At 37.4% G+C, this 144,179-nt stretch overlaps 4 protein-coding genes and 2 non-coding genes across 14 annotated transcripts in view; 3 read left to right on the forward strand and 3 right to left on the reverse strand.

Annotated features, from left to right (window-relative positions):
* Fut4 (fucosyltransferase 4) overlaps positions 1-11,389 on the reverse strand; it is an 11,664-nt gene extending 275 nt beyond the window's left edge. The window contains exons 1-3 of the mRNA XM_077108315.1: positions 11,368-11,389; positions 3,934-4,079; positions 1-3,749 (exon numbers count right to left, since the gene is read on the reverse strand). The exon at positions 1-3,749 is cut by the window's left edge and continues 275 nt beyond it. Of these exons, the coding sequence (XP_076964430.1) occupies positions 2,190-3,749; positions 3,934-4,079; positions 11,368-11,389 (1,728 nt within the window). The 3' untranslated portion in view covers positions 1-2,189. The remainder of the gene's footprint in view (positions 3,750-3,933; positions 4,080-11,367) is intronic.
* Positions 11,390-31,261: 19,872 nt separating this feature from the next.
* LOC143393275 (small nucleolar RNA SNORA51) lies at positions 31,262-31,391 on the forward strand. Its single transcript, XR_013090572.2, has one exon. It is a non-coding gene; the product is annotated as a small nucleolar RNA SNORA51 (small nucleolar RNA).
* An 11,463-nt stretch (positions 31,392-42,854) lies between these two features.
* On the reverse strand, positions 42,855-48,230 carry Ankrd49 (ankyrin repeat domain 49). Of its 5 annotated transcripts, none has more exons than XM_076843862.2 (3): positions 48,183-48,230; positions 45,485-45,835; positions 42,855-44,320 (listed from the first exon to the last, which is right to left on the reverse strand). In XM_076843862.2, exons 2-3 carry the CDS (start codon positions 45,740-45,742, stop codon positions 43,859-43,861), a joined length of 720 nt encoding a protein of 239 aa, XP_076699977.1. In that variant the 5' UTR covers positions 45,743-45,835; positions 48,183-48,230; the 3' UTR covers positions 42,855-43,858. The 5 variants fall into 5 exon arrangements, with proteins under 5 accessions (XP_076699977.1, XP_076964797.1, XP_076699978.1 ...); XM_077108682.1 differs by having other exon boundaries at positions 45,485-46,672; positions 48,183-48,202; XM_076843863.2 differs by lacking the exon at positions 48,183-48,230 and adding an exon at positions 48,053-48,174.
* A 158-nt stretch (positions 48,231-48,388) lies between these two features.
* Positions 48,389-110,651, forward strand: Mre11 (MRE11 double strand break repair nuclease). Of its 4 annotated transcripts, none has more exons than XM_076843864.2 (20): positions 48,389-48,524; positions 49,256-49,364; positions 51,442-51,574; positions 55,487-55,647; positions 58,724-58,811; positions 59,813-59,954; positions 62,549-62,663; positions 68,414-68,599; positions 69,417-69,588; positions 72,814-72,894; positions 76,670-76,796; positions 78,615-78,715; positions 79,982-80,155; positions 85,025-85,087; positions 89,192-89,411; positions 91,036-91,119; positions 100,832-100,890; positions 102,055-102,119; positions 103,613-103,688; positions 107,433-110,651. In XM_076843864.2, exons 2-20 carry the CDS (start codon positions 49,345-49,347, stop codon positions 107,487-107,489), a joined length of 2,124 nt encoding a protein of 707 aa, XP_076699979.1. In that variant the 5' UTR covers positions 48,389-48,524; positions 49,256-49,344; the 3' UTR covers positions 107,490-110,651. The 4 variants fall into 4 exon arrangements, with proteins under 4 accessions (XP_076699979.1, XP_076699980.1, XP_076699981.1 ...); XM_076843865.2 differs by having other exon boundaries at positions 48,389-48,517; XM_076843866.1 differs by lacking the exon at positions 107,433-110,651 and adding an exon at positions 104,268-104,345.
* Positions 56,493-56,599, reverse strand: LOC143393183 (U6 spliceosomal RNA). The gene has a single exon (XR_013090499.1). It is a non-coding gene; the product is annotated as a U6 spliceosomal RNA (small nuclear RNA).
* Positions 110,652-122,030: 11,379 nt separating the features above from the next.
* Positions 122,031-132,129, forward strand: Gpr83 (G protein-coupled receptor 83). Of its 2 annotated transcripts, XM_076843868.2 has the most exons (4): positions 122,031-122,417; positions 126,867-126,992; positions 129,246-129,379; positions 131,505-132,129. In XM_076843868.2, exons 1-4 carry the CDS (start codon positions 122,031-122,033, stop codon positions 132,127-132,129), a joined length of 1,272 nt encoding a protein of 423 aa, XP_076699983.2. The 2 variants fall into 2 exon arrangements, with proteins under 2 accessions (XP_076699983.2, XP_076699986.2); XM_076843871.2 differs by lacking the exon at positions 126,867-126,992.
* Positions 132,130-144,179: the final 12,050 nt, after the last annotated feature.

Below are 144,179 nucleotides of genomic sequence, written 5' to 3' on the forward strand. Positions count from 1 at the left end.
TTATTACTTACTTCAAGAGTAAAACTTTTATCTTTACTGGGTGACTCTCACTTTGTAATTGAAATTCTGCCCAAACTATAATACTTTAATGAGGAATGTTGTCCACAGCTTTAATTTTCCTTTCTTTTTTTTTTAATTAGTTACACATGACAGTACAATAATCTTGACATTTTAATTTTCCTTTCAAAGAAGAGAAAGAATTGAAGCACCTAGTTTTAAGTTTTAAGAGCTTTTCAAGTATGTATGCAACAAATGCACATAGAGGTAAAACTTGCTTTTTGACTAAGCTAATTGTACAAATCAAATACAAAATTACATTTACAGCAGAACTCTGTATAAAACTAATTTATTTTGGAACTTACTCACAGCAATTAATCAGTGGGTATCCTTATTATAATAACTCAAAGAGAAAAGCGCCATTATTGCGGGCTTTAAATCAAATGGCATTCTAATCATTGATTTATGGTCTATATTCTAAGAATTTCACTTTAGTCAAATAGGTTTTACCAGCTTTTTTATCAAAGTCATTATTCACTTTTTGGCACTAGTAGATTGTAAGAGCCCTTGCCTTATATGTTTTTGTATCTTCCCTAGGGGCCCAAGCCCAATGTTGGGCACAGAGTAGGCACATCGTGATATCTGTTGAATATGATGTTCATTCAACTTCCTGTAAAGTCAATGCATATTATTTTCAAAATTTGACCCACAGCATATTCTCAAAGACTCTAGAAATGTGAGAAATGGCTGTAGTACTCTGCAGACTAAGAAGGAAACCTGCTGGCATTAGCAGCACTGCAGATTCAGCCTTTAACAAAAGGCAGAGTCCATTAGTAGAAGGCACTAATTTAGTTCCTATTCCCTTGTATTAAAACATTTTACTAAAAACTGTCAGGTAGAAACAAAAATCACCTCTAACACGCACCATTTTTTTTTTTTCCTTTTTCATGATTCCACAATACAGTATAATCTCTTTCACTGTTCTGTACAGGTAATGCCAGCACCTCTGAAGCACTGGATTGCAATTTAAATTAGGGGGTCCAGTAAAGACATGAAATGTCCATAATTTTGTGGAAAGTGACATTGTGGCTTCTCTGTCTTCTGTCTGTAAATGCAGGCTGTTTTGCCAGGAAGAGAGAGAAAAGAAGGTTGCTTGTGCTTTATTTTCACATCTGAAATTATAATTTTTTTAAATCCAGTTTATAGAAAAACTAAAGACAGAAGAAATAAATTAGAAGATGACTGTTCACATTGTAAAGGGATTCTCCATAAGATTTCATTAAATACTGAACTCTCTTCGGGCACTGAATTTGAGATTTGATATAGATGCAGCTTTTCTGGAATACATTTCTTGTGTAAAGTAAGGTATAACCATATATTCTTCCTAACTGTCCTCCCAGCACAATCCAGAATCTGTTTGCATTTATAGGGCAGGGGAATAAACAGTGCTTATTAAGGAAGTCAAAGTCAATGGCTATCTGAACTACTCTCCTTTTCCCAGAGGGTCTTTTTTTTTTTTTTTTAATCTGGGGATTGAATCCAGGGACACTCTACCATTGAGCTACACCCCAATTCTTTTTATTATTTTATTTTCAGAAGGTGCCCCTAAAATGCTGGAGCTGATCTGGAACTTGCCATCCTACTGCTTCAGCCTCCTAAGAGGCTTTGGATTATATTGTCACCATACCAGCCAGAAGCAAGGTTTTGACTAATGCAACCAAAAGAAGATCCATTTGTGGGCATAGTCCTTCCACTATCTCACACCAATGCTAAAAACAGTGCTGTGCTTCACTTTTGTCCAGGCAAATGTGAGTGGGGCACCTTATGCATAAGAGTTTGAGGCTGCACAGGCCACAGATAAGGCCTAACTAAGGCAGATGAGGAAATTCAAAGAAATCTCCTAAAGGCATCTTGTAGCTAAGCTATTTCTTCACATCTGTAAGGAGCAAGGAAAGAACCCTTTCTTCACGAGAAACACTGATAACCCATGAACAGCAGAGAACTAGTCGTGCAAAAAATGTAAGAACCAGGGATCTTCCCCACTCCATCCTTGTGCTAAATAATATTAATTGGTAAATCACCTTTTCCTTATAGAGCAAAAATAGGTGTTCGGAGAACTTAGTCCCATGATTTGGCAGTCAGGAAAATGTGCAGAAAAGGATCAAAAGGGTCACATTCAGGGGCAGACAGTCTCACTGCTCAAACCAGCTGGCCAGGTTGCGTATGCTCTTGGGCTGGTCCCCAGCAGTCTGCACAGCTTGGCAGGCCCGGCACCAAGGCTCGTCCCAGAAGGAGGTGATGTGTACTGCGTACCTCCGGCGCCAGTGGAAGTAGCGGCGGTAAACTGCCAGGTTTCGGTCCAGAAAAAGCAGGTAGGTGGCTAGTGAGGAGGCACTAGGGAAGTCGTCCACGTGGATGAAGGCGCCTCGCGGCACGAAGCGCTCATAGTTGGCACGATCTGGGCCTAGCACCACTGGCACGGCCCCAGCCAGCAACGCGTTGCGCCAAAGTTTCTCGGTGATATAATCCAGGTGCTGCGAGTTCTCAAAAGCCAGGTAAAACTTGTAACGGGCTACAGTGTGCAGAAGCCCGCTGTCGGGCACGGGCCGCCCTGGCCCTCCCTGGCCAAACACATCCACCCGCACATGCTGGCTCAGCTGGTGGTAGTAGCGGACCCTGGCCTGTCGCTCGTCCCAGTTGCTCACCACCCAGGCCACCAGCCCCCGTTTTTGGGCCAGTGGCGGTACCTGACCTATCGGCTGGTCCCTAGGGTGGCTCCTGGGATACAGGTAGCCATAAGGCACGAAGATGTCTGAGTCAGCCCGGTAAGAGAGCGTCCAGTTGAAGAGGTTACTTTCCAGGCTCCGAAGCCCTGGAGAGTGGGAGGGCGACTCGAAGTTCATCCACACCCAGCGCTGGCCCGGGGGCCTGGGGCTGGAGATCGCCAGGGCTTCGGCGGCAGCCGCCGCCTCTTCTTCCAGGTCATCTAATACTCGCAGCTCCAGCTCCTCTGCTGTACGCACCTGGATGCCCCAGGGCGGGGGCCAGTCGGGGGCTCCTCTCACGAGGTCACGGTGGTGGAAAAGTACGGCATGAGCCTCTCCATAGGTCGAACGGTCGGTAAGAAGGCGGCAGCCGCTGATGTTGAAGCGCAGCCGGCAGTCAGGTGTTGGCCTTGATGCGGGGCCGCGACCCCCGAAGGGCTCCCACCAAAGGAGCACGCCCACCGGCCGCGACTGAGCCGGGGACGCCCAAGGTAGCGGCGGCAGCTGTCCCCAGCAGGCGTAGGCTACCAGAGCGGTGCACATCAACCCGGCGGCCGCCACCGCCAAAGCGCTCGGTGGTAGCCCCAGGCCTCTACGCCGCCCGCGCCGCCCGCCGACCGCGGGGCCCCACGGCATCCCCATGGAGCGCACAGGCTGAGCCGGCACCGCTTGCCGCGAGTCCGCAGACGAAAAGGGGCGGCATCGACTCTCATCCTGCCGCTGCGGCTCCAGCCGTCTCGGCCGGTCGCCGCCAGCCAGGGAGCAGGAGGGGGCGGTCCCGGGATCCAAAGGCCTTCGGGCCAGGCTCGCCTCCTCCCGAGGGCCGGGCGCGCGACGCGTCGCCAGAGCAGGTAAGCGGGCCGGGCAACCCAGCTGGGCGTCGCTCTGTCCCTCCCCTCCACAGTGCCCCCAGCTCAGGCAGGCCTGGCCTGGGGTTTCCTGCTTCGCCTCCGCCCACACTCCACCCCTTCCAGTGCTCCCGGGCTCCTAGACAGAGTCCCACAGGAGTCTCATCCGGATCTGTTTTCCAGGGGTCGCAGCTTCTCTGTGCGAACCCAGGGTCCGGGTCTTGCGCCTCGACCCTTCTTTCAGCTGTCACCGGAACCTCACTCACCGTGGCCTGAAACCTAATCTTCTGGAGTTAGGGCTCAGTTCATCCCTGGGTGCGTGCAGGGGTCTTGAGATCCTCCTGAAGCCGCTGCGGCACGAGAGCAGGCTGAGGCACGAACTGGAGGCGTTCCGGGAACTGGGCCTCCGCTGGGCTGAGGATCGGAATCCGCTTCCTCCAGCAGGGCTCTGCTACCCGCCAGCGACGCCCTCCGGAGAGAGGGAGGGAGGGAGGGAATCAGAGAGGCAACCCTAGAGACCGCTGGAACATGCCGGCAGAGGTGGTGGTGGTGACCTCGTGGCCTGCAGAAACGGGCCAGCTGTGGAGTCAGCCCCTGAGACTGGGCGAACCGAGATTGGGCGTTTTGTGAAATTAAGTTTTCAATGCGAGTGGTCCTAAGAACATACCCTTTGCCTATAGCCCCAACAAGAGGATAGAGAAGAACAAAATGTTATTTGAGCAATGAAAACTTGTTCTTTCCTTACTTCCCCACAGAATATTTCTGACTGCTGGCTGATAGCATTTCTTTCTTTTTCTTTCTTTTTTTTTTTTTTGGCGGGGGCGGGGGGATGTACCGAGGCACAGGACTCATAAACCAAAGATAAGATAAGGCCCCTGAGGCCCTTGTCTTTAAGGAACTTACGGCCTATTCATTTGGACAAGTGAATGGACATCGCTATTAATATTGCTCAGCACTACAAGACAATTTCTGCACTAATGAAAGTTATGCAAAATACTCAGGACTATATAAGATAAATATTATTGCACCCAAGTTTAGGCTAAACTTTACCTGAGTAAAGGCTATGTAATAGCACTGTCCTCTTCAGATTTATCCAGGTTTATCAGTAAGGCAACAATGTATAGAACTGCAAGGATTTTTTTTTTTTTTTTTTTTTTTTTTTTTTTTTTTTGCCTAGGACTTAAAACTTTAAGTTTCTGGGTTAGGGCCTTCATTTATATTACTCATCTTTTATTCCATGGAATTCTAAATAGGCCTGAGGAGGAGGTGCTGACCCAAAGAAAGGAGGCAGCTTTGAGAAAGCTTTTAGTAGATCACAGCTGTGTAGAGTCTGATATAAATTACAGGATATTAGAACAGCTGGGAATGGTGCCATCATGCCCAGTGGTTTGTTTTGCTTTTTGTTTTGGTATTAGGGATTAAACCCAGAGGTGGTTTACCACTGAGCTACATCCATGGTCCTTTTTATTTTTTACATTGAGATAGGATCTTACTAAATTACTGAGGCTGGCCTGGATTTGGGATCCTCCTGTCTCAGCCTCCCCAGTTGCTGGGATTATAGGAGGGTGCCACCCCATCCGGCCTGCCAACTACTTTTGATGTTATTAGTATCAAAAATAAACATGGATTTTTCATTTAAATTTATATTTTTAATTTCTAACTATTACATAAGAATTGTACATATTTACCATGTGATGTTTTGATACATGTTCACTTTTTGTTATTAAAAATCTGGTGGGGGCAGAGGGGTGGGGCTGAGGTTATGGTTCAGCGGTAGAGCCCTCACCTCACATGTACAAAGCCCTGGGTTTGATCCTCAGCACCACATAAAAATAAATAAATAAATAAAAGTCATAAAAAAAAAATATGGCCGGGCATGGTGGAAAATGCCTATAATCCCAAAGGTTTAGGAGGCTGAGGAAGGAGGAGATCAAAACCAGCCTCAGCAAAAGCTGGGTGCTAAGCAACTCAGTGAGACTCTGTCTCAGAATGAAATACAAAATAGGACTAGAGATGTGGCTCAGTGGTTGAGTGCTCCTGAGTTCAGTCCCCGGTACTACCCCCTGCCCCCCAAATCTGAAAGTTAAAGCTTCTATGGAAAGTGGTTTTGTTAGGGGAAAGACAGATGAGGATGGTGGAAACATGAGGTTAAGAGAATAATTCTATAAAATGAGTCCGCTCTGCTGACCCCCACATGCTTTCTTTTCCAAGAAGCAATTTACCTGCTGCCCTGCCTAAGTGGACAGGATATGTCACATTCCTCAGCAAACTGTTAACTACAGGAGAAATGTAGGCCCAAAATAATGTTGGTAGTAACCCTGAAGGGAAACACTTTTGTGACCAGATCCTGAAAATCCAGGAGATAAGGATGATTCCTCTTTACCATTAAATCTGTAAGAATGTATGGTTAAGAATCCAATTAGATGATCAACACAGGCCAACCTAGAGTTGCCATGTCAGTGGGTACTTAAAGTCTGATGTTATCTTGTTGTCAGTAAAAAGTCAAGAAGTGAGCCCTGGCAGGACTTTCTGCAAACTTGTCTGGGATCCCCAATAAAATGGGAGTGTAGGAAAGACCCTTTGTCTCTTTCCTCTTTGGGAGGACCCACTCTCTCCTCTGAGAGGGTCCCCTTTTCCTTTTCCTATCCCTTCAATATACTCATTCCTGTTATTCTGAGCTACCTGGCCAAAATCTTTCTGACTTGATCGCAAGATTTGGGGTTTGCAGGGTGTGGTCTTCTAATTGCCTCAGTTTCTGCAAAGGCCCCAGCTAGGTAACAATTTGAGGTGGCTCTGCCTGCCAACCCTCAGTAGCAGTTAAAAGTTAGATGGAAGGTATCAATCTATTATCATTTTCTCCTATGCACTAAAACCTTTTAAATGTTTCTGGGTTTTTTAAATTTGAAAAATAGAAATTAGGAATAGAAATTCAATATTTTAAAATCTGACTTACTTTCTGTGTGATGCTAGGGATCAAACTCAGGGTATCAAGCTCTACCACTAAGCTACACGCCTAACCCCAACCCTGTTATTTTATATAAAAGAAAAACTATGTCAGGCATGGTGGCACACGCCTGTAATCCTATCTACCATGGAGACTGAAGCAGAAGGATAGCAAGTTCAAGACCAGCTTGAGTACTATAGTGAAATCCCGTCTCAAAAAGAAAAAAAAAAAAAAAAAAAGGAAAGCTATAAAGTCACAATAAGCTTGTTCCAACCAGAAAAAAAGGAAAGAATGTATTAGCTTTTCTTTTTTATGCAGTTCAAAAATCAGTACATTTATGCATAATTTTTCTTCTACTTCAGTTAAATAAATCATCAGAGGTACAGCACAAAATTGTACCCAGCACATGGTAAATAGGCACTTGGTCAATATTGAGGTCAATATTGACCTGATTGCTTTCTTACTTGCTTTCCTCTCTTGTTTTTAATTTGCCCTTACATCTTCCAAATTTTCCAATAAAACCAGTGTTTCACCTGGAGAATGGCCTAGGTTTCATGAACATCAATTTTCATTGTGTCCACTTACTTCATTATGGTTCAAAACCACAAACTTCCCCTACTTAAAACTTTTCTTGGTATCTACTTCAATATATAAGAAATGATTACTATTCTCAAAATTAAGAGATTGGACTAAATGAACTCTGAATCACCTTAGGAACTTAAAGATTCCTTAATTCTTTCTAATTTAGCAACAATAAATTATTGATTTTTGTTTTTAAAAGCTTCTCAATTTCTACAGAACACTACACAGGAAGAACTGGCTTTCTTTCAGTTGCAAGCATGAAGACAACAGCAAGACCAGGTAGGTATAAGGAAGGGATTTGGGATCCTGAGGGTTGCCAAAATGGCATAGAAAAAAGCTCTGTAACTCAAGGCTCAATTTGTCAAGGTGAATGCATAATTAGTTAATAATGTCCCAGGGGTGACCTATTCAGATCCAAAATTTTATATAAGACAGAATTCCCTCGTTCATTTTAATCTTAATGTTACTCACTGGAGATTTGATATTTCCTATGGAAACCCTCAAATATATTCTGATTACCTCATTCTCCAGCTATAACCAAACTGTCACTTTAAGTTCTGTGAGACCTGAGCTATTCTCAAAGGGGTTATCTTGGTTTGGATCTGAGATTTCTATGACTGAACATGGGCCTACTAAATATACTACTATAGTTCAGATCTGGAATGTCTCCCAAAGATTCATATGTTGGAGCTTTGGTCCCTAGTGCATCAATATTCAGAGGTAGGGCTTCAGGGAAGAAACTGGATTATGAGGACTTTGACTTCTTCAGTGGATGAACCCACTGACGGACTGATAATTTCCTGACATTTAGTGGGAAGGGGTGGAAATCTTAGAAGGTGGGGCCTGGTTTGAACAAGTAGGTCACCAGGGTGTGCCGTGAAAGGGTATTTCTTGACTCTGAATGCTTCTCGGTCTCTGCTTTCTGACTGTCATAAGCTGAGCAAAGCTGCTACACGCCCTCCTGCCATAATGTTGTGGCTCACCTCAGACTCAAGGCCATGGAGCCAGCCCACCATGAACTAAAACCTCAGAAACCTCAAGCCAAAAATAAATCTTTCCCCCTCCAAGTTGTTTTTCTCGGGTGTTTTGTCCCGGTGACAAAAGGCTAACAAATACATATACTTTCAATTTTTTTTTTTTTTTTTTTCTCCAGAAGGAAAAAAAAGGCAGTTCAAAAGTTTTCCCAGTATTATTTACTTCCTGGAAAATGGTAAAGGGCTAGGGAGCAGGTGTGGTTGAAAGGCAAATAGGCGGGGATTGTTTCCTTTGTTAGGCAAAACTTTTTTTTTTAACTGTAATTGACCAAATGATAAGGAAAGGGCATTTGGTTAAAAATTGTTAGGAGTTGTGTGATATTAACAACCACCCTTAATTTATTGCCTGCCCATTACCCTGCTAAAAAACCCTTGGTAGAAGGGCTGAGAGTGTAGCTCAACAGGAAAGTGCTTTTAACATGTGTGTGCATGTGGTCCTGGGTTTGATCCTCAGTATCACATATGAATAAATAAAATAAAGGCATTGTGTCCAATAACACCTAAAAATAAATATTGAAAAAATTTAAAACCTTGATAAAAAAAGAAATTCATCACAAATTTATCACCTCTTAGTTTTATTCAAGTGAAATAATGTATTAGTCCTAACAGAAATTGTTATAGTCAATTCGAAACTTATTAAATTTATTTTAGAGTTTTACAATTTATGTACTCAAATTCTTCTGGGATATTTACTTGACTGAACAAGTAATGCAAGATTTTGGAATGTTCAGGAAAATGAACATAGTGAAATTTTGATTAAAGTTAGAAATATTTGCATGATATGTAAAATATTTCAATGGTTTACCTCTATATTATTCTTATTAAACTATACTTTCTTTGCAGTCATATGTTAAAGCGATGGAATGCAATACTTACCCAAAAGAAAACTATTTTTATGTTGAGATAAACATGGTAATATTACACAGTGTAGTGCCTGACATACTAATGAGTATTTAAAATTAATAGATGATTAAATGAACTCATTATTAATTTTATATTTCATGAAATAGTAGTGAAGCAATTCAATTTTTACACTCAAGAAGATAATGCAAAAGACTCTCAATTATAAAATAATGACCATGATAAGTAGTATATCACCAAAGTGTGGAGTAAAAGTTATAAATATCACAAAACCCTGTCCATATCAAATTTCAGTTCTCTAGCACCATCCTCTCTCTTTTCCCCAAGTCTGCTTGAATACTTTATCAAATGAGTTACCACAAATCCTCTACAGTTTCGGGAACTCAAACTTACCTAGTCTGAAATTACTGTGGTACCTGCCCTTTTGCAAGGCTATACCCTCACTCAAGACCCTAACTTAGAGGGGCAACCCAATTCTCTGCAGATCAAGGCAAGATCTTGACTCCCCTCACGACCCCTCTGTCTGACCCCATTCCTTATACAGACCCTGGGCACACTTCAGAAGAGGAGATATGTTGTCCTGTTACATTATTGCCTTGATCAGTAAATTCCTGTCAAGTAGCAGAACAGTGGGTTTGAGGGGCATGATTAAACTCATTGCTGTGATCCTTTCTCTAAAAGGAGCCTGGGGCACTTGCTGGAGATTAAAGTGAACAAAATCAGGGACATATAAATGATTTTCCACCCTTCCAAAAAGACCTTTGGACTGTATTTAATCTTTATTGTTTAGTGCAATTCAGTTAACTTTTGGTCTTGGTGTATGTATGATAGAGAGGGGCAGACAGGCAGACAGACTGGCTGTCTAACTGTACTGCAGGAAGTAGTTCTGTCCTGCAGCACCTGTGGGCACTGCATATAAAGAAAGCCTCTTTCTCAGGTGAGTTTGCTGGTCAGATCTAATTTCCTGGATCATCTAAGGCAGTATGGAAATAGCAAAAATTCTTCAATGAAAGACAGATTCCATGGTTCCACACCTTTGCAGAGCTCACCATTCTTCATTTCTAACATTGAAAAACTGTCTCACCTCTATAGCTCCCTTTAAGCTCTCCTGGACCCTGTGTTCCAATTTATAGTTTGAGAACTATTAATGGAGACTGTTAGATTTTGAAGTGATGACCCCAGAATTTTCTGTGTTCCTTTAAAAGATAAAATACTTTGGATTTTCTTTAGTTTTATAGATTATAGCATGACTTCTTTGCCATTACCAGGCTTGTAGAGCTATTTCTAAAGTGTTTCCAAGCAATCCGACACTGGGAATTGTTCAATATTGATATTTGCAGAGCTACATTAGGGCCAGCTTTTGTTTGGGCTTATAAACTTGCAAAAGCTACAGCTTTTGTCTGAACAGAAAAAGAAAGCATGAGGGACATGCTGCTCTCCTGCTTACCCTACCCATTTGAATTACAGCTTCAGAAAAACCCCCAACATAAAGAGTCTAGAGGAGAAGCTGTGAGTGTGTTCACCCTCCAGGAACCCTATTCACATGCCTTTTGAAGCAACATTTCCTTGATTACCTTGCTATTTTGAACTTGGATCAAGTGTCACTGTCAAAGCAGAAAGTTCTTTTAAGCACCTACCTTTGCAACTTAATAATTTCTGTTTGCCTTCTGATAAGCAAGATTTGTCAGATTGTCAAGAAAATCTTTCAGGTTAAAGGACAGCAAGTTTCAGTTGCAGGAGGGGGACCAACTTGAGTTCTCCACCCAATAGTTTCCACTTTCCCCACTTTAGTCATATTCATAACATGTGCAATTATAAATTAGAAGGAAGCGCTTTAGCCCACACATGTGTGCTCCAAGCAACAACTATAATTCAGGCAGATAAAACTAAAGGCAGCTGTATTACTGAGGATTCTTCTAGTTGTAAATATTATGAATGGAGAAAAATACCAGTCAACAATCCTAGTTCAGGCACATAGAGATTTTTTTTTTTTTTTTTTTTTTTGGCGGTGCTAGAGATTGAACCCAGGTCTTTGTGCATGCGTGAACCCAGGGCCTTGTGCATGCCATGCAACTACTCTACCAACTGAGCTATATCCCCAGCCCCCCATGCACATAGAGATTTAGTCAGCATCTTTTGTCCCCTTTTGTCCCCAATTTTAATTTATTGTGCTAAGAACACAACCTGTGATCTTCCCTTGTAACCCATTTTTAAGTGTCTAATATAACATTCCTCCTTATAAGCCCAAAGCTCAACAGATCTCTAGAACTTACTCATCTTGCATAACTGAAATTTTATACTGTTAACAACTCTTCCTTTCTGTTGCAACCCCTTACCCCAGCCACTGGCAACCACCATTGCACTGTCTGCTTCTATGTGTTTGACTACTTTAAATTCCTAGCATAAATGGAATCATGCAATGTTTGTCTTTCTGTGACTGGGCTTATTTCACATAGCCTAATATACTCCAGGTTCATCCATGTTAACCTCTAGTTCCTTGTCCTATGTGAGGTGTATATGAGTGTCTATATATAGACAGGGCATAAATCTGGCTGGATTTAAGGAAATAGAGTTCTTAAAATGGATGATGTTGATTCTGAATCTGATTGTCCTATTTTCATCCAAAGACTTCTGGTTTATTATTTCCAGAGTATAAACTTCCAGAGGAAAATCTAAAATGTTTACTTTTCATTGTATGTGTTGGAAGAGGTGGAAAAATCCATTAAAATGCAAAGTTTAGAAGACTTGAATGTAAAATGAATGTGCATCAATAGAGACAATGTTAAATAAGTTGTGGTACAGCCATATCATGACATACTATATAATCCATAAAATAATGATTTAGATAAATATATATTATATAGAAAATAGTCATAATAAATGGCTGAATGAAATAACATGGGCTATAAAATAAAATATTGCATATGTGTAATGTGTAAAGTTTTTATTAAAACCAAACCCCCAAATCTCCTCATTGTATAATTTCCATCTTTATAAATATTTCAGTTGTAAGACAAAGGATGTGTTAATAAGATAAACCAGGAAATCGAGCTCTTTAAAAATAAAACTAAGTTGTCTTTTTTAATTTTTTTTTTTTTTAGGAAAAAAAACTTGTCTCATCTAATGACAAGAAAATGGTTTTCCCAATCATTCTGATTCTTTGTTTTCTCTTTCTTTTTCTTTAGTCTGTGTGGATCACAGATGTTTTTGCCACAACTATTTGCCAAATTAGGAAGTGCAGTGTAAGCCCCTATGACACCAGTCCACCCAGTTTCTGCACTGATGCTGATAGGAACAAGGGAACTGAAGGACCCTGGGGCCAGCAGGTATAAACAATGAAGAGTGAAAGTGAGCATCCTGCAAACATCTTTGGAAAAAAAATTTTTTGTTTGTTTTATTTTGAGCCTCAGAAAGAATGTTTCTGGTGTTCTTCATCAAGTATAAAAATAGTTGTTGGTTTAAGATTACATTGTATTTTTATCATTTTAATAAAGTGTCTTGTAATTCTGGTTTTAAAAAGAGTTTCTATTTTAAAATATTTACTAAAGAAGCAAAATAAAACAGTCAGAATCATATAGGGGTTTTTTTGCGTGTGGGGGTGGTACTGGGGATTGAACCTAGGGCCTTTTGCATGTAAGGCAAGCACTTTACCAAATAAGCTATATCCCTGGCCCAAGTAATTTTTTAAATCATCCCCTATGAAAGGATACTCCCAGAGTCCATGCAAAGTCCAAAGGCCTGGCCACACACCGGAATCTCACGCAAGAGATTTATTGTTGGTAACATGAGATATACCGACAAGGCTGTACTTCTCAGGAGAGAAGCAGCCTGTCAGCACTCATAGAGCAGCTTTATAGGCCCCAAGAGGAATCTAATAAACTGCTTAGGAGTTTAAGCTGGGGTGGGGCTGACAGCAGGCACCTGTTCTTAGGGGAAGTTAAGCAGCTTTGCCTCAGAATTGAAACTTTGGAAACTCTAGATAAAAATGGTAAATCTGATGCCAATATTGATTTGATGCCAATACCCTACATTAGCATTTAGGTGGTTTCAGTTAATTAACTCACTCTTATTGTAATAGTGATCAACTTTATGCTTTGAATATAGATAGCCCTTGCTGCTCTACCACTGCAATTTATTTTTGAAAAGGACCTTTCTTTCTCTTCTCTTTCCCTGCTCCTCCTAATCTCTCCTTCTCCCTAATCGCAGGGGAAACAGGATTACCTTTCTTCCCCATTTTAGGCATTATCTGCCCTGGAATACACAGCCACTAGAGAAATGAAGTAATCCAGACTTTGGGGATGGCACTTGAAGATCTCAGAAATGACTGTCTCCCAAATTAACAAGTGAATTACAATTCCATCAGAGAACACATGAAATGTTGAATCACTTCTTTAAAAGCACCCCCCCCACCTTGCAGCCCCTGTTCTTGCTGATGCACAGAATTACAGTCTCTGAGACAGGAGTCCCCTGTGTTTCTCTTTTGCTAGCAAGCAATAAATTTCTTTTTCCTTTTTCTTAAAACCTATCCTGGTTATTGGATTGGCATCAGGGACAAGGACCAAGGTTTTATAACATTATAAGTAATGTTGGTATGGAAAACCCTGTACACGAATCCACCTGGGAAAAAGTGCAATGAGCACTGAAGAACAGTATGTAACTGCAGAAGGAATCAGGCCCCAGAGTGGAGTAATTTTTATATTAAGTCTGGAAAAGTTTGACTCTTGACTCAAGAGATTATTGACTGTAGCACAATATAAACATTTTAAGTAGGGACAAGACAAACCCAGTCAACAAAGCTTTCCAAAGTTCTCATCCAGTGAGACCTCCTTCAGAAACCCTAGGAAGGAAAAGGTGCCCAAAGATGAGCCCTTGTTAGCATTAAAGGCAGCTCAGAAAGGCACTGACCCAAAGCAGTCAGCAGAGGCAGCAAGGCTGAAAACAAACAGGGAGCTTGTTTATTGGCAGGAGTAGAGTGGAAGTGAGAAAGGAAATCCCTGAGCATGTTTATAAAGTCACACTGGGTACTCAAATAGGAACAGAACATAATTTCTAATGGATGAACCAAAGTAAATACTTTCTATCCATTGCACTTTTTGTATAGCAACTAACATGTGGACAGAGGTTGATGGTGACAATTTTTGGAAGCTTGAAGTTTAGATTTGTAGGAATAGTAAGTACTTCAACCTAATTCTAGTAGTTTTTATATTTCTCTATAGATTTAAATGTAATCCCTGTTTTAGCTATTGGCCTACAATACCGTTTTTGAAGTAGCCAAGGATGAGAGTTCCATAAACATGGTGGTGGCTGGAATTGGCCTACAGGTAGGATCTCATCTAATGTGCATGAACTAAGTGGAAATTTTTATATTAAGTCTGGAAAAGTCTGACTCTTAACTCAAGAGATTATTGACTGTAGCACAGTATAAACATTTTAAGTAGGGACAAGACATACCCAGTCAACAAATCTTTGTTGACTAAACTTGATTTATTACATTAAAAAGAGTAATGAATTAGCGAACTGGAGGAAGTTTTAAGATGAATTTATGCTAGAGAGGGAGAGTGAAATCAGAATGCTAGGAGAAAGTATAACAGTGATTCACTTTATGCTTTGAATATCACCCTTGCTACTCTGCCACTGTGACCTATTTATTCTTTTTTTTTAAAAAAAAAATATGTTTCACAGGGCCCAGTAGAGTTCAAAGCCAGCCTCAGCAAAAGCGAGGCACTAAGCAACTCAGTGAGACCCTACCTCTAAATAAAATACAAAATAGGAATGGGGATATGGCTCAGTGGTTGTGTGCCCTGAGTTCATTCCCCAGTAGCCAGTAGCTACCCCACCCCAAAAAAAGGGACATGTTTCTATTTCTCTGGCCTTCCTCCTCCTTAATCTCTCCCCCCTTTAATCTTAGGGAAAACAGGATTACCTTTCTTCCCCATTCTAGGCAGAATTATCTGTCTCTGAGTACACACCACCACAGGAATGAAGTAATTAGACTTGAGGATGGCACCAGAAGTCCTCTCGGAAATGACTCTCTCCCAAATTAACAAGTAAATTACAACTCAGGACAGAGAACTTGTGAAATGTAGCCTTTGAGTCACCTCTTTAAAAGCTCCCTATTCCCCCTGATGGTCAGACTCACAGCCTCTGGAACAGTAGCCCTGTGTTTCTCCTTTGCTAGCAAAGCAATAAAACTTCTTTTTCCTTTTTCTCAGAACTGTGTCCTTGTTATTGGACTGATATTGGGAACAAGGACCAAGCTTTCAAGAACAATAGAGCTTCTTCTCAGCTGCTTTCTCAAGGCAGTCCCCACCCCGATCCTGCCACCCCTGCCCAGTCTCACTAGAGGGAGCTTTCCAAAGTTCTCATCCAGTGAGACCTCCTTCAGCTGTGTGCATGTCCAAAAGCTTTGAGAGATGGAGATGAACCAGAAACCAGATGAGGTATGGTGTCCTGTCCCACATTGGGCTACCCTGACCCCCGATCTCCCAGGCTGCCCACCATGGGCTTAATAGGGCTAGGTCGGTCCCACATGGGAGACAGGTTAGGGCAAGACATCCCCCATGTGACTCCATCTGCTTATGCATGATAGGGTTTGGACTGTTGTCCCTTGTATGGGCATTGCAGACTCTCATGTCCATAGGAGTTTGTTGCTATCCAGGCGTATCCTGCCTCCTGGGCCTCCATCTCCTCTGAATTTTCCAGAGCTCTATGTCAAGCCCTTGCTTGGTGCCAGAACCTCCTTTCCCTCTGTCCATCTTCCCTGGAGAAGCCTGAGCCAAGTGTGATTCTGGGAGCTTTTTAGCACTACCACTGGGTTCAGCCCGTCACTTCCTTTCTCTGCTACAGCAAACATGATCTCCACCATCTTAGCTTACAGAATCAGCCTGAGGGGGCTGGGAGAAAAAATTGACATAGTGAGCAAAGAACAGCCAGAAACCCTGCTCTGAGAGCCCATCTTTCTTCATCTTTCCCATTGATGGCTTTAGGCTTGACCCTTCTGTCTCCAATGGGGGCAGAATTCTACAAGCACAATTCACTGATCTTTTCCTCCGTTTTGCATGCTAATAATGGATGTTAATCTTGAATCTTTCAGCATCTCTTCCATTGAATTAGAATCCCTTTCTCATAGATGTTCAGTATACTAAAGCAAACCAAAAAAAGAAAAAAAAAAAAAAAAAAAAAAAAGCCAAGAACAATAGAACTTCTTAGATTAGGGGATAAGGAAAGGATTAGTATAAGTAACAATGGATATGTATAAAATGAAAAGTCAGCAAAATCCAAATATCAAAAAAATAGACTATTAAAGAATAAATTTAGTACAAATATATAGAGATTTTAATGAAATTATTTAGCATGATAAATGAATGGGAAATTGTGTAATGTTGTGCTAGAAGGGATAATAAATGTATATACTATACAGTGTGATTTCAAATACTAAAGTAAAATAGCATAGAAAAGAAGAATAAAGCCAGGTGGGGTGGTACACTCCTGTAATCCCAGAGGCTCAGAAGGCTGAGGCAGGAAGATTGAGAGTTCAAAGCCAGACTCAACAATTCAGTGAGGCACTAAGCAACTCAGTGACACCCTGTTTCAAAATTAAAAACAAAACAAAACTTTTAAGGGCTGGGGATGTGGCTCAATGTTAAATGCCTCTAAATCGATCCCCACAATATTTTAATTTCCAGTTTTCTGTATTAGTTTTTCTATATTGCATATATATTACTTTGAAAATTTAGGGGGAGGGAAAGGATTTTTCCCCTTTCCTTTAAATTTCTTTTTTTTTAAATTTATTTTATTTTTTTTGGTACCAGGGATTGAACCTAGGGACACTTAACCTCTGAGTCACATCCCCAGCCCTTTTGATTTTTATTTTGAAAGAGCTCACTAAGTCACTTAAGGCCTCACTAAATTGGTAAAGCTAACTTTGAATTTGTGATCATCATGCCTCAGTCTCCCGAGTTCTGGGATTACAGAGCTCTCTTAACAACAATAAATATCCTGGCTTCTATTTACTATTTAGTAAACAAATTCTGTAGGAATGATGAGCTTTACTAAGACCAGTATGAAAATGATTGTCTCCAAGTCAATCAATGACTTCTTATCTATGTCACTCATTTACTGACAATTGTCTATTCCTGGATTTATTTCTATTTTTAAGTGAATTAGCACATTCTACTTTAGTGAAGGTTAGGTTTACAATGTTTATCTTGAAATAAAGACACAATAAATTTGCTTTTGTTTTATTTTTATTTCACTGAGTTGCTTATTGCCTCACTCATTTAATAGAATAACCCAATTCTATTGAATTAGAAACCCAGTTTATTCCAATTGTGAAAACTAAAAATAAGCATAAGATTTTCCTTCATTGTTTGCAGGTATTTAGCAAAATATCAATAATCTTTCATGACTTTAGATGACTATGTAAACATATATTACAGACTAATATACTTCCCCTCCATCCATACATCTGAAATCAAGAAACAACTTGGGTTTCTTCAGTGTTCTTCAAACATAAAGAGAAAGAGTTTTCTTCCCAGTGGAAAATTATATTCATTTCATCCTAGAGTAAAAAAGAGTATGTGAACAAATAAGTAAGTGTTTTAGTTTGGAAGATGCTCTTTAATACCAACCCCACTTTAAGTTTGAATTAATATTCCCAGTGATATTTCATTAGGTGGAGTGGAATGTAAAAGCCACACACCCTGTGTTCTCCTTAACTATAAAAACCTTTACTGGGTCTTTCAGACCCTCACAATAGGAGCATGGTTTCCAGACAATTAGCTTTGGCATCACCTGGGAAATTTTAAATGCAGAATCTCCGACTCAACCTCCTGGATCAGAATCTAAATTTTAGTAAGATACTCATGTGATTTACAGGCACATTGAAGCTTAGCACTGGGCTAGACAATGGTTTGTTTGTTTGTTATATGATATAGGATAAGAAGGAAATGATCAAAGTAAATTAATGAAGTCTGTTAGTGAGATAAAAGCACAATAGTTTGGGGTTCTAATTCAGGATGTTTCCAAAGTGTTTTCAATATATCCAAGAACTCCCATGTTCCATTTAGAAAATTCAACTAAAACTTACTGTCACTTTCTTTTCCTCTTATGCTTTTTCCCCTTTCTCATGAGCAACATGATCATAACAGTTGTGACTCTTCCAAACATCTAATACACATCATTTAAAGTTTAAATTTAGAGTCATGATCACCCAATTGTAATTCTAAAGCATGTTTTTGGAAACATCCTGAATTAGAACCCCAAACTATAGTCCAAATGTAACACATTTTTGTCATTTGACCCCAGTTGATGAATTGGATAATTAATTAGACATATATGTCTTTAGATAAAGATAATTTATTCTTCAGTCTTATAATATGCATTTTGGAAACCATCCATCTTTAAATAAATAGCTTTGTGAGTTTTCTTGGAATGATGAATTTGCCCACTATAAATGGGACTTAACATATTGAGTGGAAAGTTGAGATAAATAGCCCCTGATAGACAAGTGACCCAGATTAGGCTTGAACCAACCATTATTCCAGGACAATGATATCTTTGTGGATCATGAATGTAGTTGACTCCCAGATTCCTCACCCTGCCTTTCCAGAGCCCAAGCACTGTGCCTGTTTAACACAACCCTATGACTAGTTCGGCTGGTGGTTAAGGGTGTAGTTTTGAAATCCGGATGGATACAGGTTTAGTTTGGACTCCACTACCTCCAACACATGGGATCTTAGGTAATGTCATGTCTCTATGCCTCAGTTTCTTCCCTAGAAGAGAGATTATAATTCTCAACTTATGTAATCATGGGGTTCTATAACTATGTAAAACATTGCCATGCTTGGCCCATGTAAATAATGACTACTTTATTATTAAACCCAATTTAATTATAAAGTAGTTTAAACCCATTACTGGCTTCTGCTTGCTATGTGAATCCCCTTAGTAACACTTTTTTTTTTTTTTTTTAACAGTGTGGTTCAGTTTCTTAGTGTCTGTGTTTTCCCTTATTAAACTCATATCCCAGATGTTGCATCCATATCACTCAGGTTCAATAGACACACTAGCTCCCGGGCACTGTCTGGCTCAGGGTTATAGCAGTGTCCAGTGGTTGAAAGCCTGGCCTCTGAAAAAGGCCACCTGGTTCATATCCCAGCACTTCTACTAGCTAACTGAGTGGCGCTGGGTAAATTATTCTACTTCTCTGATCCTGTTTCCTCAGTTGTTAAGTAAATTATAACTATTTCCTGTGATTGTTGTAAACAGGAAATATATATTATATATGTTAAGAATCTAGAATAAACAGTGCTATATAACATTTGCAATTATGATTTATATCCTGGATAAGTATATCCATGCTTGGCTTTTACCTGTTTCTTTCCTTTCCCCAGGTCATCTCTAGGCTGTAGACTGATCTTCAGGACTCACATACTCAGCTGCATGTCTCTACATTATCTGGACACTGTGCTCCCATGTCAAGCCCTCTGCCTTTCCCACATTCTGCCACAATTGTTCCTGGCAAACATTGGCTATGACAGTGAGGGGAACAGCAATAATTTGCTTAAAGTTTCTGTTTGTTGAGGAATAGTTCACTGGACCCAGGCTGGTGGCTGCTACCTGGAAAAGGTGAAACTAAAGGAGCCAAGCAAGATACTTGCCTTGTTCTTCCTTAATCCCTCATCTCCCTTGTTCTTCCTTAATCCCTCATCTCCCTTCCCTCATTTCCACTGGTAAACAGAGACCATCCATCCAGAAGAAAAGACAGAGCAAAATTCCTCCTCTCTGAAGCTGACTGTGTGCTAGAAAGTCTTTTGTGGATAGGAAATAGAGGAGGAAAAAAAACAAAAAGTCAGCTTTGTAAGTCTGAGTAGAAACTTCTATTGTATCCCTGGGGGGACATTGGTTAACTGAACTGATACCATTTTGAGTTCTTAAATGATGGAACAGGGCAAAACAATAAGTGACTATAGAGAAAGACAGGGGCAGGTTGAGTTTTGATTGAGATCTTTAAACAAAGTATATACCACTGGTTTATAAACTGTGCAGTACCCTCAGGGTGTCTGTGGAAGTCAAGGGTGTCAGAGTCTTACTTCTCAGTCCTCCATGCCTTGAATAGTATTTGGCTTGTGGCAGTAAACTGTTTCTGCTAGGCAGTCCTGGCTTCAAGCACCCCATAGGGAGATTCCTTTTAATGCTCCAGATCCCTTCCAGGACCACTGTCAATATTTTCAAAAGCAAGATGATGATCGTTAGCATAGTCTCTTTTTAACACAAGTGTTTCTAAAGTATTTACTTGATGATTATTTATTTTTAGTTATTTGGGTGTAAGTTTTTGATTTAATTAATCAAACTCCCCAAGGTCTTTATTCCATTTCATGCATTCAGTTATCCCCCATGCAACTAAATCTCTATAATGCCCTTTTGTAATTTATCTTACACCTAAACAAATATGTGAAAAGTCAGAATAGTTTTTTTCTAAATGTCTTGGGGATACACATGATGGTGAGATTCACAGTGGTATATGCATATATGTATATAGGAAAGTTAGGTTAGATTCATTCCTCTGTTCTTCCCTTATCTTGTCCCTTCTCCCTCCCCTCTTAGCCCCCTTCATCTAGCCCACTGTCTTCCTTCTATTTTGATGGAGTCCCCTCCCTGCCCTTATTTTGAACTAGCTTCTGCATATCAGAGTAGAGGGAAGGGAACAGGGGAGGCAGGAGGAGAGAGAAAGCGGGTAATACTGGGGACTGAATTAGAGCAAATTATATTCTATACTTTTAAAATTATGTCAAAATGAATCCTAATGCTATGTATAGTTATAGAGAAACAGTAAAAATAATTCCGAACAAGTCAGAATAGGAACATGTATAACAAAACACAGAGAGAGCAGGAATAAAAGTTAATACATAGAGTTTATTCAGTCAGCCTTATCTGATTCTTTTTTAATTCCTGCAGCAGGTTAGAAATATTTCTACAGATAAGAAAAAAAAACACATTAATTTATTCAATAGATGGAAGAACCTTCTAAAAACTATAAACTAGATGTTGTTTAATTTCCCATTTGAAAGAAGTAACAACAAAATCACCAGAGCCTACTTTTTTTTTGGAAATATATATATTTTTAGTTGTAGGCAGACATAATACCTTTATTTAATTTATTTATTTTTATGTGGTGCTGAGGATTGAACCCAATGCCTCACATGTGCTAGGCAAGCACTCCACCACTGAGCACAACCCAGCCCAGATCCTACATTTAAAAAAAACCATAGCAAAGTACTTGGAAAGTGATGTGTACACATTGGTACATGGCAAATTACAGGTCTTAAATCCTGGCACTATTCAGTAAGTTCTAGTAATGATTTGCACTGGGCTATCCTCTGTATCTGTTATGGTTTGGATCTGGAATGTCCCTCAACGGCTTGGTTCATAATGTATCAATGTCCAGAGGTCAGACTTGCCTAGTTGGAGTAAGTAGGTCATTGGGGCAGTGCCCTTGGGAACTATTATACCTTGTCCCACGCAACTCATCCCCCTGCTTCCTGGCTGCCAGGAGGTGAGCAGCTGTCCTCCACCTCAATGTTCTGCCTCACCTCAGTTTCAGAGCAATGGAGCCAGTAGGCCACGGACTCAGAAGTTTTAAAATAGCCCAAAATAAACCTTTTCTCTTTTAAAGTTGTTTGTATCAGGTATTTTGGTCTTAGTGACAAAAAAGCTGACTGACACAATTTCCTACAATCACTTCTCTAAGTTTTGAGAGTCAATTAAAAAGCATTATGTGGACTTCAACTGCACAGAAAACCACAATCCAAGTCAAGTAAGTTTCTGAATTCTGGTTTGTTGCCATAAGTTGTCTTTTAATTTCTGAGCCTACAATTTTTTTTTTTATTTTAGGTATGAGTGGACACAATATCTTTGTTTTATTTTTATGTGGCACTGAGGATTGAACCCAGTGCCTCATGCATACTGGCCAAGTACTCTTCCTCTGAGCTACAGTCCCAGCCCTGAGCCTACAAATTTTAATGCTGAATTCTCCTCATGGATCCAGAGCTGCCTACTGGCATCCTCAATGACACTCAATCCTTCCCCAAGTGATTTTGTACCCAGTGATGACTAGGAGTACAGTCTTTGGGTTTAGAGGATAGCAAGATTTTAGTGTCAGTTCTACCACCTCCAATTATGTGATTCTGGGCAAATTATTTAATCCATATGTCTCAATTTCCTTTTTTTTTTTTTGGTACTGGGGGTTGAACTCAGGGGCACTCGACCACTGAGCTACATCCCTATCCCTATTTTGTATTTTATTTAGAGACAGAGTCTCACTGAGTTGCTCAGTGCCTCACTTTTGATGAGGCTGGCTTTGAACTCTCGAGCCTCCTGCCTCAGCCTCCTGAACCGCTGGGATTACAGGTGTATACCACTGCACCCGGTCCTATTTATTTATTTGTGTATTTATTTATTTACTTTGTACTTGGGATTGAACTTAGGGGCACTCAACCACTGAGCCACACCTTCAGCCTATTTTGTATTTTACAGGCATTAGCTGTTTATTTATTCTTAACGAGGATAATAATATCTTCCTTGAAGGAGTATTGTAGGATGTAGGTAAGGCAGGCATAAAGTGATCAGTACTTAATAAATGGTTGCTATTATTTTTACAGGGAAATGATTTTATTGTCCAATCATGAGCTTATTAGGTTCACTCATAGCAGGAAATCACTGGCTGACTCATCAACTCATCAAATCACTGGCTGAGCATCAATTCTTGCCTCTCTCAAGCTATCTATCAAGATTAGCTTCCTTCTTCCAGGGCCTTCAGAGAAGACTCCACGTTCTCTGTCAAGATCCTATATTAACTTAAATCTCCTCTGCCATTCAAGCCAGTTTCCTCATCTGGGTTTTCTAGAAATAGGAAAGAGCTATAATCCCCAGGCCCTGGTAATAGACTCAAATTCAGGTAACCACCAACATTTATTAAATACCAACTTGTCTATGACTTCCTGTAAGAGACCAGGGAAGTAAATTTAGATTCATCTATATACTGTGGGAAGATCTGGGAAATGGAAAGGTAGCTTAAAATCAGAAAGCAGATCTATGCTTAACAAACACATCAAATGAAGTAAAGAATTTAGAGATTGGGAATTTAGTAGGGCTCTTTCCAGTGGAATCACAAGAATAGCTGAAGCTTATAATCAATAGAGAAAATATCTGAAAATATAAATGCAGATGCTAAGAAATTCATTAAAACCCTCAAAACAAAATATAGTTATACATAAGAATTTACTGTCCTGGGGGATAGAGATTACTGGGGAAAAAATACTACTACTTTTATTTGGTCTGATGTTTGGGTGAGGAATTTCAGAAGGCAATATAGTCACTTGGGGAAAAAAGAAGCCTATTAAGAATCACAGATGGCTGGTCAGGTGACACATGCCTTTAATCCCAGCAGCTCGGGAGGCTGAGGCAGGAAGATGGAGAGTTCAAAGTCTCCTCTGCAAAGGTGTGGTACTAGTGAGACCCTGTCTCTAAATAAAATGCAAAATAGGGTCAAGATGTGGCTCAGTGGTCAAGTGCCCCTGTGTTAATTTCCCAGTACCAAAAAAAAAAAAAAGAATCACAGATGCCCTTTGAGGCAACCGCTTCTCTTATTAGAAACTGAACTCCTCAGCTCTGAGCATGTGCATTTCAGGAGGTGGAAGAAAGACACAGCAGGTCCTACAAGACCTCTGTGCTGGCATCGTGGCCTGAAAAAGAAATGGGCAGCAGGGGAGAAGTGAAGAATAAGAAATTGAGTCCTTTTCCTAAAACCTTCCAGAGATTCTTCTTTCTTCCCTCTCATGCACCCAACCCCTTATACCCGGACACCTTAAGTGTGTTTTTATTCTAACTTTAAAAATTATGAAACTCTGCTTATGCCAAAAATTCTTGTCAGTGGGACCTAGCCTGGCCTCACAGGAAAAGTAAATTCACCCTTTAAAAATATTTTTTGTTCCTGTTAGCTCTCTCTGGACTGTGAATAATGAGCCTGAGAACTTAAAAAGCCAGTTTAGAGTCATATCTTCTACACTTCCCTTATATGAACATATTCAGAGATTTGACCAAAGGAAGAAAAATGCAAGTAATTTTAATTTGTGTTCAGTGACTCCTAGGCTCCACAATTACCCTTGTATATTATAGATGCATGAAAACACTTTTGTTGAATGAAATAATTAATATCCAACTGGTTTACTCTTGCTCAAACAACATTTTGTACTTTCTAAATTTGTACTAAGCGCAGTAAATAAACCAGACTCAAAGTTAATTTATCATGTATTAAGGCACAAAAAAACAAATATTAATGGACTTGGAAGTACACTTTGAAATTCATTGCAAAAAGAAATATTCTATAAGAGGAAAACTTTGATTAAGCTTCATTTATCAAATTTTCATGGCTAATATAACTTCTGCAGGTTTCAATTAGAAAGATAAAAAAGCCTTTGCTACATGAAAATATTGTTAACATATTAACTTCTTTTTACAAAGTCTTCCATAGAAGTTTGTGGAAACCAAAAGCTAAGTTTTCTCTTTTTAAAAAGTGGGGAGGAGAAATCTTCAGGGAATCACTAAGTTATGAATAATCACATTAGCTTCATTCTTCTTTATCCCACTGACTAGAAGGTATGATGAGGAAAGTGCATTTCTATTTTTCAGGATGATGAGAAACTTTATAATAGGTCCAGGCTCTCTGCCTATAATAGGTCTGATAGGAATGGGCAAACCTCTGGAAGCACAGGTTTGAACCTGGAGGCTAAACTGAAACAACCTAGAGAAGAATGGCAATTTACCTTCCCTCCCTCCCTCCCTCCCTCCCTCTCTCCCTTCCTTCTTTCTTTCCTTTCTTCCTTTCTGTCTTAAGATGACTCTATACTGCTACTAAAATTGTAGTTTCAATTTTTACTGCTCTCTGAAAACACAGTTTTATGCTTTAAAGGAAGACAGAATAACCCAATGGCTGACAGCAAGTTCTGCAGCTTCTGACAAGCCTGTGTTCAAGGACCAGCTATTCCACTTGCCAACTGTGTGACACTAGGTAAATCATGTATCCTTGTGAACATCAGCTTCCAGATAAGCAAAATATGAATAAAAGAGCATATATTCACACAGTGTTGTTTCACTAATAAAAAGAGATAATTTGTAAAACAAAACAATAACAAAAAAGTCTGATACATGTAGAAGATACTTCTATAAATGATGGGAATTATTATTATCACCATTATCACCACCATCATCATCACCCTTCACCCCAGCATCCTGTGCTTCTCACTGTGCCCACAAATCTCTGCATCCGGAGCCTAGTGGGAATCAAAAGTCCAGAGAAGGGAAGCCTTAGAGTCCTGGCTACATACTTTTACCTGTTGAGGCATAAGGGTTGCAAATTGGAGACCAGCGTGGGCAAATTAGTGAGACCTTACCTCAAAATAATAATAGAAGGCTGGATGTTGTAGTTCAGTGATAGGATGCTGAGGTTGTCTTTGAACTCTTGATCCTCCTGCCTCAGCCTCCCGAGTCACTGGGATTACAGGCGTGTGCCACAACACCTGGCCAAATGTACTTATTCTTTTTTTTTTCTAACCTGCATTTCATTTATTTATTTTTATGTGGTACTGAGGATTGAAATCAGTGCCTCATATGTGCTAGGCAAGTGCTCAACAACTGAGCTACAACCCCAACCCAAATTTACTTATTCTTTTTTTTTTAATATATTTATTTATTTATTTATTTATTTATTTATTTATTTATGTGATGCGGAGGATCGAACCCAGTGCCTCATGCATGCAAGGCAAGTGCTCAACCACTGAGCTACAACCCCAGTCCCTCAAATGTACTTATTCTTGATATCCATAAATAGCAGTTATAAGAGCCACTGAAGTCCCTAAAAGTTTCATGCAGAATTCTGGGTGTATGTGACAAGATGTGTCTTCCAGGAAGAAAAGCCATAGCTGTTACCAGGAATTGAAAGAGGGCGTGTCACTGCAATGGCCAGATGGTCGAGTGGCTGGCTCAGGGCTAGAGTATGGCACCCTCCCTGGGTACTTGTTCGGCGTTCTGGCTAAGGACGTAGGGCTTCTAGCCCTTTTAAAAATTTATGTTTCTTTTCAATAAGTAGAACCTTTAAAAGCTAAGCTTAAGGATCTATTCTTAGTTTTGAATGTTTTATAGGCTAAAATAGTACCTCTATGCAACTTCTTATAGATGTTATAAAAATGCAACCCAGAAAGTCTTCATTTGTAAGAACAATATTTGGAAAAGGGGCTTAGAAAAATGAATTTTTATAAATCAAACTATATTTTCTGTAAACTTAGATGGCCTCATAATAAAGCATATCCAATAAGAATAAGATAACAGACAACTAGTGTACAAATTAACTTTGTAGGTAGTCTTTGAAAACAAGATAAATCTAAAATATAATGTAGATTTTGAAAAATTAACCAGGGAGGAAATAATGCATCTATGCTGCATTCACAGTAGAAATATTGTAGGTCATTCTGCATCCATTCACAAATGTCAAACTTTATGTTCATTCATAGAATTAAAACTTTGTAAGAGCAAATGTGGCCATTACATAGGACTCTCCTTCTGTAAGAAAGGACAATAAAAGAAGGTCCCAAAGATGTTTCTATAGCTGGTTTAGAAACATAAAATGAGCCTATGCACGATGAAGTCTGAAATGGTAGACTTCTGGACCTACAGAATCTGCTCTTAGGAATCGTGAGGGAATCTGGGCCCCATCTGCAGATTCAACAATGATCCTAAAAAATATCAAGTTTTCTGGGCATGGGAGTCCTATCTTACAGTTCTTTTATTTTTATTTTTTTCCTAGCAATTGCTGGTGCCCTACAGCATCACAATAAAAACAGCATGGAATATGTATCTACTCACTGAGAAGGAGCCATGGAATGTGGGGTACTGGCAGTTTCAAAATAACATTTGTGGGCTAAGGTCCTGGGTTCAATAACAAGTACCAAAAAAAAAAAAAAAAGCATAAATTCTTGGGCTTATAGAGCATATCTATCCTCACATGAGCCATCAATGAGATGTTTTTGTGTCCAGACCATGTAATATACACTTGTGTTTGTGGCACAAAAACCCTTGAGTGTTTTGACCTATTTGAGTGAACCAGAATTCTGCTGGGTCAAAGGTTGGAAAAATGGGGCCTCTAGACCCACAGTATCAACCTCATCTGGGAAGTTGGTAGAAAAAAAAAATGTTGGGCTCTATCTCAGACCTGTTGAGCCAGATCTCTTAGGGATGGGGACCAGACATCTACCTTTAATAAGTTCTCAAGTAATTCTGAGATAATCTAAAGTTTGGGAATTACTATTATTGGTTATACCTGTGTTGATAAGACAGAAGATGTCATTGTGGTTTGCAAGCATTTGGGGAAAAATGCATTTATCATTAAGTAGAAATAACTTCACCAAACATTGGGACAGCAAAGAAGAACATACCAGTAGCTCAACACAAAAGGTTTATTTGGATATCAGAAAAGTAATTATAGAATAGTTTAAGAATTTCCCAAGAACCTATTTTCTTTTTGGTAGTTATAGTTTTGTAATAAATATAATAATCACCCTCTCATCAAATAGGCAATTCAATTTTCACTTCACAAATATACTTTGTTACTGAGATTACCTGAAGGTGGATTTTTAATGTGGCATTCATCTCTCTTAATATAAAGTTCTTCTTCCAGCACTTCCTTAATTCTCTTATGTGGCTCACAATATAAAAATTTCTTCCCTATAAAGGAATTGACAAAATTCGTTAGTTATCATAATTCTTCCCATCCTTCTAACCATTATATCTATATGAATAATTTTTTTAATATAAAGACCCATCATTCCATACAAATATCAGAAATTTGCCCTGCAGGCTCTCTCTCAGAGCGATCTCTCCATTGTAACTTTGTTCTTTGGGGACTTCATGTAATTCTTTCATATAATTCTGAACTTGTGGGATGTTTTAGGTAGTACCTCTTTTGGATATTATGAAGAAGTAGTGGGATTTCTCATTCATTCAAGAAACCTTTCACTCAATAGATTCTTACTAAAGACCTTCTGTGCCAGGGCTGAGAGCAATGGATAAAATAGATGTGTGCATGGACCTTGCAAACCAGATGCAGAATGGAAGCACAATTTTTTATATCTCTGGTTGTATATAAAGATCTTTATTATACAAAGTACAGGTATGAAAACAGGAATTGGTGTGAACATACTTTATATACAACCAGAGATATGAAAAATTATCATCACATTCCACCATCATTTCTAATTCCCTGCCCCCTCCTTTCCCCTCCAACCCCTCTGCCCTATCTAGAGTTCATCTCTTCCTCCCATGTTACCTCTCCCTATCCTACTGTGAATCAGCCTCTTTATTGAATTTATAATTTTAAAAGATTAAACCTCTATCATTCTTACCTCTCTGTAGTAGCAACCACTGATGGACATGTGACTTTTTTGGGGCCTCTAAATCTAGCTCTATAGGTCATTTTTACTACTCCAGTCCAGGACTGATATTTGTTCTTTCACCCCAGAGGATAGAACTCTAGGGGAACAAAACAGCTCTGTGCTCTGCCCTGCCTCTCTCCAATCTCTTCATCAGGCTCTCTGTGTAGTTCTCTGAGCTCCAGCCAAGTTGCCTTCTGTGCATTCTCACCTTTGTATCTGTTCTCTTCTCTTCCTGAATTGCCTTTCTCCTGATTTTTTTTCCCTGCATAACTTCTACTCAAATTGTAAATCACAGCTTTAATATCAGTTCCTCAGGGCAACTTTCCTTGACTCCACAAGCTAGAAATGTTTTTTTCCTCATACTCTCCTCCTTTTTTCTTTCATTTCTATGCAGTTTCATTTCATTTACATGCAAATATGTGTGTAGGTGTTAATCTTCTTTCCTCCTCCTCCTCCTCCTCCTCCTCCTCCTCCTCCTCCTCCTCCTCTTCTTCTTCTTCTTCTTCTTCTTCTTCTTCTTCTTCTTCTTCTTCTTCTTCTCTCTCTCTCTCTCTCTCTCTCTCTCTCTCTCTCTCTCTCTCTCTCTCTGTTTTTATACTGGAGATTACATGGGAGGGGGCACTCTACCACTTGGCTATATTCCCAGACCTTTTTATTTTGAGACAGGCCTCAAACTGTCATCCTCCTGCTGCAGTCTCCTAAATCACTGGGATTACAGGTGTATACCACCATACCTGGATGATATCTGTCTTATTAACCAGACTATTGAACACCATAAGGGTAGGGATATTGTCTATTCAGTTTATCAGAGTCCTAGAAGAGGACTTGGCATATAACAAAGGTTTGAGTAATGTATGCTCAGGTAGAACCAACCATCATTAGATTTGATAGAACCCTAAGCAAAGACTATTCTATGTGCCTGCCTGACAATGCAACCTGTGAATGTCAGGAAACATGCTTTTAGGCTTGGTACCCAATAGCTCAATTTAAGGAGCCACAAAAACTCAAGCAAACCACTTATTTATTTATTTTTTGTGGGGCAGGGGGTACTGGGAGTTTGAGTACAGGGGCACTTACCAAGCCACACACCCAGCCCTTATTTTTTAATTTTGAGACAGGGTCATGCTAAGTTACCTAGGGTCTTGCTAAGTTGCTGTGCCTGGCTTTGAACATGTGATCCTCTTGCTTCAGTTGCCCAAATCCCTGGGATTACAAACATGTGCCACTGTACCTGACTCATTTTATTAAAGATTCAATTTTAAACCTACAAAGATATGGGAGGTGTCTCATATTTTCCAGACCAACCATTAATAACACAAGGGAGTTCATTTGACTTGACTACACACTGGCTAAATGGGGGCAAGAGACATGCTGCCATGACAGTGGCCTGGGTCATTATTGGTCATGAGGACTCAATCACACCCTCAGATACAGACAAGGTAGAGTTAGATACTCTCAGAGTCTCATTCTTCCTAAAAGTTGGGAGTCATATTAATGAGAGATAAGAGCATTAATTTTGGTTAAATTTTTTTTTCTGTAGAATCATAATCTTCAGGCAGGAAAGGATTTAATAAACTTGGCTAGAAAAGGAACAAGGTCTATAACAGCAAAGTCTGTAATGGGTAGAGTTACCTTCTGTAGGGTGAGATCTTCTGACAAATTTCAGCTTTGTTTTTAAGAAAATTTAGAGGTAATCAGCAAAGGTGATTTAAAGAACAGTGAACATTGAGAATAGAAAGAGCAAGTGTAAGCAATTATCCTCTATAAAGAAAAAGAAGGAAGAAAGGAAGGGAGCAAGGGAGGGAGGAAGAAAGGGAAGGAAGAAATCTACAAACTATAACATAGCAACTTTATGTTGATCTTCACCAAAATTTTGAGTGAATAGTCAACAAATGGCTTCTGTCTATAGACAATGAGAAATAGTGACCACTAATTTTTTTCCTTCTTTTTTTCTTTCTTTGGTACCAGGCATTGAACCCAGGGGGTGCTTAACCACTGAACCACATTCCCAGCCCTTTTTATTTTTTTTATTTTGAGAGAGGGTCTTGCCAAGTTGCTTAGTGTCTCACTAAGTTGCTGAGGCTGGCTTTGAATTTGTGATCCTCCTGCCTCAGCCTCCCAAGCTGCTGGAATTACAAGTGTTTCCCAAGGTGCTGGTCCCATTAAGTTTTAAGAGGGACTGCTAAGAACAATGTTACTCTATATTTTCTTTTGGAACAATGCTATTTCATGTAGCAAGTGTTACAATTTATTCAATATTACCATGCTTTAGGCATCTAATACTCATATTGTTTCTCTTCCTCACAATTACCTATGGGTAAATATAATTATTTCTATTTTATTATTAAGAAAGTACCTGTCTAAAGTTATAAAACTAAAGTAATAAAAACAAGAAGCCAACCTACCTGACTTTTCCATACCTCAAGTTACTAAACTACTAGACTGGGGAGGTAGTTACAATATATCTGCATTTCAACAAGGCGTTTGATAAAGTGGATTTTCCAGAGGGGGAGGCAGAATGCCCACACATAGGATGCTTATTAACAGATCAAAGTCTTCTTGGAACTGAACAATTCTGATGAGATCACCATTTAATTTGTTGATTTGAATAAAGGAACTAGAATGGCATAAACTTGGGTGAATGGGTAAGTGGTTGATGACAATTAGGATTCTCAAAGGCTGCTTCTAAAGCTGGAAGAAAATGCAAAAATCCACAGGATGGTATTTAAGGGGATAAATATATGGCCCAGGCCTTCTGATGCTTACCACAAGTCATTCTTACAATGACTATATAGTAAAAGGAGGCAGAGTAAGTCTACCCCATGTACACCTCAGCTCAGGCCCTGTGCCTGGCCTGTGTTGTGAATGGAAAGACATGGTGTGTGTGTGTGTGTGTGTGTGTGTGTGTGTGTGTGTATAATATATGAATATCTATACATTTAGATATATGAATATATATATACATGTATATATGAATATATATACATGAATAGATATATGAATATATATTAATCAAACCTAATCTAGGAGACTAGAACCTGGGAAAGGCAGAAAGACAAACTAAGGATTGTCATAAACTGCATTTGTTTTACAAGTTATTTTGGATCCATTTAATAGAAGTATAGTTCTCTGATCAAAGGAGTTATAGTTCCACCACATTGTATAATCAGATAATACCTACAATACTGGGTTCAGTGATTTAATTAATGGGATAAAGTTGGAAGAGACCAGCCAGAATGGCAAAAGCACTACAAATGATTATAAAGCTAATTAGTTCTTTGATGCATTTTATGGGTGCTCCAAAGGTCACCTTTATATAATTGAAGGATGTTTGTGGGAAAGGACCACACTTCGTGTATATTTGAGAGCACATCTGTGATTAGAAACTAGAGGCTATAGAGAGACTAAAGACTTTTCCAGTAATTAAAAACATTTGAAAATTGAATGGATACTTTGTGTGGTTTGAACAGCCCCTCTCTACTTAGTCTGAGTCCTTGAAAGGAGGTTCTCAGGGAAACTGAGGCAAAACCCTTTGCGTGCCTCTACCCTGACTTTGTGAACTCATGAAAGTTGGTACCTATATGCATTCATTTCCCTATTTCCTGCAACTTGCCCAAAGCCTGGCATTTAGTAAAGACTCAGTATATTTTGAATCGATGAATAATAAATCTACCATTTATTCCTAAAGCCCTAGACTAAAAAATCCTTTTGATGCTTTTAAGCATTTTAAGCCTTTTAAAGCATTTTAATGGAAAAGTTGCCAGATTTAATTTAAACCAGAGGTAAGGGATCTCTGATACCTAAATACACTGATTTTAATTACTTTAAGTAAGGCTTCTGTTTGCTGTTGATAATAATAAAAAGAGGAATGAGGTATCCTAGACACCCTTGGGCTGATGCTGAGGGACAGACCCTTTTCCCCAGGAGGCAGTGGTTCAGTGACTTACTCCTTGACAAGTTCTCTTGAGAAAAGGGTATGGGTCCACTGAAGCACAAGTGCTAGTAGCTAGAGCCCAGTGCTCCCTTCTGGGATCAGCCAGTTTGGAGGGAGGCTGGAAAGTCTTAGGCTACTCCCCAGAGAGGCAATCAAGGAGGCTAGAAACTGCTTGTGTTCCTCTTGGTCCTATTATTTTCATCATCATTCCTTAGCACCTGAAGACCTGTGGGGTGCAACAGGCTGTCAAGTATCTGTAAGTTCATGAAACAATGTGGGTGAGCACTGAAACCTGGCTAGGACTCCAGTTATAACCATGTTGGATGTAACTGTGGACTGGAACTGTCTTTACATATTTGAACATTGCTTGTATGTTGTGGGGTGGGGGCCGCGGGACAGCAGTGTGTTAAAATGTTGCACCGTGGCATAGGCCTGTAATCCCAGAAGCTCAGGTGGCTGAGGCAGGAGGACTGCAAGTTTGAAGAAGGCAGCCTCAGCAATTTAGTGAGACCCTAAGCAACTTAGTGAGACCATGTCTCAGAAAAAATAAAAAAGGTATAGTGATGTGGTTCAGTGGTTAAGCACCCCTGGATTCAATCCTCAGTAACTGCCCCCCCCCCAAAAAAAAAGTCCTTAACTGAGATTCCAAAAGGATCAGGGAATAATATATGGATTTGGAGTTCAAGAGATGAGAATTAAAGCATTTTATGTATTTCTCCAGCACTGAAGGATTAATGGTGGCAAGTCACTTCCTCTCCTCTATACCACAATTTCTTAATCTGTATAATGAAGGAATTGTCAAAATGATGTGCATATACACATACACACATACATGCTTATATAAATGTCTACATGTTATATACATGCAAAGGCCTCTCTCTGTGTGTATAATTTTATATATACATTTATAATTCTCTTACAGAATAATTCCACTGTCAATCCTTTAAGTTGTAGGTGATGTCCACGCTGGGCTTTGGTGTCTTTTGTAAAGGAGGGCTTGGGGAAATGTCCAGGATGCTTTCTATCACAGTGACATCACCTTTGCCTTTGCCAAAACAGCAGCTCCCCACCCCTTCCCGCTCTGACCTTCTCTTCAGCCAGTGCCACTCAAACGTCCTGCAGCTTTCACTCTTTCTCCACACCCATCCACCCCTTGCGACAGAGTCCGCGGCTGCAGCTGAACTCACACTGTTTGTGGGGCTCCTGGGAGACGCCGGGCGCCCTGCACACCAGCCCTGCCAGCTGCCGAGGCTGCTCCGCATCGCAGCCCTCCTCGGGCGGTGCCGCCGCGGTCACTACCGCGACCTCCTGCTGCCTCATTCCGCTAGGGGTTTCGCGGTCTGTGGGCTGTCGCTCGGCTTTCTCAGCTCTGCAGTCAGCTGCGGTAAACGCTAGGCGTCTCCGGTTGCCATAGTGACTGCGGATCCTCCCTGCCCTGGATGTTTTTTGCCAGCCCTGGGAGTCCCCTTGTGTATTGCCCTGCAAACCAAAGAAGACGTGCAGTTAGAGTTTAAATTCTTTTTTGACCAAAGCAGAGGACCTTCCATTGATCTCTCCTTTCTCATTTCAGCTTCTCAAAAGAGGTTTTACAGTTCCCTAATAGGGAAACTGAGATTCCGAAAGACTTAAAAAAATTGCCTGAGCTCACACAGCTAGAAGGTGGCACAGACGGAATGTCACCTCGGAAAAATCTGGATCCAAAGTCCAAGGAATATGTCACCAACGCAAAGTGCGGAGTGAGGGCAGGTACTGGACAGGTGAGTTCAAAGTGCGATCACTGGTTTCATGTGGCACACTAAAATATGCTTGATTATCATAATTTTATAATACAATAGAGCCCCAAACTGTAAACATTCTAAAGGCACATAAGAGAATAAAAAAATAAAACGTATCTATAAATTATTATATGCCGATATAACAGAGTAAAGCAATGAAAAAGACAAACCCTGTATGTGGAATTATGGATGACTCTCATAGGCATAACATTGATTAAAAACAAACAAAAACACCAAACACACAAATACACATAGTAAATCATTTCATTTATGTAGGTCGAACTCAAATAATGGTAGTAAAAGCTAGAGCAGTGGTCAACTTTGAAGGAACACTGAGGGGCGGGACAAAATAGGCTTTTGGAATACCAGTTATTTCCCATACCTTCAGCTGTTAGTCACATGGGTATGTTAACTTTGTATAATTCTTCGAGATTTTTGAATTTTATTGTATGTATGGTATACATATACAAAATTAAAATAATTGAGCACATTCTAATTATAAAAATTAATTTGAATTTTTTTACTCATAAAACAATATGGTTTATTTGATCAAATAATAATCATACAACTATTGTTTTCCTCAATATAAAATATTTGGAGATAATGTAGTTGTAAATTAGAGTAACTATATTAATTTAGGTGGCTGCTCATTTTCTTCTTTTGATTTTTTTTTTATTTCCAATGATTATATGTGTCTTCAATTATATACCACTTCAAAATCTCTTTGAAATAAATTATTGAAAAAGTGTTAAACGTACTGCTTTAGTTATGAACTGTGGTCCCCCTACTTTTCAATTTCACAAAACTAAAATGAGCAATAAAAATTGAGCAGTTGATTTATTCTTTTTTCATTTCAATTACATGAAAAAGACCAACATGTCCACTAGATGGAGGCAAAATCTAAGACTAAAGTTTCTTTATAAAATAATGTAAAAATATTGTCTTTATCAAAGAAATAAAAAGTTAATAAAAGTCACCAAAGTTAATACATAAACTTAATATTATTTAATGGCATTTTAGTAAAATCTAGGTGGCTTGAGTTTTTTATTCTGTTCAATTCTGTATATGAAACAGGTCTCAAGAAATCAAATTTCTTCTGCTTAGTTTTGGAATAATTGAATAAGCAGTTGGATGTTTAATGCTATTGATTTTTTCTTCAGAGAAGTAAATGCTATAAACACTTTGGTGGCCTATTTAAGATTCTATCAGTCTGATCTAAATTATTTTAAAAGCCAACCAAATCCTTCTTGTGTAGTAGCTAGCCACCTTTTTAAACTTTTGAAAACTGCCAAATGGACTAAGTTTTTGAGCTCACGTTTTATTTCCTATTCTATCATTTACTGGAGAAAATGCTCCTGGTTACAAAGAACTTGTTTCATGGGATTTAAAAGTTGCAGTCAATTGATTAAATGTGTTTGTGTGTGCGTGCACACATGTATTTATAACTCACAGACCTTTGTGGAGATACAGCCCTAGAATTTGGGGAAGAGGCCATCATATTTCCCTGCTTACTATGAAAAATGACAGAGGAATAAAATTAGTCATCTTTGAATACCTACTTTAAAATCAACTTTATTGAAATATAACTTATATACAAAAACTTCATTTTATTAAAGGACTATTGAATTCAATGACTTTTAAGTTACATACACTTGCATAACCACCACCACAATCCAGATACAGAAAATTTAACCAACCCCACATGATTTGTTCTGTCATTTTGAAATCTAATCTGTGTCCCTGTTACCAACCTGTGTTTTTTTTTCTATCCATAAATAAGTTCCTTCCCCCAACCCCGCAAATTGACACTTATTTGTTCCAGTACTATTTGTTTGAGAGAATTTCCCATTCAATTCTTGGTACTTGTGTAGAAAAAACAATTGGCCATTTATATCCAAATTTATTTCTAGACTCTATTCTTCTCTATTGACCTATATGCAGTCTGTCTTCTAATACTGATGCCTTGATATTGATGTTTCATAGCTAATCTTGAAATCAGGATGTATAAGCCTCCTAACTTGGTTTTTCTTTTTGAAAACTGCTTTTGCTCTAATAATTGTCAACTGATGATATTTTTGCTTATTTATGTTTTTATGCCATAAAATGCAATTTTCTACATACTGCATTATTTCACCTGTATGGATTTTGTTTTTCTTCATGCTTCCCACTCAATGTACCAAGGATATAACCCAGGCCCTTGCATATTTGAGACAAGCACCCTGCCACGGAGGTGAATCCCCTTCCTCCACTTACATGAAGTAGTTAAAACAGGTAAAATCAGAGAAGCAGAGTAGAATGTGTTGTCAAGGGCTGGGAAAAGGGGGAAATGGGAGTAGACGCTCATTGGGTATAAAGGTTATGTTATACAAGATGAGTAAGTTCTAGAGATCTGCTGTACAGTATTACATCTAAGGATAACTATATTATATTGTATAATTAAAATTTTAAAAGGGTAGATTTTAAGTTAGATGTTCTTTCCACAATAAAATAAAGACATTTACATGTAAAAAAAGAGCACAGAATTTTATGTGGAAGGCAAAATCAAATTAATAAATGTATATATGTATGTAATATATATCTTATATGTGGATATATGCCATACATATTTAAATATATAGATGTAAATAATCAAAGTTTAAAATATCGACTAACCTTTTAAAAGCAAATTCAACTTTCCCACCATAAATATATCACATAAAATAATATTAAAGAAAATTAAATTTTTTTGGTTGTTATTATTGACAGACTAGTTATACACAGTTATTAATATTTAAGAACACTGTAGGTGAAGAGCTGCTGTGGGAACTTGAGCTTTGTGGGAACTCACTTTGAAGATAATACACTAAACAGGCAGAATAATTTAATCTCCAATCAACTTTACAAATACAGTGAATATTAAATACTAGTGTGTGGTGAAGAGCACTTACCTTCATCATGCACTAACTGCATGACAATGAGCCATTCACTTAATTTCTGCCAGCCGAACTTCCTCATTTTTACAATGATATCTACTGCATATGGCTATTGTGAGGCTTACATGAGATGGTGTTTGTGAAGCACTTACAGCACAGTTGGCTCATAGTCGGCATTCAGCTTTTAGCTCCTATAGACTATCACAGTGGGTTGGTGTACCATGTCTTACATACGTAAGAATTTTCATAAAGAAGACGAGTCTATTTCATTCATGCTAAAAGATGTTTGCTGGAAGTTGATACATAGATATAGATTTTTTGTAATTATGATTTTTATATATTTCATCTTAGAATTCCCTTATAAAACAAAAGTGATTGACAAATTATACCACATAATTTTTACATTTAAGTAACAAACTCAAAGACTATAGTCTTTAATAACATTAAGAGATTAATTTCTAAAAAAGAAATTTTCTCTGTTTCTCCCCTTATTTACATTTGAACCTCCTAGCTTTCTCCCTATGGCCTTCTTCCATGACAGAAGTGGTAGATGTCTCTTATTCTTATTTTTCTAGAAGCAAAGTCTTGTGTCAACTTCATTCAGCAATACAATAAAAATTCACATCTGTAATGGTGCAACCTATTAAAAATCAGAATGTTGCTATTATCTCAATTGAGACACAGAAATTAGATTTTTTTTTTTTTTAAATCGTAAACTCATCTGAGTTAAGGGGTAAATTTCCTAGAGGCCAAAACTGAGTATAGGGTTTAAGCTTTTCTTCTAAACAACATTCAGTATTAGTGAGCTCTCTTTTTCTAATTGTATGTTTTAGCCCAATTTTTGAATGTGTTTAATGATTCTATTAATAAAATACTAAAAACCTAGTCAGGCATGACGGTGCATGCCTGTGATCCCAGCAACTCAAAAGGCTGAGGCAGGAGGATCACAAGTTCAAAGGACAGCCTCAGCAATTTAGTAAGGTCCTAAACAACTTAGTGAGACCCTGTCTCAAAATAAAAAAGGGCTATGACTAAGCATCCCTGGGTTCAATTCCTGGTACAGTCAAGCAAACAAAAACAAAATGAAACAGAACTAAAGTAGAATAAATGATTACATGATTTTTAAAGATAGATTGATGAATATTTGAAATGCCTAACAAAATGTAAGGAAAACATATGCTTTAATTAAATTTATTTGCATGTTAATAAAAACAACATGTAGCTTTTCAAATTACGAAATCTTCTGCCTTATAGATTTTTTATGCTATGAAGAAGGGGACATTGGGCAATGTTTGGAGACATTTTTGGTTGCCGTAACTGGGAGTGAGGGCCTGGCAGGTGCTGTTGGCATCTAGTGGGTGCAGTCCAGGAGTACTTCTAAACATCCTACAGTACACTGGATGCCCCCCACAATGACATTATGTGGCTCCAAATGTCAACAATGTGGAGGTTGAGAAACCTTGCACACTGTTACTTTTCTAGATGGACTCATCTAAGGGTGCAGACTAAAATCAAAAGGAAGGATGAATGGATAATTATACATTTTTCTTGCTTTTGATTCTTCTCATAAGGTTTACGTATCTTCCAATTTCAATAAGAAATATGCAAAAGCACATGAAAGCAAATCTAAATCCTACTCCTTTTTTTCTGGTACATGCTCTGAAGTACTTGATTCATCTTAGGTCTTCTTATGACCTCATAGCAGAGCCCATGTCTCTACTGATTGCCCTCTGCAATCAGTATATATTTTCTTCTTGAGATATTAAACTGAGGTTTGGAAAAACTTGATAGGCACATGATTTTTTCTCGTTCTTGTGTGATGGCAGGCTCACTTCCTCATTTTTTATTCGATGACTAAAAATTGCCTGATTAAGGTAGATGTATATGAAAATGGAACACCAATGACTGCTCAGGAGACAATGCCCTTTCTGAACTCAAATTCTCTAATGGTTTCCTAATTTTCAATTACTATACATCTAGTAGAGATAAAATGCTGAACATATTGTAATATAAATGGAAAAATAAAACAAATATCAGCTTGCTTTTCAATTGTATACACTATTTCTTTGATTAAGCTAATTTTCTGGCTCACAAATCTTGCTACAGTGAGATCCATTGGAGGATATGCCATGTCATTAAATCCAGAGTGAGGATTATTAGATTCACCTGAGTTTTGAATGGACAAAATGAAAGTAAAATCAGTTAAAAGAAACTGATTATTTTTTTTGTGTTTTTATTCCATTTGCTTAGTATTAATAAGAATCCACCTTGGAAAGAGGGGAAGATGGGTATGAATTTAAATAGCATCTCATTTAATAGGCACTGGGAAGATGCATATAGAATGAGCAATAAGCTATTCAAGGTTTGTATTCATTCTGGAAATACACTCTCTTGGAATTTCCTTTCCCTCCTGTCCTTGCAATTATTTACCAAAATTCTTTCCCTTTATTTTGTTTATTCCTTTAATTTTTTTTCTTTTGGAGAACTTTGATACTTGGTCAAGACCACTTAAAATGGGGTGGGCATTTTTTTCTAGGAGAGGAGTTTCTTAGATTCTTGAAAGAAGCTCTGTGCTGCAAATTTTACTGGAAAACTGTTAGGGACAACTATAGGAATATAAAGAGAGAGTTATTTAATTGGTCTTCAAGAATCCAAATACTTAAAAGTTTTAAGGGCATATCTGCTTGGAATACTATGCAAAGAAAGAACTCAATACCACTTTTTGAGTACCTTTCACCTAATAGGTATTATATCACATTTTATCTCATTTGTCCCCTACAACAATGCAACAAAACAGATATTATCCCCATTTTACACATAAAAAAACTGAAATTATTTGCCCAAAGTTGCACATAAGTGTGACTATCTCAGTTTAATGCTTCTCTTAACCAACCTGCTATATCTCCAGGGCATGTGTCATGCATCTACCTGTGCTGTTCAGTATAGTAGCTGCTATCAAATGTGGCTACTCTGAATTCTGATATACTATAAAATGCACTGTACTTTGAAGACTTAACTACAAAAAAAGTAGCATAGCTCAGTAATTGTTAAATATGTATCTGATGTTGAAATTAATATTTTGGATGCACTGGGTTAAAACATATTTTAAAAATCAATTTCATCCACTTTGGTTTGATGTGGCTACCAGGAAAAACTTAAAATTACATACAGCTCATGTTATGTTTCCTTGTGATAGTACTATTTAATTTCTCCTTAGTTCTCCAGAAGTAAAATTTGGGGGTTTCCAAGGGAAATTTCCAGGAATTAAAAAACACCAATAGGCTATATTCAACTCTTCTCTCTCTTTCTGAACTTACCAAACATAGATCTTAAGTTCCATTTAGAGGAAGTACTTTTTATTACACTGGTTTAATGGTAATTTAGTTATCCTGCAGAACACCTGAAGGATCCTATGATAAGCTAATATTAATATTGGCATAATTTATGATTTAGTAATCATATTTCATGGGAGATTTCATAAATTCCTAGTCATTTTGGACAGGATGAAGATAGCATATATGTTGATCAGAAATAGAAAGCTGAAGCTATGGAACCAACTTAGGTACCCTTCAATAGATGAATGGATTAAAAAATGTGTTATATACAATGGAACATTACTCAGCCATAAGGAAGAATGAAATTATGGCATTTGCTGGTAGATGGATGGAACTGGATAATATTATGCTAAAAAACCAATCCCCCCCCCAAACAAAGGCCGAATGTTCTGTTATGAATGTTCTGTTCTGCTAACACACAATAATGGGACAGGGGACAGAAGTTCATTGGAATGAAGAGGGGGGTGGGATGAGAACAGGCAAGACAGTAGAATGAATTGGACATAACTTTCCTATGTTCATATATGAATATATGACCAGTGTAACCCCACATCACGTACAACCACAAGAATGGGAAGTTATACTCCATATATGTATGATATGCCAAAATACATTCTACTGCCATGTATAACTAAAGAATTAAAAAAAAAATAGAGAGCTGATCCAGAGATTTCATTTTCTTATGAGACTCAAGCTTCTAGGTTTCTCTTGATCATGAGCTTCTAGTGAGTAGTGGATGCTACAAAGATGCCAAAAAACAGGAATAAATGAATGCCGCAGTCTCTGGCTGGGCACAAATCACGAGCCTCCACACAGCTTGTGATTCAAACAGCAATTCTTTATTCCCGAACTCACACCGGCCGTCTACAAACATGTTCTGGGGGAATCCACGTTCTCTGCCCAAATCCACACTTCCACTGGGCTTCTGTCTCCCAAATATATTCTGAATCCCGTGAGAACTCAAGAGGAACTCAGGCAGCAGGATATGCCCTATTCTAAACCGGGAACACCCTAAACTCGGATTATCCTAAACCGGGAACACCCTAAACACAGATCCGCCCTGGTCCTCGAGCAAGGTCACCTTTCAGGAATCCTTCCACTAGACAGCATGGGAGTACGCTGGCAAGGAAATTGTCATACCTACTTGGCTGATGGCTCCCAGCAAATGAATGTCCTCACATTCCTATAGAAAGATTGTAAATCCCATCATTGTGGTAGGCTGTGGGCCACAAGGCTCTCTGTAATGTACTTGAGATTCATATAGGCAAAGCCAAATAGTTTCACCATGGGCCTATGTATACCTTGAACAATAACAAGTTGTCTCTTCCTCAAGCAGACAAGTTAATCAAATTTAAGACCTCAGTTACAGAAAACAGATTTTAAAAAAAGTCTTTGGATAAACTTCAGAATTAGAGAAAATTTTGTTTGCCACTCAACTTTTGGCCTGCTTAAACTGTCAAAGTACAGCTATGTGGTAGTCAAAAGCACAATTAGTAAATATTTTCTGTGGATAGTAGTAAATGTGAAGTATAAAGGATGCAAACAATAAAAATTCTTCCCTCTGGGAGAGAGGCTTTATTTGTTCAAAGTTTGCTTTTTAGCATTGGTGAATGTTGAGGACTAAAAAAACCTTAAGAGTGGTCACAACTCAGTTCCTTATTAGATAGTCTTCTTTGGCTCCATAAAGGGAAAACTGACATAAAATCATGGATGTAACTCACCCCCAATTAAGAATGGAGCTGCAGGTTCTGTGAATTTCAGATAATCAGGCAGCCTCGTTCAGCAGTCTACTGGTATAGATGGGGTCCTATTCTACCATCACTGTCTGTCAGCTGTACTTATCATTTGGTGTCACTTACTTGGACCAGAAAAAATGGAAAGAAAGCAATCTCTTGTTTTCTGCACAAATATTTGTATTAGGTATTGATACTCTAAAACCAAGGCCAGAGATCACAAAATAATTGAAGTTTTATAACTCTTGAGAGTCTGTTACAATGACTCTGCTAATTTATTGTCTTTAACTTTCTGAGATGATTCAATTTTGTTCTAAACAAAATCCTGCCACATATATCTGATTAATAAATATTATTGCATAGTCTAGGGTGGTTGAGTCATGTGGGCTGGCTCAAGAGACAAAATTTGGTAGGCATTTAAAAAATATACTGAAGAAAAGCATAGCTGGTTGTTTCCTTTCCCTACAACGTTAGTTCCAGTGTTGAGAGGTTAAGAGAAGATCCTTTGGGAATAGTCAAAGGAGCTAGGTATTCAATGGGAAACTGGTGAATACATGGAGAGAGTTGCATATGCTGTTTGAATAAATAAGCTATCAGTCAAACAAAATATACATGTTAAAAAAGAACTCACGCTTTTCTTGTCAAACTTGCACTTTATTTTTCTTGAATATTTGTTTATCACTATCCACACTATGTGTTTTTTTTTTTTTTTTTAAACCTGAGCCACTTGGTGGTTCTAGTCCCAATATAATCATAATCCCCTTACTCTTAGAATTCCTTACCCTTGTCACTTTGCCCTTGTAATGGTTTGAATAAACTGAGGACCTTGGAAAATTGATATTTTTGGTGAACTCAAAGAGATTTTATGAGCAGAGGCTGACCCAGCAGGATTAGGAAAGTAAAACCAGTTGGGTAGCAGATATATTATGATCTCCTGGACCAAGGGATAGTTGTGTGCATCTCTAAAAGGTCATACTGATTCACCATAATAAGGATTATGTAGGTTAACGAGGGTGAGGTAGGACTGTGCACAGGGTTGTGTGAACTGTAGCAGGGGAGGCAGTATGTAAAATTCATGGACTAAATGCCCAGCTAACTACTTTTCAAAATTTTCTGTTATATAAAGCAAAAATCTAGGCTTTTTTAAATTGTATTTTTTAAAGTCACTAGTATGTTACTTTTTCTGGTTTACAGTGAAAGCAATTGATTATAATGTAGACAGCTGAGCTGTACCAATATATTTAAGACTTTTAAATTAAATTTGGAGTCACCTAACTTTATAAAAATACATGTTAATATATTAAATACTCAACAAAGATCCAGGATGTGGGGTATTTAAAAATACATTTCTCTTGGATCAGCACCAAAAATATCTTTAGTTTCTGTTCTACCCGTGTCAAGTTTTTAAGTAAAGGTAAGTTAAAATTATTCCTCATAAAAATCACAACTCCACAGAAATCATTAAAGATATATCTAAACAACTCTCAAATACATTTTGACATCAAGATCAGGCGATTCACTAGGAAGAACATTATACTGAGTAGCACTGAATTTTTGTAGTAAGACTTTTGATGTCAACTTTGTATAATGGGAATATTTTACGTCACACACAAAGGAGGCACTGGTACTCACAAACTTAAGAAAATTACTAGAACTATTAAGACTGAGGTGAAGAATTTGTACAGCCTTCCACAATTTCAAAGAGGTAGTGATAGATACTTGTCCTCCTGGCAATATCAAATGCAGTTTCTTCCAAGTTGTTCTTCAAATCTGGTTTGATATAACGGTTCATTAGGAGGAGTTCTAGGGTCTCTTTGCTGTCTCTGTTTCCAGCAGCAAGATGCAAGGGAGTCAGAAGGCCTTTTGTTTGAGCATTGACATCTGCATCATGCTGAAGTAAGAAAGAAGCCACTCTGGTATTGTTCCACTTACAAGCACTATGCAGAGGTGTCCAGCCATCCACAGTTACTGCATGCACATCTGCCCCTTGCGCAACTAATTCACGGACAATATCTAAATGTCCACTGTAGGCTGCTCGATGAAGAGGAGTATACTCATCCTCATCTCTAGTGTTTACATGAGTGGCTTTCTCAGAAAGTAGTCTCTGCACTGTAGTAAGCTGAAAAGGAAAAAAAAAAAAGAGCTCTTTAAAAAACCCAACTCGAAGCAAAACAATAAATAAAGAAAATGAAATCGTTCAGCAGTTTTAGATTTAATTAAGTTAAATAAAAAACTATTAAGAGATGAATTTTAAGATGAAAATAATTTAAGATTTCTTTTTTAGTGCAAGAGGGCAACTGGTTTACTAATGAACAATTTAGTGTTAACTATACTCAGTTGCTTCTAAGAATCTGATTCTCTGAATATCAAACCACACATTTAGTCCTGGTCTAATTAAGACTTACTGCACAAAAGCTTTAGCCCTAAATGAATAATACAGGCTATAATTATATTTAATATTCTATATTTCATCTGCAAAGAAAATATAACATTAATTTTCTTATAATAACATCATTCGAATAAACAGTGTATAAAACTTATAAAAATGAAATTTCCTTTAAGAGAATAAAACGGTGAAAGGAAATCCAAGGACTTAAAGGCTCAATTCCTTCTGAATATGACCTTAGAAACCTGCCACCAGGCAGTGATTTTCAGTTTAGTTTATGAACCTCTAGAGGGGTGCTGGGTGTTCTAGAGCTAAAAAGCTATTAAACAATGCTAAATTCTTATTAGTTTACCAACACAGACATGGGAGAACATAATAAAGTGAAGTGGAAGTGGCCAAGTAGAAAGAATAGTTTTTCGGTGTTAATTCTACTAGGATAATCTTGGGAAAATTAATATTAACCCTTATTGTATGGATACGTGAAGATTAAATAAAACAATGTAGTAAGCTAACTGGCATAGTTGGTATTTAATAAATGTTAATTTCCATTTTACCTATTTTAAACAATGTTTACCCATAAGATAATCATTTCTAATAACTTACAAATGATTTAAAAATATAATTGCTTGCTATCCTTATAGTTAATTATTCTTAAACCCCCAAATAATACCTAACATGACAGTTTGTAATTTAATATGTGCTTTTGCGTACATTGCTTAATTTGATTCTCACCATCCTGTATGACAGAGACAGATATTATGGTGGCCATTTTCACATATAATAAACTAGAGGTTCAGAAATAGAATTTGCTCAAAGATCAAATAGAGGGGTAGGGCAGGTCTTTAGGTTCTAAACCCAAAGTTTTTGTTACTATGTTATGGTTCCCCTTTTTTTTACCCGATTTTTTTCAGCAGCCCAAAGCAGCAATTTGCTTGGATCTTTCTCCATTTTTTTTTCTTGTAATTGATACCACTCTTCATTTTTTTCATCTTGCTCTTCATCTTCATCAGAATTGCCTACCCAGAGACTTTGGGTACCAGTGGGAATAAGGTGTCCATGTGTTTCCAACAATTCAAGTTGATTAAAGTGTTCAGAAAAGTCCAAAGAATTCTCTGGGTCTGGTTTTCCTTCATCATTTATTTTTGTTTTTTCCATTTTAACTACTATTCTAAGTAAAAAGCATTTCAAATGCTAGAATATAATCTTTCTAGGGATGAATTATGTCTGCTTTATTGTTTTCATCAAGATCTGAAAACACAAACACAAAAATTATTATCAAAACAATAACTGAAGCTTTATCAATAGCACAGAAACTAGTTTTGCAAGCATGCACAAATAAACATTATCTAAATTGGTCGTTTTCTCATGATGCTCATTAATCATATTAAATACTGGAGCTAACAGATTTCAGTTATCTATGATCTATAACAATCTAGCCATTCTTCTTTTCCTTCTAGTAAATGAATGGCTATGTCTATTATTTTGAACCTATTGGTTTAAGTATGATGGTATTCAGTGAAGGGTGATGAATGCTTAAATTTTTTGAAGTATAACTAATACAATAAATACAGATATAATAACAATTTTTATAAACTAGATACATAGATAACACAAAGCACAAACAAAAATTTCTAGTTTCTAAGAGACAATTTGAAAAAATTCTTAGACAAAATAGGCCCCAAATGATATCTTTCCCAAATCTCTCACTGGTACCAGATAATTTTATCACTATATTTGTAATAATTATCCTATTTCTACTTTAATAATTTCAGGCCTAGGAAAACTCATTGCTTCAAAAAGTAGTCCTATTTGCTGACAGAAAACTATAGTTCTTAGTTGGCTCCTTGTTTCTGAACTGAATTTTGGTTGTCATTTACTCCTTCATTCAAAAAATATGAATTTTTAGGAACTGGGATTCAATAATGAACAAGATCATGTCTTTACCTCAAGAAGATTCCTGTCCAGTGCAGGTGACTGCAAAGATAATATGAACCCTATCTAGATACCTTGAGTATACAGGAGGGTCATAATTCACCCATTCCTGGAGATGGAAGAAAGCTTCCGGCAGATGTTTATTCTGTTTAGCTGCAATATTAATTTACAAATTAATATCAGCTTAAAGAGTTACACAGCACATAAGCCTTAATCAAAATTAAGAAAATGAAAATGTTATTTTAAAAATATAATTTATCAGTCTCCAAACTGCACTTTTTGAAGTCTTAACAAATCTTTCAAGACTATTCTCCGAATGTTCTCCCTTTCATTCTTTCTTGATCCTCCCAATTAGATCTTTCTCCTTTGTTCTTTTCGGTGCTATATTTTGTCTTATTTTATCATGAACTTTGTTTCTGATGCTTAAAGATCATGAACTTAAGGCTAAGGACTTTGTTTAACATTTAAGTTCCACTTGTATACAGCAAGTATTGAGAAATAGCAATAGTATTAAATTTAATTAAAGCCCTGTCATTTGATTCTGCCTGGAAGAGATTCTGAGAAGATCCAGAATTAGTCATACACCTAAGATACTACTTTTGTTCTACTAAATTCCACAAATTTAAGAATATACAAATCTACTGTGGTATTAAATATTGTTTACTAGGGGCAGGATCATGAAACTCAAGCTTAAATCTATCACTTATGACCAGTAATTTCTCTAGGCCTGTAATTTCACTGAAAATGTAAGGATTGTACAAAGAATTTCTAAGGTCCATCCAACTTTTTGGAGTCTATTGAGAGACCTCATCAGACTTGCTTTGTGTTATATTAGTTCCCTTGGAGTTTCCACTTTTTTCTTTATTCTCAAGCTATTTTCTGAACCTCGAAGATGATCATATAACAACTCATTAAACAGGTAACAAATACCTACATAAAGTATGGATCGCTTGTATTTATATCAGATATAATATTATTTTAGCACAAATCTCACTGGCTTCCCACAAGAAGTCTTTCTTTTTCCATAGCCCTTCATATAAATTCTGAACTTTTTAAGTTCCAGATAAAATAAAACACATACAAAACTTCCTTGGTATATTTAATTTAAAAAGTCAAACCCAGATGCATCTTCTTCGTTCAGGGTTTAAAATAAAATGATCAAGATTCTTACTGGATGATATCCGATTAGGATGTAATAGGGTGACAAATTCAGTGACAGATTAAAACAATCTGTCAAATTCAGATCAAGGACCTTTCTGTGGAGCTGAAAGCCCGATCTTCAAATTAAAAAGTTCCACATTACTTTTACTGCACTATATTTTGTTCTCAGAAAAACGCAGTACAGATGTGCTGAAGCCGGGGATCACGGGCGACAACGGGGAGCAGGGAATAAAGTCTGAAAACTAGAGGGTGTAGTGAGGCGGGCGGGGCGGAGGAAAGACGGCCGCCAGACCTGACTCGGCCACCGGCTAGTCCCTCGCAGGCCCGCGGCCTTCCAAACAGACAAAATCGAAGAAACCACCACGATCTTACCTAGGACCCGCCAAATGGCCTGACCTCCAGGGCTCGGTCAGGGCCTAAGGTGACCACCCCTTTGGACCTAGTAGTTCTTAACTGCTACTCCACCTGGAAACCTGGTCCGGGACCTGGAGGAATTACCCACCTTACAGAGGAAAGTCGCCGCTGCGAATCTTGCTTCCGGGTTTGTCCCCCGGGCTGCTCAGGATTGGCTCCCGTGCGGGGGCGGGGCCTTACCGCTACTTTCCTTATCCCCTCTCGACATTCCTCAGCCAATGAAACTCGAAGAGGACTTGAGAAGCCTACGTCATTAACGAGATATCGCGAGAAACACAGATGCTGTTCTCTCGCGCCTAATTCAGGTTTATGACCCTTCGTGTTTCCCGGGCAGACAGCTTGCTTTTCTACTCACGAATCCCGCCCCTTCTTCCTGGATAGAAGACAGTCTTGGTCCCGAACGTGGGGCTTTGAAGAGTCCAGGTGTCGGGTAATTTAGGCATCTTATCCATCGCCTAGCTTTCTAGGTTCCTAGGCGGAAGCCCAGAGTGAATGGGACGCTTTGGCGAGCGTGGGCCGCGAAGTTGGCTGGGGAGGGCTGTGGAGAGCTCATGGCTCTGGAGTCCCACCGCAGCTAGAGCTTGGTGACTCTTGGAATCCCAATGCAACCTGGAACTCCGGACGTGTAAGCTGGTGACAGCTTTTCCTTCCCAAGTCTGACTATTTAAAAGTTGTCCTGCAGGCTCTCAAAGGTGTTCCTCCACGTGTTTGATTTATTTTTTTCTAGCTTTAAACGTGGGGTCTCTCTCTTATGAAAACAATCCCGATCTTTTAAAAAGGTTGTTTTGGGCCAGGAAATATGGGATTGCCGCCATACTCCAGAAAATCCTATGCATACAATTTAACACCCAGAATTGTGTGCTGTACTAGAATCTTACGTGACCCTTACCGTACATTTATTAATATGCATTAATTTTCCATAAGAGCAAGGGAAAAGAAACACTGTTATGTTAATCATAACAGTGATATTAAAGTGGCACTGAAGACGCGTTATTGTCTATTATAAACTCATTAAAAAATAATATTAGGCGCTTAGATGAAAATGAGACTTTCAGAATTGCCAGTCTGATTATTTAAGAAGTCTGTACCTATGCATCCTAACTGAAAATGGTTAAATATGTGCAACCTTTTAACAAATATGTTTTTGATATTTGTTTTTAGAATTTGGAAACGACTGACACATTTGAACACAGGACCTAGGAGTTCTTGGAGAGAAATCTTGCCCTTGTGGAGCCCTACTGACCATAAAAATGAGTACTGCTGATGCACTGTAAGCCCATCTTGGCTTAAAGAATCCTTTGGTTACTTTGAGTTTACAATGATTATTAACTATGATCACCTTAAAAAAAATAAATTAGCTGGGCATGGTGGTGCCGGCCTATAATACTAGAGGCTTAGGAGGTTGAGGCAGGAAGATCATGAGCTCAAAGCTAGCCTCAGCAAAAGCAAGGTGCTAAGCTACTAAGTGAGACCGTGTCTCTAAATAAGATAACAAAATAGGCTTGGGGATGTGGCTCAGTGGTTCATTCCCCCTCAGTTTAATCCCCAGTACACGCAACCAAAAAATATTACCAGTAAATAAAGAACTTGCCTGTGAGCAGAAGTGTTAATCATCAAAAAGAATATTTTCAATGTTTAAAAATCCATTCTATATGTTTATTAAAACTGTGAAGCTATAGATTGGAGTCTTGGAGTAATTTGTTATGTTGCTGTAGTAAGATTATGTTCTTAGACTTTATTAAAATATTGAAGCTATAGATAGCCTTGAATTTTCATGATGAAGTTTTATTCATGAAGTTCTGTTTAAGCAGATTTTTAGAGTAAATTACTGTAGTATCAAATATACTGAAAATGAATTTGGGTAAAGTCTAAATAAATAAAAGGCCTAAAAATGTTAGGTGGAAAAAGCCTTAGACTTTGAGTCTTTCATTGTAGTTTTAAGACATTGGTGAAAATTAGGTATATGACCTTGGAAATTCAGCAGTTCTCTGAGCCTAGCCTCAATTTCTTAATTTGTGTAATTGGAATAATCATGCCTTTCTCAGATTAATTTTGAGATTTAAATGAGAGAAATCATGTGAAAATACTTTATACATTGCTGTGGAAGGATGTAGTAATGTGATCTGAAAAGCTTGTATACAGTAATCAGAATTTTGTGCATATCATTTTTGAAGTTACTGAAGAGAAATATTTCTGGAAATGCTTTTCATATATTAATATTTTAATTTTGTATAAAAAGATTTAAAGGGGCTAGGGTTGAGCTCAGTGATAGAGTGCTTGCCTAACGTGTTAGGCACTGGGTTTGATCCTCAGCATACATAAAAATAAAATAAAAGCATTATGTCTATCTACAATTTAAAAAATAATAAAAAAAAGATTTGGGGGCTGGGGATGTGGCTCAAGTGGTAACGAGCTCGCCTGGCATGCACGGGGTGCTGGGTTCGATCCTCAGCACCACATAAAAATAAAAATAAAAATGTTGTGTCCAACAAAATCTGAAAAATAAATATTAAAAAAATTCTCTCTCTTCTCTTTCTCTATCTTTAAAAAAAAAGATTTAAAAGATTATAGTTTAGTAAAAATAACCTGAGTTTTCATGTGGCTTTTAGTTCTGTTTCTGAAATTAGTTGAGTGGTAAATCAATTTTTCAGTGTCTAGACTTTTCATTTTTCAGGTATAATAATGCCTACCTCTTTATTGACTAGAAGTTATGATGAGATCATAGATATAAAAGTATTTAGAACATTAAAATTTACATTGTTTAAGAGAATGTTAATTGCTATTCCAGTGCTGCTTCACATGAAATTGCCTCTGCCAGATTTTATTTGAATTGAAATTTCTTTTCTTACTTGGTAACATTTATTAATGAAAAACTAACTTTTTATTGAAAGTACAGTCAAGCAGGTGTTTCCAGGAGCCTGAATGTAAATTACTAGCACAATAATATAAAATCTACTTACAAACTTAGAGGAAGACTTTTTAAACTTGATTTTCCTAGATTGTAAAATCAAATAAACCAAATCTAGTAATCAAGATCAAAGCCCTTTGGGTTTTTGTGCTGGGACAGAATAGGAAAACAAGCAATCCCTTAGGTTTATTATAACAGGATTATAAATTTTTGAAGCAGTTACAGAACCTTTTAAAACTTATGTACAAATTTGTTATGTATTGAATTAGTGGTTAGAAAAATTATGTGATGTTGAGTACTTCAGATTTTCGATCAAGTTTAACAGTAGAAAAAATGACTTTACTCCTAACTGCTATTATTTATTTTATGCGTACGTCTTAACTTACTTGAATATCCTTTTAATGCATTATATTGAAATGATATTTATTTTTTAATACAGTGATGATGAAAATACATTTAAAATCTTAGTTGCAACTGATATTCACCTTGGATTTATGGAGAAAGATGCAGTCAGAGGAAATGATACATTTGTCACACTTGATGAAATTTTAAGACTTGCCCAGGAAAATGAAGTGAGTTTGATATATATGTTTGTGTGATTCTACTATATTTCTTTGGTCAATAGTTTCTTGTCTCTTAGGTTAGATTTATTTTTAGAGGCTCTTGTGCTGATGTGGCCTCCTTACATATCAATATGCTAAAAACTCAAAGCAGATTCTGTGTTTGTGTCCTTAATAACAGTAAGATCTACTCTGGTAAATAGTCTTAAAATTTACAAATATATTATGAGGCATTTAATGAATGCGTGGTCTGGTGGTAGTTTCTATTTGAAATGAAAAGATTAATATTATAGTTTATGCTTTCAAAGAACATATGGCAAATCCAAATGTGAGATATGATATACAAAATACTCAGATACAAGGTTACATGTGATAAGAGCTTTAAGAAAATCATATATTATTTCCTGGGAGTTTTAGAGGTGGAAGAGATGACATTTAGATGAGGTTAGCAAGATGAGTTTAATGAAAGAGGTGACATTTAACTTGAGCTTTGAAGGAGGGCTGGATTTTGGTACTTGAAGAGCACAGAGAATGTATGTTCAAGGTGAAGCAGGAATGAAGGCACAGGCATGAAAAAGCTTCAAGTATGTTAGGTGACTAGCAGGTTGGTTTGGCTCACCTATAGGCCATGTATCAGAAGATGTGCCTAAAGACTAGAAATGAGGGTTTGAACTCCTTTAAGGAGGGCTTTGTATGCCAGAGTGAATGAGGAGCTTGTTCCCAGTTCTATAGAAAGTCTCTGGCAGCAGGGTAGTATGGCTTGTATCAGACAGTTTTAGATCTTTTAAAAGATCTTTAAAAAGATACAAGGTCAAAGATCTTTAAAAAGATCTTTTTAAAAACAGTGGCATTAGGAATAGAAAAGAGGAAGTTAATGCAAAAGATAATACATGATAAAATTTATAATGTTTGGATAGTTGTAGATGGTGAGGATGAGGGAAAAGGAAAGACAATAATTAAAGTGTATTGAGCCTGGCTGAATGGTGGTACTGATATTAGAAATAGGGAAGTAAGAATACCGTATGTGTCATGTGTAATGATGCACACCTATGTTCCCATTGGCTTTGGAGGCTAAGGCAGGAGGATAGTGAGTTCAAAGCCAACCTCAGCAACTTATCGAGGACCTACTAAGGCCCTAAGCAGCTCAGTGAGACCCTGTCTCTAAATAAAAAATATAAAAAAGGGCTAGGGATATGGCTCAATGGTTAAGTGTCCCTGGGTTAAAATCCCCAGTGCAAAAAAACCCCCCGAAACCCTAAGCACTCTGTGACCTTATTCTGTTTTATTTTTTTCACAGTCTCACCTGAAATAATTCAGTGAATTGTTTGTTTATTATCTGTATTCTCTACTGGAGGGTAAATTCCATGAGCGTGAAAAATCTTTCCTGCATGTTCATTCTATATTTAAATATTTATAAAAGATCTAAAAAGCCATAGGAGCTCTTAGAACTTTGTTAACTGAGCTAGGAAATAGCTAGTATCAACTCCTTTAAAGATGGATTCTTCTTTCCCTGAGGGCAGAGAAACTTGTAACCAAAGGAGGTCTGTTTCCTGCTAGAAACTCCTGGAAATGCTCTTTTCTTTTTAACTCTTAGGCCCTAAAGCATTTCTTTTCCTGTGCACAAGCTTCTTCTCTGTCCATTCCTTCCATCTTGTTTCCTAATTCCCATTCCTACATCCCTTAATTTTTCCACCTCCCCATCTTCAGTGGCCCCATGCTGGAACTTCTAGATGCATATTTTAATTACTCTTTCCCTTAATTTGAATTTAATATTTATTTTTAAAGTTTGAATTCTTCCTGACTTTGCAGTTCTCTGTTTGCCCATGTGATCTAATCAGTCTTATTTTATTTCCTTGTTCCTTGGAGACTTTTCAGATTTTCAATTTTGAAATAATAATCAGTCTTACAGAAAAAAATTATAAGAATAGTCCTTCATCCAGATTTTCTAATATTTTATTACATTGACTTTCTTTGCTTTATCTTTTCATATACACATACTTTTCCCCCTGAACCATTTAATAATTTGCACGTGTAACCACAATACACAATTCACAACCAGAAAGTAATATTGATTCAATATCTTTACATAGTTTTAAGATGTTGATTATCCTAGTAATGTCTCTTATAGCAATTTAAGGGCAGATAGTTGGCCTCCAGGACCCAAGCCAGGATTACATGTTTTATTTAGTTGACATATTTCTTTGATCTACTTTATACTTTAATCTGGTATATTTGCTCAATCTGCCTTTGTCTTTCGTGACCCTGATATTTTTAAATAAAGAGTATAGACTGGTTATTTTGTACAATGTGCCTGCAATTGGGTATGCCTGGTATTTCCTCATAATTAGATTTCAGGTTCTGCAAGTTTGGGCAGGAATACCACAATAGTGAGTTAAGCCCTTCTCGGGGTTTCCTGGAGCCACAAACTAATTTTTAAAAATATTAAAAAAATATTTTTTAATTGTGATAGAATACACATAACTTAAAATTCACCATCTTTTGAAGTGTACAGAGTTCAGTAGTAGTGAGTGCAGTCACATTGTCTTGTAACCAATCTCCAGAATTCCTTTCATTTTACAGAAGTGACATACATTAACCAACTACTTCTCATTCCCTCAGTGTATTTTTTGCAGGGAGACTGGGGCGGGGGCAGATACAGGGGATTGAACCCAGGGATGCTTAACTACTGAGCTACAACCCTAGCGCTTTCTGTTTTTCAGGGCCTCACTCAATTCTTAGGGCCTTGCCAAGTTGCTAAGGCTGGCCTTGATCTTGCAATCTTTCTGCCTCAGCGTCCTGAGTTATCAGGATTACAGGCATGCACCACCATGCCTGACTCAGTGTATTTTTTGTGTATTTGTTTTGTTTCTTCCATTATAATAATTTTCTTTCTTTACTCAAATCATATTCAGTCTTGAAGGCCTAGCGTAAATCTCACATTTTAAATAAATTCCCCCTGACCACTGTAGCCACAGTGATCCCTACTCCAGTCTTTTGAATAATTAAGTACTTAAGTTTCTTTAGGTAGATTGTACACCTCTTAAAAGTGTGAGTGTGTTGGAATTTTTTTGTGTGATTTTATTTCTTCACTGATGTTTCTAGAATGCTTTTCCTCAAAAATCTCATTTATCTTTCATTTATAACTCAAATGCCATGATGTTAACACATCCCTCCTGGATTTTTTGTTGGACATCTTCCCTCAATTCATTGTAGTGCCATCTATGTTTATTTACATATCCATTCTACTGCATGTCAGAGTCTGATTTATTTTTAAGTGCATAATGGTTTGTCTCCTCCATTAGAATTTGAACGTATTAAGGATAGTGATCATATAATATTCATTCTTATAGCCTCAGGACCCAGTATAGGGCATTGCACGTAGTATTTAATGAAGGAAAGGACATCATCTATTTTGTAAATTGCTATTTCCTTAGCTACCAGTGCCTGTAGGAACACTAAATAATTTGGGTTGAATTTTATATCTATTCTGTGTGTTCTGTTAAAGTGCAAAGTTTATGTTTGATTTTAATTTAAAAGAATATATATCACCTTGGGTAACTTGAGTCAGGGACTTGGTGTAGTAATTTAAATGTGTTTTTTTAAAAGGCAGCTTTTGAACCTAAATTGGAGTAAGATTAATCACCAGATTGGAAGGATCTTTAAATAAAGGAAACATGAGGGGCTGGGAATATAGCTCAGTTGGTAGGGTGCTTGCCCTGCATACACAGGACCTGGGATCAGTCCTCCAACACCACAAAAACAAACAAATGAGCAAAAAGTACAAAGGAAACATAAGATTTTAAATTGTCATACATGATGTTGTCTTTAATTATTAAAATTTTTTTTCTACCTTTTTCATCTATAGATTTTTTTAAAAGTCATACTCATAAAACCTACTAATTTTAACACTTTTTTTTTGGTTAGGTGGATTTTATTTTGTTAGGTGGTGATCTTTTCCATGAAAATAAGCCCTCAAGAAAAACATTACATACATGCCTTGAATTATTAAGAAAATATTGTATGGGTGACCGTCCTGTACAGTTTGAAATCATTAGTGATCAATCAGTCAACTTTGGTTTTAGTAAGTAAGTATATTTATATGTTGAAGTGAATGTTACCTGCATATCTTTCCTGTGAATACTCATAAACACATTAACAATTACAGCTATTTCACTTTCACTGTAAGTTATTTGCATAGTAAATATAGTTCTTTGAATTTTCTGTACATCATTGTATGGATTTGTATTGCCCTAAATAATACTGGGACTGAACATCTTCTCAGATTTTTATATCCTCTTTGATATATTCTTCTGTTTATACTTGTCTGTTTTAAAAACTAGGATTTGGCTGGGTGCAATGGCAGCTCAGGAAGCGGAGTCAGTCAGATCAAGGGTTCAAAGCCAGCCTCAGCAACATGGAGGTGCTAAGCAACTCAGTGAGACACTATCTATAAATAAAATTCAAAACTGGGCTGGGAATGTGGCTCAGTGGTTGAGTTCAATCCCTGGTACCTGTCCTCAAAAAACAAAACCAAAAAAAAAGAACCTCTTGAGTTAATGGAAAATAGGTAAAATTTGGACATAGTTGACAGAAAAGGAAATAAAATGCCATTTAAAAAATAAAGCTATACTGAATTTTTTTTTTAATCAGATGGGCATGGATCAGTGCTTCTCAGTCATTTGTGCATGTTACAGTAACCTAGAAATGTTAAAAAATGCTAGTGCCCATGACAGGGGTCATATATCTTTTGGAGTGTGTCATGGGCATAGGTACTTCCTAAAAGATCCCCAAATGATTCTAACATGCAGCTAGGATTGAGAACCACTGGCATACAGATATATATATATATATATATATATATATATATATATATATATATATATATATATATAGATATAGGTAGATATAGATAGATAGATAGATAGATATTTTAAATATGTAATGCTTTATAAATTAGCATGTTGTTCTTGTGCTGGGGCCATGTTAATCTTCTCAGTATTTTTAGAATTTTGGTATATGTGCTGCCAAAGTGAGCACTGGCATAAAGGTTTAAAAACTTGATAACATTGTATGTTGGTGAGGTTGAGGAAGTTTGTCTCTCTTGTGCATGTCATTGTGTTAGGTGTAATTCTGAACAGCCTTTATGGAGGGAAATTGGCAGTAGCTGTCAAACTTGCAAATGCGTATATTCTTTGACCCAATAGTGTTCTTTAGGAATTTTCCTACAGATACACTCTCAACAGGGAACTTTTCAAGATTCTTAATTGTACCATTATTTATAAGACAAAAAGACTAGAAAGGATCTAAATGTACATTGATAGAGAATTGCTTAAATACAGTATCATCAGCCATATAATGAAATACATTGTGGCCACAAAAGCAGAAGTTTCTCATGAATAGTACTGCTGTGGAATGATTTTTAAACTATGTTAAATGAAATAAGTGAATATGTTACAATGAAAAGATGTGATAGAAATTGCTAACATTATTTGCCTCTGAGGAGAGTAGAATGACTGAGGATAGCAGTGGACAGAAGATTAAATTGCACAGGTAGGAGGTGATAAAGCTAAGATCATTAATGTAGTTCTTTTGGATTCCAAACTATAGGTGTTTTCTCCCCTGTCCTAATGACAAATAAAAACTATACGGATGGGCTAATTTCACTTTGCATTATATTTTCCAGCTCCATCCATTTACCTGCAAATGCAATGGTTTTATTCTCTTTTGATGATAAATAATTTTCCGTTGTGATATATACCACATTTTCTTTATTCATTCACCTACTGAAGGGCATCTAGTTTGGCTCCACAGTTTAGCTGTTGTGAATTATGCTACTATAAACATTGATGTGGCTGTGTCCCTATAGTATGCTGTTTTTAAGTCCTTTGAATGTAGACTTAGGAGAGGGATAGCTGGGTCAAATGGTGGTTCCATTCCCAATTTTTCAAGGATTCTCCTCACTGCTTTTCATATTGGCTGCACCAATTTGCAGTCCCCTCAGCAATGTATGAGTGTGCCTTTTCCCCCCAACATCCTCGCCGATACTTATTGTTGTTTGTCTTTATAATCGCTGCCATTCTGACTGGAGTGAGATGAAATCTTAGAGTAGTTTTGATTTGCATTTCTCTAATTGCTAGAGATGTTGAACATTTTTTCATATATTTGTTGATTGATTGTGTATCTTCTGAGAAGTATCTGTCCAGTTCCTTGGCCTATTTGTTGATTGGATTATTGGTTTTTTGGGTGTTAAGGTTTTTGAGTTCTTTATGTATTCTAGAGATTCATGCTGTATCTGATGTGGGTTTGGTAAGAATTTGTTCCCAATTAGTAGGCTCTCTATTCACCTCACTGATTGTTTCTTTTGATGAGAAGGAAGATTTTTAGTTCAAATCCATCCCATTTATTGATTCTTGATATTCTTGTGCTAGAGGAATTTTATTAAGGAAGTTGTGAATTAACTTGGCATTTGCAGGTAAATGGATGGAGATGGAGAATATAATACTAAGTGAAATTAGCCAATCCCAAAAAAACCAAATGCTGAATGCTTTCTCTGATTTAAGGATGCTGATTCATAATATGCTGGGGTGGGGATGGAAGGATTAAGTGAACTCTAGATAGGACCAAGGGGAAAAGTTGAGTGAGGGGAAGGGAGGGGAAATAGGGGTGGGAAAGATGGTGAAATGCAGTGGTCATCATTACCCTAAGTACATTTAAGAAGACATGAAGGATGTTGACTATTTTGTGTACAACCAGAGATATGAAAAATTGTGCTGTATGTGTGTAATATAAATGGTAATTCATTCTGTTGTTATTATAACAAATTAAAGTTAAAAAAGAATAAAAAACCCATATGGAAAGGTTTTTAAATTTTTTGAGGCCTATTAATTTCCTATTAATCAACTTTATCACTCATACATTTCAGAAGCACCATTTAATGTTATTGGATTTTCATTAAAATGTAGTACTTTGTGAGATATTTTCAAGCTTTAGTTTGAAATGAATTGTTATCTATGATTATATTTTCTGAAGTACTGTTAGTGGTCATCTGCCAATTTAAATTGTACAATCTGTCTATAATCGCATGATTTTTTTTGGAAGAAAGTCTTGCAAAACAACTTTTGTCCCTTGTAGAAACTTTCAGTTTTCTTTTCTTTTTTTAAGATTTCCATGGGTGAACTACCAAGATGGCAATCTCAACATCTCAATTCCAGTGTTTAGTATTCATGGAAATCATGATGATCCTACAGGGGTAATTATTGTTTGTTGAAATTTTAGAAATGTTCAGTTTAGTTTATCTGTGGAAAGCAATCCTTTTCTTTTCCTCAGCAATTCGTACTCAAATTTTTAGTCAAGAAGTCAAATTTGATTTGTTATCACTAATATAAGCATTTTTACTACTATTTAGATAAAAAAAATCTAGAATAAGAATTGGTATATCAGCTATGCTTTCATTTGATTAGAACTGAGTTTGGCAATGAGTAGCCAGGAGGAATAAACACTTAATATTTGTGTAGTGTTTTATAGTTTACTAGTGCTTTTACTTTTCTTGAAGATCTCACTTATAGGATATAATTATTTCACAAACATCTTTAAATCTAAATTAGAGTATTTTATTTCCTATTTGTCATGGAGGTAATACTAGAGGTCCTAAACTCAAAATATCTTTTTTTAAAATCTGATCATAAATATTTTAAGTCAATTGTTACTTATAGTCTTTTCCCCCAGGTTTCAAGAGGTATACTTAAAATTACAAAGCACTGTTTTAGTTTGATTTTTACTTTTTAGTGGCCAAGACACCACGTAGTTGTAGTGAGATGCTTACTTGGCATTTAGTGTGTGAGTCCAGTTGCTGTAGATAACTTATAGTAGAAAAAAGGTAGTGGATACTTTTAATATTGGAATTTTGAGAAGACACTATCTGAACCTATGTTTTTGTAACTACAGGTTGGATATCCCTAATCTAAAAATAAAAACCCCAAATGCTGTAAAATATGAAACTTGCTATTCAAAAAGTTTGGGACTTGGGATCATTTCTGATTTTGAATTTTCAGATTAGGAATACTCAGTTGACAAAATCTATGGAAACTTTCTAAAATCCAAAAATCTCCCACAATCTGAAATACTTCTGGTTCTAAGCATTTAGATAAGGCAGGTAGTATGTGCAGTATGCTGGTTAAAGGTAGTGTGGTATTTATGCAGAGTGTTTATTTGTACATACACATTAATATTCTTTGAAAATATTTTTCATAGGCAGATGCTCTCTGTGCCCTGGATATTTTAAGTTGTGCTGGATTTATAAATCACTTTGGACGTTCAATGTCTGTGGAGAAGATAGACATTAGTCCAGTTTTGCTTCAAAAAGGAACCACAAAAATTGCTCTATATGGTTTAGGTAAGATGGTTTTATTTTACTGTTTATATCAATAAATAATTGTTTAGCCAATTGTGAAATGGAATTTTGGACATATCTTTGTGATCCTCTGCAAAAAAATGTAATAGATCTCCTTATTACTTGTTGGTGGTTGTAAAAAAATGTTGGAAGATTTTGTTAAAATTTTAATTTAATAGCATTAATACATAATAGCAATTTTGGTTAAAATATAGTTCTCCTTTAGTATCTATTTATTGTTTTGAGTTTTTTCTTTTAAATATACATATATAGAATCCTGTATGTTAGAATTACAGAATAATTAGCCAAACTTCATTTTGGTATCTTAGAAGTCTTTGAAAGATCTAAAGCATCACTGTTCAGTATGGTAGCCACTAGCCTCATGTAGACATTAGACACTTGAACTGTAAAGTACACACTAGTTTTCAAAGACTGAGGAAAAAAATGTAGAATATCTTTACTAACATATTAGATAAGTTGAAATTAATTTGTCTTTCTTTTTACTTGTTTTAATATGGTTACTATTAAATTTCAGATTATATATTTAGAAGACATTAGTGGCTAACATGTCTATTGGACAGTGCTAATCTAAGAGTGTCATCTCTAAAGATCAAGCATTTGCTTTATCAACTTCACTATCTTTAATTCATCCAGTGTTCAGTAGACAGAAGCTTATTTGCTAGGCTTGATTCCATGTGAATGAAAGACCAAAAACTATTTTTAAAAGAATACATTCATTATTTTCTGTATTTTATGTGTCAAGTATTTTTGAGACCAGAAATAAGTGTGCTTTAAGTCCATTTAGTATGTCCTCACATCTGCTTCTGCAAGTGATATAGCAGGAGGTTAAATACATTTTTTAAAAAAGCAATTAGCAGTTTTAATTACTGCAGTGTTCGAGATCATATCTCCAGAAAACAGTTTCTTCGACCTTCAGACTGAATACAGGTCCCATTATGCCTCTGGTACCATCAGAGGCATGTCTCCTCAGTTAACCATTTTCTCCCAAAGGCTCATCTTGTCCTGTTAGGCCTTCTTTAACTGGACTTTGTGTCCATCCCAACCTTCTTCCTTTCACTATAAACTCTAGAATTCTTTGTAATGAACATATCCCAGCATTGCCTGTCTCTTTTGAATGTTGCCTCTACTTCTCTGAAGCCCAGCTGGGTGTCTGAGGGTTTTAGGTCCCCTGCAGTTCTCTTACTATGGTCTTTTGGGCAGAAATGGGGATCACTCTTCTTGTTCCCCACCACTACTTTCTTTTAGACATTATGTTATTTTAAAATTATTTTCTTACTTTGGTTTAAAAAAAGAAATGCTTTTCTTCTAAATTATGCATTTCTCAAAGTATTTCATTTTACTATTAGATATATTTAAATTCTGGAATAAGTTATATCCAAATACCCTGCTTTTTTAAAGCTCATACCTTTTGGCTAAATTGCCCTCTTTTCCCCTCAAACTCTTTTTTTTGTTTTGTTTTGTTTTGTACTGGGAATTGAACTCAGGAGCTCTTGACCACTGAGTGACATCTGTATTTTATTTAGAGACAGAATCTCACCAAATTGCTTAGCAACTCACCATTGCTGAGGCTGGCTTTGAATTCATCATCCTCTTGTCTCAGCCTCCTGAGCTGCTGGGATTATAGACATGAGCCACTGTGCCCAGCTTCCCCTCAAACTTTTTATCTGCCTACCTATCATCAGATTTTGTCAGTGTTCTCAGTGCTTCAGCACCTGAGTAGATCAGCCTTCTAAATGCTCTGTGCATTGTATACCTTGACTTTTATCTCCAGTTATGTATGTTCTATATTCTACCTCAGTTATTCCAATGGCCATACCAAGGTATTTACTTTGGGAGCTGGGCTACTTCTTGCTCTTACACATTGTTGTATTGATGGTTTTTCTTTTGACATCCTCTGTAATCATTATATAAAGTAGCAGCCTTGCCCCTCTTTCCCACCCATCACTGTTATTCTCCTTGTTATCATCCTGGCTTTCCTCCCTTTTTATAATATTTACAACTTGTTATTATTTTGTTTACTTATTTGTTTTTTGTCCTTCACTAAGACCAAGGTGAGCCTGTGGTGTACTTGAAATAGCAACAATTATTTTAAAAATATTGAATTATTAAAAAGCATGATATTTTAATTTAAAATCACAATGTACATAGAAATACTGTGCTAAAATACATTTTTATCTCAACTTTTTAAATATCTGTGCATGTAATAATGTGTATCTTAGATCAAAAGTACATATGCCTATAATTTATAATAAAGGAGGAGGTAAAAACAGTATTACTAAAGATTTTAATAAGAATTTAAGCATAAGAAACTTCCTTTTTTAGTTCACCTTTCTCTGATTTTGAGGGTACATAGCCCTGAAATGAAACATGTTCTTTGAATGTATCTAACTGCTGTCATGTAAGAACCTGAAACATAACTTTTGTACATGATATCACTTGTAACTTATTCCAGAATTTAAATATATCTCTAATAGTAAAATGAAGTACTTTGAGAAATGCATAATTTAGAAGAAAAGCATTTCTTTTTTTAAACCAAAGTAAGAAAATAATTTTAAAATATCTAATGTCTATTTCAGGGTCCATTCCAGATGAAAGGCTTTATCGAATGTTTGTCAATAAAAAAGTAACAATGTTGAGACCAAAAGAAGATGAGAACTCTTGGTTTAATTTATTTGTGATTCATCAAAACAGGTAAAAGAATTCTCTGAAAAATGTTGGGCCAAGTATTGAGGTTCCCCAAATCTATTTCTAAGCTCACGTGCTTTAGTGAATAATGCCCTTATTCTTTCAAAGTGTCAATGCAGAATCAGGGAAACTTGGACTTGCTGTACATGGCTTATTTTGAAATTGTTTTTAATGTATATTAATTTCTATAAAAGGATATTTTTAGCATATGGATGAGGCATAAGAATAACCATAAAATGAATTCAGCAAAAAGTAGAATCTTACCAGTACATTTTCCCATTCTCTTTTCATGATCTCATGTGCTTCCACATAGTCTAGGGGAAGCATTATTTTCAGTTTTGAATTAATATCCAGTGCTTTTATTTATTTTTAATCACATATATAGCCATAATTGGTATTTTATTTAGTTTTAGTATTACTGGAATGATGCTGTATATTTTACAAACAACTTATTTTTAATATTGCATTATTGAGTTTCATTCATTTTGTTGCTTAGATTTATAACTCATTTTTATTGTTTATGTACAGTTATTTTTTCTTCTGTCAGTGTACATTTTTATTTCCAATTATTTTGCTTTTGGGGGGATTGTATTCAGGGGCACTTGACCACTGAGCCACATCCCCACCCCTATTTTGTATTTATTTTGTATTTTATTTAGAGACAGGGTCTCACTGAAATTACTTAGTGCCTCACTTTTGCTGAGGCTGGCTTTGAACTTGAGATCTTTCTGCCTCAGCCTCTGAAGCTGCTGGGATTATAGGCATGCGCCACTGTGCCTGGCATTTTTTTTTTTTTTTTTTTTTTTTGCTTTTTAAAACCTTGCTGTTACAAACATTTCTCATACATGTTTTCTGGTACATATATGTAAAAGTGTCATTCTAGAATATGTAAATATAGCTGGGTCAGTTTTCTTTTGCCAGTGGTTGAAACATGTGTAATCTGTTGGTAGGGTACAGAATTGATTTTCAGGAAGAGAGACTTGAAGAAGCAAGATTTATTATATGATTATCATAGTAGGAAATGTGAGATGGCAACAGTGATGACAGTGAAACTAAAACAGAAGAGAGAGACCTGGGATATTGTCAAGGAAGAATCCAAGGGTTTTGGGGCCTGTTATTTAATTTACTTATTGAACATGTTTATTGAATGCAGATTACTCTGCATTAGTGAATGTAGGCTTTTTCCAAGTGCGGGGTCAAAGAAGGACACAGATTTGCACTGCTTTATGTATTTTCTTAAATAAACAGTATGAGCTTCAAAGGAAAAGCGAGCCAGAGTTTTGTTTTGTGTGGTTGCCATGAAACTTTATACCATTGGGGAGGTGTTTCTTCTCTTGTGGAGCCTTCCTGGTTCTGCCACACTTTGTACTATGCCTAAGTAGAGAAGTTGGAAGGAAAACTCATTAAGTGATCCAGATTTAAGCCAGCGTGAAAGATAGAAGACAACATTGATCAGAGAACAAGTAGTCAACATGATGTTGATGTGTCTCATTGCTGGTGATACTAGCTATCCTTTGATTAAGTGGTATAGTTCAGATTTCTCCACTATATAGATCCTGTTTTCTACTTTGTAATTAATGAACATTTTGGGAAAAATACTTGGAGACTATCTAAATATACTTTTTCACCTTAAAATTTTCCCACTAATCTTAGCATCCACTGGGATCATCTTTATAGCGATTAATAGTGTGGTATTATAATTGTGATATTTTTAAAATATTTTTATTCTTTCTGTATTTAGTAATTTCTTTATAAGGAAGATTTTTTTTCTTATTCCTGTCCCCCATTATTTACTTATTCATTTATACATGTCATAATGGGCTTAAGGATCATTTGTTTTACTCTTTGAGTTATAATCCAATGGATTAATCCTGCTGTGACCATTGGAGGCTCTTTTATGTTGGCTTCTGTGTTATTTCACTTACCCCTTTCCTTTTCTTTTTTTCTTTTTTTTAAATATTTTTTAGTTGTAAATAGACACAATAACTTTATTTATCTTAATGTGGTGATGAGGATTGAACCTAGTGCTAGGTGAGTGCTCTACCACTGAGCTACAACCCCAGCCCCTCTTTCTTTCTTTTTTGTGTATAACCTTAGCTTTTTTGCACTTCAAGATGCTGTAGTCTCTGCCAACCACTGTGGTGCACACCTGTAATCTCAGCAACTTGGGAGGCTGAGGTAGAAGGATCTCGAACACAAAACCAATGTCAGCAACAGTGAAGTGCTAAGCAAACTCAGTGAGACCCTGTCTTTAAATAAAATATAAATAGGGCTGGGAATATGGCTCAGTGGTTGAGTACCTCCAAATTCACTCCCTGTTACCCCCTCTCCAAAAAAGATATTGTAGTCTCACCTTGTATTTTCTTCCTTTAGCCTTGGAATCAGCCACTTCTCGAAGGAGCTCTGATTCCTTTTATTGGAAAGTAATATTTAGAAACCTACACATACCTATGTGTCTGGGTGTGCTTGTTGCTCCTGTGGCTCTCTCAGCTCTCTGAACAAACAGAGTGAAGGAAATAAAGATTTTTATATGTATAGCAATGCATGTATGTATTCACACCTGTATTTCTATTTCTAGCTATGTATGTGTTTAGAAACACAATTATAAATTCAGGCTGATTCTAATCCAGACTTACAAGGTTCATTTTTTGTCTTTTCCCTTGCCTTATTTGTAACTTTTTTCTCTAACAGAAATCTGGATTGTATCATCTATAATGTATTTACCTGTTTTTATGATCCAGGTTTATATGTAAGGTAATTTCATAATTACTAAACCATAACCCTGTGAGAAAGAAATTTGTCAACTAAGGTACAATATTTGTATATTTTTGTCTACAACTTTACTACATTCAGTCAAAACACCATTTTCCAAAGTTACTTACTTCCTCTTCCTCACCCTCTTCAATGTGTTTTTTTTAAATACTCTTAGATTAATTTGCCAGCCTTAGCATTCTTAGATACTTCTGTTGTTATTGTTTCCTTAAGTTGTTATAAAAACAAAAGATTTTCTCAGATTAGGTGAGAATTCTTGAGTCTTCTATGCTGTGCTGCTTTTATTTGTTATTTTTTTTTCCTATATTCACCTTTTTTTTTTTCTTTTGCTGGGAAAGAAGGAGTGGTCTGAAGCTGAGGAGGGCTTTGTCATGCAAAATCTTTCAACTAGGATGTTTTGATCCATCTCTAGGTCACAAATCAGAGTCAGCCTACTTTAATAATCTTCCTTCTTTATTCCAGGAAAGAGCCATTGCTCCATGAAGGCACAGTGATATCATAATGTATTTGAGAATTACCTTCTTTTTCAAAGTAATTGTCATGATCTCATACCTTAGATTTTTTTTTTTTTTTTAAATGAGATTTGAACCCAGGAGGGCTTTACCACTGAGCTACATCCCCAGTCCTTTTTATTTTTTAAGACAGGGTCTTGCTAGTTTGCTTAGGGTCACTAAATTGCAGAGGCTGACCTTGAATTTGTGATTTTCCTGCTTCAGCCTCCAGTCACTAGGATTACAGGCCTGTTCCATCACACCCAGCAAATGTTTAATTTTTACATGAAAACATTCCAAAATAATTAAGCCTGCTGCTTCCCTGATCTCATTTCCTGTCTTCCCTGTGTTATTCCTTTCACCTATATGAATCTCCATGCTGTTTCTTGGACCCATGGAACACATTCCTACTTCAGCACCTTTACCATCTGCTCTTCCTCTGCGTACAGATCCCTCATCTCAATTCTCTGCTCATTTTTACTCCTCAGAGAGATATTTCGTGACTACCCTGTGTATGTAGAGTAGCATCCTTCCCTATCACTTTTCCTTTTATTTTTCTTATAATGAGCGCCAATCACTGCTTGACAAGTTTTATTTTTATACACATATACTTATGGTATTACTACTTGTTTCCCCCATAAGAGCAAGGATTTTGTTTATTGCTGTGTTAACTGCCTGAGGCATTTGACACATTTTAGACCTGAGTAAATATTTGTTGGTTAAGTGAATGAATATTGGTTTTGATCAAATGAATGCTAGGTTGAAATATTTGAGCATTTTCAATTAAATACCCAATGGTATAATTTAATGTTGGAGAAAACCTTTTCTTTCTGTTTTCTCTTACTGGGTAATAACTCTTCTAAGTATAAAACTATGGTTTGCAAAGCACTTATTCATATAATATTTTATTTAATATTGAAAAAATCTTATTTCTTGTTGACAGTTTATCTCACGATTTTTATAATCCATAAAAGAAACAGATATGTTAAAAAATGATTGGTCAGCTGGTGGTGCATGCCTGTAGCTCGGTCAATCTTGGAGGCTGAGGCAGGAGGACCTCAAGTTTGAGGTAAAGAACCCCTGGGTTCAATTCCCAGTCTCCAAAAAAAAAAAAAAAAAAGGTTTGGACACATTTAGAAATTTGTTTTTGTATTTTATACTACAAAATTTAGGTTTATTTTATTTTCTGCCTTCTTTTTTGGGGGGTTGGTGCATATAATGAGATCAGTTTGTGGATTTTTTTGGTGGGGGGCATGGAGGATTAAACTCAGGGGCACTTGGCTGCTGAGCCACATCCCCAATCCTGTTTTGTTTTTGTTTTATTTTTGTTTTTGTTTTAATTTATATATGACAGCAGAATGCATTATAATTCTTATTACACATATAGAACACAATTTTTCATATCTCTGTATACATAGTATATTCACACCAGTTCATATCTTCATATCTGTACTTTGGATAATAATGATCATCACATTCCACCATCATTAATAATCCTGTGTTCCCTCCCTTCCCCTCCCACCCTTCTTTTCTATCTAGAGTTTATCTATTCCTTCCATGCTCCCTCTCCCTATCCCACTATGAATCAGCCTCCTTATATCCGAGAAAACATTCGGCATTTGTTGTTTTGGGATTGCCTAACTTCATTTAGCATTATCTTCTCTAACTCCATCCATTTACCTGCAAATGCCATGGTTTTATTCTTTTTTATTGATTAGTAATATTTTATTGTGTATATATGCCACATATTTTTTATTCATTCATCTATTGAAAGGCATCTAGGTTGGTTCCATAGTTTAGCTGTTGTGAATTGTGTTGCTATAAACTTGATGTGGCTGTGTCCCTGTAGTATGTTGTTTTTAAGTCCTTTGGGTATAGACCTAGGAGAGGGATAGCTGGGTCAAATGGTGGTTCCATTCCCAATTTTCCAAGAAATTTCCATACTGCTTTCCATATTGGCTGCACCAATTTGCAGTCTCAACAGCAGTGTATGAGTTTACCCCCCACCCACCCTGTTTAGAAACAGGGTCTCTCATTGAGTGAGTTGCTTAGTGCCTTGCTTTTTGCTGAAGCTGGCTTTGAACTCACAATCCTCCTGCCTCAGCCTCCTGAACTGCTGGGATTACATATGAGTGTGTGCCTCCAAGCCCAGCTCAGTTTGTGGATTTTTCTTATTGCCAATGCTCATGCTTTCCTGACTTGACCAAAGCTGGGGAACCTTTCTCTGTAAAGCCTTTTGTGACTCCTTGAATGTAGAGTTGACCACCTTCTCTTGACATCCTATTTGACTATGCTCTGCTAGTCTGTCACTACCTAAAAGTAAAAAACTAGATATTGATTATCTTTGTATTCCCAATCTCATGGTAAGTTTTTGGCAAAAAGAATGATATATCATAAGTGAATAGAGAAAAATCTGTATAGACTTAGTTAATATGGAATTATTTTATATTGCTATGAATTTATATTATTTATTTTTAAAAAATCTTGATATAGGAGTAAACATGGAAGTACAAACTTCATTCCAGAACAGTTTTTGGATGACTTCATTGATCTTGTTATTTGGGGCCATGAACATGAGTGTAAAATAGCTCCAACCAAAAATGAGCAGCAGCTCTTTTATGTATCACAACCTGGAAGCTCAGTGGTTACTTCTCTTTCCCCAGGAGAAGCTGTGAAGAAGTGAGTCATTGTTACATGTTTCAAATCAATTTTAAAGAAATCCTTGTTGTAATAATCTCCTAATTATCCCATGGGTTCAAGGTACTGGCAATATATGAAAGATTTATTTGTGAGGTTGGTTATTCTTTGTGGTTTTACTCTTTTCCCAGATTTTAAGCCATCTTCAACAAGGAAACATCCATTTGATGTTGATTTTGCCGTTCATTAGGCAAATTCAAACCTAACATTTTTATTAAGTTTTAAATATGACGCTATGTTGATGGCTGCTAATTTCATAAAATTCATTTATAAACAAAATCCCATAAAATCACTTAATTGTGATTTTTCTACTTATAAATGCAATAAGATAATATATTTAATCTCTTAACTCTTTGACAAAGTGATGTGATTTTAAAAAGTAGTTAACAGTGACTGAACTCCATTTTTAAGGGATTTTACCCTAGGGATCTGTTGGCATTCAGATTGTTATAATAGGAGGCTTATAGGATATATGTTTGTTTGTTTGTTTTTTTCCCCTTTGTAGTTCTGCTGTAAATTAATTTTATTATTGTCCTGATAACATTTTATTATACTTAAGTCTATCTTCTCTTATAAGACTGTAATTTGTTTAGACAGGAAAAATAATGAATGAGTGAATTTTATTCTGAGAAAGAAGGTTTACCATTTTTTCCTGTGAAAATGACATTAAGATTAAACTGAGAAAAACATTTATTTTTAAGGATATAATTTTGTAAGGAAATATTTTATAGAAAGTTAGAAATTAATTTTCTGGGGAAATTAATGTTGTAGTTAAGCTTCCAGTTTTCTCCCTTTTCAGACACGTTGGTTTGCTCCGTGTTAAAGGGAGGAAGATGAATATGCAGAAGATCCCTCTTGGTACTGTGCGACAGTTTTTTATGGAGGATGTTGTTCTGGCTAATCATACAGATATTTTTAACCCAGATAATCCTAAAGTAACCCAAGCCATACAAAGCTTCTGTTTGGAGAAGGTAATTCTTTTAGATGAAGTCAATGAGATATACATTGGTTGAGAAATTATTTACCTTCAATAAAGTAATTCAGTAGAGGAAGCCTTTGTATTTATTATATTCTCATGAAGCTGATAAGACTTTAATTAAACCTTTGTCTCAGTTTCTTTTCTTCTTTTAAAAAAAGTACTTATAATCTTTTTCTTCTTTTTAATCCTGACTTGATAATTGGCTTGTCTCACTTATGAGAGCAGGCAGTGACTGATTGGCAGTGGGAGGATGTTGTGGTATGTAGCTTCTCTAGTAATCTCCATTTGGCATACCTTTCACGCTGATATCTGCCCCACAGAAAATCTTAAAATGTGTTTGCTTTATACCCTACAGCTTCAGCATAAGCCCCATCTTCCCTTTCTGTGTGACTTGCCCCTCATAAACCCCTGCAGAAAATCGAGCCCCTACTAAACTAAAGTTGGGTGAATGCTTTTAATAATATGTAGGTTGACAACAAAATTAATTGCTGACATTCAGTTCTTTGTGCCAGCTTTTCTACTTCACATTTTATTCTTTTAAAGGGCTCTGTCACCGTACATCACCCACAGAGACGATGGGTCTCTTCAGCTACTTTCCACCTCTCACCTTCTTCCCCTTTCCACAGGATCATGTTCATGCACACCAGAGATGGAGGCGGCTTGAGACCTCAGAAACAACCCACCAGGGTTGCTAGGCAGACTGTAATTGGTTCAAAGATGATCCAAATTAAATTAACCTAAAATACCATTTTTTAAGTTTTCCATTTTTTTTTTTTTTTTAACCAGGCACTGGTGAGAGTTTTGCTAAAGGAACAGAAAGTACAGAGAATTGCTAAATAATACTCCCTTGGATAAAAGCAGAATTGTCCTTGAAAGTCTTAGGAAATATTTCTACCATATGTCTCTTAGATTAAGATCACAAGTGTTAAGTAGTGTGGTAACTTTTAGCAGGCTAACAATCACAGCTGAAATTTCATAAGATCTCTGGGTAACCTTTGTGACCCAGAATCAAAGTCTACGGTATTTGCTTTCACATACTTCTAAACAATAAGACCCATTAGCAATCTTCTCCGATAGTCTCCAGTAGTTTCATATTTGCAAGTGGTGATCAGTTTTGTAAAAACATACACCAGTCATTACATTGATATTTCCTTTTGGGACCTGTTTTTATAAACATTTACATTTTCTCAAATAAAAGACTTCAGTTCTTTTATCATAAAAAAAAATCATTTAGGGTAACAATGACAATAATAATAATTGTGAACACTAATATTCACTGACTGCCTCTATATGCTGTGCACTCTGGACAGCATTTTGCATTAAATCCATCCAACAATGTTCTAGGCAGTTAGGGTCTACCTTTTTTTTAATTTTCTTGCAGTTTCGGGGATCAGACCTAGGACCTCCTGCCTGGTAGGCAAGCACTGTCATTGATCTGTACCTCCAGCCCTACTATTCACAATCTATGTACAATGAGCTAAACCTTAGATAAAGTAATTTGTCCAGTGTCAGAGCTATATGAGCAATGCATAGCTTATATAACTAAAAAGTTTTAAGAGTATCTTGGTGTCAAGGAGATTGATTCCAGAAATTCAAACTTAAAGTTGTGGGTTTCTCTCTGATTTTACGTCCTCTGCTACCACTCACAGTTATGGTTTCTATGCTAAATTTCACTTTATGGAAGACATTCTCACATGCTGGCCCACAGACTTCTGTTATCGTTATAGCTGGAAGAATTATTTTTCCCAATAGTTCCAAATAAACCCTGAACATTGAATTTTACTGTCTTGGGGTGAGGGAAGGATCCCTAAGCACAATTCCTGAATCAGGGGGATGAAAAATACGTGGATTGATTTTGAATTAATTATATTCTTTGCCTCAACCCTGGCTCAAATAACATTTTAGGTTATATGTTTCTTTGTTGTGGGAAGCTATTCTGTACATTATAGTATGTTTAGCAGTGTTCTCCTTGACCTTAGTAGATGCCAGTAGCTCCCTTTTCCCCCAGACATGAATTAACTGTTTCCAGATTTTGACAATGTCCCTGATTGAGAACCGTGGACTTGGAATGGTCACATGACCAGCAAAAATAAAAAGGATCCACTTTAAACACCTGGGTGTACATATAATCTTGTTACATTTGTATGCTATTGTGTTTCTTTTTTTGTACTTAATTATATCATTGTTTATATGCATGTGAGGACAAGGCCCATCTTTTAACTTTTCCATCTTAGCACATGTCCAAATACTTGGCTATAGGTCCTCTATAAATGCTCATTGAATTGAAATAATTTATCTAGATCATACTCTTATAGCTCTGTGTTTTCAGGATGGTAGTTAGTAGCAGATGTAACTATTTAAATATAATTAATTAAAATTAAATTAAAAATTCACTTCTTCATTGTACCATGTACATTCCAGGCGCTCTCTCTATATATGTGTGGTTTATGGCAACCATACTGAATACTACAGATGTAAAACCTCATCATTGAAAGTTATTTTGGGCTGCATTGTTACAGATAATTTGAAGGACAGATTATAATATCTTAGGACTGGAAGAGACTTTAGGAGAAAAATACTTGTTCTATTATTATTCCTGAGGAGGGAACCAAGTTACAAGGAGGCACTATAGGAATCATTTTCAAAAAGGTTGTGTTCATGGTGATTGGGTAACTTCCAGAGGACTTCAGCTGTTAGAAAGTTACTGTATTAAAATTCATCTACTTATATCTCAGTTCTGACCTTAGAACAATTTAGGACAAGTATTATACCATGAGATAGCTTCAGATATTTGAAATATTTTTCTTATTTTATTTTAGCTTGAACTTTTTCAAAGTAAATAATCCAAGAGCCTTTGGTTATAGAATCCTACATATTCTGCCTGATCTGACTGAAAAATCTAGGTTTATTTGCTTTTAAGTTAATAAAATGAGGGCCAAGTAATACCAAAACATGAATAGAAACTTGGAGCAGAAGCAGTGTTTTAAACTTTCTTATAAAAGAATACAGAGATTGAAAAATTATTAAGAACTTTCATAAAAGAAAAACATTAATCAGTGAGAGCATTACTAGAAGTTATATTTTAAAAGGTGTTATAAATAACCTAGGAAATGAAAATGACTGTGTAATGCAGGAAAGTTCCTGTGGTAGTAATATGAACTATTATTCAACTGATTTAAACTAAATGTTCTTTGTTTTATTTAATTTTTATTTTGAGATTGAAGAAATGCTTGAAAATGCTGAACGGGAACGTCTGGGAAATTCTCGACAGCCAGAGAAGCCTCTTATACGACTTCGAGTAAGTCTTATTTACATGATTAAGCTTTATTAATTTTCAAATTATAGTAATGTACAATTTTGTGGTCCTTAAGCCACATTACTTGGTATTGACATCAACTGGGAAATTATTGAAAAAATGCAGAATCTTAGGCCTCATGTCAGACCCATTGCCTTTTAGTAAAATCCCCAAGAGATTTGTCTGCACATTAAAATTTGAGGGGTCTTGGGATGTAGGATGCAGGGGTAAAGATTACAGTTTAAAGCTAGACTGTTTGGGTTTGATTCTGGCCCTTTCACTAGTTGTATGACTTCACACAACTGGATCTTTTGTTTGTTGATTTGTATTTTATAAGTTTTTGAGATCCAAATGAATTATATAGCGAGTGTTGTACAAAAAGTAATCTGGTCCCCTTTCTCTCTTCCACTGTCATTGCTGTAGTTGAGCCCTTATTTTCACTTACAGGCCTGCTGCTGCAACATCCTACCTGAACTCAACTTCTACTTCCCTTTTCACTCTGCCAACTAGCCTTTTCTCCACACTAATGCCAACAGGATCTTTGTATGGCTTTCTTTCTGGACACAGTTTAATATAATTTCCTAGCACCAGCAGGAACAAGTCAAAACTTTTGAGGGGGTAGCACTAGGATGTTTATAGAACCTGGTCTAAACCAGCCTCTTAGGCTTTTTCCTCCTAAGCATGTTCTTAAGCTCTAGTCATATTGGACTAAAATGACTGGTCCTGTGCCTGGTGAAGTTCACTTGAACCTTTTGCCTGTGCCAGTCCTGTGTGGAATGCACTTCCCTGCTCCTGGCTTTTTGTCTCCTTCAGCAACCATTTAAAGCTTGTCTCTCCACAGAAACCTTTCTGGGTCTCCCCTCCAATTTGAAGTTTCTTCCTTTGTGTCCTCATTTTACTTTGTTCATATCTCTTATAGTACAATTTATATTCTGCATGCAATTATTTATATTTGTCTTCCCGGTCAGTGTGTAAATTTCTTGACAACCAAGATTGTGTTTTGTTCATGGTTGTGTCCCTAACCCTTAATAGAGTACTCTGTACCAGAACATTGAAGACACCCAGTAAAGTTTGTTTAGTGAACAAGTTTTGTAATTTTTATGAGCAGAAAATTAAAAATAAATCTAGGCTGGAGTATGTCTAAGGAGTTTGGGGGATACCCAGTTGCCTCTGCATTTAGTACTTTTAGAACATGGCAGCAGAAGAGATGATCTGGGTTATACAAAGAAGGTTACTTTAAATGAACGACATAGTTCTCTTTATCAGGACAAAAGATACCACGTTTCTCATTTATGTCTGTCTGATAACTTTAGAACCAACCATTTAAATAGCAAATTGGCATTTTTTTTCTAAACACAGTAAATTATTTATTCATTCGTGAAATAAAGGATCAGATATTATTGTGTAAGTCGTATGACAAAATACGTTGTACCCATTAGAAGGTTCTTATTAATTCATTTAACAAATCTCAGAGTACCTGTGTTATGGATGTTGGACGACATGCGACTTGCATGGCTGTTAATTCAGAAAAACTGGTGAGGGGTGATGGGAGCTTAGAAAAGACAAACACACACATAGAGAGCCGCAACCAGGTGGGACATTACCCTCTAATGGAGGTGTAACAATACAGAGCTAGCTCAACACATAGGTTTTAACATCAAAAGGATTTTCTGTGAGAAAGTTTCTTCAAAGCAAGCAGGTTGAAAGATAAAGTTCTGCAAGAAAAGATCACTGACTCCAATTAAAATCAAATTAAAGCAAGCTTATTATTTTGACCGGCTGAGCTGCCTTTCCCATCAAAATGATGGGAGCCAAGGACAGCCGCGAAGCTTCCTTTCGGCCCAGTTTTATAGCCCAAAAAGTTACACAAATGGGGGTTACAGGTAACAAAACTCTGAGGAGCATAACACAAGTTTACATTTTTGCTGGCCTCGACATCAGAATTTATGGAGGTCATTAGAGCCTCTGAGAGGGTGCTTATTTGGCTAGGGAAGGCCAGAATTTATGAGGCGTCAGTAAGGTTTAGGAAAGGGTTGTTATCTGGTCAGGGAAAACCGGGCATGGGTAAGTTCAAGGCAGGGGAAGGGATTCCAAGCAGCTTTACAACATCAACTAATGGCCAGGCTATACAGACATCCTAATATTTTTATAGAAAACAGAAATGAATCCTTCATAACTTGTGACAAGCTGGCTTCTGATCTAAAGAGAGAATTAGGCTTAGGTATATCAGGTATCCAGTTATAATTATCTTTTTTGCACTCATAATCCTCTATCCTCCACATCTGGTGTCTGAATTTAGGGTCAAGACTGATAATGCCATGCCATGCACAGAACCTCCTTGGTGGGGGGGGGGCGTCACCATAGCAACTGGGCAGTCTTAACCTGCAGCCTTTGCACAGGAAGTTCCCAGCACAGGTGTGCTCCTGCCACAGGACAATAAAAGACTGTGATTCAAATCACTTCTCCTGACAAGGACATAGTGATTTTTTTTGTTGTTGTTTTGTTTTTTTGTTTAAGTGATACTGGTGATTGAATGTAGGGATACTCACCAACCTACACCTCCAGCTATTTTTATTTTTTCAGACAGAGTCTGGCTAAGTTACCAAGATGGGCCTGGAATATGAAATCCTTGCCTCTGACTCCTGACTTGCTAGGGTGGCAGGTGTGCGCCACTACACCTGGCCATAGAGATAGTTTAAAGAAGATGTGGCTTTGAACTTGAGCTTATAGGAGGTAGAGGAATGAAGGGAGACATAGTAAATATCAAATAAATGAACATAATGAATAAAAAGATGGTGCCAATTATGATGAAGAGTGTGGGTGGGGTCATGATCAGGTCAGGAGTATTCTGGTTAGGCTGTGTGATGCTGGTCCCAGAGCATGCGCTGAGACGCTGAGAATAGCTAATTTAGTGAGTGTATCTTCTCAGGGGAAAGCTGTGTTTCTCTTTGTAAAGGACTATTTACCATTGTAGACTTCTCTAGAATAGTCTTCCTTGAGAGTTATTAGTTCCATTGAGCTAACCATCTTTTGAAGGTAATCATTTCCCAATGCTTATAGACTTATTCTTTTCTACTTGGATTTCCCCAGTATTTGTCCTTGCCCGGTTTGAAGATATACATATCCCCGAGATGATAGACCAAGGAACTAATGCCCATAGGGCTGGTGTTTTGTTGTATTAGAGAGGTCTTTTTTGTTTGAAAGTTTAGAAATTTGTTTAGAAATTCCATCTCCTTTTCAGATAGTACTCCTAGTGGGTACCTAAACTTTGTTGTCATTGGAGATGTAATAATTCCAGCATTGTGGAAATCTTTGCTGTAACCCGGATCCATCAAAATATTTTGCTTTTTTTTTAGTGGGGATTGAACCCAGGGGTATTTAACTGCTGATCCACATCCCTAGCATTCCCTTTCTTAAACTTTTTATTTTGAGATGGGATCTTGCTAAGTTGTTTAAGTATTAGTTGCTAATACTGGCTTTGAACTTATGATCTTCCTGCCTCAGCCACCTGAGCCACTGGGATTACCGGTGTACACCACTGTGCCCAAACTATTTTGCTTTTAAGTTTATGAACCTTCCAAGCATTATTTTCTCAATTGAATAAATGGTATAATACCAATGTGATCTTTAAAATATATTATAGAAAAGTAATTTTTATAAATTTAAAAGTATGGATAAGTAAATATAAAAATGCCAAATATAAATATTGAAAAATGAGTGTGTTTCTCAAAAATTGGCAAATTGTTTCCTGGCTTTCATATGTTATTCTGTATTTCAGGTGGACTATAGTGGAGGTTTTGAACCTTTCAATGTTCTTCGCTTTAGCCAGAAATTTGTGGATCGAGTAGCTAATCCAAAAGATGTTATCCATTTTTTCAGGCATAGAGAACAAAAAGAAAAAACAGGTAAGCTAGTTATTTTTATAAATTAAAGAATGCTATTGTAAGACTTTTATAAATCTGTCTTTGTTAAAAGAAAATAAAATAGTTATAGAAGATGTTTTAGTTTATTGTAATATCTTAGACAAAAAAAAAAGATGGTTGAAATAATTAAATCTTTTTCTTCTATAAATTAGTTGTTAGTGTTTAAAACCTGTAGATTATGAAGAAATGGAAGACTGTCTTTGTAAATATAGTTTTTCTAAACAGTATTGCTGAGTAATAACATATATAAACTTTAGATGTTATTGTTCAAAATAAATTCTGATAAAGGTGTATTAAGAATTGTAATGCAGGGCTGGGGATGTGGCTCAAGTGGTAGCGCGCTCGCCTGCTGTGTGTGGCCTGGGTTTGATCCTCAGCACCACATACAAACAAAGATGTTGTGTCCGCCAAGAACTAAAAAATAAAAAATAAATATTAAAAAATTCTCTCTCTCTCTCTCTCTCTCTCTCTCTCTCTCTCTTTAAAAAAAATTGTAATGCAAAAACAAAAACAAAGCACAAAATAAATATCTGCTACTTTCTATGCAGTATTAATGTCCAGATAATACATTGGCAAATTATGCATTATTAAGTATTTTGACACTAGTATGTACAGTGGGTCAGGAAGTTATCAAGCTTTTTGAAAATAAGAAGTATCCTGTAATTTGGTGTTTTCTGATAATGTAGGTAATTAATTTCTAATTAAATTTTATAAAATCTAATTGTCCTTTTTAACATTTATAAAGCTAAGTCATTGGTTGAAATAGTGCATTTTCATAAAAAGTATTGATCACGTTAAATGTATAGACTCTTCTCTTCAGAGCTATTGAATAAGAGAATTTTCATGGAAACATGTACCTGCTTAAAAGTTACTGTTTTTTTAAAAATTTTTTTGGTGGTGCTGGGAATTGAACCCAGGGCCTTGTGCATGTGAGGCAAGCACTCTACCAACGGAGCTATATCCCTAGCCCTACTCTGATTTTTATTAGCTCAGATTTAATGGGTTTCTATTTTCACAGTCAGCTCATTTCTACTATTTTATAGGAAAGAAATCCATACCAGAGAATCATATTTTTATACTATGAAATTGAATTAAATGCTTAGTTTTTTTGTTTGACTTTCATTTTATATATTTATTTATTACTTATTTATATGCAGTGCTGAGAATCAAACCCAGTACCTCACACATGGTAGGCAAGCACTCTACCACTGAGTCATAACCCTAGCCTGATTTAATTGCTTCTTTACTTTAATTGTGCATCCTTATCAATTCCTTGAAAGATCATGAGTATAGCATTCATAAGAAAACAGAATTATAGCAGTACCTTATTTAGTTGAGTTTTGTCTCTGGTGAGTTGTATTCTGTTGATTTTCCTTTTTGTTTATACTTAAATTGCTTATAAATTGTTTATACTTTAATTGCTTATAAAAACCTAGTGGTTTTACCCATGATTGCTTTTGTATATTAGTGCAAATGTCCATACAATGAAAAAGGCAATGTCAGTATTATATTATCATGAAAGTTGTTTTGACTTTATGCATATCCTGAAAGGGTCTTGGGGACCTCCATTTCGTGAGAACAGCTGTAAGAGACCTACTCCTTGGAGATATGAAAAGGGAATATTAACTGTGGGAAAAGACTGTAGCTATTAGCAAAAGTGGCTGGAGTGTCTTGAAATGTACCATATTGGGCAAGCTGGCAGTTGGCCTTACCTCCTCACTGACAGCAACCTGCAGTGAGTTTAGCCACTTTAACATATTAGTAGAAGCTGCTGTTTTTTTGATGGACTTATTTTTCTAGGAGAAGAGATCAACTTTGGGAAACTTATCACAAAACCTTCAGAAGGAACAACTCTAAGGGTAGAAGACCTTGTCAAACAGTATTTTCAGACTGCAGAGAAGGTAATTTCTTATAGTTTACATTTTTAATAATGACTATTTTATAATAACAGATTTTAATACATATAATTGATAGTTAAGTAAAATGAATCCTCACTGTGTTGCCATGAGTAAGTAGGATGACATTTAGTTACATTCATTTGTAGTTACTGTATATCAAGAAAAACTAATGCTTAGTTCATGGTTATTAATATCATTGTTTTTTTTTTCTTTTTGGGGGGGCGTATTTTGTATTTTATATTGAGACTGGGTCTCATTGAGTTGCCTGATGCCTCGCTTTGCTAAGGCTGTCTTTGAACTTGTAATCCTCCTGCTCAGCCTCCCAGGCCACTGGGATTACAGGCATGCGCCCAGTTTAATATCATTATTAATGTGATATTTTTAATGTGTGTTTTTATTGTATTATTGTTTTTATCCTCTTTCTTTTTTGTCTCTATTGCAAAAGTCAGTCCAGGATTTGATTTTCTCTTAATTTGGATGTAATTTCAGAATTACTTTACAAATACAGCCACATGATGGTGAAGCTACTAAATTTAACCATTTGAGTAAATTATACCACTCTAAGAGTCTCTGGTTGTATAAAAATAACAGTTTTTTTTACGTGATCTGAGATCTGTTAGTCAGATATCTGACACAGATCTCACTGGACTAAAGTCCGGGTGTCAGCAGGGCTATGTTACTTTCTGGAAGCTCTATGGAAAAATCCTTTATTTTTTCCAATTTCTAGAGGTGTCTGTGTTTCTTGTTCTTGGTCCCCTTCATCCATCTTCAAAGGCAACGATGTTGTATCTCTGGCCATTTTCCCACAATTATATTTCCTTCTGACCCCCTCCTTCTTCCTCCTCTTTCCCTTTTCTTGACTCTGTGATTATACTGGGTGGTCCCGGACAGTCCTAATAATCTCCCTGTTTTACAGTTAGCTGGTTAGCAGTCTTCATTTCCTACAACTTTAATTTTCACTTGCTGTTTAACATATTCACCTAATCTCTTATTAATCTACAGTGCTATTTCTGGACCCCAGCCATTCAGGCCTCTGCATCTTTACCTGTCCTGGGCTCCCCTTCCTTTTCTTGGTTTGAGTTTGCTTTTTTGACCCTTAATTTTTGTCAGTAGGCTAGATTACTGTCTACCAATTTTGTTTTTCCTTCAATAGCTAGGTAACTTGTTTATCTCTGATAACATTATTCTGTAATTTTCCTTGCGGATAGGTACTTATTTTTAAAAGGAATAGATAATATTTCTGCAAATAGTGGTTTGTTTTTCTTACAGAATGTTCAACTCTCACTGCTAACAGAAAGAGGGATGGGTGAGGCAGTACAAGAATTTGTGGACAAGGAAGAGAAGGATGCCATTGAGGAATTAGTGAAATACCAGTTGGAAAAAACACAGCGATTTCTTAAAGAACGTCATATCGATGCCCTAGAAGATAAAATTGATGAAGAGGTGAGTAACTAATTTGGGTGTGTAGGCCTATTTAGACAGTCTCTCCTAACAGTAGATCTGAGTTTTTTTCTGATAAACCACTATTTAACCTTTCTGATTTGTTCAGTTTCCTCACCAATAAAGATGAGATATTAAGATGAAGATTAAACTAAAATGTCTAATATCTAAAAAGTACCTAGAACAGTCATTTACATGTGATTGGTTTAATTTTATTCCCTTAGAAAATACCTTGTCCTGAAGCTGAGCCTTGTAGGATGAAAATTCCTCTTTATTTCACTGCTTTAATAAGTTTTGATTGAGCTTTAGAGTCTCATCTACAACATGCATTCTCTCTAAGCATAAAGGCACCAGAAGAATCACAGACGAACATTCTTCAGATTTGACTATTAGATGTTTAAATGTTTGCATGCCAAATTGTCAGAAAGCAAAATTAAAAGGTATTGACATGGCAATATTTGTATGTGGACAGAAGAAAGGTTAATATTCTTAATATTAAATAGCTATAATAAATCTTTAAAAATATTAAACATTCCAATAGGATAATGAACAAAGGACATGAATAGGTGGTTCACAAAAGAAATATAAATGCCTAATAAGCATATGAAAATGGTGGTTAGCCAAGGATAATCAAAGAAATTTAGATTAATGTATTTTTTATTTTTCAAATTGGGAATGATTTGAGAAAAATAGTAGTTAGTATACTGCTGGTGAGAGGATTATGTTCAAATAGCATTACTGAGAAGCATTTTGGTAGTGTGTATGAAGAAGCTCAAGATTTACTATTTAACTGGGAAATTTTCCTAAGAAAATAGTATGATAGAGATTTGTATATGGAATAATTATTCTTAGTGTTATCCACAGTGAAGAATAATTGGAAATGTCTTGTTACATTTGGTGTTGAAACATTCACAATATAGAATTCTTTACAGCCATGAAAAATTACATTTTTTAAGAACTTGGAAAAATATTTCCAATATAATGTTAAGTGGGAAAATAATTCTAAGGATGTAGAGCTATACACAATATTATCCTCCTTATTTTTATTGTATACATGAGTGTATGTGTATGCATGTATATAAAAATTGGAAGTATTCCAGTATACTATCAACAGTTACATTTAGGCATTTGTATTATGGGCGTTCACCTTTTCTATTCCCCTTAAACAGAAGAATAAAGCATTGTTTTAAAAACACATTACCTTTGGGTTTTCCTTTCTTGAATTTACTTAACATGGTTTTCTTAAAATCTTATGGTGTTATTATGTAACTAGCTTTACTCAATGACAAGTATTTTTAAAATCCAGGCATGTAAACCATACTCCAAAGCTACCTAGTCTGTCCCAGTATATGTGTTATGTTTTGAGTTTTTAGTACAGGTGGATTCCTCAGGTGAGTATCCACAATAAAACATGACCCTCCCTACAGTGACACCTTGACTCCTGAGCTGCAGAAGGCTCCCAGCATGTGTGTAGGATGGTGGCTAAGAGCATGCACTGTGGGCCAGACCACCTGTATTTGAAATGAAAATCCTTATTAGCTGTGTACCCATCAGTGAGTTCTCCAACCTCCCTGTGCCTCAGTTTCCTCATCTATAAGATGGAGATAATAATGGAACCTCCTTCAGTATTGTGAAGATTAAAAGAATGAGTGCATGGTAAATCCTCAGATGCTGCCAGACACAGTGCCTGCTCGGTGTGTTTTTTGTGACTTTTGATTCTCTTTTACAAATAGTGGCACTTTTGGTATGCTATATACCATCTGGACACTATTACATAGTATGTCATCTTTTTAAAAGATTATTATTTCTGCATTCCTTCCTGAATCATAACAAACATACTGATCTTTATGCTTAAAAAACAAACAGTTATGCATCCCATTTCCCTTTAGCTACTGTACTGTTTCTTTGTTCCTCTTTTATGTAAGAATTTCTTTAGAGAGTTTTCTCCCTTATTTTCATTCTAAAACCATCCATCAACCTCATAAGTATATATATACAAATGTTTTAAATTGTTGATGGACCTTTACTTTATTTATTAATTTATTTATATGTGGTGCTGAGAATAGAACCCAGTGCCTCACACATGCTAGGCAAGTGCTCTACCACTGAGCTATAACCCCAGTCCTCCATCAAGCTTTTGACCCATTATTCCTGTGAAGCTGCTCTTTTTGGGGTCACTGGTGACCTCATTGCTAAATCTACTGTCATTGTTCTATCTTAAATGTCCCTGGATCTCTTCATGAGACATTCTCTTCAGTAGCTTCCAGGATTCCACACTGTTAAGGGTTTTTTCCTGCCTCATTGGCTGTGTATTCCTAATCTCTATTCTTGATTCCTCTCATCTCTCCATCCTCTTAAATTAGAGTCCCCAGAACTGTCTTTGGACCCCTTCTTCAAATTTACATCCTCTTTATAACCTTGTCCAGCCTGGCATTTGGTGGTTATTTTCAAAAGTCTAGCCCAAATCTCTCCTCTTAGATCAAGACTTGCATAGTTAACAGTCTGCTAGACACTTCCAGCTGCATGTTTAATCGGCATTTCAAACTTGTAACAGTCCTAAGTTTAGTGGCTCATCCTCACACTCTGCTTTCAGACCTGCTGTCCCTTTACAGTTCTAGTGTAAGCACCACTCTTTCAGTTACTGAGCCAAAAACTTTGAAGTCATCCTTGACTCTTGTCCTTCTGTCACCTGTATCCTGACTGTCTAGAAATCCTTTGAGCTCCACTGTTAGAATGAATGCAGTATCTGACTACTACTTTTTTTTTAATTAAATTATTTATTTATTCTAATTTGTTATATATGATGGCAGAATGCAATTCATTTCATATTACACATATAGAGCAATTTTTCTACTCACTGGTTGTACACAAAGCATTTTCACACCATTCGTGTCTTCAAAAATGTACTTAGGGTAATGATGTCCAACTCATTCCACCGTCTTTTCTACTCTGACTACTCTTACTACCTGTAACACTACAATCAGTCCAAGGCAATTTTGGGGATTTTCCCAGTAGCTTCCAAACTGATCTACCTTCTCCTGCCCTTCCTCTTCTTCCAGTGCTCCTCCATTTCTGTCCTTAATTCAGCTATTTAGTGATGCTAACAGATTATGAATCTAGTAACTCCTGCCTTTAAAACAAACAAACAAAAAACTTACAATTGCTTACAAAGCTTTATTCAATCTGGCTTTCTATTATTTCTTTATCTTCTGTCTGCTCTAGCTGCAGTGACTTCCTTGCAGTGCACATATCTTTTCCTTTGATTTTAATGATTTTCCCTAAGTATTTTCTTGATTCATTCCTCACCCTTAACATCTTCACTATTATATGATCTTTGCCCTGAGGCCTTTGTGATAATTCTTTTCACAAAGATGCAACACCTTCCTAGCACTCCCTGTCTCTCTTCCTGTTTTGTTTTCCTCTGAGCACTTAACAGGCTTTTTGCAAAGATTTCACAGGTTTAAATTTTTGAAAGGATTCACAAGACTTCTGGGAGCACATTCACTTAAGGTTTTTAAAGGTAAAGAGTATATAGTAAAATAAGAAGTAAGGCATCTGTTGGAATCTGAAGGACACCAGGCATGAGCTCTCCAAGGCCACATTCACAAACAGTGGTTCTTGGATTGAGCAGCAAGATTTGTGCAGGTGTTCCCAAAGAGTACCCCCCCACCCCACACACACACCTTTTGTACCAGGGATTGAACCCAGGGGCACTTAACCACTAAGCCACATCTTTTTTTATTTTTCATTTTGAGGCAGGGTCTCACAAAGTTGCTTAAGGCCTCACTAAGTTGGTGAAGCTGGCTTTGAATTTATGATCCTCCTGCCTTAGCCTCTGGAGCTGCTGTGATTATAGGTGTGCCACACTGTTTCTGGCTCCATGTAGTCCTTCTGTGCCCTCTGTTCACATAATCAAGGTCATGTGATCATAATGTGTAGGTTGAATCCATCAGTAAATGCATTGACCCTGAGGATGCCAAAGGCTCCCATAGGATAAGCCTTTCCAGTGTTAATTGTATTAACTGGATCCTGGATACCTTCTAAATACAGTATAACTTCTTGTTTTGTTATTGGCTGTCCTCCCTTCTTTTCCATATACTCACTAGATTGTCACCTCTGTGAAGGCAGCAGAGTTTTTTTGTTTTTTTTTTTTTCTATTTTTGTTTTCTTATTTTCTACATTAGTGCCTGGCATGTAGTAGGTACTCAATACCTAAATATGTGCTGAGTACATTGTTAAATAAATGGGGCTTGTCTCTAGCTATGTAAGATCCTTGTGAGCAGGATCCATTAAAACATGGGATTTGTAGTTCCCCTCTTGGGTCCAGAGCCACAGCAGCAAATATTTAGTAGTTGACCATTAACAAATATGGATTTTTAGGGACCCACTCACTTCAGATACTGTTTTAGAGAGCCTCCTATGTGTTGTACAGCCATGTGTACAAGAGTGAATTGAGGAACGTAATAAATATTTCAAGGCTTGTAAAAGAGAAATACTTGTTTTTAACTATTTACTGAAATATATATCCATTGGATATTAGGAACTTTTTTCTTTGCAGTCTTACAGACTTTTTCAGTAACAGAACATTTTGGCTTCTGGTAATGTAATTTTTCTGAGAGAGAGTGCACTACAGAGGAAAAAAAAAATATATGTGAATACATACATAATTACTTCACAAAACATTTCTAGCATTTTAAATTAAGTAACTGGAAAAATATGACTTTAATCAGTCTTTTGTGAGACAAACTGTAGTTAAATTTCCAGGTTTTGTGTTGTAATGAAAAGTATTTCTTAATCAGTGGTAGTCCATTATTTTATATTTACCTAACTGGGATAAGCAACATGTTTGTGACTTACTGTGTTATGACCTAGGTACGTCGTTTCCGAGAAAGCAGACAAAAAAATACTGAAGAAGAAGATGATGAAGTTCGAGAGGTAATTTTCTTGCTGTTAATTTCTGTACTCATCTTAATTTGTTAAAATAGAATAACTAGTAGGTTTAATCCCCAGCACTGGGGAAAAAAACAAATCAAAACTGATTCTGCAATCTGTATTTGGGGTAAAAATGGGAGTTCATAATCCACTTGAATCTAATATATGTAATATGAGATGTCAAGAGCTTTGTAATATTTTGAACAACCAATTAAAAAAAATGAAAAAAAAAGAGAATAAAAATTTTTATTTGGCAAAAAAAAAAAAAAAAAACAAAAAACCCTCCACATTTTACATAAGGAAGGTAGGAAAAGATATGACACATTTCAAATTGGAATTTTTCAGAGGAAAGACTTTAATGAGTTTAGATTTTCAACTATTTTTCTAAAACTTTTGCAAGTGACCAGGGCTTCTTAGGTGTTTTAGTCCATTTTCTGTTGCTCTTAACAAAATGTCTGAGGACAGGCAGTTTATAAATAGTAGCATCTGTTTAATGCACAGTACTTGGAGTTGGGAAGTCCAGAGAACATGGTGCAAGCATCTGGTGAGCAGCTGGTGATATCTTCCTGCAGGGTCATGACATGGTGGAGGACATCACATGGTGAAACAGCAAGTGTGCTAGAGAGATCTCATTTTCATCATAAAGCCTCTCTTTTTTAAAAAAAAAAATATTTTTAGCTGTAGATGGACACAATACCTTTATTTTCTTTATTTAGTTTTATATGGTGCTGGGGATAGAACCCAGGGCCTCACACATACTAGGAAAGTGCTCTACTTACAACCCCAGCCCAAGCTACTGTCTTGATAACTCATTTATTTATTAATTCATGGATGGATAATACATTCATATGTGTAAAACCATCATGACCAGTCACCTCCTGAAGGTCCTGCCTCTCAATACTATTAACATATGCATTTCTAACACATGAAATTGGGGGACACATTCAAACCACTGGTAAAATTTTCAGCATTGTATACATAGGATATTAAAGATTTTCAGCCTCAGTGTACTATTTCAAACTTGGGTGTTAGAGTTTGATATTTCCCCAAGATGCAAATTCGTAGCTTTGTATAATCATTTAGATCAGAATATTAATCCCAGTATAATTGCTTAAATTATTTAAACAAACAGACAAAACAAAAATATTAGTCCTTTCATTTAGGAAAAAAGCATTATACTTTGAAACTCTTGTTCATATGGAAAAAATTAAAAATTTTTCTTTAATTATAAGTTCACATTGAAACAGAGAGCCAGACAGTAAATATTAGGCTTTGTAGATCATATGTAGTCTCAATCACATATACTAATTTGTTGTTATATATATATTTTTTAGTTGGACACAATACCTTTATTTTATTTATTTATTTTTATGTGATGCTGAGGATTGAACCCAGTGCCTCCCATGTGCTAGGTGAGCACAAGCTGAGCCACAACCCCTGTTGTTGTTTTTTAATAGCTTTTTAAGAATATAAAAACTTTTCTAAATATTATGCATAGTCCTTAGTTTATCTGATTTCTTAATATTCTGTTTGAATTAGAGTTAGGGTTGGTAATTTCTTTCAAAATGTGACACTAGAAATTATTGGCAGAGTGAAAAGGTAGTCCACACAACGAGAGAACTTATTTGCAAATAATGTATCCATATATCAAAGGGATTAGTATCCACAATATATTTTAAAAAGGCTTCTACAACTCATCAATAACAACAAACCCACTTGAAAGAGTGGGAAATGGAATTGAATAGACAATTTTCTAAAGATTTACAAATGTTTAATAAACAGGTGGAAAGATACTCAACATCACCAATGATTAGAGAAATGTAAAAGTCACAGTGAGATACCACCTCACACCCATTAGAATGGCTATTAAGAAAAACACACTTAGAAAATAACAAGTATTGGTAAGAATGTGGAGAAATTGGAACACCATACATTGCTGGTGGGATGGAAAATGATGCAACCAAAAATTAAACACAGAATTGCCATATAATCTAGCAATTCCACACCTGGGTATATAACCAACAGTATTGAAAGCAGGGACTCAAGTAGATATGACAAAGCAGCCAAAGTTAGAAGCAATCCAAATGTCTATGAATAAATGAGTGGATAAACAAAATGTGATACCTACTTGCAATGGAATGTTGGTTAAATCTTTAAAAGGAATTAAATTTAGATATGTGTTACAACATGAAAACATTATGCTGAATGAAAAAAAAGAGCCAGATATAAATAAACAGACATGGATATAGAGTTTCAGTTTGGGATGATGAAATCTGCATAAGAAAAGTAGAGTTAAAGTGCTATTCAAATGTAATGGTTGATAAAGATGATGATACTGTGTTTGGGCAAAGAGAAAAATGTAGAATTTGGAAATGATGGTTGGTAATTCACTTCAAGAAATAATAATTGTAGGGCTGGGGATGTGGCTCAAGCGGTAGTGCGCTCGCTTGGCATGCGTGCGGCCCGGGTTCAATCCTCAGCACCACATACAAACAAAGATGTTGTGTCTGCCGAAAACTAAAAAAAATAATAATAATATTAAGAAATTCTCTCTCTCTCTCTCTCTCTCTCTCTCTTTCTCTCTCTCTTTAAAAAAATTAATAATTGTAATGGGGCATATGAATTTTAAATTCTAGTTACTGTCACATTGCTATAAAGATCACTTGGGTTTGCCCTCTCACGATAGTATGAGTGCTTTTATTACCCTCATCCTTGCCCTCATGATATATTACTGCGTCTTTTGATCTTTAATTTTCTTTTTGTATAGTCCTTTGTCAGTATCATGTTTGCAAACATTTGGAAGATTTCTTTCCTTGTGTTCTAGAATTATTGAAATACCAAGTGAATTATCACTTTGAAAATTTGGTTGAATTTACCTATGAAATTTTTTGGTTGTTCTTTTTGGTGGTGTCATTCTTTTAACAGTATTATCAGATAGTCTGTTGATAACGTGTTTTTTCTTGGTTAGTTTATGTTACTAATTCTCCAAATTATGTACAATTGTGTCATAAGTCTTTATTTTTCCTAACTTTTTAAATACTGAATTAGTCTACTTGGTATGCCCTATCCACACTTCGTTCCTATTTCTACCCTGCATGCCTTGTTCCCTTCTCTTTAGTCCTGCCTCTCGTTTGTGGTACCATAATGCTTAGAAATGCTCTGATCATCTATTAGATTAAGAATTTGCTTTTCCAAGTAAAAAACTATTGTCATAACATCCTGGGATATCTGTATTTGTTTTGGAGAACTCTACACTTCCTGAAGTCTTCTCAGTTTTCTCCCTTAGCCACCTCAAGTGTTCATTGTATTTATTCACTCTGCTTCATAGATATGTGTTTGGGGTTGGAATTATTTTCTAGTTTTATTGAAAAATGTATTTTGTTTTTGTACTCCTTTCACATTTGCTAGTTTAAGCAACGAGACAAGGCAGAATTGCTTTTATCCAATATTTAATTTAAAAATCTGTATTCATTTTAGAGTTAGAAAGATTGATTAAGTCTCAAACTTATCTTTTCTAGATGGTTTCTTATCAAAATAAAAAAATTGTGGCATATTGTTGGTTCCACGATTTTTATTCCTTCTCAAACCTTAAAACGCTTATAGTTGTAAGAGATTATTTATTGTTTCTGTTTATGGAAACAAACATTTTATAAAAAGCATATTGTATAAAGTATAAGAATAAAAAAGAAAAGATAAGCACCCTGAAATTTCACCACCTAGAGAAAATAACTACTTTGTGTAAGTTTTTTTATTATTGTTTATTAAGAGCCCATTCTAAAAAGTAGCTCATAAGTGTGGTTTTGAAGTAGGAGTTATAGCCAGATTTCCATCTAGTTCTTAAATTCTTTAAATTCTATTTTGATTGGTAAACCTTTTCAAAAGGTTTCATTTTACAGGTAGTATTATAAATTGATCTGACAGATAATAGACATTGAATTTGATTATACTTTTTATACAAATACATTGAATTTTTGTACTTTTATAGTTAGTTAGTGAAAAATAATAAAATGTACAGTTTGACAATATTAACTGTTCATCTGAATGACAAAATTAGTGATTGTCAAGATGCTGCACTATTTTCTGATGTGTGTTTTTCCTGTTACACAGGCCATGAATAGGGCCCGAGCTCTCAGGTGTCAATCAGAAGACCACACATCTGCCTTTAGTGCTGATGACCTCATGAGTATAGATCTTGCAGAACAGATGGCAAATGACTCTGATGATAGCATCTCAGCAGGACCCAACAAAGGAAGAGGCCGAGGCAGAGGTCGAAGAGGAGGCAGAGGGCAGAATTCAGCATCAAGAGGAGGGTCTCAAAGAGGCAGAGGTTAGTACTAAATATTGTCTTGCACGCTGCAGACTTGGAAGTTGAATGGGAAGTAGTACCTAGTATCTTTTGGTCAGAATTGAGTTATTACACGTCTTTGTTTCTGGAACATGATTCTTTAAAAAACATTTTTTTCCTTTTTTTTTGCAATGGTGGGGATTGAATCCAGGGTCTTGTGCATGCTAGGCAAGTGCTACACTTCTGAGCTACATCTCCATCCCTTTTTATTTTTTGTTTCAAAACAGAGTCTCACTAAGTTTCCTAGGCAGATCAACCTGCCTAAGTTCAAGTAACTGATATTATAGGTGTACACCACCATGCCCAATTACAGTTTGATTATTATAATGCAAAAGGCATTTTAAGTTTTGACATGTACCTTTAACTTAAGCGAATTTTGAATGGTCACCTGCAAAATTGAGGTTTTTGTTGTTGTTGTTTTGTTTTTTTGGTACCAGGGATTGAACTCAAGGGCCCTTGACCAGTGAGCCACAACCCCAGGCCTTATTTGTGGTTTATGTAGAGTCAGCGTCTCACTGAGTTGCTTGGCGCCTCACTTTTTGTGAGGCTGCCTTTTGAACTCATGATCCTCCTGCCTCAGCCTCCTGAGACACTGGGATTACAGGCATGTGCCACAACGTGTCCTGCCAACATAGAGTTTTAATTGTTCTTAACCTATATTTTTTTGAAGCTTTATTGTATTTCTCTCATAGTATATTATGGGTACATTTATTGTCACATTTTCTCTCACATGTGCAAAGTAATAATAAGACAAATATGAATCATTAAGGAAAATGACTAGCTAATGACTACTCCAGATCATAAAAGAATTATTTTTGTTACTGTCTAAGGTAAAATACCTGCAATCTTATAAAGTGTTCTCCATAAAATTCATTCAAAAAGGAAAATTACCCCCCCCAAAATAATTTGATTTTTAAAACCAATTGTTAAAATTATTTTTATCTCTGTATTAATATACTATTATTGCTATTGAATAATCCAGACTATGGAAAATGGTCATTCAGTGACTTCTTAATGTGTTGTTTAAATCCGTCCCTAAAGAAATTTCCTAATTATTTTCATTAAATATTTATTCAAGTGAATTATAAGTTGGCAAAATGAATAGTAATTTAGCTTTAAGTCTTCAGTGAGAGAAATCTCTATCTTCTAGTAATATCATTATCTTCATATTTACAAAAAATTTTTTCTGAAATTTTAAATGGATGAATGTGAACCAGACATAGTCTAAAAGCATTAGTCTAATGTCTGAAAATTGATTGGTCAGACTCTACATTTTCTAATATAGGCCTTTGGCTTTTTGCAGACTTTTTTTTTTTTTTAACCAAGAATTAACCCAGGGATGCTTACCTACTACTCACATCCCCAATCCTTTTTTTTTGTTTTTGTTTTTAATGTTTTATTTAGAGACAGGCTCTTGCTGAGTTGCTTAGGGTCTCGCCAAGTTGCTGAGGCTGGTATGATCCTCCTGCCTCAGATCCCAAGTGACTGGAATTACAGTTTTTACAAACTTTTGGCATAACTTTATATAGTTTTTATTTTTTGGTGGTGTTTGAAAAAGCCTTAGTTACTGTTGGGATTGTGTATTGACTATTCGTTATTCTAATAGCAGGCAATGCTCTAGAGACTTCTACTCGAAGCAGGAACTCAAAGGCCACCGTGTCAACATCTAGAAATATGTCTATTATAGATGGTGAGTACAGGCTGCAAGTGACTATCTAGCAGAACTTATAAATTCCAACTTAGAGAGACTGAGGAAACCCCCCATAGTAGCCCTCATTTATTTATATTGCATTCATTACAGTTAAAAGGACTATTAAGATTATAGGGTAAGTTATTCTTTAAAAGATCTTTGTCATGCATCAAAACTATTGGAGAGTAAACTTTAATAATGTTTTAAATAATTTTTTTTAGACAAATAGAATTATTATTTATCTGACAAATTATTATTATTTGACAGAGGGATCATGATTGCCTAGCAAAGTGAAGTATGGGATCTAATTAATATAAAAATAAAAGTGCAGTAAGCTGCCTTGTAAAGAATTATTGTCTCTCCCTTAAAGGAAGTTTTTCAGCCTTTATTGAATGGCAACTGATGATAGAGAAAGTACACAATCATCAGATCAATTAAAACTCTCTGTTTTATTTACATGTTTTTTTTATTGGTGCATTACAGTTGTATATAAAAGTAGGATTTGTTGTTATATCTTTGTACACACACAACATAACAATATAATTTGGCCAACATCATTCATCAGGATTTTCCCTGTCTTTCCTGTCTTCCCTCCCTTGGTCCCTTTCCTCTGTTCTACTGATCTCCCTTTGATTTTCATGAGATTCCCCACCACCATCTTTCTTTTTCTTTTTCCCCTCTAGCTGCCACATGTGAGAGAACACTTATGATCCTCAACCTTCTGAGTTTTTTTGCTTAACATAATGTTCTGAAATTCCATCCATTTTCCTGCAAATGTCATGATTTCCTTTTTTTTTTTTTTATGGCTGAATAAAACTCCATTGTGTTTATATACCCCAGTTTTGATATCCATTCATTCATTGATAGGTACCTCGGCTGGTTCCATAGTTTGGCTATTGTGAATTGTGCTACTATAACATGGGTATGCGTGAATTGCTATAGTGTTATGACTTTAATTCTTTGGGATAAATACTGAGGATTGGTATAGATGGTCATGGTGGTACCATGCCTAGTCTTTTGAGGAACTTCCATTCTGATTTCCATAGTGGTTGTACTAATTTACAATCTCACTAATAGTGAAAAAGTATTCCTTTTTCTCTATATCTATTTTGTTCATATTCTTAATGGCTGCCATTCTGACTCGAGTGGGGTGAAATCTCAGTGTAGTTTTGTTATTTCCCTAATTGCTATTGATGTTGAATTTTTTTATATATTTGTTGGTGATTTATATTTCTTACTCTGAGAAGTATTTTTAGTTCATTTGCCCATTTATTTATTGGGTTATTTGATTTTTTTGGTGTTAAGTTTTTTACATATTCTTGATATTAATCCTCTATCAGAAGTGTAGCTAGCAAAGATTTTGTTCCATTCTGTAGGTTCTCTCTTGATCTTGTTTTCTTTCCTGTGCAGAAACTTTTTAATTTGATGCTGTCTCATTTATTAACTCTTGGCATATTTCCTAAGCCTTAGGGGTCCTGTTGAGAAAGTCATGGCCTGTGCTTGTATGTTGGAGCGTAGACCCCATGTTTTTCTCTAGGAGTTGCATAGTTTCTGGTCTAATTCCTAGATATATTTGATCCATTTTGAATTGACTTCAGTGCAGGGGAAAAGATAAAGGTCTAGTTACTGAAGTATTATTCAGCACTTTGAAGAGTCTTCTAATATCCTTAGCTTTTGATTTCAGAAACTTGTCTTTTTGGCCAGGTAGGGAATGGTGTTCAGAAAGAAGATCTTCCATTTCTGATACCTCAGTTACAAAAGCAAAGAAGGGGAAAAAAGAAAAGGCAGCATCTTATATTGTAAAGAATGCAGGCCGAGTTCAACTCTGAATTCAACATGGAAAAGTTTTGTGACTTTACTCAAGTAGGTCACAGTCCTAGGTTGTTTACATGTTAATTAGGAATGATAATCCATACTGTACTAGGCTTTTCTGAACAAAAATTTTGGCACATAATAGGCATTTATGAAATGTTGTTGTTATACAAAATGAGAAAAAGAGAGTGAATAAAATATGAACACTTCTATGTTAAACCACCAGAAGTTGATTAGCATGTTACAGACAGATGGTAACTTGTAGATGGCCTGCCTTTATCTTAGCCCCATGACTTTCGTTCTGCCTAGCTTACTTATGTGAAGTTTTCCTTGATAGAGTGAATAGAATTAATCATTTAAAGTCAGTCTTCCTCTGTTGTTAAGATATCAGCTGTTAATTAAGCTCATTCCTTTTTCTTTTTTTTTAAGTAATCTATTTTTTTTCCCCTCACCTTGTTGTCTTTGGTGTTCTGTAGTTTTGTTCTTATAAATCTAAGTATGGTGCTCTTTTTTATGCTGCTTAGGGTTTATTGGTTCATAAATCTCTGAATTTGTGTTGTATCATTCTAGAAAAGCCTTGTCTGTTATCCCTTCAGATATTTCCTCATTCCTATTTTATTCCTCCTTCTGTGAGACCTTTTCATTCTTTTGGGGGAAGAGTGGTACCAGGAATTGAATTCAGGGGCACTCGAACACTGAGCCACATTCCCAGCCTGTTTTTGTATTTTATTTTAGAGACAGGGTCTCACTGAGTTGCTTAGCACATTACTTTTGCTGAGGTTGGGGATTTTTGAACTCAGGATACTCCTGCCTCATCCTCCTGAGCCGCTGGGATTACAAGCGTGCAGCACTGCACCTGGCTCATTCTTAATTTCTCTTGTATATGCTATTTTCCTGCACTCCGTTCTGAATAATTGTATCTGATTATTGCCATGACCTGCACAGCGAGTGAAAAGTTCTCCAAATACAGGCAGTGGGCAGATTAGGAAAATAAGAAAGTATAAGAAATAAAGATAGGGCTGGAGTAGAGTGCTTGCCTTGCATGCACAAGGCCCTGGGTTCAATCCCCAGCACCACAAAAAGTAAAAATAATAAAGAAAGAATGGAAGGAGGGAGGAGAGAGGGAGGAAGGGAGGGAACTACTCAGTTATAGGTAAAAGTGGGACTCAGTGGGTGAATCAGCCCTGGTGGGATCTGACTGAACAATGAGCTGAGGTTCTGCATATTTATCATACAGGTTTTAAAAATCAAAGGGATTCACTATGAAAAGCTTCTTGAGGGTAAACAGGAGGAAGTTTTAAGTAAAACAGCTTAGTTGGGTTTTACCTGTTTAAACCCAACTCTTCTACCTCCAGACTGCTGGGATTTGAATTCAAGGCTTTTGATCTAGTAAATTCCATGACAAGAATGGAATTCTCCCTATCAACAGGAGCCACTTGGGAGTGGGCATTTCTCCAGGCACCCAGGAGAGGCCTCTTGCTGTTCAAGGTCACATACTTCAAAGCAATGATTCTTTCGCAGCTCCCAATATCTGATCTATATTCTAACTCATCTATTCTGAAATTCTTTTGTATTTTTAGTTAATTGGTTTTTTTTTTTTTTTTTTTTGGTTGGGGGAGGACTCCGGTATTGAAATTCTATCTGATTCTTTTTAAATATGATCTGTCACTTTTCATAGTTTTTAAGAATTCCCTGTGGATGTTTTTAGGTCTTTATTTATTTATTTATTTATTTATTTTTGTATGTATAGTAAGGACACTTGTTTTATGTTTTGTGTCTATGACTTAATGCCTGAATGTCTTTGGCCTCTTTTGTGAATTCTGTTTCTGTTGTTTGTTATTCATGGTGACTTATTTCTTTGGATGTTTTGTTATCTGTTGTTCCTAGAAAATTTGTCAGTAGGAATAATCAGACCTTGGATGAAGCAGTGTTCTTCTTGAAAAGATTTGTCTTTGTTTCTCCAGACTTCTAGGGCACCTCAAATCTTAGGCCACTTAACCCTTCACAGAAGAAGAAATATGAATGGTCAATGAATATATGAAAAAATGTTCAACATTTCTAGCAATTACAGAAATGCACATTGAAACTACATGGAGATTTCATCTCACTCCATTCAAAATGGCAATTATCAAGAATACAAGTATCAATAAATGTTGGTGAAGATGTGGGAAAAAAGGTAGACTCACACATTGCTGGTGAGACTGCAAATTGGTGCAACCACTCTGAAAAGCAGTATAGAGATTCCTCAGGAAACTTGGAATGGAACCAGCATTTGACCTAGCTATCCTACTTGGCATATACCCAAGGACTTAAAATCAGCATACTGTGGTGACACAGCCACAACAATGTTTATAGCAACGAAATTTATTTTAGCTAAGCTATGGAACCAACCTAGGTGCCCTTCAACAGATGAATGGATAAAAAAATGTGGTACATATCCAGAAAGGAATATTACTCAGCCCTAAAGGGAAATGAAATGATAGCATTTGCTGGTAAGTGGTTGGAACTGGAGATTATCATGCTAAATCAAATAAGCCAATCCCCCAAAATCAAAGGCTGAATGTTCTCTCTGATGCAAAGTCACTGTAAAGGTAAAAGTAGAAAAGAATAGAAGTACTTTGGGATTAGACAAAGGGTAATATGAAGGGAAGGCAGGGTGAATGGGAATAGGAAATATAGTAGAATGAATCAGACATTATTTTCCTGTGTTCATGTATGAATACACGACCAGTATAACTCCACATCATTTATAAGAAGAAGAATGGGAAGTTATACTACATATGTATACTATGTAAAAATACATTCTGTCATATATAACTAAAAAGAACATATAAAAAATATACATATGTATACACATATTTGTGTGAAACAGTTCAATTTAAATTAGTTTATTTTTCTAATAAAATAAAACCTTATTTTGAGATAAATGTAAAGTAATAAAATCATGAAATAATTTTGAAAAAATAAATCTTAGGCTTCTTAAAACTAAATGTACAACTTGAGGGTTGTTGGGGCATGACATGCACTTATCAAATCTTGTTTACCTCTGCCTGTCTCTTTATCAATTGGGGTGCCAGCTTATGGTGGTGAGGAAATGCCTCAGTCTCCCACCACCGGTAGGCATTGTCTCACTCAGTTTTTCTCTAAAAGCCAACATTAACATTTCCATGAATGAATGGTTCCTCAGGGAAAAGGACTAGTACTTCTTTGAGTTCTAGCTTTTCTAGTTTTGGCCTGGTAATTCTGTGCTACCTCATGTGCTTTTCAAATACCATTGAGATTTTTCTATTGTTGCTTGAGGAGCAGCATGGATTGTTTTCAGGAGAAGCATTGTATGAAAAACAATGAATAGATACAGAGATTTTATCCTTACTTATTTGGAATTCACTTGTAGCGCTTCCTTTGCATTGAGGACTTTAGCTCATACTGTTTGTGAGCATTTTTCACTTGACAGTGTCAGCTTCTTTTAGAACCACTATGCCAACAGAGACTTTGAAAGCATCTTTTTATTTAATAACAGCTGCCCTGTTATGCATTGAGAGTGTGGAATAAATTTCCTCTTGGGGTAGAAAGACAAAGGGCCAGTTATGGTGCTTTATCACAAATTGGACTGACTTCATTATGATGTTTTTCACTTTTTAAAAATTTGTTCTTTTTAGATACACATGACAGTGAAGTATATTTTGACATATTCATACATGGAATATAACTTATCCTAATTAGGAGCCCATTCTTTTTTTTTTAAGAGAGAGAGAGAGAGAGAGAGAGAGAGAATTTTTAATATTTATTTTTTGTTATTGGCGGACATAACATCTTTGTATGTGGTGCTGAGGATCGAACCCAGGCCGCACGCATGCCAGGTGAGCGCGTTACCGCTTGAGCCACATCTCCAGCCCAGGAGCCCATTCTTGTGATTGTACATGATGTGGAGTTCTACTGGTCGTGGATTCATGTAGGAACATAGAAAAATTATGTCTGATTCTTTCTACTGTTTCTCATATTCCCATTCCTCCTCACTTCCCTTCATTCACTGGATTGTCTAATCCAGTGAATTTCTATTATCCACGCCCCCTTATCGTGTGTTAGCATCCGAATATCAGAAAACATTTGACCTTTGGTTTTTTGGGATTGGCTTATTTCACTTTGTATTATAGTCTCTAGTTCCATCTATTTACTGGCAAATGCCATAATTTCATACTTTTTTATGACTGAGTCATATTCCATTGTGTATACATACCACATTTAAAAAAAATTATTAATTTTATTTTTTTTAAATACATGACAGCGGAATGCATTACAGTTCTTATTAAACATACAGAGTACAGTTTTTCATATCTTTGTATATATAGTATGTTCATGCCAATTCATGCCTTTATTTTTTTTTTAATTTTTTTTAAAAATTTTTATTTATTTTTTTAGTTTTTAGGTGGACACAATATCTTTATTTTGTTTTTATGTGGTGCTGAGAATCGAACCCAGTGCTTCATGCATGCTTGGCGAGCACGCTACCGCTTGAGCCATATCCTCAGCCCAATTCATGCCTTTATTCATGTACTTTTTTTTGCATTACAATTCTTATTACACATATATACCACAATTTTCCATATCTGTTTATATATAAAGTATTGACACCCAATTTGAATCTTCATACATGTACTTTGGATAATGATGTCCATCACATTCCACTGTCCTTGCTAATCCCCTGTCCCCTCCCTTTCCCTCCCATCCCTCTTCCCTATCTAGGATATATCTAATCCTCTGTGCTTATCCATTCATCTGTTGAAGGGCACCTAGTTTGGTTCCATAGCTTGACTATTGTGAATTGAACTGCTATAAACATTGATGTGCCTGCATCATGACATTATTTTTTAAAGTAATAATAGTCCCCTCTGAAAGAGGCTATGTCAGTAAACCACATTAATTTGAAGCTTCAGATCCCCTTGAGTTGTGTTTAAGGTCCAGATCTTATTGTGGTGCCATGGGCAGCATAGCATTATGGTTTAGAACCCAGCTCTAGAGTTAGTCCTGGTTTGGTCTGGTCAGGCCCATTAGTTATCTGCTACCCTTGTACTGTAAGTGCTAGGGGAACAATGGCTGGGTCATTATTGTTTGTTGCATCCATAGTGCCTGGCACATAGTAGATGCATATTAAATTCTTGAACTTGATTAAATGAAAATTACACAGAGATTGTAGAGTGTAAAGGTTAGAGCATGATTCTGAAGTCAGAAAGACCTTGCTTGTACTCCTAACTCCTCCGTTGTCTAGCTATGTGTCCTTCAGCAGATTGGTTACACTTTCCATCTTGAAGTTTCTATGTCCTCATCTCTGAAGTGGGGTAATGATTGTTTCTACCTTATTGGGTCATGTTGAGAATTACTGAGAAAATCTACATGAGGGACCTGCAAGTGTCTATACATGGTAGGTCTCAGTAAGAGTTAACTGTGATTATTCAGAAAGCCTCAGATCCCTGAGCTATAAAATTGACAATGTTGTACATATCTCATGGAATAGTTATTTTAAGTGAACTTAAGTATACATGATACTGAGTACAGTACTTAGTAAAAGCTCAATAGATGGACTGGGGATGTGGCTCAAGCGGTAGCACACTTGCCTGGCATGTGTGCGGCCCGGGTTCGATCCTCAGCACCACATACAAACAAAGATGTTGTGTCCGCTGAAAAAAACTAAGAAATAAATATTAAAATTCTCTCTCTCTCTCTCTTTCTCTCTCTCTCTCTCTCTTAAAAAAAAAAAAAAAAAAAAAAAGCTCAATAGATGATCACTAGTCAGTATTAGTGGCACCCCCCGCCCCCAGGGCCTCTTGCATGCCAGGGTGGTGCTCTATTGCTAACCTGTATCCCTAGCCCCAGATGGATGCTATATAAATCATGAGTCTAAATTTATCTTTTATCTAATTGATTTGATCTCATAGTTTTGCTGATTTAATTGATTACCTCCCAATTTGGGGGCCTTGTTTTGAAAAAGAAACTGATGTTTTTAATATGAATATGTGAAATATTTTTATTGTTAGATTTGGTGTTTTTTTTTAAAGTCTCTAAAAAAATAACCATGGGCTATTAACTAAGTTTGTCATCACACTGGGACAGAAGCACCATTAAAACTGTAACTTGTATATCCCCATTATAAATGGAGGAGTGAAGAGAAAAATAAAAGCCAAATTCTGTTTTAATAAGCTCCATGGAATTTGGAGGTCTGTTGTTTTGCTGAACTTTTGGGAACAGTAGAAATTACACTTTTAGCTAACAGCAGTTGTAAACAAGAGTTGACAACTCAGATTTTTCCATTGAAGTTAGCCAAGGACAGTGACTGAGCAACTAAAAGATGCCTCTGCCGCCACTGCGTTTATGTGTGATTACCATCATGAGATTCACTGCTGCTGCTGCATGTATTGCCACTAACAGCTCCACGTATGTGAATGCCCATTGCCCACTAGGCATTTGCCAAAACAATTTGCATTAAATACCTCTTTATCTTTTCAACAATTTTCTGGATAAAGTATTAACAGTATTTTACAATTGAGTATATTGAGATTGAAAGAAGCCAAGGAACTTGTCATAGTTACTGGGGAGGAAGTCAGAATGAGTCTTAACTCTAAAACCAGGCCTCTTAACCACTGTAATATATTGTCTTTCTAACAAAACGTATGCTTATTTTTCTGATAAAATTAATTTTTTCATAAATCTTCATCTTTTTCTCTCCACTGAGGATTAAAAGATTTCTTCTTTTAAAGGATCTCAGAGTTTGAGGAGATAGTGAATAAGTATTGAGCAGAAATATTCTTTGCAAGTGTCATGCTCACTGGCTTTTCTGTTCATTTGCTAGCCTTTTTTTGTAGAGTAGAATGTGAGACCAAAATTGAGAGAGCAGACCAAACTTTTGCTGCTGCCTTTCATCTCTCCTCTCAGACAGACATCACAAGATCGGGGATAGAATCTAGAACAGGAAACAGGAGCAAATAGTAAATGTAGGCTAGGTAGAAAGATTCTTGAGGTTTTCAGACTAGGAAATTTTGTACTTTGAAGGATTCTTTGAGTGTTTGGCTTTGTTAATCAATCTTTCTTTCTTTTATTGTAAGTTTTTATCTCAAGGGAAAAGAAGGGGAAAGGTAAAGGGCTAGCTAAACCTCAACTTTGAACCTAGTTTATAAAGCAAAAAAAGAAAAAAAAAGATTCATAAGAAAGTTTTATCATGGAATAAAAGAAAGATTTCTGTTTTATAGAATTTCCCTCTGATATAGTTCTGGTATATCCAGTACCCTTCCAAATATGGCTACCAAGATAGAATGAGAAAATTCATAGTGTTGCCACAGAAAAATCTATCATTGACTACAAAGAAGGACGGTATTGGGAGGTTTACCTTCATTATCTTTGTAGCTCAGTGGTTGGGGGTCAGGTTTTATGTTTTGGGTATTATTTTTAAGTATTTTTAGTACGGGTGTATTTGTGAATACTGCTGTTACTATATTTGAATAAGCGCGAGGCTGACAGGTAAAGCTTGAGTTATTTGAACATGCAATTCCATATGCCTTCCGATTTTAAAAGGTACAGATGGTTTTATACTTGGTCATGATGGGTTTTTGCAGATAGAAATTAAAAAACATTGAGCTAAGACCAGTAAAGTAGAGGAAAGGGACTAGGGGAAGGGAGGAGCAGAGGGAAAGAGGAGGCACTGGGGACTGAAATGGAGTAAAATAAATTCCATGCATATATGATTATGTAGAAATGAACCCCACTATTATGTACAACAAAAGCATTTTTAAAAAGCCAAGAAAAAAATCCAAAGAAACAAAACAAAATAAAATCTTCAACTAAAGAAATGTGTAATTTTTCTAAGTTATTTTAAGAATTACATAATGGTATTTTATCTTTTGCATTCTAGCTTTTAAAACTGTGAGACAGCAGCCCTCCCGAAATGTTGCTACTAAGAATTACTCAGAGGTAAGAAAAAGGTTTTATAGTTCCCTTTTAATAATTTATGTTTCCTGCATTATGAATTGTCAATTCTTTGACTTGCAAAGTAAATAAAAGAGGACCTATTAAAGCCAGAAGATGCTTATCACTTACATAGACTGAGAGCAACTCAGAATTCTTATTTCTTTTCTTCCTTTAAAAATAGTGGTTCCCATTACTAAATATCCATAAGGAGTGTATGTAAGGTAATATTTTCAAGGGTAACAACACTGAAACAAAAGGGCATGTGTGTGTAATACTAACATCCAAGGCAGGTTTAGACTCAACACAGACTAAAGGTTGTGGAGCCTAAGGATCGCCGTGGTCTGCTCAGATTTCACATAGGCCTTCTGCTCTTCCTTTGGCTTCCAAAGAGTCTAGAATGGGCTTGACTCCCTAGTACCTCACTTTCAAAACCCGTATGTCTTAACTTCCAAGCCAGTGCTCTTCCTCCTGTATCAAGGTTTCTCTAACAGCACTATTGACATTTTAGATCAGATAATTCTTTTTTTATGAAGCAATGTCCTTTATGTTGGCCTTACATGATGTTGTTTCAGGGGTTTTATCCTCATCTGTGCTTCATTTAGGTGAAGACAGCTTGTGTGTGTGTTGCATGTCAAGATAACAAAATGTCAAGGAATAGCTAGTATTTTGCATGATGGAATAAAAAATCAGAAATATCTTTGTTGGTTCTTACTCTAACAAATGATATTTAGCAGGGACAAATATAACAGACACCTGGTACTTCTCACATGGTTAGATACTTCATTTAAAATTGGAGATGGAACACTGAAGTTCTAGCTCCTCATCGGAATTCAGGAAGAACATCACAGGTCACCACTGCCCTTAAGCCTGTGCAAGTCACTCACCAGTTTGTATCCTGTGGGTACCCAGGCCTTGTGTGGGCGAGGAAAGAAGTGAGCTAAGACATGCGGTAGAGAATACCATTTGTGAATAAAGAGGGACATTGGAGGGAGGTCAGGCTGACTTTAATTTTTAATAGTTACTGCTTTCATGTTTCCTGGCTCCCTTTTTGTGACTTTTTAATATACTTTTTAAAAAACCACTTTCAGATTCAATTATTTAATTCATATTTAGATGTTCCATTCGTAAAAAGACCGTTTGTTGCTTTGTTTCCTTCCTTACCCTTAGGAGATTGAGGTGGATGAATCAGATGAGGATGACACTTTTCCTACTACTTCAAAAACAGATCAAAGGTAGGTTGGGGACTTCCTGAAAAAAAAAATCCAAAATATTAAAAAGGATCCAGAATTCTAGTTTTACATTTTTCTGTGCTGTATAAGTTCAACAGAATTATTTTCAACTAGTAAAGTATGTACAGAAATAAGAAATAGACAAAGGGCTAGATTGTTAAACTGTTGCAGTGTTGTTAAGTATTGTCACTGAAGATGTAAATAACCTGTAATTCACTTCCTTTTGTCTTTATTACTAAATGATTTTCTTCCCATTTACTAGAAAATAATTTTGTATTTTGTTAATTTTTGATTCCAGCTTTTCTTTACTACCATAGTGTATTTACTTAATTGCACATGGTGCTGTACTAAGTGCTAAAAAGAGGTGGTGTAGATTTACTCTGCCTTAGAGTATTTATATGCTTTTCCTGGCTTTTTTTTTTTTTTTTTTTTTTTGCCTGTTGCTGTTGAGCTTGACTTAATTCAGTAGTAACATTTTGTTTCAGAATTAACATTTTGGGTGAACACTGCTTAGCTAAAACTCAATTAACGGAAATTTCTACAAAGAAAATAATCAGTGACCTTTTTAAATATTTTCTTTTTGAGCATTAAATTAGGTCTGATGGGGGACATAACAACTATTTTAATATGGTTATGCCTTCAGGCAACTTAAATTGTGGAAAGAGTTGAACCCATTTATGAATCCATTAAAGGAAGATTGAATCAGAACATAATTATGTGTGAAATTATGACTCAGGCCCTTATCGTGAGTGCTTATGGGAAGGGCTCAAATAAAGAGCCAGGAGTGTGGGCTCTGGTAGAAGAAAACCTCTGGAGAGTGATGGTCCTTTTTTCTTTCTTATAATATGTGGGGCCTTTCTAAAGATACTTTTATTCTGTTGTAGAACTGAGATTTGAGTAAAAAATATTTCAGTGTTACCATAATTTTCAGAAGTGGGGGATGATAATAAATATATTTTGATATGTGATAAGAACTATAATTATAATTAAGCCTCTGATCAGTGCTTGATATGTCAGGTTGTGCTGTGTGTATTTCAGCATATTAACACATTGAATCTTTAATAAAAATAAATAAACTGTTATTCCCATTTTACAGATGAGGAAATTGAGGCACAAAGAAACTTGTCTAAAGACACATGCTAGTGAATGGAAAAATTGAGATCCAAACTCTGACTTCAGAGTCCTTTTTCTTTCTTTCTTTTTTTAAACAACTTTATTTCATTTGTTTATTTTTCTAATGTGGTGCCAGGGATTGAACCTGGTGCCTCATGCATGCTAGGCAAGCGCTCTACCACTGAGCCACAACCCCGGCCCAGGAGTCCTTTTTCTTAACATAGAGTTTTACTGCTGTAGTGCAATTGAAGAGAATTGTGTATTATTTTTATTCATGGGTGCTTTCAGGATTGAGAAACTTAACTAGAAATGCATTTCTGATGCATTCTCTATGTCATTGTCTTTGGTTTATTATCCCTCCTCCCCTTTATTTTTTGCCTCAGGTGGTCGAGCACATCAGCAAGCAAGCACATGTCCCAGAGCCAAATAACTAAAGGGGTTGATTTTGAATCAGATGAGGTAATAAAGTCTTTTATTGTTAAATTTTAATTAATTTTTAACTTTGTGATAGGTAAATAGAGACTGCTAGCTAGTTGCTAAAAGTTATTTAATAGTTTCATTGATAGCTTTTCTTTGAACTATAATGTTAAAAGTCAATAGGGAACATCTGTTGAGTGCCCGTCTGTGTAATTTCTCATGTGAAAGTCCTGCAGATTTTTAAAAGATGATGTTCACTCCAGTTAACATTTCTTCAAATATAAATGATAAAAGCTAAGAATAGTTTTTTTGCTTTTACCATTTATATTTGAAGAAATGTTGGTGATGATAATGTAAGAGCTTTTAATGTTACTTTAATAGAATAATTACCCACTGTGTGCTCCACATGTTTCATATATAAGATGGTGTCTGGTGGTGATTTTCACGTCAGAGTGTTCAGGCATTGAGTGAAATGCTTTCTGATAAGATGTATAGAGGAAACTCAAGGTGATTGTCTGAATCGGACAAATGTTAAATCTCCTCTGACTTGAATGAGCAGGAATAGTAAAGGTATGATCAAGACTTGCCTCTTGTCTTCATTCATTTATTGTTTTCATCAAGTTGAATTAAAGCTACATGACTGAAGGATACTGGACTTTCCCTTTCCTCCATGGCTGCCATTTGAAGGACGTTTACAAGTTTTTGTTGAATTCCTTGAAGGTATTTCTCTTAGACCTATCAGCCCTTTCATTTATTTCTTTTTATTAAAAAAATTCAATTTTAGTAAAAGCACTTTAACATAAAACTTAACCATCTTAACATGTACAGGTTAGTGGTATTAAATATATTCACATTGTTGTAAAACAGATCTCTAGAACTTTTTTTAACTTTTTAAAAATTTGTTCTTTTTAGTTATATATGACAGAGTGTTTTTTTTTTTTTTTTAGAGAGAGAGAGAGAGAATTTTTTTAATATTTATTTTTCAGTTTTCTGTGGACACAACATCTTTATTTTTATGTGGTGCTGAGGATCGAACCCTGGACCTCACACATGCCAGGCGAGCACTCTACCACTGAGCCACAACCCTAGCCCAACAGAATGTATTTTGACGTATCATACATACATGGCTATAACTTCCTATGCTTGTGGTGGTACATGATATGGCGTTATACTGGTTGTGCATTCATATGTGAACATAGGAAAGTCTTTTCCCATTCATTCTATCATCATTCCTATTCCCACCCCCTTTCATTCCCCCCATTCCATAGTTCAATCAGGGAACCTCTATCTCCCTACCCCAGATTGGAAACACACACACACACACACACACATACACACTCTGTTGTGAGTCAGCATCCACATATCAGAGAAACATTCAGTCTTTAATCTTTTGGGTTGGCTTATTTTACTTCGCATGATAGTCTTGAGTTCCATCCATTTATCAGCAAATGTCATCATTTCATTTCTCTTTATGGCCGAGTAATATTCCATTCTGGATATGTACCACATTTTCTTTATCCATTTGTTTTCTTTATGCATTTCTTTATATTCTGTTGAAGGGCATCTAGCTTGGTTTTCCATATCTTAGCTATTGTGAATTGAGCTGCTACAAACATTGTTGTAGCTGTGTTACTAGAGTATGTTGATTTTAAGTCGTTTCAGTATTGCTGAGGAGGAGTGGGATAGTTGGGTCAGATGGTAGTTCCACTCCAAGTTTTCTGAAGAATCTCCATACTACTTTCCAGTGTGGTTGCATCAATTTTCTGTCCCACTGGCAATGTATAAGTATGCCCTTTTCCCCACATCTTCATCAACATTTACTGTTGCTTGTATTATTGATAATTATCATTCTGACTGAAGTGAGATGAAATCTTAGTGTAGTTTTAATTTGAAATTCTCTCATGCTAGTGAGGTTGGACATTTTTTTAAATATATTTGTTGACCATTTGTATTTCTTCTTCTGTGAAGTGTCTGTTTAGTTTTTTTGCCCATTTATTGATTGGGTCATTTGGTTTTTGGTGTGAAGTTTTTGAGCTCTTTATATATTCTGGAGATTAATACTTTGAGTTGTTGATACAAAGACTTTCTCCCATTCTATAGACTCTCGCTTAATGTTCTTGATTGTTCCCTTTGCTGTGAAGAAGATGTTAAGTTTTTGATACAATCCCATTTATTAATTCTTGATTTTACTTCTTGAGCTTTAGGACTCTTTTTAAGGAATTCGGCTCCTAAGCTGACATGATGGAGATTTGGGCCTACTTTTTCTTCTAGTAGGTCCAGAGTCTCTTGTCAAATGCCTGGGTCCTTGATCCACTTTGAGTTTTATGCAGGATAATAGATAGGTTAGAACTTTTTAATCTTGCAAAACCGAGACTCTATAACCCTTAAACATGGTCCCGTTTCCCTCTTTCCCCAGTTCGTGTATCCACTGTTAAACTGTCTCTTTCTATGAATTTGTCTGATCTAGATAACTCATATAAATGGAAACATACAGTGTGTGTTGTTTTGTGACTGGCTTATTAATTTTCCAAAATGTCCTCAGGATTCATACATGGTATGGCATGTGACTTACCCTTTTCATTTTGAGCTTCCACTGCTCCTTCCAAGTTCCCTGTATCTGAGCTGTAGTTTTAAAACAACTTGAGCTGGACCAAAAAATGACAGCAAGAGCTCGTTCTATCTATTGAATGTTACCGTATTTATTCTAGGAGAGAAGCAAGCAGAGCATCTGTATATACATGTGGTTATATATTAAAGTTAAAATTTTGTGTACTAGTTCATGTTTAACTGCAAAGATAGAAAACTCTCTATTGGACTTCATTTTGGATTCATATTTAATAAGTTCTGCTTTTGATAGTCACAGAAAATGAATCAGTAAATGAAAGAGAATTTATATTTCTCAAGGTATCCATTTCTTACCAGAGAAGGATAATTTAGCTAACACTTCAATTTGCTAATACCATCAATAAAACTAACATAAGCTAATGATTTCCTTTATTAATTTGTTAATAGAAACATAAATCAGAAATTTACAAATTTATTTTACCTCTGAATATTGAATTATAGAATATAATCTATTTATATTATCCCTCATTAAATTATATAACTTGAACTTACCTGAGGTTTGTTAGTTTTCATTTTCTTTAGTTAAATTCTTAGTTAATATATCATATTCCTGTTGTTTTCTAACATGCATGTAATTTACAGAATGGAAACTCTTGAAATATTCCATCTACTTCTTTTTCAAAAACCCAAAAGGTTGCGTTGATAAGTTGTTTCTTCAGTAGTCTGAGAGTAGCTATCTACTTCTAGCCCTAAATGGGAAATGGGAATTAAGAATTACAGCTCTTTCTAAGTTAGACCTTCTGCATGTGAATTCATTATTTTTTGGTGAATTTTCAGAATAGCAGACAACTATAATAGAATGTAAATGGGAGGGAAATGGAAAAAAAAAACAACTATTGACAGACCAAATAGAAATTACTTAATTCAGTTTTACCTCATTTGCTTTTATTTAGTCTAATCACTGAGAGAAATGGGTGTTCAATATATATGTGTATGTACACTCGTATATTGCAGGATCAGATTTTATTTTTAATGCTTCTTAAGAACTTGAATTGAATTATATGTTTCACACTTATAAAGGAAATGCAAAAAATGAAATCTAGCCTGTGTGAAGCAGAAGTGGCTCTCACTGACACCATTGCTACTGTTTTGCCCTATGAACTTCTGTCTTGCTTCAGGGCAACATGGAACAATACTGACTTAACATCTATGTCATTTCAGGATGAAGATGATGATCCTTTCATGAACATTGGTTCTTTAAGAAGAAACAGAAGATAATATATTCAATGGAACTTAAAAATTATCAAGTTACAGAAAGAATCAAAACATTTCAAGCAAAGACTTCATAGTTAAAGATTTTAAAACTGTTTCTGTGAACTGAAAATTTTGAAAAAGACTTACTTAACAGAAAAACTAATATGTAAGAATTTATATTTTTAAGTATCATTTCCTGAACATGACTCTATTACTGAAGGTGTTTCTCAGCTGATGGCTTTAAAAATAACATTGGTTCTCATTTTTTAGACTGATTGTTAAATTATTTGGGAATGCTTTGTAAAATTTAAAATATATTTTACTGACATGTTAGTGTATATCTTACTGAATAAGGGCTTTGCTTAAAGGTTGTTCTTGAATAAGTAGAAAAATAAATCCACCATTATACATTTCTGCTTCATGATCAAAGACTATCAGTATCTTAATGTTAAATTTAGCCAGAATTGAAGGAAAGAGCTTATAAAATTTAACCTCTTTCGGGCTGGGGATGTGGCTCAAGTGGTGGCGCACTCGCCTGGCATGCGTGCGGCCCGGGTTCGATCCTCAGCACCACATACAAACAAAGATGTTGTGTCTGCCGAGAACTAAAAAATAAATATTAAAAAAAAAAAAATTCTCTCTCACTCTCTCTTTAAAAAAAAAAAAAAAATTTAACCTCTTTTTTAAAAAAATAATTTTCTAGAGGCTTTGTGTTTCCCAGAAGTGAACATTCTATGTGAAACTGTGCCTCACATCACTATTTGTCATTAAGTATGGGTTTTCTTTTTTTTCCCCTAGTGCTTCATGTAGTAGTAGCCCCAAAGACTTGGAATGATTAGAAGTACTGAAAAGTTTGAATAATTCTATATAGATTTTTTTATTAAAAAAAAACAAAACAGTCTGTTAGAATTACTGAGTTTTTGTTCCATTTGTCGCAAAAATTTAAAACATTATGTTCCTATTGAGTGGTAGCAATTGTCTCTATTATTCTCTATCATTAAGGCTATTCTCTTTCTTACATCTATTTGTAGGAAAAAAATGTTAAATAAATTTTATATTTTACAAATGTTAACTTTTTTCAATAAAAGAGATACTTACAGTTCTAGCTACTCGGGAGGCTGAGGTAGGAGGAGAGACAGTTCAAGGTCAGCCTAGGCAACGTAGTAAGATCCCATCTCAAAAAGACAAAAATAAAACTTTTCTTTTAATTTTAACTTTGGTTCTTATAAAATATTTCTGAATGGGCAATTCCAAAATTCTTGAAGAAGGTTTTATTGAAATAATCCCATTCTCCTTTTTAACACTCTTTAAAAAATAGATCCCTGAGAGTATTCCTTCTTTCTTTTTCTCCCCCAGTACTGGGAATTGAACCCAGGGATCTTTTACTACTGAACTACACTCCTATCTTTTTAAAATTTTATTTTGAAATAAGGCTTCACTAATGGCCCAGGCTGGCCTTAAACTTGGGGATCTTCCTGCCTCAATGTCCTCTGAGTTGCTGGGATAACAGGCGGGCACCACTATGTCTGGCTGAGAAAGTTCATTCTTTGAGGCAGTTCTGTTTAAAGACTCCTTAAGGAAATAGTGGATCTTTGTGGCACAACAACCTGACATTTCTTCATACATAGAAGCAAATAGTTGATTAAACAATATTCATTACCATCAGAATAATTATATCTGGAATTTGTCAAATTAGAAGAAGCATTTAGATAATGGATATCTCTATATTATAGCATCCTAGAAATGGCCTAAGTCAAAAATTACATTATAACATTCTAATGAGTTTCTTTAAAAACTAAGTTTTGTGCCTAACTTGAACATTATTTTAGCAAGTAGCATTAACCTAGCAGAAGGCATTGTTCTGTGAAACACTCTAAGGCAGATCTGCCCACATCTTTATTACATTTTAAATCCACATTATGACCTGTGTTTGAATGGAGTAGAGATTCAGTCTGGGGTGAAATGGTTGTGGGGAAGCTGATAGGGCATGCAGTCTTACCCATATACATGGGGCACACTGGCTTGGACCAGGCAGCGTCAGCTGATGGCTGGTCTCATGCCAGTTTAAATGTTCCTGGGTAAGGGGAAAAGTGAAGACATGGCCATTGAAGTATACTAACAGCTTCCTGGGCAAAAGGAGTAAGTCGTTCTCTCTTTTAACACTGCTGTAGGTTATGAACAGAGATACTTAATATGATGCAGTTAGCCGCTAAGAAAAGTGATTCTGTGGCAGTTAACAGAAAATGAACATCTCTTCAACTAATTCAAGTCATTTTGTGAATAGTTAGTGTGTGGCAAGCTCTAGAAATATGGTAAATAAAATGTGTAAAGAAAACCTGTCTCACTGAATATTGTTAACGTAGTTAAATGTGCCACATATCCTTGATTCTCTGTATCGAGGCAACAAAATCTACTGTTGGTTTCTCTGTGGTAGTTTTCAGAACTGTTTGTATAGGGATCTTTCAAATGATTCCAGACTACTTGGAATTGCCCTTGGATGCTGTGAGAATAGTGATGAAAACATGGTGAGGAAAATGTTGCAGGGAGTCCTTCCATGCTTACCAAGAAGAAATCTTCCTGACTGCTTGTCTCCTATGTAAAATATAGCAAGGGTACAAACGCAGTGTTTTCCTAGGCAATCCTAGAAAATAGAACTGCTTAGGAAATTCAGGCATTTAGGCAAGTGATGAGGCAACCTTTAATTCAGGTACAGATGAAACTTGTTTTTATTTTTATAAACTTAAAATTTCTAATCACAATAAATACAGAAAAGTCATACAGTTTAACAAATAATTATATAGGTTAGCACTTGTGGAATCTCTATGTAGGTAACAAATAGTATCGATAATGCCCTGGAAGTCCACTGAATGTTCTCTCTTCTGAGTATGCAGTCCTGACTAATCCAGAGTGCTTGTTTTTCCCACAAGGTGGTGCTTTCACCACTAGATATCAGTCAGGATGTTTCCTCTGCAAAGCTCAAGAAATCTAGTTTCCAAATAAATTTAGAACCTATGCAGGAATAGTAAACCTATGCAACAGTACCATAATTAGCCTTCTAATCTTAAATGTTTTATATATTTTATCTGGTTTGGGCTGTAACTATAAAAATTGCCAGTTTGGTAAATTTTGCATATAAATATTCAAGAAGAAAGAAATGTTCTATGTTTTCATAAAGACAAAAATCCTTTCTTGAAAAATTGAGTAGAAGAGTTTATCAATGTAAAGTTTTTCTTTGGAAGTGTATAATATTTAAAAGTAACTTCCCCAAAGTGATCTGATATCCTTTTTTATATCTGTTAAGCATTTAATTAACAATATTTTATGTTTTTTAACAGCTAACTTCCATTAAAATTATTATAAAAGTTTTACATAATAAAGATGTGAGTTTTTTATCCATAGAGATTCTGTATTCTTGAATGAGAAATGTGCACATTTCATCATTTGCTTATCTTCCAAGAATTTTGAATTTAATGTTCTGTAGGTCTGAAAATACTCAAATTTTAATTGATCTCTGTAAAGCCAATTCATAGTTTGCTATTGCCATGCACATTTGTATGTTTTTGTGACAGATCATAAAATCTGATTTTAGCTATTTTAAGGTGGTGAAAGCAATGCATACTTATTCTTCAAAATTCAGATACTGAAGTACATAACAAAATGTGTATATTTCCTTGTAATCCTCTTGTCACATGTGCCTTGTGAACAGTTAGGTACATTTCTTCAATTACTTTTGGCATGACTACTCTCACTGTTGAATTAGAACCCCTTTGTATAGCCAAGTAATTTGGTGCTTCTCTCAAGGTGTATGCTCACTTTGGTATCCTGATTTTTTTCATATCTGATTTGTTAACCTTTTAGTTAAACCATTGTTGCCTACTTTGTTTTTGTGCCTGCATGAGATAATCACTTTCTCCACTAAGGTCATGAAGATTCTTGTGTTATTTTCCAGAAGTCCGTCTGTTCTTTTTTTACATTTACAATGCAGCTAGGAATTGGTTTTTATGTATGGTATGAGAGGGGGTTGTATTTCATTCATTTGAATGTGAAGGTACATTTCCATGTAAAAATGCACTTGCTCCAGCCCATTTGTTGAAATAACTACCATTCCCCTGCTCTGTAGAGCCTTTAGTCCTTGAGTTCCCATCTGCATGAATCGGTTTCTGAACTCCATTCTGTTCTATTGGCTTATTTGGAATTAATTATTGTAACTTTATAATAAGCCTTTTTGTCTATGGAACAGTTTCTCCTACCTTTGTATTCTTCAAGGATATTTTGGAAAAACTTGGCTCTTTACATTTTCCATAAATTTTATAATTATGTATACTGCCATGACATAATATAAAATAAAAAATATCTATCTAGTTTCAGTTGGGTTATAGTTCTTAACTATTTTCAATTGCAGTTGATTTAATTAAAGCCTTGACCTTATTCCGGCTTAACGAGACATTTTGTTTGATACATAAACTGATTTTGATTCCTGGAGGTAAAACTTGCTATGAAAGCTTAGAAACATTCTGTCCTTGCTGGACTTTCTGTTTCCTACCTAAATGGTTATGAACCCACTTCCCTGAATTACCATTCTTTACCCATTTGTGACATGGCCCAGTCAAGAGAGGGAAATAACATTTTGTTTTTGTTTTTGTTTTTTTTTTAACAGTGGAGAGAGAGAGAGAGAGTAAGAGAGAATTTTTTAATATTTATTTTTTAGTTTTTCGGCAGGCACAACATCTTTGTTTGTATGTGCTAAGGATCGAACCCGGGCCGCACGCATGCCAGGCGAGCAGGCTACCGCTTGAGCCACATCCCCAGCCCCGAAATAACGTTTCTTATATCCCCATCTCATTCACCTCCACTTTTTTCAACCTATGTGAAGCATGTGCTGTCTTTCCGTCTCCTCTTGAGACTCTGCCTACCTTTACAGAACAACCAACCTAGGTTTGCTTCCAGTTCTGATCCTCACTGTTTCCATCCGCCAGTTTTCCTCCATCTACACACCTGGAAACAAAGAAACCAGAGCTTTTTTTTTCTTCACTTCCTGCTCTTCAACAGCCATCTCATGTTCTCCATGGATTCCTTCTCCCATTAAATGCAACAGGTGCTATAAAGGAAGGAGGAAACTATTGTGTTAACTGTTCTATGCCAGGCCTAGCTATGTATACATATTATTTAATTCTCATAACATCACTATAAAGTAGGTGTTTTGGTTTGGATATGAGGTGTCCCCCAAAAGCTCCTATTAATGCAGGAATATCAGGAATAGTCAGAGGTGAGATGATTAGATTATGAGAGTTGTGATCTAATCTGTCCATCCTAGTTTGAATGGACTAACTGGGTAGTAACTATAGGCAGGGGGAGTGTGGCTGGAGTTGGGTCCCTTGGGCCATTTCCTGTTATCTTCCCTGACCCCTCCGGCTCTCTGCTTCCTATCTCCACCATGAGTGGTTTTCCTTCTCTGGGACCTTCCCCCATGGGTGCTGCCTCACCTTGGGCACAGAGAAATGTAACCAGCCACCTATGGACTGAGATCTCTGAAACCGTAAACAATAAACTTTTTCTTTTCTAAGTTGTTTTTGCTGAGTATTGTGGTCAGAGTGACACAAAATTTACTAAAATAGTAGGCATTATTATTATTTTTTTTTTTAAGTAGGGAAGGGTAAAGGCTTAAGCAAAAAATCATACAGCTAATAAATGTTAAAACAGATTTAAATGTAAGAAATAATTTTGGGGGTGGGGGTGGAGGACAGGTACTGGGGATTGAACTCAGGTGCACTCAACCACTGAGTCATATCCCAGCCCTTTTTTGTATTTATTATATTTAGGGACAGGGTCTCACTGAGTTGCTTAGACCTTGCTATTGCTGAGGCTGGCTTTGAACTCACAATCCTCCTGCTTTAGCCTCCTGAGTGCTGGGATTACAGGTGTGCACCACCTCTCCCAACCTCAGAAATGACATTTAAATAAAAACTTTAAACAATGAATTTAAACATTCTTAATGTAAATGGTAGAACTGAGTTTTAAATCTAATTCTGTCCAAATCCAAATTCTATTCTTTCCACCTGTCTCCCATCAACTAAGGCACTTCCTGACTTAAAACTAAAAATATTAGCCTCAAATCCTGAAGCATGTTAGAACAGGACTATACAAAAAAGACAGAAAAAGCCCAAGAAAGAATATGAGTCATGTCTAAAATTGGCGACTGGCCTAGGCAGGGTAAACAACAACAGGAGGGTTCTTCTTTAGAGAAAGACATTTCACATGGTACACGGAGTCATTAAACATTGAGTAGCAACCTTGGGTAACCTGATGACCAAATTATTGTGAATGTGGAAAATGCAAATAGCTTCCAATAGGTTTAGATAAAACCTGTAATAGGTGATAGACTGAGAATTGGTTTACACTGGGATTCCTGGGATTAATTGGATTTAATGTATCCATCAGCTAAAAATCTAATAGTGATTTCATACAAGAAGTTATTCTATTTATTGTTTTTGCTACCCAAATCATATTTATTAGTTTTTTTTCCTAAACAACAACAAAAGTGTGCTATTGTAGAAAACCTGAAAAGTCCTAAACAGCATAAAGAATACATACATATATTTGTAATAGCTTCTTTGTTTCGATAGGATAGACTTAGATGTGAAGCATTGAACATACAGTGTGATCATATTTAAAAGACTTGGTAGAAACTGTCAAGTTGCCTGGTTGAATAACCAAAGGAATGATCTTAAAAATGACAGACTGGAAATGCAAATAGCTAATTAGCCTAGAACTTTGTTAGTGATTAAACTTTAAACAACATGTCACTTTTACCTATCACAGCAGAACTTTATTCTTCGATAGTGAGTGCTAGCTCCAGGTCTATATCAGGCACTAAGCAAATGCCAAAAAACCACCATAGACATAACCCCACAAAGCTTTGAGTCTAAAAGAGATACTTCATTTATTGAGCTCTTTTTCTGAGCTGGGACTGAGCTAATCACTTTGTTACCATCATTACATCTGATCACCATGAAGGTAGGTATTTTTATCCGCTGAATGGGAAGCAGATGTTCAGAGACTGACTTGCATGAATCAGAGCTATACAGTGGGAGCACTGAAGTCCAGGTCTGACTGACCAATGATCTTCCTCTTAGCTCCTGGGTGAGGAAGATTTTTAAAGCCTAAATTCAACGGAAGGAACCTTTTACAATGCATTTCAGAAAATCAAATAAATGACTAGGTGTTGGTTAGGGTGCAGTGAAAGAAGTGCTCTCATGTTGCTGGTAGGAGTGTAAATGTATATATCCTTTCTACAATGCAATCTGGCAAAATTATCATAAGCCTTAAAACATTTTCATCCTCTTTACCTGAAATTCTATTTTTTTGGACTCTATCCTAGCCAATAATTTGGACCAGCAGAAAGGAAATGGATCGAAGCTGGATGATGGGTGCACATTTCTCTATATAAAAAGTCTAAAAATATTTATGTAAAAAGATGATTCCATCCAACATTATTTATGGTAGTGAAAAAAATACTATGGTATGGTATTCCATGAAACAAAATGTTATGCAGGCATTTAAAAGGATGTTTTGAGAAAAATTTAGTAACAAGAAATATGTTTTTTATAGTAATATAAGCAGGACACGAAACTGGTAAAATTTCATTTCAATTATGTAAAAAGTTAAAGGAAGCAAACTAAAATGTTAATAGCAGGATTGCAGTGATTATGTTTTTACGTTTTTTGCATTTTTCAGTTTTCTTTACAAATACAATTTATACTCAGAAAAAAAAATTGTTTTATAAACTTAGGAAAAAATCAAGTGGTTTGCAGAGGAGAGTAGTCAATCTTGACCATAATAGGCTCCTTATTGTCACTGTCAGGAATGTGTTTCTTGTCTGATAAGCCAATTGAGCCAATCTGACCAGGGTGCAATATTTAGTTATACCTAAGAGGGTCTTTGGCAATGGGAAATCAAATCATTTGCTTTATAATTTGTATACTACCTCCACTGCAGAACACAGCCATTTTTTGTATTTGTGAGAAAGCATTTGATGTCAAGGAGTGATGGTGAAATTAACAGCTCAGCTTTATTTCTGTGAGTGCTTTGGGATTTTCCCTTTTAACAGAATCTATTAATACTTTCACATATTCATGCATTAAATATTTAGTAAGAGCCTGCTCTGTGCCAGATGTTATGCTAGGCTTGGTTTAAAAGAGGAATAGAGCAGGGGCCTGCCCTTAAGGAAATTGTCCAATGGGAGGGCAGAGTGTGGATAGTTATTACACTGTGTGTAACAAAGGACTGAGGTGGGAGGATGAACCAGGATGAACCCAGGGAGGGGATCCAGAGCTTTCTAGAAGTCACTACTTGTTAAGAATTTTTATTTAGCAGTTAAACTTATAGTATAGTATAAATGGTTCGATCCTTTTCCCGACACAATTTACATTAGGTTTTATTACTCTACTCTTAATTTAAGGCTTTTGTAATATCCTTATGTGATTTTTTTGAATACTCTGGTGGTTCAAGATCTGACCGTCCGTTTCCGATACCACATGCTAACTTCACTGTGGACAGTTTTTCCTCTCAGAGGCATCATCATCATACTTTAAATACCAAACCTCCCTTGGTTCCACTGCCTGCAAGCAGGATTTTCAGCTGTAATTGCTAGAATTTGTCTTTATCATAGCATGAACTTTAGGAAATAGAAGTCAGGAAAAAGTTAATATGAAAAAAGACTACTTTTCTCTGGAGCTCAAAATTAATGGCCTCAAGTGGTAATTTAAAAAAAAATCTTATTAAAGCATTTTTCAAAAGGGTATGTCAGTGACGGCTACTACTTACATCTGGTGAAAATAAGTTGTAGATCTGGTGATGCTTTCTAGAAATATCTTTAACAAAATTTTTACTGAGTATTGTAAAAAAAAATCCACCTTAATCATCATTTCCCCTTATATAAGATGCAATATTTCTCAAATGGCTTAAATATCATGGGTAATTCTCTTCTTTCACATTCTAAGGATCTGATTTGAAACACAACACACATAAAAATAATAAAGAAGTAGAAAAAAATAGGTCATCAGCAATTAAGAGCATAGAATTAAAACTGGTGCTAAGAAATATGACTCAACCTATGGAATTACACAAAATCCCTTAAGGAAACATTGATTTCCTTGGTTCTACCCAGTAGATAGAACTGTATCTTTTTTTTTGCTCCCTCCAAGATCTAATTAAGACATGTTCATTTTAAATAATTAACCAGCAACAGAACCAGAAAATAGTTATTATCACAGAAGGCAGGTTTTACATTGCATGTAGAAGATGATTAACTATGCCCCCAAATCCTTCTAGAAAAAAAAGTATTCAGAGAATTTGCTTCCTGAATTGTTTGATGATTCCAAGTTCAGTGTCTACCACAATATTACCCATGTCTCCTGTCTCGGTACTGTGCCAGGCTACAGAAAGTAATGTTAGGAATAAGATCATTCATAGCCTTGGTGGAGTTCACAGTTGAGTGGGGAAAAGGAGTGCATATCAATGAGACTACAACAGAGGAAGTCCAACATTAGAGAATGGACGGCATGTTATGGGAGCACTCTTAAAAGAGGAGATTTGGGCCAGGCATGGTGGTGCACGCCTGTAATCCCAGAGGCTTGGGAGGCTGAGACAGGAGGATCATGAATTCAAAGCCAGCCTCAGCAATGGCAAGGTGCTAAGCAACTCAATGAGACCCTGTCTCTAAATAAAATACAATACAGGGCTGGTGATGTGACTCTATGATTGAATACCCCTGAGTTCAATCCCTGGTACCTGCCCCCCTCCCCCGCCCCTGCCAACACACACACAAAAAAAGAGTAGATTTGGGACCTGACCTTGCTTGTTCTGGGACTTTGGCAGTCAAGTGAGGCATCAGTGAGTTTTCAGAGGAGTGGCAATATTTGAACTGGATCTTGAAGAAGAGAGGAGTTTTTCTGGCCTTAGGATGGCAGAGACAATGCTTTCAGGTAGAGAAATAACATTCTCAAACACATACCATCGTGAAATTGGCAAAGTGTGAGGTGACCCCAGGATTCTAACCATGGTGGACAGTGAACAGAAAAGGGAACAAGTATAAGAAAGTGGGGGGAGAATGGGCTATGAGTTCACTTTGGAGCTTGCTGAATTTGAAGTGTGCGGGGGTATTCTAGGTAAAAATATTCAGCCAATAGTGAATATGTGATTCAGGTCTGAAACTCTTGACAAAGGTTGTGAGTGGAGACATAGATCTTGGTGATGAGTGGTAGAAAGTTAAACTTGTGGATATGGTTGGGAATGTTCGCAAGGACATTTGGTTCAAAATGTGCAAATCATGGAGAATGCCATTCTGGAAACTACCTAGCCTTCTTGGGATACAACTAATACTATGACATGGGTTAAACAGATTGGTACTAGGTGGCCCAAGACCCAAATCACCATTTATGAAAAATTTCTAAGTAAAAGTGCAGGGTAAGTTAAAGCAACTTGCAATTTAATTTGGATCACAAACTGTAATTTGGAGCATTGGTATTCTTCTTTCCCTTATTCTTACTCTATGGCTCCAGTGTATCAGACTTGGAAAGCAATTGCTGGCTTAGCCCACCCACACCTTTTGTGTTGTTACTGCATTTGTGTAAATCTACAGCAATACTTGATATTTCAGGCCTACTTGGTTCTTTTGTAATTCAAGTATGTCAATATCCAACATCCAACTGGTGCAATTTAAACAAGCTTCAAGTGACTGTCATGTCACCATGCTATTTGCAATTCTTTCCCTTCTGCTGCTGTGATTGGTGCCAGAGGGAATTGTGAGTGTGGAGAGTTTCTAACTCAAGTAGGAGCTTTTTAGAAAACAATGCTGGTGTCAAAGCAACATTGTTTGCAGCATCCAGAATCTTGATGTGGCGAAGATTTCAGAAATGCCTCTTTCTAAGGCCTCTGTGTGAAATTATTGCTACGTAATTCTCTGTCTCACTTTTGTTAAAATACTTACGAAGTGTTTTTCTTCCTTTGTTCCTATCTAACAAATAAAGTTATCCTTTGTTAAACAGTAAACTCTCTTTGGTATGTTTAATACATGGAACTATTATTGGAGATGTAGAAATCTAATTAGTATGTGGCACACACTGACTATACACAGTGTCCTCATTTTTACTCAGAATGTACAAAAGGAATTGGTTCATCCCATAAGAGCAGCTTGTGTCCTCCTATAACTCCTTAAAGCAACAGTAATTTACAGGACAGATAAAACCCCTAAGGAAAGAACGTCTAATAACTTAACCTTAGTGTGGGGTAACATGAAGGATGTTCTTGCTTATTAGCGAATGGGTTGTTCCAGAAGTTCAGAGTAAGCTGGGACAATGGAGCAGAGTAGAAATTCAGTCGAAGTCGGGAGGCCAAACCTGGATGAATGGAGAACTGAATGTCTGGGGAAGAGGAAAAGGAAGTGATTACAGACTCTGTGCCTGCCATTGGATATTCTGAGTGCCCCACCCCTTTAGAGCACATCAGTTCTATTTTCTTTTGTGCCTAATTCCACTACCTACTTAGCAGGCCAGTTCTGGAGCATTAATACACCCCTTGGGAGAAAACTTTGATGAGTGATGGGAGTTGGTGTATAGGCATCCCAGTTCCCTTACCCTTTGGCTTGGGTAGCTGACATCTATGCTTAATATTGACTTTACAGGTGGCTAAGCTCCAGTCACTCACAGTGGTAGCTGGCTTGACAATGCACTCTTGACTGGCCACCTTTCCTTCCATATCTCACTTCCCCACTCCCTGCTGGTATTTACCTTCACCTCCCAAATAAACTCTTGAATACCTCATTTTTCTTTCAGAGAGACAATTCCAGGCATCTGGCACAAATGCCCTCATACCTAAAAGGTAGACAGGCTAAACAAGGAATCAAAGCAAAGGCACTAGTTATGTGGTTCAGATTAAGAATATGCCTGCTATGGATTAGAGGAGGATGATTGGAAGGGAGTGTTTGGCAGAGCACTTAGTCTGCCTTTGATCTTTTTCTATGCTTGTTGCTTACTGGCCCTCTTCTACTCATGCACACTTTTTTTTTTTTTTTTTTTTTGGACATGGGGCACAATTCTATTCATTAGGATCCTGTTTCTAAACGACCACCACACACCAGCCTTACCACCCTGAAATGTTTCCAAGTCATCTTGATGGGGCACCAAGTCTATTCAAGCCCTTAGATTACATGTTTATAGGAAGTCTCCTGAATTTTTTTTTTTTAAATCTATATACCTGTTATTTCATCAGCCTGACACCCTGTCCTTTCTCCTGGGATCAGTCCATAATCCTCTATTCCAACACATAATCCTGTGTGACCTGCCAGGCCCATCAGCAGAACTGAGGAACACTTCAAAATAGTGGCTTGAAGGGTGAATATAAGGCAAGAAACTGGAGGTAAAGGGGATTTCTAGGAACTTACTGATAAAACAGTGAAGAAAGCCTAAAATTTCTGGAAGAGATTGAGGCCAAAGAAAGACCTTTCATGCTTTTTGTGTTTGATTTTAACCAAACTTAACACTGGGCAATCATCCTGATTTTTCCCTCCAACCTCTGTCACATTTGCTCCTCCCCCCACCCAGCTTGACTTAGGTCTGACCTCTACCCCTGGGTTACTTGAACAGCCTTCAAACCTGTTTCAAGCCACAGCCTCTCTCTTCTCCACTCATATGCTGGAGTGTTCTTTCTGAAAGGCAAACCTGATCCTATCAGTCTCTACCTATAGTCTTTTCATGAATCCCCAGAAATCTTTCAAATTCTTAGCATGACTAATGACCCTCTGCCTACCTCTCCAGCTCACTCTCTCCTCACATCCCTGCATAATACACAACTGACATCCATGTCTGCAAATGCACTACGACTCCTTTACTGAGGACTCCTTTTCCATGACCTGTCTCCCGCTGTTCTTTCAGGATTCAGTTGAGGTGTCACTTGATAAGACTTTCCTGACTCCAACCGGGATAAGTGCACCTTGTATTTTACTAGGGTGACACTTATTGACTTATTTTCTGATTGTTTATCAACAGGAGAGTCTGGGCTGTGTCCCTGGAGTTCGAGGGAGTAATGAAGCTGAAGTCTAATGTTCCTGGAAAAGTTCCAAAGTGGCAGGTAACTGGAGCTTTCTCGCTGGTTCAGTGAGAAAAGAGGACATTGGTGGGAAGGTCCTGTTCTCCAGGCTTTGGTTGGGAGAAAGGAGCAGGCTTTCCCCAGGGCCAAGAGGATAGCTCAGAAGTTATCTGGGTTTGAGTACTTTGTTCAGGCCTCAACTCAAGGTCACTGCTCAGCAGGGGTAGATGACACACTAGAAAGTCTACACCAGGTTTACCATTAGAATGGGGAGTTGAAGGCATAGTTATAAGTAGTCAACTATCTTGTATCTCTTGTAACAGAATGTAGTGTGGTGAGAGATCTGTACAGGATTCTCTGAAAACCTCACATAAAGGAAAAGAAAGCTGTTAACCATGGCCAAAAAGGTGAAATAAATTGCCTAATATCTCAGCGAGGAGGTGACAAAGCTGGGATTAGATCCTGATTTCAGAGCCCCTGGTCTTAAGAATAAGGTCAGAAAGGTCAGTAGCAGGGGATGGGTGGCTGCACAATGGAAGTGTAAACAGGTGAGCAAGATGGAGAAGTAGGTGGGGAACTAAAAAGCAACATGGATCATTATATTCCTATCAGATACAGTTTCTGCAACTTTCAGGACAGAAAACTCACTCTTATCCAGTAAGTGGGCACATAGCTAAGCTTCTTGTTTCCTTTGATCTATCAGGAAAACTGTTCTGAAGAGTTTCTTTGAAAAACAAAGGTCCCCCCCCCCCATTGCGTTCCTGAGAGCTGTCAAATAAATAATACGCCTTTAAAAAGCCCTCCAGCACGCCTATAATCCAGATGCTCTGAGAGTTTGGAGCAATTCTAAGGCCTCTGTTTCATTGTTTGCTTCGTTCCTTAGTCCACCAGAACTCAATGATCCATCTCAATATTGCAACTGTGCTAATACTACAGCACAGATGGAAACAAATGAAATTTATCCTCGTCACTGAAGGAGACCCTCTGGCAGACCAAGTTTTGCAATGTGATCCCACATAATCCCCACTCGCCCCCAAGGGCTGCTTCCACCTGTCCTCTTCACTAGAGGTTAGGAGAAATCGAGCCAAGGTGCATTGGAGAAAGCACTTTGCAGCGCCACGGGAGTTGCGTGCTGGAGTGGGAGTGGATTGGGCGTGGGGACAGCAGCCACGCCGCCAGGCACCGTGGAGCTAGCGAGGCTTGTCAGAGCCCCAGCGCGTCACGGTCGGCGCAAGAGTCGCTGCGCTGCCCAATAGGCGAGGCGCTCGCTGGCAGCCTGGGGGGAGCAGATATAAAAGTGCTGAAACAAGCCCCGAGCTTGTCGACCAAGGGCTGGTAGCTGGCTGAGTCCGGCTGCGAGCGGGGCGCCGGCAGTCCGGGTCCCCCTGGCGCCACAGCCCGGGCGCGCTCGGCTCCCAGCACCCCGGGTCCGGGAGAAACGTCCCGACAGCGCGCTCCCAGGGAATCAGCGGCTCCGGGAAAATGGTCCATCACTTCTTGCTGATCCTCCTTCTCCACTTGGTGCAAGCCACTGAGCGCCCCGAGGGTCGGGCGGAGGAGCAGAGCCTGGAGGCGGCCCTGGCGGTGCCCAACACCTCGCACTTCTTCTCCTGGAACAACTACACCTTCTCCGACTGGCAGAACTTTGTGGGCAGGAGGCGCTACGGGGCCGAGTCCCAGAACCCCACGGTGAAAGCCCTGCTCATCGTGGCTTACTCCTTCATCATCATCTTCTCGCTCTTTGGCAACGTGCTGGTTTGTCATGTCATCTTCAAGAACCAGCGAATGCACTCGGCCACCAGCCTCTTCATCGTCAACCTGGCGGTGGCAGACATAATGATCACGCTGCTCAACACCCCCTTCACTTTGGTAAGGTCCCTGGCTCCGCTGGCTCCCCAGCCTCAGGCTTTCTTGGTCTCCCTCTCATCTGTCTGTCTAATTTCTCAATTCTCTCCCCTCCTTCTGTCATTGCCTCCCTCCCTTTCTCTCCTCTTCACCCCACCCCCATCTTTCCACCCCTATGGTTCTTCCACCTCCTCATTTCTGGTACTTATGCCTTTCTGACTTCATCTTTTAGTCTCTCTTGTCATTCATCCCTAGTTTATCACGCTTCAACTCTCCTCTGTTTTTCTTAGTCTTTCCACCAGTCGCTGTCTCTCTCTGAAGTCTGTTTCTCATTTCTCTCTCTACTTGTCTGTTTCTATCGCATCCCTCATCACCTTCTTCTCTTCTTATGGTCTTAGTTTTCTGTCACTCCTACCTTTCTCCTATTTTCTCTCTCATTCCATCTCTTTCTCTCACATTTTCTCCCTCATTCCCTCCCTCCCATCTTTTGCTCAATTAATTTCTAAACCAGAGCTTCTGCAGCTGGTGACATTGGATCAATGGTTGGAGTGTCTGCAGCTGGATAATCTCATTGCTGTTTAATCTTATTGGATGCATGCACCCTTTTGATTATTAAACAGTAAACCAAGCCCTTAAAATATTAGCAGAGACTATTAGATCACCTCCTCTCTCCCTATTAAAGGTCTACCCCTCCATATCAATGGGGTGCTGTTTTATGCAGCAACTAAAATATCACACAATTGTTAAATGTTAATGGAACCTGAGGTGCATTTTCCTAGATTGCTTATTTCATTTCCCTTCTGTTGATTGACAGTGAGGCCATGTATGAGATCTGTGTTGGGGAAGAGATGAGGGTGAAGTGAACATGGGCCCCACCTGGCTTGCCTGGCTCCCCAGCACACAGGTGGTTCATGGCCTCCTCCCCAAGCCCTGGCCACTCAACATTAGTGGTGTAATCTCTGTCCTTTTATGACCTAAAAATGCAGTTCTCATGGATAATTTGGAATCATGAAGGCTGTGACTGTGCAATCTGCCTGATTCTATATCATGGGTTACATCTTTTTCAATTTATGGAATAACTTTATTTTTATTTGAGTTACTGTCAAAGCAGAATCTGTTCATGCCTGCCTCTGCCTTTCTTTCTCTCAACACACACACAGATACCCAGAAATGACAGAAAACAAAAAGAAGAGTCCATGCATCTATGTGAATGTCCCTCCAAATCTTAAATCCTCAGAGAACTCTTACATTCTCTTTCTCTTGGTTTGTTATGAGAACATCACTCACATTTGGCAGATAAGGAAACTAAGGCAGAGAGAGGTTCGGTCCCTTGTTCAGGGCTGTGTGGCTAGTAATATGTAGATCCAGGATAAGGAATTACATCCCTTACTTCAAGTCCAGATGTCTGTCCACCACACCACCAGAGGAATGGAGGTCACTCTAGGACCATGTTCTGCTTCCACTGCTCCAAACTATGGACTTTCCCTATTCTCATTCTGGTCTATATAGAACTTATTGATGCCCATTCAGGGTTATTTGGGTACTAACTCAAGGACAAAGAGCACTGCTTCTGTTGTCTTGATTCACAAGAAAGCAACATCTCTTTCTCTCCTTGGTTTTTGTTTGTTTTATGGTGTTGGGGTTTGAACCCAGGACCTGCTGCCTGCCAGCCAAATGCTCTACCACTGCACCACCCATCTACCCCTGCTCCCTTGGTTTCTGACCTGACAGTGGGCAGTGCTGAGATGGGCTGGGTCATCCACAGTGGGAACTGGAAGGCTCCATGGCCTGGCCTTGGTGCTACTGCCCAGAGCCAGGCTATAAGGTTGAATCTGCTATAGACACATGGGGGGACAAGGAGGCCAGGGACCTAAGGCCAGCTACAGCTGAGAGCTGGGAGCCCCTGCCCCAGAGCACAGTCTGCAAGACAGGAAGTCAAGGTGCTAAAAATCCTGCACTCTATCCAGGATGAGCCAAAGTACCTCAGACTTTAACCTGACCCTTAGAGCTGCTGAATCCAAATTCCTATTAAAGTCATAAGGTGATGGTAACCAGGGAGAGAGAGGAGTATGGGGACAGGGTCTTCTAACCCCTTAGTCTACTCAGCAGGGCAAGGCATCCTGCTTTGGCTGGTTGTTGAGAGTATCCTCCCTCTCATGTCTCTACTTCACTCACTAGGGTCATCAGAAGCCCAGCTCTGACCACTGAGAGCTTAGTAAACAGTTATTCACAGTTCCCATTGTAGAGACATACACAAAATGCAGTGGAACTTAGAGGGGGGAGTCTTTCACTCCCACCCACCAGAGTCCCATGAGAGAGTCAAAGGAGACTTTGCAAAGAACATGACATTTCAAAGGGACCTAGATGAATAGGAGTTTCCAGGTCACGCTGAACAGTCAATGCTGACAGAGGGATCAGGGAGACAAAGGCATGGAGACATCAAAGTTCACAGTGTATTGAGGAACATGGAGTGGCTCAGTGTAGCTGGAGCAGCAGAGATGAGAGGAGGGATGGCCTGGGGCTGGAGAGGCAGAGGTGGACCAGAAAGCAAGGCCAGGGCCAAGTTTGAACAGGCCTGGATACTCATGAGGCATCTGGCTGTGGCCTGAGAACTGTGGGCCATGCTCAGCAGGTTGGTAACAGCAATCTGATTTTTTATTAAGGAAGCTATGAACAGCGGTGTGCAGGCTGAGTTGCTAGAGATAAGAGCTAAGAGTGGGGAGGAAGCTGTACCAGGGCCATGACCTCAGGGATGAAGGACAAGGGAATGCATTTGAAACCATTAGAGGTTTGGATTTGGTCATTCACTCAGTGTGGGGGTGAGAGTGTAGGGGTGAATATTGCTAGCTCTATAATGTGGCTAGATTGCTCAAAAGCCTCAAATGGCTCCTCCCTGTCTACCCTGAAAAGAGGAAAGTGTCCTGGTTTCACGATCAGGCCAGAATTGTCCACTCCTCATTCCCAGCCATGATATGATCCAGTATCAGTGCCTTTTGGTCTGATCTTCACCCTTGCAAGTCTTTCCTCATTTCGGATGTCTCTGATGTAGTCACAGTGGCAGTGCATAGGGTCACCCACTTGCTGGGTTCTAGGCACTGTTGCGCCTACTTGATGTGTGTTGTCCATCCTGTTTGATTTTTTTTATGATGAATATTATTATTATTATTATTATTATTATTATTTATATGTGACAGCAGAATGCATTACAATTCTTATTACATATATAGAACACAATTTTTCATATCTCTGGTTGTATACAAAGTATATTCACACCATTTGTGTCTTCATACATGTACTTTGGATAATATTGGTCATCACATTCCACCATCATTTATAACCCCATGCCCCCTCCCTTACCCTCCAACCCCTCTGCCCTATCTAGAGTTTGTCTATTCCTCTCATGCTCCCTCCCCCTATCCTGTTTGATTTCCATAACAACCTTCTAAAAGAGGCAGCTCCATTTTGCAGATGAGGAAATTGAGGCTTAGAGGGTCCAAATGTCTTTCCCAGGATGACCAAAAAATCTGCTGTAAATCTCTACACTGTACTCTTTTCTGTGAGGCTGACTTGCTCTGTTTCTATCTCCATCACCTCTGTTTCTCTTCTGTCCACTCACACCCCTACATGGTGGTCTAATTGCCTTTTGCCTGGGCCTCTATAGGGCATTGACTTCTTTCTGCCCTGTACTTAGATTATTTGGTTCCTCCCTGCCCAGATTGGAAGCTCCTTGATCAAAATCATGCTTGGTCTCTCTTGGGCAAGCAGCATTACTCCCCAGGAGCTGCTCATGTATTAATTGAGCAAACAGCCCTGGCTGTCATGGTAGGAGGACTAGGTTCTCCTAGGGCACCATAGCTCTCTCTGATCCATACCACTCCAAGCTTGTCATGGTCCTCCTTCCCAGATGAGGAGTCGCAAGATCAGCTTAGCCCAAATTTCTGGTACAGTCCAAACGCTGTGTTATGTAATCACTAGACTGAACTTAGTTGGGTAAAAAATGAATTCTATTATTACACATAGAAATACCTACCACTTCTTTCTATTAATAGCTTTCCAACAATCTGCAAGATAGTTTCTTCTCATCCTTTACAGACTTCATACTAAGCCTGTAAGGTAGAGATTGTGATACCTTGCAAATGACAAAACTGAGGTTAACAGAGGTTACATATATTGCCAGGTTGGACAGTGATAAACTCTTAGAGGTAGGAAGTCCACCTCCAAAGCCCATGTCTTTCCTAAGATCTCCTGTCCTGATGACATAGGATCACGATCAGGGTTTGTTGAACTGAATGAATGATAATGAGCTGTGCTGGGGGAAATCACATGTAATCACGATTTAGCCTTATATATGGAAAGAAAGGAGGAGCTGGGAGAGGCCTCCCAAGGGTATGCTCCTTAGCGACCACCAAGGGGTCAAGGGGGTATCAGAATCAAGGGCTGTCTTTCTCTTGACTTCCGTTTGCTTGTCTCTAGGTTCGCTTTGTGAACAGCACGTGGGTGTTCGGGAAGGGCATGTGTCATGTCAGCCGCTTTGCCCAATACTGCTCCCTGCATGTCTCAGCACTGACACTGACGGCCATTGCTGTGGACCGCCACCAGGTGAGGGCACCTACCTCCAACACTGTTCTTCCCTCTTAGGCTTTGCTTTCCTGGAATCTGCAGGAAATACTCTCAAGACAGTGGTTTTAGCCCAGATTTCATTGAGCATGTTTTCTTACTGATAAGCATGTAGATTAGGGATCTTAAACCCTTTGTCCTAGTTGTTTCAAAAAAAGTTTGTTGTTCTGATAAAGGCTCAGTGGTGGCATTTTCTGTCTCAGAAATCAGTGAGCTCATTTTAGGGGTAGAAAGGGAAACTTGGAAAATTACAGATGAAAAGAGAGCAACAAATAATTGCAGGTTGGAGATAGGCTCTTCAGTAAGAGATGGGTGTTCATTGGCCCAGACTGTTGAAGAGGAAAACAAGCCAGGATATCCAATGGCAAGAGCAGGTGTCATGGTGGTGATAGCACCTGGGGTGAGGATATTAGAAGCTGGGTGGATATAGTAGTAGGAACCCAAAGAGAACCTGAGGGTGTCCATCCTGGAAGGGGATGGCTTCATGCCAGGTGCCTTGCCTATGCTAACTCAGTGAGCCTGTGTTGTATGTTTAGACTATGCTGAATCAAGGAACAAAGGCTTGGAAAAGTGCATGGGTAGCTTTTTCAAGATCATGTGACTATGAATAATGCCTCTAGGACCAAGGTCTATGAGGCTCCATGCTATTCTGTGATCACTAGACCACTCTGCTGTGAGAATACTCAAGGAAACCTGGAAAACAAGTATCATTAGGGCCACCAGGACAAAGAGGACAAAGAGAAATGGGATTTATTCTGAGTAGCACCCAAGGATAAGGAGCTTCAAAGATGTAGGCTCAAAGCTGAAGTCCAATGTGAGGAATGACTTTCTAATGAAAAGTCTAAAGGTGGACAAAGCTGCCTGGGAGATAATGCATCCCATGTTACCAGCCATATCTAAGCAAAGTCTGGATGACAACTTGATAAGAATGTCTTCAAAGGGACTCAGGCATCTATCTGATAAGGAATTGGACTAACCAAGCTTTGAAATTTTTTTGAAATGCTATTATTTTGTAAGAATGAACTCTTCATATATGCTATAAATATGTTACAGCAAAGTGTGAATATTTACATACAAATATTTTCTGTTTTTTTCTTAATCTCCTTTTATTCAATAAGATCTCTGGGCTACCTGTGCTTGGTCTTGATTACTCCTGTCTAACACAGTTAAGAGTTGGTGCATGGGTTGAATGGGGCTGAGGAACAGGGGCTAAATCTTGCTTATGTTAACCATGTTGCCATATTTTCAAACATAGGGTCTTGACCCAATGCCAATGAAATCCCTGAGCAGTGTCTGGAGACACTGCCTTCGGCAAACCTGAACACAGGAGTAGGAGGGGCAGAGATGGCCAAGTCCAGAATGGAGATGTTCTGGGAAGCTTCCGAAAACTCATCACAACCTCCCATAAGATCTTAAGAAAAACTGGGAAGAAAAAAAATTCAGAGAAACATCCAGAACATTGCATGTGTTTCAGGATAGTGTCCTAAGACAGCAGTAACTCTGTATAATCTCTGTCTCCCTGACCCTGAACTCACCTATCCCCAGTGCCTTTCCCAAGAAGTAACGATTCTCATCTTAAAATGAAGATACTTTTAAATTTTCAAGCTTTTATTTAAGCCTTTTACAAGAATTGATTGGCATACAGTAGCAATTTCAAGTGCATTTCACCCTGAAGCCTATAACACTGGCTTTATTGTAGGCGTGTGGATGATGGGCCCCATTGCAATTTTGCTAGCAGCTTTCATAAACAGTGTTGTGAGCTCCCAAATAAGTGTCAATGCAGCTTTCCATGAGAGGTACAACAGCTTCAGACCTTTTCAGAGCCCTGCATAACCTAAGGTGTCTAGAATCCTGGGAAGATTAAGTCAGATCTCAAGGACGTAGGCACTGAGCATGGGCTTGTCCCTCTACCAGCTTTGCTTTGGAGCTATGCAAGCAGACCTCCTCCACAAGCCCTCCTTGGCCCCAGGTCTGCAGCAAGAAGCATTTGAACTGCCAAGACTCTCTGAATCCAGACAGCACCATTTTTACACTCCTGAAGGTTGGCTATGGAGTGGGGCATGGTCCCTGCCCCCAACCCCCGGATACCTGGTATAGCTCAGGGCCTCAACAATGAATGTAAAGGGTGTTTGCTTAATAAATAAGGCATATATTAGTGACAATCGAGCTGCAGTATCTGGAAGCTCATTTGCTTTAAACTTGTTTAGCTAGTGATGCTGTTTGCTTGTTTTTCAGGTCATTATGCATCCTTTAAAGCCCCGAATCTCTATCACAAAGGGTATCATCTACATCGCTGTGATCTGGATTATGGCTACCTTCTTCTCGCTCCCACATGCTATCTGTCAGAAATTGTTTACCTTCAAGTACAGGTGAGATGAATAAGTAGGAGCAGCCTAGGCTTCAGAGGAGATTGCCTATCCCTGCCTTGTCTCAAATCAACAGGAAGCCCTGGCAAAGGGAAACTGGAGGCCCCTCTGGATCCACAACTATCAGAGTTACAAGTCCTGCCCCACTGAGCCATGATCCTGGCCTCTCTCCCATCCTGTTGTTTTCTGATCCATGCCTATTCTTTGCACCCCACATCCTGCTTTTGTCTTTTTTTCCCTTCTCAACCACTTTAGCTTCTTCTTGATTGTCTTTCCAATCTCTCTCCAAGGACCAGGCAGTAGTTACCAGGTTTTGCCACCAGGGGGGCATGTGCTCACATAGACTGAGATGGGAATCAACTGCACCTAGTTTAAACACGAGCAAGGTTTAAATTCTCACAGGACTTAGAAAACATATATGTGGGTATGTGTCTGAGGCAGGATTCTCCTCATCCCCCCACCTCTCACCTAGATTTCTTTATCATGTGTTTTTACCAGATGGGAAATTCTTTCAAACATTCAGTGTTTAAAGTAGTTCATTAAGACCTATCTCCTTGCTAGACTCTTAAATTTAGAAAGAGCTGGCTCAGTTTCTTTTATTTTTAAATATTTTTTTAGTTGTCAATGGACCTTTATTTTATGTGTTTATATGTGTTGCTGAGCATCGAACCCAGGGCCTCACACACGCTAGGCAAGCGCGCTGCCATGGCGCCACAACCGCAGCCCAAGCTGGCTCAGTTTCTGATTTGGCATCTCAGTGATCTCAACCATACTCTTTGTAACAAGCCTTCAATCTGTATTTACTGAGTGAATAAATGAATGAATGATTATAGAGGGATTTTCAACCTTTCACACGTTGTTGTACGTGAAGTTCCAACAGGTCCTGAGATAAAGGTATGCACACATACAAGAAGTTTATTAGGCCCATGCTCCAAGGAATACTGGGTGAGGGGGTAGGGAGGCAGGACTGGGAAGGGAGAACCCATGCCAGGGTGTAGCTTAAGGGGAAGCTGGGGACTCTGGAGCAATCTTTAGAGTCAGGAGTAGAGTCTGGAACAGCAGGGTTTCCCCTGCTGCAGGCCAGAGAGCTTGGCTTTCACATTCCTGTCAGCCACTGGCTCCAGGCTTACTAGAGAAAACAGAAACTGCCCTCACTTCTGGCTCTTAGTGAATCTGTGGAAAGAATTTTCAGTGGCCCTAGGGTAATCCTAGACACCTAGAAGACCACAGGTACCAGCATTTCCTGCTGGAAGGACAGCAGCTGGGGGCTGATGCTGTGTTAAGGGGGGTCCTGGGGACCAAGACGATGCACTCCCAGTGTCTGCTACAGTGGCTATGCACTGTGTCCTTGAAAGACACATTTTGCTTACTTCTGTGACAAAAGCAGATGAGAGAGAGAGAGAGAGAGAGAGAGAGAGAGAGAGAGAGAGAGAGAAGCCCTGAAGGTCAATTTTTCAAATTATCGATAAAGTCTCCCTTAATGAATTCCAGGATATTGAAGGAAATCAGACACTCAGATCCACCCACATTCAGCCCCCCCCATCTGCCTTCACATATGGAAGACTTTTTTTTTCCCTACAAGAGCAAAGGGAGTTTTTATTTTGCTACATATAAGAACAACAAGGCACATGGACATACTAAGAAAGATGAAGAGGATCAGAGTACATTCTATATGAAATAGAAACTGCTTACATGAGTTCCTTAGTTCAGGCTTTCCTGCTTATTCTCAAGACCTATCATTTGTTTCTGTCATTTTAGTTCCCCTTTGGAATGGGAAGTTAGTACAATGGAAAATTCTAAGATTTCCTCAAGGACAAATCAGTTTTCAGTTTAAGGACACTACTGTTTCACCATTCAACAAATATTAGATCTATTAGATCTTGTTTGTGGGTTAGGAACAACGCAAGACTAAGAGGACTCAGAGATTCAGTGTCTTCCTTACCTTTATGGAACTCAACCTTGTGGGGAGTGAGAAACATGATCAGTTACTTAGGTTACAGCATCAAAAGAGCTATAACAGACAGATGTGCCAAGAGTCCAGGGGAGGGAGGGGCTGGCGCCTCTTGGGGTGAAGGCTTTCCATCTTTTCTCCTCCCCGTCACCTTCTGTCTCTCTCTCCTGCCTGCAGTGAGGACATTGTGCGCTCCCTATGCCTGCCAGACTTCCCTGAGCCAGCCGATCTCTTCTGGAAGTACCTGGACCTGGCCACCTTCATCCTGCTGTACATCCTCCCTCTCCTCATCATCTCCGTGGCCTATGCTCGTGTGGCCAAGAAGCTGTGGCTGTGTAACACGATTGGCGATGTGACCACCGAGCAGTACCTGGCCCTGCGCCGCAAGAAGAAGAAAACCATTAAGATGCTGATGCTGGTGGTGGTCCTCTTTGCCCTCTGCTGGTTTCCTCTCAACTGCTACGTCCTCCTCCTGTCCAGTAAGGTCATCCACACCAACAATGCCCTCTACTTCGCCTTCCACTGGTTTGCCATGAGTAGCACCTGCTACAACCCCTTCATCTACTGCTGGCTGAATGAGAACTTCAGGGTAGAGTTAAAGGCATTACTGAGCATGTGCCAAAGACCCCCCAAGCCTCAGGAAGACAGGCCACCCTCCCCAGTTGCCTCCTTCAGGGTGGCTTGGACAGAGAAGAGCAATGGTCGGAGGGCTCCACTACCTAATAACCTCTTGCCTTCCTCGCAACTCCAGTCTGGGAAGACAGACCTGTCATCTGTGGAACCCATTGTGGCAATGAGTTAGAGGAGGTGGGGAGAAGGCAGGGGAGGATCTGCCTCCAGCGGAGATTGGAAAATGGCCTATCCTCTTGTGCATGATCTTCACAGTGCTGGGAACTAGTTCCTACAGAAACAGTAGGACTCTTGAGTTCCTAGGAAACTGCCTGGCCTTCTAGCCCCATTTGAAGTGCAAACTAAAATTCAATTACCAATTAGGCATCTGTTCATAAATTCCTATTTAGAAAATGCTATGAGGTATAGCACCCTGGATCTCTGAGCAAGAGAACCAAGGCAACCTCAGCTCAGATGGGGGCTGAATCAGTCAATGGACTCCAACTGTTGGGCAGCTACCTTATAGCCCTTCTGACTACCGAGCATCCATAGAGGAAACTTGAAGTCATCCTTTGGGTGCAGCTGACCCACATGCACAGAGCTCTGCTGAAAACAGATTCGCTGGCCAGTGAGATGTTAGCAAGCTAGAGCAGGTATAGATTTTCATGCCTTGCCTTCTGAAGTCATTGGACCAAGATAAATCACAATTTTTTCAGTAGATTGGCTCTATACATGACAAGAAAGGACCAATTTAGTTTCCTTAAAACAAACAGAAATCATTATTTCCACTTTGAAAAATTCAGAAAAGCACAAAGGAAAAAAAAAACATCTTTCCATCCCATCAATTTGTGATCACCTCTGCTAACGCTGTGAATTTATTTTCAACTTTTCCCTTTGTGTGTAGACGTGTCTATGTATGCATGTGTGCAGTTTTAAAATTCGGAACTATACTTTTCCATTAGACTGTAATGATCAACAAGGAACAGGGGTGCAGCAGAGTACTTATGAGCCTCTCTCCAACAGTAGTCCAGACAAATCAAAGAAGAGGTGAGAGAGGAGCCCCAAATGAAGACTGACCCCAAGCATACAGAACTGGTTCCATCTTGCAGCCAATGATGGCCCCGCACGAGCTAAGGTACCTCTCCCCAGATGGTGGTCATCATGATGATCCAGGAGATAAGACTCAGCCATGAGGTAGAATTCCTTTTTTCTTACAATCACACAGAATCAAAAGGGGGTGAAATGTTGTTCTGTTTTCACAGGAAATGAGGGAACAGCCTTTCCAATATGCTGGAAATAACTGTGCTGAGCCACTTCATCAACCCAAGCTGTCTAGGCAGGCCATTTCTCTGTGTTGTCTGAATAATGAGATTTTTTTTCACACCAGGTTCTGAAAGAAGACTCACTGTCATCATCACCTTGGCGATTCACATGTCACTTCCCAAAACCTATGGTATCCTTGAAGAAACTTTTTCCTTAAGGGCCCACTTGCCAGAAAAATCTCATTCCAGAGACTGAATGTTTTTGTTCTTCCATCTGGTCCTGACTTGACTCTCAGTGTCACTCAGAGAGAGACTTGTCAGGCAGAATTGAGCTTAATTCTCTAGCCCTGAACAATTGCTGCTGTCATGCTGGGTTTAGGTTTTCTCCCAGCCCTGGAGAAATCCTGAAAGGGAAGCGGGCAGATGGAGTTGAATGGGAAACAGTGTTAGGGGAGAAGGGTTTGGCCGAGATTCACTTATATCTCTAGGCAGTTAATTGAAACTGAACTTGGTTTCATCATCTGCTTCTATATAATGAACCACAAGAGTTTCTTACACTGGTCTATTTATGAGGATGTTAGAACATTTTAAAAATAGAAAAAAAAAAATTTTAACAATCATCTTTTTCTGAAAAGTGGATTTAAAAAATGACTTTCATGGGGGCTGAGAGCATTTTCTAAGTCCAAACAGATCCCCAAGTGAGTTTTTTCAGGCTAAATGGCTCCTGTGTTTGTTCTTGTCTGTGATGTCAGGAAGCAGCTTTTACTCCCTCTTAATGCTGCCAATAGAAATTCTATGAACCAGAACCAGAAGAGGCAGCAGGGATATAGAAAGTGTGCCTTGCTCTGGACTTATGGATAGGGACAGCTTCATCCCCTTGTCTTTGAAGGTGGCTAGAAATATTGCTGAGTTATGAGAAAACCCTTAAGTCTGGGTCTCCTTTTGTCACCTGTCTGCCCCTTTCCGTGTGTTTCCTGTGGTCCTCAGAGCAAAAAGTGACTTGTAATTGTGAACGTGAAATTTGTAAAACTTGAGTTTTCTCAGTGTGATATACAGAATGCTTCATTGTAAATTGTTCCAGTCTCAATAAAATATCTTGTGTGTGTGGAGGCTGTGCCACTTGGATTGGTGATTCTGTCACACCTGGTAACCATTAAAATGGGAATCAACATGGATTCAGGAAGGGAGCATGGAACTCATCTACCCCAAAGCCTGGGATCTCAGATGGAGTCCAGCACCAAGAGGGGACACAGCCAGTTGAGAAGCCTCTGTCTCCTGATCCAGAGCTTCCTCCTCTGAGTCAGCCGAGTCCTGCATGTTTTAGCCCCAAACTCCATCTGTTCCTTGGTGACTGAGGAGGAGGTGAAGCTGCCACTGGAGCCTGGAGAGTGATTCTCCCACTCTCTGTGCAGTGGGCACCACCTTCCCTGTGCCTACTGTGATCTGCCACACTGGGCCTGGGGTCCCACTATTCTGCCAGGGGAGCTGCGTGGGAGCCTTCATTGCACACATAATTACCCGGATGCCATCCAAAGCATCTGTTAAAATAAATTTTAAACAGTTTCACAGACAGTTGTTAATTGGAGTAATTTGCTAAACTTAGAGGAAAATTAGAAGAAAAATGGAAGGCATAAAAGAAGTAGAGGGGAACTAACATTTGTTGAAATTTCCTATTTCAGTACCATGCTAAAGGCTTTTGAGCTCATTATCTCATTTACAGGCACAGTAGCCCTTCAGAGTGGGCATTATTATTTCTATATTGCAGAAATATAGAAATATATTTCTTCTGAGGCTCAGCAAACTTAGATAACTTGCACACATCTAAATAGGAAACAAGTTACCTTCTTGGACATTAGGTTCTGAGAAAGTATGCAGAAAAGAATCTTTTTTTTTTTTAACATTTATTTTTTAGGTGCAGATGGACACAACACAATGCCTTTATTTGTATATGATGCTGAGGATTGAACCTGGGTCTGTGCTACGCGAGTGCTCTACCGCTGAGCGACAATCCCAGCCCCAGAAAAGAATCTTACTTTTTTTTTTTAATTCAGTGTTCTCTAAATTTTCTTGATTAGATGATAACTTTTTTATCCTCCAAAATTTATTAACCATCTTAAAAATCTAAAATCTATTAACCATCTTAATAATTAGTGTTTGAGCTATATACTTTGGGAAATGCTTGACTAGGTGAGCCTCAAAGGCTCCTGTAGCCCAGTGGTCAATAAATCCATGGTTCTAGTACTAGAAAAGTCACATGGCTGCCTCATGAGTTGTTAGGTTAAGATCATCTTCCAAGCAAGCTCCTAAGTGACTCTCACATTGCTGGTGCCTGTTAGACCATGTTAGGTTGCCAAGGAAAATAGCCAGCCTGGGCCCCAAGGTCTTCAGGTAACATAAACAGAACTCAGATGACCCCCTTACTGCCTCTAACCTTTGCTGTGCTACCAGAGCCTCTATGGTGATGGAGCCCTTCCAGAATGTCTGGATCCAGGAGGAATCTGATAAGACCCGGGATTTTAGAGCATCCACGGGGGAAACATGTATGTCTTAGAGTGTGGCCTGAAGATGGTAGCCATGGCAGCCAGCCTCCCAGGCTGTGAAGGATGACCGTTAGCATTTCCATGTACTCCTCCCCTGAAATTTCCTTTCATTTCAATGAGTAGTTAGGGAAAGGTAAACAAGAAGAATAAGAAATAAATGCAATGCTGGGAGCCTTTAAAAAAACAAAACCCAAAAACCAAAAGTGGTATCTAATGTGAGAAAACCCTGGGATCAGTGTTTTTTCTGAAGCATCATAACCTGAATTGTGGAGAATAAGCTACTAAGCTGCTTCATGAGGACAGAGGGGTTGAACTTCATAGGGCCTCCCCTGCTTCCATTTCCAGCCCAGCAGAAACCCTATCTTCAGATTGGTCATGAATTTAAGATGTTCAGCTTAACTATGAAGAAGGCAAAGGAATCATAAGCATGGGATTTAGGATATTGATTATGGCAGGCTGGGGTACTGGTTGGGTAGGGTAGGGTAGAGACCACAAGGTAGATACAGATAATTGTCCAGCTTTTATTTTGGACAATAGGTTCATGGATGCTTATTATGTATTAAAAGTAATGAATCAAATAACTAACCAGATAGCTAAAAATAGGTCAGGTGTTGACCAATGTGAAGGATGTGCCACGAAGCCAGGCACGGGTGGCAGGAGCCTATAGTCCCAGCTACTAGGGATGCTGAAGTACAAGAATTGCTTGAGCCTAGGAGTTTGAGATCAGCTTGGGTAACACACCATACTCCATCTCAACAACGACAAAAGGGAGCATGCCACAGATCAAGGTCATAGAGAATCCAATTATGCACCCCTGAGGTCTATAACCAACCAACCCCAAACAACAAACCAATGGATATGGAGACCTAGAGGTCCAGGCCTTCCCTTTTCTTCCCTGTACTCTTCTAATCCACTTACATCTGTATTATTAGAACATGCAATTAGAGTTCACTGCTAAGACAACCAAGACATGGCAATTATTTTTCCTTTTTAAAACAACCTTGTTTTTCTGAAGTTAAAACTTGCTTTGGCTTAGTTTTCTAAATCACTGCCGCTAATTGTTGTCTGGTGTTAAAAATAGTCGAAACTGCTTTGTGACATGGGCACATGACCTGAGTGTTCTCCAGCTCCCGAGCCTGGTCCCCTCAGACTTCCTGAGCTGCCTGAGTGGCTCCACTCTGTCTGCTCTCCTCCCGCAGAACACCTGTCCTCCCTGCCTGCTGCCCTCTCCAGCGTTAGAGCTAGTTCAGCTTCTGCAGCGTTGTCTTTCTCCTTTTTGGTTTCCTCCCTTATTTGGGAAGATCACATCTTCCAGCATTATCCCAAGGATAGGTGCATTGGTGCTCATTTCCTTTGAGAGCCGATCTGTCTGTAAATGTGTTTAATTTTAACTTGTATTTAGTTGGTAGTGTGTAGAATACTGAGTTGAAAATCATGTTTTTTCACAATTTTGAAGGCATTTGTATTTGCTTTATATTACTGCCATAATTCATTACCACTGCCTTAGAGGTTTACACAACAAAAATTGCTTATCTTATAGTTCTGTAGGCAGATCAGGAGTCTGACACAGAAGGGCTTCATTACCGTCTGTTGGCTCTGGGTAGACCCTCTCTCTGGCCCTTGATAGCTTGCACAGGCTCACATTCCTTGGCTCTTGGCCCCCTTCCTCTAGATTCAAAACCAGCAGCACCATGTCAGAACTTCTTCCATCATCACATTTGTCTCTGAATCTCTTCTTTTGCCCCTTCCTCTTCATTTTTAAGGACTTTTGTGATTGCATTGAGCCCATCTGGGAAACACAGGATAATGTCTCTATTTTAAAGTCAGGTGATTAGCAACCTTCAGTCCATCCTCCAACCTAATTCTTTTTTGCCTGGACATATTCACAGGTTCTAGGCATTGGGATGTGACCGTCTTCAGGGAGAGCCATTATCCTACTTACTAGTGCTGCTCCATTATCTTCTGCTGAGAAACTGGATTCTTTTCTGAGTCAGTCCTCTGCATGTGCTCTAAGACCCTTCTATTTTAGATTGAGGCCAAAAAGATGAGTTGAATGGACTGTAGGAGGGATCACCAACTGTGCACCTTTCAAGAACTTATATAGGCACCAGTCTCTGGGATTCTTCCAAAGATATGATGTTGCTGTTGGTTCACTATTCGACGGGGAGAAGATGCTTCGGGGGTGTCTGCTTGGCACTCTGCTCTAACTGTTCATGGATAGATTCACCAGTGGTTAAGTATTCCCACTCTACATTTAGCAACTCAGGTACTCACCACAGAATAAGCCCATGAAGCCAAAATTCCCTTTATCGCTCGACTCCCTTATGGTTGGTGGGAATTTAAAATGGTGACTGCTTAGTCATTGCATGCCATGGGAAATCTGTGCTAACCCTATTCTCATTGCCTTCAAATACTGGAAAAGAGATAACTAAGTCCAGATTCTAAAAGTCTGAACCTGCCACCATTTGTGGAACAAGTTGTTTGTTAATCATTGTTCTTTGTTGTAGAAAACAAGCCGTTTTGACTAGTTTAAATCTAAAAACACCTTATTACGGTATAGCAGAGAAAAAACAGAATTTTCAGGGTCATTAGGGAATGACATTTGGACCATTGTACAAACAGAAGCAGTAGAGCCATAAGTGCTCTCACGGCCATCATTCAGTGCTAAGGCTGGCAGAATCTCTGCTACAGCCGCCAGTGAACTCTATTCCTCCAACTCTGTGTCCTCTAGAAGAGCACCTAGACCTTGACACGGTTTTCACTTCTCATGGCTCACTTTGGCTTCAAAATTTTTGTGAGCATATCTCTTGCCAGAACATAAGTCACATGCAGATCAGGTACAGAAGGGTCTAAAATATGTTTTACATATACATATGTATATGTGTGTGTATATATGTGTGTGTGTGTGTGTATATATGTGTGTGTGTGTGTGTGTGTGTGTATAGCATTCCAACTTCAGCAATGTAAGAAAGCAGTTGGAATTATTATCAAATAAACCAACCTGAAGTATGTGTTTTAGCAGAGATTTATAAAAAGTAATCTCTTGCAGCATTTGATAGTCTAAAACTTACTTTATTTTAAAAATTTCTTGTTGGTTGTTTTGGTTATACATAACAATAGGATTCATTTTAACATAATTATAAAAGCATGGGATATAATTTGTTCTAATTCAGTCCCCAGTACTTGCCCTTTCCTTTCACCCTCCATCCTCCTTTCTTCCTTCCACTCTACTGATCTTTCTGCTATTTACTTACAGTGTTTTTTTAAAATCAGTGTCTTGTGAATATACATGATGGTGAGATTCATTGTTGTGTATTCATATATGTACATAGGAAATGCAGGTCAGATCCATTCCACTCTCTTTCCTTATCCTGTCCCTCTTCCCTTCCTTTCATCCCCCTTTGTCTATTCCACGAGTTTTTCTTCTATTTTTTTAAATCTTACTCTGTTAAGCTGGCATGGTGGCATGTGCCTGGAATCCCAGTGGCTTGTGAGGCTAGGCAATGGGATCCAGATTTCAAAGCCGGCCTCAGCAAAATCAAGGCACTAACCAACTCAGTGGGACCCTGTTTCTAAATGAAATACAAAATAGGGCTGGGATGTGGCTCAGTGGTCAGGTGCTCCTGCGTTCAATCCCCAGTACCAAAACAAAAAACAAAAAAACTTACTCTATTAAGCCTTACTCTGGAATGACAGTTTAGTTGTGCGATAGTTGGGCCCCAAAAGGCCCAGGTGTTAAAGACTTGGTCATCAGCTTGTGGTGCAATTAGGAGTGAGTGGAACCTTTAGGAGGTTGGGCCCAGTGGAAGGAAGTTAAGTAATTGGGGGTATGTTCTAGAAGGAGATATTAGGGTCCCAACCCTTTTTCTGTTTGCTTCCCAGTTGCCATGAGGTGAGAAGATTTGCTCTGCTATGTGCTTCTCACCATGATGCACTGCTTTGTCACAGGCCCAAAGACACATTGGACAACTGACCATGAACCTCTGACATCATGAGCCAAAGTAAACCTTTACTTCCTTTAAGTTGATTATTTCAGGTATTTTGTTATAGTCACAGAAAATTGACTAACAAGCTGTATAAACAATAGTAGGTTGACTGTCACTTTTCTCCTTAATATTTTAAGGATACTATTTTATTGTTTCTGGCATCTATTTTTAAGGATGAGGGTTTCACTCTTTGAATGTCTTTCCTTTGTAGTAAGAGTTTTTTTTTTTTTAAATCTCCCAGTTTTAATAAGGTATAATTGGCAAATAAAAATTATGACAAATAAAAATTATTAAATAAGCTAATTAACTTCTTATCACCTCACATAATTATCATTTTGTGGTAAGAATATTTAAGATCTACTATTTTACCAATTTTTAAGCATATAGTATATTATTATTAACTAACATGCTTTATGATAGACTTCCAGAAATTATTCACCCGGCTGAACTGAAACTCTGTAGTCTTTGACCAACATCTCCCCATTTCTCTCACCACCTGCTCACACCTTCCAGTACTTGGCAGCTACCATCTATTCTACTCTCTGCTGCTATGAGTTCAACTCTTCAGATTCTACCCATGAGTGAGATCATGTGGTATTTTTCTTTCCTGGCTTATTTCACTAAACATAATGTCCTTTGGACTCATAAGTAGGTAGCTTTTCAGATTGTATCTTATTCTTTGACATTTTGAACATTTACTAAGTTTTTGAGTTTGTATTTGCTTTTCTTTATTTTGTTTGGAATTCTGTATGAATCTTCACTCTAAGGATTTATGTCTTTTTTGAGTTCTGAAAAATTACTTGACAATATTACAGTAAATATTATCTATTCCTATTTTCTCTTTTTCTTATCCTCTAACTTCTACTTGTCAGTTTTGGAGTGTCTTATTAAATCCTCTTTGACTTTTAATTTCCCTTTCTTTTCATATCTCTGGTTGTATACAAAGTATATTTACACCATTTGCATCTTCATACATGTACTTAGGGTAATGATGTCCATCTCATTTCACTGTCTTTTCTACCCCCTTACCCCCTCCCTTCCCCTCCCACCCTTTTCCCTATCCAGAGTTTGTCTAATCCTCCCTTGCTCCCCCTCTCAACCCCACTATGAATCAGCCTCCTTATATCAGAAAAAACATTTGGCATTGGTTTTTTGGGATTGGCTAACTTCACACAACATTATATTCTTTAAATGCTGTTATATTCTGCAAATGCCTTGATTTTATTCTCTTTTAATGCTGAGTATATATGTATGCGTGTGTATGTATGTGTGTGTGTGTGTGTGTGTGTGTGTGTATATATGTATGTATGTATATGTATATATATATATATATATATATATATATATATATATATATATATATATATATATATATATCACATTTCTTTATCCATTCATCTATTGAAGGGCATCTAGTTTGGTTCCACAGTTTAGCTATTGTGAATTGTGCTGCTATAAACATTGATGTGGCTGTGTCCCTGTAGTATGCTGTTTTTAAGTCCTTTGGGTGTAGACCGAGGAGAGGGATAGCTGGGTCAAATGGTGGTTTCATTCCCAGTTTTCCAAGGAATCTCCAAACTGCTTTCCATATTGGCTGCACTATTTCCACAGCAAAATATGAGTGTGCCTTTCCCCCCACATTCTTGCCAATACTTATTGTTGCTTGTATTGTTAATAGCTGCCATTCTACCTGGAGTGAGATGAAATCTTAGAGTAGTTTTAATTTGCATTTCTCTAATAGCTAGAGATGTTGCACATTTTTTCATATATTTGTTGATTAATTGTGTATCACCTTCTGAGAAGTGTCTATTCAGTTCCTTGGCCCATTTATTGATTGGGTTGTTGTTGTTGTTGGTATTATTATTATTATTATTATTATGTTTAGCTTTTTGAGTTCTTTATATACCCTAGAGATTCGTGCTCTATCTGATGTTCAAGTGGTAAAAATTTGCTCCCAAGCTGTAGACTCTCTATTTACCTCACTGATTGTTTCTTTTACTGAGAAGAAGCTTTTTAGTTTGAATTCATCTCATTTATTAATTCTTGATATAATTCTTGTGCTATAGGTGTATAATTAAGGAAGTAGGGACCTAATCTGATATGATGGAGGTTTGGGCTTACTTTTTCTTCTAATAGGTGCAGTGTCTCTGGTTTAAATCCTAGGTCCTTGATCCACTTTGAGTTGAGTTTTCTCCAATGTACATTTTTGGTGTGTTTGTCTAATATAACTGTAGTTATGTGGGTTAGTCTCTGTTTCCTCTATTCTGTACCATTGGTCTACCAGTCTATTTTGGTGTCAATACCATGCTGTTTTTGTTACTATTGCTCTGTAGTATAGTTTAAGGTCTGGTATAGTGATGCCACCTGCTTCACTCTTCTTGCTAAGGATTGCTTTAGCTATTCTGGGTCTCTTATTTTTCCAGATGAATTTCATGACTGCTTTTTCTATTTCTATGAGGAATGTCATTGGGATTTTGATTGAAATTGCATTAAATCTGTATAATGCTTTTGGTAGTGTGGTCATTTTGACAATATTAATTCTGCCTATCCAAGAATAAGGGAGATGGAAAGATCTCCTAAGGTATTCTTTAATTTCTTTCTTTATCATTTTGCAGTTTTCATTGTAGAGATTTTTCACCTCTTTTGTTAGGTTGAGTCCCAAGTATTTTTTTTTTGAGGCCATTGTAAATGGGTTAGTTTTCCTCATTTCCCTTTCAGAGGATTTGTCACTGATATACAGAAATGCCTTTGATTTGTGGGTGTTGATTTTATATCCTGCTACTTTGCTGAATTCATTTACTAGTTCTAGAAGTTTTCTGGTAGAATTTTTTGGGTCTTCTAGGTATAGAATCATATAGTCGGCAAATAGTGCTAATTTGAGTCCTTCTTTTTCTATTCAAATCCCTTTAATTTCTTTCGTCTGTCTAATTGCTCTGGCCAGTGTTTCAAGAACTATGTTGAACAGAAGTGGTGAAAGAGGGCATCCCTGTCTTGTTCCAGTTTGTAGAGGGAATGCTTTCAAATTTTCTCCCTTTAGAATGATGTTGGCCTGGGGCTTAGCATCTTTATGATGTTGAGATATGTTCCTGTTATTTCTAGTTTTTCTAGTGTTTTACATGAAGGGCGCTGTTTTTTGTCAAATGCTTTTTCTGCATATATTGAGATGATCATATGATTTTTATCTTTAAGTCTATTGATGTGATGAATTACATTTATTGATTTCTGTATGTTGAACCAACCTTGCATCCCTGGGATGAACCCTACTTGATTTGATGCACTATCTTTTGATATGTTTTTATATTCAATTTGCCAGAATTTGATTGAGAACTTTTGCATCTATGTTTATTAGAGATATTGGTCTGAAGATTTCTTTCTTTGCTGTGTCTTTGTCTGGTTTTGGAATCAAGGTGAAATTGGACTCATAGAGTGAGTTTGGAACTGCTTCCTCTTTTTCTATTTCCTGAATAAATTGAAGAGTATTGATATTAGTTCTTCTTTAAAGGCCTTGTTGAACTTGGCTATGAATCCATCTGGTCCTGGATTTTTCTTGGTTAGTAGGCTTCTGATGATGTTTTCTATTTCATCACTTGAAATTGATCTGTTTATTGTTTAAATCTTCCTAATTCAATTTGGTCAAGTCATATGAGTCTATAAATTTGTCAATGCCTTTGATGTTTTCTATTTTATTGGTGTACAAGTTTTAAAAATAATTTCTAATTATCTTCTGTATTTTTGTAGTGTCTGTTTTGATATGTCCTTTTTCATCACATATGTTAGTAATTTGAGTTTTCTCTCTCCTTCTCTTCATTAGCATGGCTAAGGGTTTGTCAATTTTATTTATTTTTCAAAGAACCAACCTTTTGTTTTGTCATTTTTTTTCAGTTGTTTCTTTTGATTCAATATCATTGATTTCAGCTCTGATTTCAATTATTTTTCTGTCTTCTACTGCTTTTGATGTTGATTTGTTCTTCTTTTTCTAGGGCTTTGAGATGTAACATTAAGTCATTTATGTGTTGACTTTTTCTTCTTGTCAGGAAGGAACTCCATGCAATGAACTTTCTTCTTAGTACTGTCTTCATAGTGTCCCAGAGATTTTGATACATTGTTATCTGTTCTCATTCACCTCTAAGAAGTTTTAAAATCTCCTCTTTGATGTCTTTTGCAACCCATTGTTCATTCAGTAGCATATTGTTTAGTCTCCAAGTGTTGGAGTAGCTTTTATTTCTTATTTTATCATTCATTTCTAATTTCATTCCATTATGATCTGATAGAATGCAAGGTGGTATCTCTATTTTTTATATTTGCTAAGAGTTGCTTTATGGCATAATATATGGTCTATTTTAGAAAAGGATCCATGTGCTGCTGAGAAGAAAGTGTATTCGTTCATTGAAGAGTAAAATATCCTACGTATGTCAGTTATGTCTAAGTTATTGATTATACTATTGAGTTCTATAT

Source organism: Callospermophilus lateralis, chromosome 2 (genome assembly GCF_048772815.1).
Source record: "Callospermophilus lateralis isolate mCalLat2 chromosome 2, mCalLat2.hap1, whole genome shotgun sequence".
NCBI lineage: Eukaryota > Metazoa > Chordata > Mammalia > Rodentia > Sciuridae > Callospermophilus > Callospermophilus lateralis.

Excerpts from the sequence above, each read along its gene's own strand:
- Ankrd49 (XM_076843862.2), bottom strand. The coding sequence starts at position 45,742 with ATGGAAAAAACAAAAATAAATGATGAAGGAAAACCAGACCCAGAGAAT. Across the intron at positions 44,321-45,484 it reads GGGCTGCTGAAAAAAATCGG|CTTACTACAGTGCAGAGACT; the intron begins GTAAAAAAAAGG and ends TTTCCTTTTCAG.
- Mre11 (XM_076843864.2), top strand. The coding sequence starts at position 49,345 with ATGAGTACTGCTGATGCACT. Across the intron at positions 68,600-69,416 it reads CCAGGAGAAGCTGTGAAGAA|ACACGTTGGTTTGCTCCGTG; the intron begins GTGAGTCATTGT and ends CTCCCTTTTCAG. Across the intron at positions 100,891-102,054 it reads CTACTAAGAATTACTCAGAG|GAGATTGAGGTGGATGAATC; the intron begins GTAAGAAAAAGG and ends CCTTACCCTTAG.
- Gpr83 (XM_076843868.2), top strand. The coding sequence starts at position 122,031 with ATGGTCCATCACTTCTTGCTGATCCTCCTTCTCCACTTGGTGCAAGCC. Across the intron at positions 122,418-126,866 it reads TCAACACCCCCTTCACTTTG|GTTCGCTTTGTGAACAGCAC; the intron begins GTAAGGTCCCTG and ends GCTTGTCTCTAG. Across the intron at positions 126,993-129,245 it reads TTGCTGTGGACCGCCACCAG|GTCATTATGCATCCTTTAAA; the intron begins GTGAGGGCACCT and ends CTTGTTTTTCAG.